The 144,179-nt window shown below is 42.3% G+C and overlaps 1 protein-coding gene across 6 annotated transcripts; it reads right to left on the bottom strand.

Annotated features, from left to right (window-relative positions):
- Nucleotides 1–26,226: 26,226 nt before the first annotated feature.
- Nucleotides 26,227–111,535, bottom strand: PIK3R1 (phosphoinositide-3-kinase regulatory subunit 1). Of its 6 annotated transcripts, none has more exons than XM_036411025.2 (16): nt 111,422–111,535; nt 101,663–102,368; nt 54,346–54,438; nt 53,781–53,915; nt 48,566–48,697; nt 47,552–47,753; nt 47,296–47,375; nt 35,203–35,305; nt 34,368–34,466; nt 34,084–34,264; nt 33,702–33,827; nt 32,855–32,997; nt 32,449–32,625; nt 32,283–32,351; nt 31,495–31,665; nt 26,227–30,408 (listed from the first exon to the last, which is right to left on the bottom strand). In XM_036411025.2, the coding sequence occupies exons 2-16, from the start codon at nt 101,994–101,996 to the stop codon at nt 30,219–30,221; spliced, it is 2,235 nt and encodes a 744-aa protein (XP_036266918.1). In that variant the 5' UTR covers nt 101,997–102,368; nt 111,422–111,535; the 3' UTR covers nt 26,227–30,218. The 6 variants fall into 6 exon arrangements, with proteins under 6 accessions (XP_036266918.1, XP_036266919.1, XP_036266920.1 ...); XM_036411026.2 differs by having other exon boundaries at nt 53,841–53,915; XM_036411027.2 differs by lacking the exon at nt 53,781–53,915.
- Between the last annotated feature and the right edge of the window lie 32,644 nt (nt 111,536–144,179).

The following is a 144,179-nucleotide window of genomic DNA, read 5'->3' as shown; positions in this document are numbered from 1 at the left end:
CTGAAGGTCAAAAGAGATTCCCACAGGCCACAGTAGTTATAGAAGGCCAATCCAATGATTTATTTTATTATGGATCAAGATATTTCTAATTTTAGAGAGGGAAAAAACAATCCTGTTTTGGTTAAAGTGGAGACCAAATTAGAAAAAAATAAAATGAAGTTTGGCAATATTATTTAACTTTTTGCTCTCATGTAAAATTCTAGCTGGGCCGTAGACGTGAGTTACCAAAGATATTTAATAATAATAGCTAACAATTATTGAACACTTACTTTGTGTCAGGTACTATGTAACACCACTTACATATCAGCTCATTTAATCCTCACAAACTTTATTATTATGTTCATTTACAGATGGGAAAAGGGAGGCTTAGAAAATGTTGAATTAGTTCCCCCAAGTATTATGCTTGGCTGTAAGTATAATTATCCCCATGATTAGACTCTGGCCTGTCATTTATTTTGTTTTTTGGATTTTCTTTGTCACCATTCCCACCACTCTTTTGAGACGGATAACCTTATATCTAGGTAGTTTCCCCTGCAGCCACCCATCGTTTCTATCTGAGGCAGATTCATGGCTTTACTGTTGCTGGTGGTTACCCTATAACACCTGCCCCAGATTCAAGTCTACAGACATTATATGAGCATGTGTAACAGCCACTGCTGCTAGCATCTCCCTGCATTGCCTCCAGTCCTGTCCACCTGCTCTGCCTGGTTAGGAAGCCAAGGGGTGGAAGTTGGTGAGGCACTTGGGGTCTGCTTGAGACTTCTGCTTTCCTTGGCCCCTTGACCATTGTTGAATGGGCTGGCAGCTCATTATAATTCAGTCATGTCCAGCTCTTCAGCTTAACTGTGTGATCTGGGTAAATTCAATATCTAACCATCGGTTTCCCTACCTAAGCATCAGGATCTTTATAGTACCTACCTTTTAGGGTTGGTGTTTAAATGAGTAACTGTAAAACACTTATAATAATGCTCTGCATGGTAAGAGCTTAGTCAATGTTTATTATTGTTTCTGGACCCTCTTAGAGTTTGTTGGGGAAATTGGGTGGGTTCAGGTACTAGAATCAAATCACAACTTAGGAACTGTAGATCACTGTATTCGAGATCAAGTTATAACATGATTACAGGACAAGAATGACAAGGAACTATTTTACAAGAAAAGTACATTGGGCTGTAATTTACATTTCTTTATCAATTGGGAAGTAGAGCAAAGGGGGGAGTGGGGGCGTGGCACTGCCAGAAGAGAGCCCAGCACCCTTGTTTTGTGCGTGGAGAGCCGTGGCATGTGCTGATCAGAGAGAAGGCTGAGGGCCTCTTGCCCGGTTAAACTCGTGGATCCTACTGAATCAGAAGCCCTGGAATGTCTGTATTTCCTTCTCTCTTTTTAAAGACAAGTCTCCTAGGTGATTTTTGGGCACTTGAACATTTGGTTACCATTCGCCCAAGGACTAAGCGTCCTGCCAGGATCAAGGTGGACTTGCAGCTGGATAAAAGTCTGAGCCATGAGGTTTGACAAATGATCCCAATTCCTAGGCCTTTTGGACATCAATTGACCAGAGAGATAATTACCAACTGGCCTTGTGGGGCACTTATTGAATAAAGAGCATTGATCACACTCTTATCTGATGCCAGCTCCGTAGGACACCCGGGGATCAAAGGACGTGGGGCTTAGCAACAGCAGAGTGACAACACTCCCCCACCCTCCTGTCAGAACTCATCCCCTTAATTACAAGATTACAGGAATCAGCAACACTGCCCTCCGTGGGACTAGAAGCCAAATAAAGCCCTGAAACAAAAAATATGAAGACAAAGAGCAGATGGAAGATTGGTAAGTGACTTAGCAAAACAGTACAAGGCCAGAACTGAAGGTTTATAGAGAAAAAAAAAGTAAAATTAAGCCACCTTGCCTACAAACCTCTGAAAAGACATCAAAACTGGAACACCAAAAATTGTAAAATATGAGAAGAGATTGGGTGGAGGAGCCTGAAACAGTGAGTGGGGTGATTGATTAATAGCCACCTTACAGTTATCTGGATCCCGGAATTCAAATAACCACCTTACCCACTTTTTAAGGAAACTTTAGAAGGGCATACTGACCAAAACAGAGTACAAACTAAGAAAGGAGACAGGGATTTTAGGAAACAAGAGATCCACACAGGAAGGAAGGGAAGGGGATTCCCAGGAAGATGACAAAGGGAACTCCTGGAACAACAGCTGTGCAGCAGGAATAGAGGAAGCCCAGCCTGAAGGAGAGTGGGGGCAGGGGACACTGGGAGGAATGTCTCCAGAGAGAGAAATGGACATTTTCCGTTATTTGATGGGTTTAAAATGGGAAACATTGTATTGAAAGCCGTGATGCAAGCTCTACAAAGATATGGGAAGATTTTGCCATTGACTTAACACACCCTAAATAAATAAAAATTTAGGAAACAATTGCAAGAAAGACAAAAAGTTATACAACATAGGAATGTAAATAATGTGTACGTCACTTGGCTTAAAAGTGTGTCGTATGTCAACAGTAATGAATATATAAAAAATAAATTTAACCAAAAATTATGATTACAATTATATTAAAGGCATGTAAGTGCAAAAAAATATGCTCATCTACCATAAAAATTAAGTGGATTGTGCAAAAATGACAAACCAAGAGATACAAGTATGTGAATATTATTCAGTAGCACAGTGATCAATAGACGCAGGAGTGAGACAGTGAGGAGAGTGGGAGAGATAATACGTGTGTGTTTAGAAACCTGCTACCTTTTAATTTTAAGACTCTAAATTCAACTGGTACTACAGGCTTTTTGTAGCAGGATAATGTAATATTGAACGTTCTGGTTCTGGAGAAAAACTGTCAGGGTTCAAATTCTAGTGTCTCTATGTTGTCACATTGTGACCGTGGGAAAGTTCCCGGTTATTCGTGTGCCTCGGTGTCCACATCAGTACAACGGGGATGATTCATGAGTTGTGCTGAGAATTGAGTGAGATAGTTTTTACAAAATTCCTACTGTGGGGTCTGGCACATAGGAAGCGTTCAATAAATCCTTTCCATTATCATTTCACTTTTAAACTTATATTCATGTGTGACTTCAGAAGAACAGAATAATATTTTTTTTTAGGAAGCAGGTTAGGACAAACAGACATCCCAATGAAGGGAGCTTTTGAGAGGTTTTCCACCCCCACCCACAAGAAACTGCATCCTGGTTCAGCAGGCCCTGAAAGGGAAACGGAGAAGGAGGGAGAATGAAGCTTCTTGATGAATGTGTCTATTTCAAAACAAGTTTGTGTCACTGACGTTTTGTCATTAGCCGTCCTCTCTAAGTCACATGTACAGACGACGTTCCCTTTGTAGGCCTGGTTTTTGAAAATCGGCAGGACAGTCTGGGTATTTCTCCTGCTGAGTTAGCTCAGGTGCTGGCACAGTCCTGCTATCGCCTGGCGGTTGATAGTGCACAGGCCAGATCAGTGGCTTCATGCATCCCTGTCTCTCCCCTGCCTCGCTGGGGGAAATGACAAGTGAAGTTTGGAGAGGGCTGGGCTGGGGTGCTTTTCCTGACTGCTGCTAAATCAAAGCAGCTAATCCGTACCTTTTCCAGGTGCACCTGGCTGAAAATCAACCATAGCAGCTGATACAGCTGAAGTTAATTTTGTTTCTCCTGGAGAGGTTTGTCTGTGGGGCTCCCGTTAGGAGCAGGTAGCTTCTGCTGACTCACTACTCAGGCTTTCAGGGCAGCATCCCCCACAAGAGCTGCTCTGGGGACCCTCTGCAGGTGTCAGAGCGCGGCTTCTCTTACTACCCGCTGCCAGGAGGTTCACTGATGGCCGGGCCCCCTTCGGAAAGCTTTGCCCGGCACTGCCACTGGAACTGACTTCTCACTCCTTCCTGCCTGGACTTGGAATCTGTGAGTCATTCCTCCCCCACTCCCCACCCCAGTTAGCCAGCCATCTACCCTTTATGCACTTACCCTTGCCCTTAATGGGTCCATTCTTTCTTGTCTATTCACTGTCTGTGTTTAGGTTAGCTTGTCTGCTTCTCTCCCTCTCGCTCTCACTCTCCTCCCTCCCTTTCCTTCCTTCTTTTCTTCCTTCCTTCCTTCCTTCCTTCCTTCCTTCCTTCCTTCCGTCCGTCCATCCATCCATCCATCCGTCAGAGTCCTAGATGAATCAGGATGGCTTGCAGTTAACTGACTCCTGGTGTCCTGAGGAAGTTTCATTTATTTATTTATTTATTTTTATTGTCTAAAGATTTAGAGATACGTCTCCTTTTTCCCCCCACTTGACTCCCCCACTGCCAGCCATTCCCACCCCAGGAAAGTCCCCTCCCCCCAGTGTCTGGGTCCATTGGCTATGCTAATATGCATGCATAAAAGTCCTTTGGTTGTTTCTAACCGCCCCTCCCCTGCCATTCGTCTCTGGATCTATGCTTGTTCATCGAATCATTATATCCCACAAATGAGTGAGATCATGTGATATTTATCTTTCTCCGACCGGCTTATTTTGCTTAGCATAATGCTTTCCAGTCCCATCCATGCTGTTGCAAATGGTAAAAGTTCCTTGTTTTTTATAGAAGCATAGTATTCCATTGTGTAGATGTACCACAGCTTTTTAATCCACTCATCTGCTGATGGGCACTTAGACTGTTTCCAAATCTTAGCTATGGTGAATTGTGCTGCTATGAACATAGGGGTACATATATCCTTTCTGATTGGTATTTCTAGTTTCTTGGGATATATTCCTAGGAGTGGAATTACTGGGTCAAATGGGAGTCCCATTTTCAGTTTTTTTTGGGAAACTCCATGCTGTTCTCCACAGTGGCTGCACCAGTCTGCATTCCCACCAGCAGAGCATGAGGGTTCCTTTTTCTCTGCATCCTCACCAACACTTGTGGTTTGTTGATTTGTTGATTGCCATTCTGACAGGTGTGAGATGGTATCTCATTGTTGTTTTGATTTGCATCTCTCAGGTGACAGTGACTGAGCACGTTTCACTGATCCATACCCCTTCTCTGGAGTAAAGCAGGGATGAGTCTCATTAACTCTATTTTATGGATATGGCATCTACGGCTGAGTTCAAGTGCCCAAAGTTACTTGGCAAGTTGGTGTTAAGACCTGGTCACTACCCACAAATGCCTCTAGGGCTTTTCAACATAAGCCATTCATTCAGGCTTGCTTGCTCCCCTATCCTCCTGGAAGATCATGCTGCTGAGGTGGGTGGAAGTGGACAAGCCTGGAGTGTGACTCACAGCAGTGGGCAGGGAAGAATGGTCTCTGCATTCCTCCGGGCCAGAGCCCACAGTGCACCGGGAGGCCATCCAGCAGTCCTGCGGAGGCGCGTGTGGGGAATGCTGAGACCCAGAGGCAGGGCGTGGGGAAACCCCAGGGACCAAGGGTGGGGGTGGGGTGGGGGTGGCTCAGCCCTGTGCTGCTTTACGGAGAGCCTGGTGTTGGTGGGTAGCCCAAGGATTCCACTGCCATCAGTCTTATGTGTTATTTTCTTCCCTTCCTTGCTCCTCAGAATGCTGACCTAGGGCCACCTTCTCGGGGTGGTTAGGACGATAAAGGCCTCCTTTCAGCTGCATGGGGAGTCAAATGTCACATGTTGGCCAATTCTCCTTTTCCTCTTGTTCATTTTGCCTACATCCCTTATCCCACCTGCTGGCAGCTTCCTTGGAACCCTCCCGTGGCCCCTCGTCTGCGCTTGGCCTGATCTGGTGCTCTTGAAATGTGGCCAGAGGAGCCTGCGATAACCGCTCCACTCTGAGCAACAGACCCTTCTCCATTGCATCTTTACTGCCCTGCAGACACCCTTTTGCTTGTGTTCCCTCGCAATGGGTGGCATATACTGGGCGTTTTTTGTTCTTTAGGCCAGTGGTCGCCAACCAGTTGTCTGCGGACCACCGGTGGTCTGTGAGCTCTGAAAGGTTGGCGATCGCTGCTTTAAACAGTTTTTGCTTCTTGTTTAATCTTCCTCACACCCTATGAAACAGGTAGTATTACTGTACCCATTGTCTAGATAAAGAAACTGAGTCACAGACAGGTTAAGAGAGAGTCTGAAGTAAATGTGCTACATTCCAGAATGCTCTAGCTCCTTAGTCAGTAAACTGCAGCTCACAAGCCACATGTGGCTCTCTCATCGACATTTCTAACTCTCTATCCCTCTCAATTCCTCTCTATGTAAAATCAATAAAATATATCAAAAAAAAAAAAAAAAAAAAAAAAAAAAGGTGGGCCTGATCCAGCGGCTAGCACATGTGTCAAACACAAGGCCCGCGGGCCAAATCCGTCCCGCCAGGCCTTGCAATGTGGCCCACACCGCGCTGTCATCACTGCACTCCGCTGTGTTTCCATCACAATGACAGTTTATGACTGCTCAGTAAACCATTCGGCCCGTGATTTAGGCTGGATTTTAGATTTTGGCCCCTTCTCTGATTGAGTTCGACACCCCTAGCCGCTAGAGGGTACTTCCTCTCTCCTGAAACCAAAGATCTTCTGGAGAAGGAGGTAGTGTTAGAAAGAAGTTACGATGAGAAGAATGTGGAAAGAGAAGCCATGGGAAACATGGGGGTTTCTCCTCTACCCAAAACCGTACTCCAAATAGGCGGGAAGCTCTTGGAACATGTGAGGATGACATGCCACTAGTGTCACTGGGATCTAGAACCACCATCTGGAGACATCATCTTCCCGTTTTTACTTCGAAACCCTCTTTGGAGAGAAACAAAGACAGCCAGAGGGAGACTGAGGCTTAAAGAGCGGGAAGGAAAAGAAATTCAGTTTAGAAAGATCACGTGCTTCTCCCTCACCCAGCTCAGACTGCAGAGCTCCAGACAGAGGTTGCCCATGGCAATACGGTGATTACCTTTGATCCCAGGGAGAGGCCGGATATCTAAGCTGGTGTCCACTTGAACATAACTCAGCTTTGTGGGGCCAGGAAGGAAATGAGGACTCCAGGGTCACTTTCTTTAAGGACCCCGGTAGAGCAGAGAGCCACAGTAAAAAAACAAACAAACAAACAAAAAAAGCCAAACTAGACATCAGATGAGCAGGGTCCTTGGTCAGACATCCCATGTGTGAGCAATGAGATCCTGGCCCTATTGCCTAACCTCTCTGCGCCTGTGTGCTCTCATCTGAAAATTATAGATTGTTATATCTGTTCTTCCTCATACTGAGTGGTTGTGAGGAGCATCTGAGATAACAAATGCTGAGACAATGAATATATCAGCGTATTAAAATTAATGGCTCCCAAAAGCATTAAACATTTGCTGCCTCACACAGTTGTAGTAGGTCAGGCACTTGGGGCCAGTTAGCTGAGTGGCTCAGGTGTGAGGATGCTGCAGTCAAGACAGCTGCCCGGGCTGTGTCATCTGAAGGTTTGACTGGAGCTTGAGGATCTGCCCCTCAGACGAGGCACTCACCTGCTGGTAAGGTGATGCTAGCGTTGGGCAGGAGGTCGGTGGCCTTCAGCACACAGACTTCTCAGTAGGGCTGCCTCCGTGTTCTCACGATATCTAGCAGGCTTCCCCCTGAGGGGACCTTTCCGGCTACGTAGGTCCTCCCTGGTCAATGCGGAAGTTGATCTCATAGGAGTATGACTGACAGGGTCAGGAAGGAACTATCTTAGAGGCCATTTGTAAGCTGACTACTGCTGGTATCATCAGATTTATTGTTTTATCTGAGAGCATTGCTGTAACTTGGAACTACTTCTAGCTTAAGGGGAGTTGGGCTACAATTCAGTCTCTCAGAACAGCAGCTCTTTCTGTTCTCTGAGTTTATGGCTCCAAAAGGCAATTTTTTTTCAAAGGACATTGGGAGAGCAGGGTGGGTAGGGAAGTAGTGCTGATGATAGGAAAGAGGAGGCAAGTGTCATAGATGTTTAAAAAGAGCAGTGAGTGCCCGGCTAGTGTTGCTCAGTGGTTGAGTGTTGACCTATGAACCAGAAGGTCATGGGTTCGATTCCGGTCAGGACTAATGCCCGGGTTGTGGGCCAGATCCCCAACGTGGGGTGTGCAGAAGGCAAATGATCAATGATTCGCTCTCATCCTTGATGTTTTGATCCCTCTCTCCCTTTCTCCTCCTCTCTGAAATCAATAAAAATATACTTTTAGAAAAAAAGAGCAGTGAGTAAGGATCAGCTACGCAGCTCAGAAGAGGGTCAGGAATACTAAGCGATTAGCTTCTCAGTCCTTGTTGTGCTGGTACAAGATGGAAACTGGAACAGTCAAATGTAACCAATAGTTTCACATTTCCACCAAAGGTGAGCTTGACTTCCTGTGCTGTTTCCTGCTCAGTTCTGTAAGGGGTCAGCCAGCACGGAAATGGTCAGGAAGGCGGCCAAACAGAAAGCGGGAAGCTCAGGAACCTCCCTTGTGCTCTGAGCATGGCATTTTTTTTCCACAATAGTGGAATACAATCAAATCTTGGCAAAACTTCCCCAAGGTTTTTCCCCCCGCCTTTTTGGTCTCAGGGAAACGTAAGATTTTATGGGAAAAAATGTCAAAAAGAACACTTTTTATTTCTAGGTAGTTTATACCTAATAAATTCAATTGTACAGGTATTTATACACTACCAACAATGGGCCACATTATCTTTGCAAGACAGTGGCGAGAGTGGGGAGGGGCACAGTGTCAAGAACCATGTGGTCTTGGTGTGTGACTAAGGGCTTTTTTTAAAGAGACACAATGGCAGACCCTATTGCCTAGCAGACCCGGCAGCCCTCTAGTGATTCTCCTTGTCCACCTCCCACAACAGGTGCAGAAGGGAGCACTTGCTTTCCTGGTTTCCCTGGAAATCAGGGTGGCCCTGTAACCTAGGCTTGGCCACAGAGGTATGAAGTCTGCTGCAGGCATTTGGGAATGTTTTCTTTCCTTATAAAAGGGACAGGTGTGAGAAGGGAGTGCATTGGCACTGCCCCTTCCTCTCCTTCTTCCCTTGGATGTGCATGTGATGGCTAAAGCAGGGCAGTTATCTTGTGACCATGAAGCAACAAACATGAGGCCAAACACCCATATGCAGAGCAGAGCATGAAAGGAAGCTTGGGCATAGATGGTATAGTTGCCTTAACAAACCAATTCCAGCAGCTGCCTGCCTGCAGACTTCCAGTAATATATTTTTAAATATATTTTATTGATTTTACACAGAGAGGAATTGAGAGGGACAGAGAGTTAGAAACATCGATGAGAGAGAATCATTGATCAGCTGCCTCTTGCACACCCCCTACTGGGGATGTGCCCGCAACCAAGATACATGCCCTTGACCGGAATCGAACCTGGGACCTTTCAGTCCGCAGGCCGATGCTCTATCCACTGAGCCAAAGCGGTCCCGGCGACTTCCAGTAATATTCATTCTGTCATTTCCAGATGGTTTTCTTTTAATTTGCAGATTAGTCCTGACGTGAAAGATTCAATTTAGCACCAAAAGAGAGTGTTAGAGAGTAGATGGCCTGAAAGATCAGTGAGAGGTAGGTTCAGTGAGAGTGGAGAGGGAAGGGAGGGATGGTTCGACAAGCCAGGGACCATGGCTAGACGGCCATGTAGCAGATGGAATGTAGAATGACATTATAGAGTGGATGCACCAAGAATCTCTGTTCATTGCTGCCACGGAATCTGTATTTCTAAAGATAAGGTTGTGGGTCCTGTTTCCTGAAATGTAGCACCTGCTGTAACTGGAGGCAGTACGGGGTAATGTGTGTGAGCAAGGGCTGTGGTGCCTGTGGGTGAAAGAAAGGGGAAGAGCTGGGAGCTGGAGTTCAGAGCTGGGAGGGTTCTAGAATCTTCGGGAGCAGCTCGCCTGCCAAGGTTGCTGTGACCTGCATGCTTGGGCTTAGTCAAAGCCCCTGGTCAACTCTGCTGCTTGCCTTCCAGGTGCAGCTAGCTCTGAGCCGACTGGAGTGCTCAGAGAAGCAGCTGTCACTGGGGTCAGTTAAATAAGAGAAATCAAAGAGCCAAGAGTAAATATCCGCCCAGGCCCTTCCTATGTTCCCCGAGTGAGGAGGGCTGGGGATGGAAAATGGCTGCTACTTTGCATTTTATAATGAAAAGACTTCTGCTAAGTAGAGAGGAGAGGTGATTCGTTTCCAGCAACACCTGAGTGTTCCCTGTCCCAGGCCGGAAGCCTGAAGGCAGCTAGCAAAGGTGTGTCCGCACAGCTATGTTGGCCTGGCTCCTGGAACTTTGAGAGCAAGTTTGAGCTACATTGATTTAAAAAAAAAAAAAAAGAAAGTAAAGATTGAAAAACACCTCTTTGTACTCAAATGGCACTATACAATGCAGATTACAGCTTCTGATTTTGTGGCAGAACGCAAATAGGTTCATGGAAAAAGCAGAAAAAAGGAAAAAGGGAGAGGATTCTGCCATCCACAGCACTAAATGTTGTTTTTTGTTTTTTGCTTTGTTTTTTGTTCTTCAAGTGAGTCTATGCCATTTAAACCACTTTATGGCGTTAGGTAATGAGATAACGCTTCCTCTATTAAGAGCAAGCAGTAGTGTCTTTCATGTGAGTCACATACATTTAATCCATTCAAATGAAGCATACTGAGTGGAGAGAATGGTATGTGTCACTATATAAAGAAGTTGGCATTATGATGCTATCTGGCTGAAGATCTTATTTATTTTGCAATTTAGAGAACGTAGACAAATCGGGCATTAAAAATTAATGTGCATGCTTAAGTGCAAGATTTTGTTTTCATCTGCAACCACCAAACAACCAGTCACCAGGAGGTGCAATGATGGGTACCGAGGTGCAGTGGGTTTGGGGTCTCTCAGTAAGGCAGGTCTGGGTTAGGCTGCATGGTGCGTACCAGGGCTGGGAGACCCGAGGCTGCATCCCTGACCTGGTGGGATTTGACAGGGTCAGGTCTTGGTGTTGCCCAATGTGGGTAGGGCCGGCCGGACAATTCTATTATAGAGAAAGAGCAAATAGTAATATTAGAATATTTCCTCTAATTCCCTTTTAATATGCACAAATTCTGTGCACTGGGCCACTAGTTTTCCCATATTTATGTTCTTTCTCCAGGCTTACTTTTCATTTGGCTGGAGGATATTTTGAGTACTTTTTTTCAGAAAAGGTAAATAGCCATCATTCTTAGACATTACATGTCTTAAATTTTCTTGCTTTAGAACATCAATTATTTGGAGGTCATATAGCTGTTTTGTCACAGTTGTTTTTCCTCAGACATTGTAGATGTTCTTCTGCTATCTTATTCAATTAAGTGCTGTGAAGGAAAAGCATTATCAACTTTATTTTCAAAAATTTTTTTATTAATAACATGTTTTTGTTTGGTTATTTGTAAAAAAAAAAAAAAAAAAAAGAAAAAGAAAAAAAAATCCTCTCATATCTTAAGAAGAGTTACCTGCAATTTGTCTCTTAATTATTATTTCACTAGTGGCCAACTATCTCTGCCTGCCTGATCACTCCTAACTGCCCTCACCTGCAGGCCTGATCTCACAACCCCCCCCCCCCCCCCCCCCCAACTGCCCTCCCCTGCAGGCTAATTTGATTCTAATTGGTTGGTTTCTATGCCAGTCAGTGTCAAAAGCTCTGCCTCCTAGGCAGCCATTGGCTCAGATTTGGTTCACCCAGATTTGGTTTTGATTGGTCGGTTTCTATGCCAGTCAGCATCTCTGGACTTATCCATGGGGCCTGTTAAAAAAGGCAGGGCTGATCACCATTCCTTGTGAGGCCTGGAGAGAAATGGAGGTGTGGCTGCTGGCCCAGCCTAGAGAGAAAGAGAGAGGCAAGTGCTAAATAAAAGTTGCCACACAGGCTGTGGATCAGACACTGCTTATCTCTTCAGGCCTGTCTCTGGGCCTAATTTGCAGCCCGCTTGGCAGTCAGTGCTGGCTCACCATGGCAACCTATCTGCTGACTGCAGGACTGACTTCTGGTTGGTTGAGCCTCTGATCATGTCAGGCCCAGGGTTTTTATATATCAATATTTGCTTATTAGGTCATCTATTTTCTCTGTAATCTGAGAGGATACTTTGAATTGTTCTAATTCACTGGTTTAAGTTTCTGTAGCACCCAGTGGTTTTTTGTTGTGTTGTTTTTTGTTTTTTGTTTTTTCTGACAAAATTCCACTTTACACTTTGCTAATAGTGTTTTTAATTTGCTAGCCATTAGACCTGAGCTCAAATTGTTTCCTTTTCATTATAATGCAAGGTTCTCTCAAATTTCATTGAGCAAATTGATTTTAGTTTTGTTTTGTTTTTTCTTGTTTTCTGGAATCTGTTGGTTATACATAGGAGACATTTTCCCAACCTTCCAGGCATGTCCCCTTCAGTTTAATTACTAAAGCTTTCCACAGGCCCAGTGGTTGGTAGCTTAGTACTGAGAGGACATAGATTCTATCTGAAATCATTGAGGGGAGTTAGGTAAACATTTTTGATAATTTAAGGTTTTAATTTTAAAATAATTATTAATATTTTAATCTAAAAAGTTCTATTTTTCTAGACTAGGGAATCACTGTTCTGCAACAAAATAAGGCAGCTTCCCTTCTAATCTTAGACTGATCAAAACCTTCTTCCATTCTATCCTATACTCCCAAATTTTTGCAGAAGTTCCTGTCAAGTTCTATGTATTATATTTATAGCAACTCTCCCCTCAGAAAACTTACACTTCCAAAGACTTGCAGATGTTATTTAGCTAAAATGTCTCTTTGAGATATGAACGTTCAAAAAGGCAACCAATAAAAATGAACTGGAACTAGCATGTCCTGTGGAAAAGTGATGGACAAAATGTAGTACCCCATAAAGTTGGGCTCCAGACCTGACCAAGCTCATGTCTGGAAAAGAGCACAGTGTCCAATTCTCCATAGCTTGAGATTTGGCACCTCCGGAGCTGTCCCGGGACTTCTTAAAATGTTGCATTGACATATCTTGCATTAACTTTTATTATCCAAGTGCCAAAACTACCATTCAGTAGCAAAAGCGATTTACCACTGAGCTTCTGGCCTGGAACTGTCTAGCATGTGAACTGTGGTCTGTGGTTGTCTTTCTGAGGAACTTGCAGATCAGCTTTGTCAGGTCTGTTGAAGTGCAGCCCTAAGCATGCTAGGGAATGGGCATGCTGCACCATGACCAGGGTTTTAGAGCCAAGCCACACAATCTTCTTTCTAGAACAATATTGAGCTTCTGACATAGGTTGGGTAAGAAAGCACATTGGGGGGGGGGGGGGGGAGTATTTCTAAAACAATTTTTTAAAATCAAGAACATTGTGTGAGAGGCACCATCATTTACAAAGACCCCTTTGACAGATTCCACTCAAGTATGAGGGCGAGGGAAACGTTTTTCTCACAATGAACTAACAAGTTCCTCCTATTGGAGCACAGGGACTATGGAACTATTGTGTGGTCCTTTTCTTGCCTGGCTGGTAGGAAGCTCTGTTTTCCTTCAATTATTGGAACTTTCCTTAGACATGATTTGGTTTTATTTTCAATAACTTCTCCCTTCCCCTCCTCTACAATTTGTTTTGCACTTATGTTGATCTTAAAAAAAAAAAAAAAAAAAAATCTTACCATACCTATGTTTAGCAAAATATTATACTTTTTTTTTAAAGAATAACTACATAAATAGAACAGTCAAATATTCAGGAATCAGTGATTTTAGTGTGTTGGATTGTGAGAAATCCAATTTTGTGTACCTAAGTTCCAATAAAGGTAAAATAATAAAGTATTTTGTTGGTAAAGCTATAAATAAATATTTTAGAAGTAGGGACATTTTGCGTGGATCTACCATATGTCTAGCTCTATGCTAAGGTTGTAGTTTCTTGAGAAACTAATTGTATCGGATAGGAAAGTCTTACTATCAGCCATAAATAATGGCTTTTATTCATTACTTGCCAGCCATGTTCCAGGGCCAGGCTACACGTTCTCTTATTGATTCCTCACCTCCAAGACTCCAAATGCGATAGGTCAGTTTTGCTATTAAACTGCTACCCAGATGACTCTAATGTACAGCAAGGGTACATTTCCAATCTAGTTCTAAGATAAATCTGTATTAGGGATATAAAGTACAACATGATTTTTGTAGTTAACACTGTAGTATATTCAAAGTTCAGAGAGTAAAGCCTAAGAGTCCTCATCACAAGGAAACAAAAAAATGTTCTTGTATTTATGTACATGAGATGATGAATGTTTACTAAACCTACTGTGGTCATCCTTTCACAATTCATGTGAGTCACATCATTATGCTGTACATCTTAAACTTACACAGTGCTGTATGGCAATTATATCTCAGTGTAACTTTAAAAAATTAAAGAATCCTGTAGTGATATCTTGTGTAAATAGATTAAATGATTATTGGCTACACAAACTTCAGATAATATTTTCAAAAGATAGCACTTGGTTAGCTCCAGCTGGGTATTGATGTCATAAATCAGCTCAACAGAAAACTGCTGAGATGCTTTTGGAGGAGGGGGGGGGGGGGGAAAAAAAAAAAAAAAAAAAAAGATAGATGACTAACCACCAACATGCTTATCTGCTTTTGCTTTCCAGAAGGAAATTTAGAAATCCCCCACTCTCTGTAGCACTCAATCACAAGCGTCTGAAGCATGACCTCGGGCTTAACTTGTTGTTAAATAAAAAATCCTAATGCTTTACCTCTCTTCACACATGTAAAGTTTTGGCCTCTAACACAAGAACAGGACAGTCGACTTCCAGCAATCACCACTCATCACACGAACAGCGGAGTTCCAGGGAAGCGCCATTCATCACCAGGACTGTTCATTAGAATTGTGGGTTTGACTGGAAAGCATGCCACATGTTCTATGCCTAACCTACTGGAACCAATTTATTTATGGGGCTCTCATTTCAGAGCTCAATGATTTATAGTCCAAACCTTCCACACACACACACACACAAAAAAAAAATACAGATAACTTTATCGCAATGGAAAAAACGTGCTGGTCACTTGGTATCTTTTTACTGTCATCTTAACAGAAGTCCTATAGCACATGGTCTATAATAAGACAGGTGGCTACCTTCAAAGATCTCAGCCTGGTGGGGAGGGCAAGCTCTTAAACAACCACCACCCATCAGGAGAGATATCAATACAATAGAGAGGAATGAACAGTAAGCCTCAAAAGGCCAGAGGAAGGAGAAGTTAAAGGAGCCATATCAAAATGTGACTTAGTTTAGAAAAATGGGCCCTATTTTCTGGTGGCTCCTTCTTAGTCAGCTCCAGCTGCCATCACAAAATACCATAGGCCTGGAAGCTTAAACACCAGAAAAACAGACATGTATTTCTCACCATTCTGGAGGCTGGGAAGTTCAAGATCACGGTGCTGGCAAGGTAGGCTTCTCCCTGAAGTTTCTTCTCTGCGATGTAGGCGGTACTTTCTGCTGTGTGCTCCTGTGCCTATATGGGTGCATGGAGGGGACAGCACTGAGGTATTTCTTCTTATAAGAACACTAACCCCACCAGGACTCCTACCTTGTTACTTGATCTAGCCCTAATCACCTCTCAAAGGCTCCTTCCCAAATACCATCACATTGAGGGGTTGGGCTTTAGCTTATGAACTGACATGGGAAGGGAGAACGTGGGAGGCAAATATTTAGCCCATAGCACTCCCCCCACCTCTGCTGACCACAAATCTGATATCTTTTTCTATGACTTTTGGTTTTTTTGTTTTGTTTTTTTAGATTCCTCATATGAGATCATACAGGATTTGTCTTTCTCTGTCTGACTTATTTCACTTAGCATAATACCCTCAAGTTTCATTCATGTTGCAAATTACAGGATTTCCTTCTTTGTATGGCTGAGTAATATTTCATTGCATAGTGTGTGTGTGTGTATCTCTATATTTACTATTTTCTTTACCATTTACCCCTTCAGTGAATACTTAGGTTGTTTCCATGTTTGGCCATTGTAGATAATGCTGCTATGAACATGGAAGTGTAAATATGTCTTTGACATAAGTTTTGTTTCTTTTGGATATATTTCCAGAAGTAGATTTGTAGGATCACATGGTAGTTCTATTTCTACTTTTTTGAGGAGCACTCCACACTGTTTTCCATAGTGGTTGTACTAATTTACATTCCCACAGACAATGCATCAGGGTTCTCTTTTCCTCACATCCTCCCAGCATTTGTTTCCGCTTGTCTTTTTTATAATAGCCATCCTTTCCCTGCACAGTTTTATTGAGATATAATTGACATACATCACTATATAAGTTTAAAGTGTAGAGCATAATAGTTTGACTAGTATACATTGTGAAATGATTGCTACATTTAGCTCATAAGACTCCTCCCACTTCTGGTAACCACAAATAGCCATGAGCCCCCGTGGCTGTGAGGCTTGGAGCTCTGGCAATCATGAGCCCCAGGGCTCACAGCAGTCGTGAGCTCACAGCAGCCATAGACTCATGACAGCCATGGGCTCAAGCAGCTGTGGGCTCAGACAGCAACGAGGCCTAGGGCTCAGGCCTTGCAGCCCTGCGTTGGCAGTGGCAGCAGCAGCAACAGCAGGATGATGGGAGTAGCACCTCCCCTGATCAGCCCGGCTGCCTCCCACAGAGGGGGTCCAAACTGTGGCTTAGGCCCTCTCCACTTGGGGAGCTGGCCTAAGCCATCAGTAAGACATTCCTTGAGAGCTCCAGGACTGTGAGAAGGAGCAGGCCAGGCTGAGAGCCCACTCCTCCAGTGCACAAATTTTCATGTATCGGGCCTCTAGTTTATGTGTGTGTATGTGTATATATATATATATATATATATATATATATATATATATATCCTATTTAATAAAATAGTTATATGCAAATTGACCATCACACCAAGACACAAGATGGCCGCCCCCATGTGAACACAAATGGCCACCACAAGATGGCCTACAGGGGAGTGCTGTTATGAGAAGTTAGGGGTGACCAGGCTGGCAGAGGAGGGCAGTTGGGAGAGATCAGGTCAGCAGGGGAGGATAGTTTTGGGGGACCAGGACTTCAGGAGAGTAAGACTGCAGGGGAGAGCAGTTGGGGGAGACCAGGTCTGCAGTGGAGGACAGTTTCTAAGTGACCCAGGCCTGCAGGAGAGGGCAGTTGGGGGTAACCAGCAGCAAAGGAGGGCAGTTTGGGGGACCATGCCTACATGGGAGGGCAGTTGGGAGTGACCAGGCCTGCAGGGAAGGGCAGTTGGGGGAGACCAGGCCAGCAGGGGAGAGCAGTTATAGGTGACCAGGGTGACCAGGCTGGCAGGGGAGGGAAGTTTGCAGCAACCAGGCCTGCAGGGGTGAGCAGTTTGGGGGGACCAGGCCTGCTGGGAGGGCAGTTGGAAGGGACAAGGCCTGGATGGGAGGGCAGTTGGGGAGGACCAGACCTTCAGGGGAGAGCAGTTGGGGACCCAGGCCTGCAAAGGAGGGCAGTTGGAGTCTACCAGGCCTGCAGGGGTGGGCAAATGGGAGGAACCAGGCCTGCAGGGAGGAAAGTTAGGGGTGACTGGGCCAGCAGATGATGGCAGTTGGGGGTGACTAGGCTGGCAGGGGAGGGAAGTTGGGGGGGGGGGGTCCAGGTTTGTAGGGGAGGGCAGTTGGAGGTGATCTGGATGGCAGGGGAGCAGTTAGGCATTCATCAGGCTGGCAGGGGGGAGTTTAGGGGGTGATTAGGCGAACAGTTGGGTGCTAGCAGTCCAAAAGTATAAGAAAGATGTTTAACTGCTGATTAAGGTTGATTTCAGATTTGAGAGGGTGCAGCCTGAGCTGATGGGGAAACTCCCTCTCCAAGTGTAAGAATTTAGTGCAATGGGCCTCTAATCCTTTATATTCCTGAAGTATCAGTTATTTATCTTTCATTTCTAATTTTATTTATTTGAGTACTCTCTCTATTCTTCATGGTGAGTAGCTAAAGTTTGTCTATTTTGTTTATTATTTTAAAGGACTATATTTTAGTTTCTTTGAATATTTCTATACTCTTTTTAGTTTCTGTTTTGCATATTTCTGCTCTAAGCTTTGTTATTTCCTCCTTTCTATTAATTTTGGGCTTCATTTGTACTTTTGCTAGCTCTTTGAGATATAAAGTTAAGTTGTCTGAGACATTTATTCTTTCTTGAGGTAGTAATTTTTATTATGAACTAGCCTCTTATAACTACTTTTGCTGCATTGCATTAATCTATACTAATAAAAGGGCAATATGCAAATTGGTCAAGACGCCCTCACAGAAACAACTGAAGAGCAGGCTGCATGGGGCGATCAGATCAGCAGGGGAGTTAGTGAGGGGCAACCAGGCCAGCAGGGGGGTTAGTGAGGAATGACCAAACGACTGAACATCAGGCTGCATAGGGTGACCAGGCAGCAGGAGGAGAAATAAGGGGTGACTAGGCTGGCAGAGGGGGGCAGTGAGGGGTAACCATGCCAGCAGGGGTGAAGTTGGGGATAACCAGGCTGGTGGGGGGGAGCAATTAGGGGCGAGCAGGCTGGCAGGCAGAAGTGTTTAGGGATGATCAGGCTGGCAGAGGAGGGAAGTTAGGGGTGATTAGGCAGGCAGGTAAGTGAGCAGTTATAATAGATGCCAGCAGTCCAGGATTGTGAGAGGGATGTCCGGCTGCAGTCAGACATTCCCTGGGGGGTCCCAGATTGGAGAGGGTGCAGACTGGGCCTTTAGTTTTGGTATAATACATTTCTAGTGAATTTCATGCACTGGGCCTCTAGTTTTGGTATAATACATTTCTATTTGTCTCAAGGTATTTTTTTAATTTCTCCTTTAATTCACTGATTTGTTCAGTAGCATGTTGATTAATCTCCACACATCAGTAGAATTTCCAATTTTCATGTAATTAATGTCTACTTTCATATCTTTGTGATTAGAAAAAATGCTTGATATCATTTTAATACTCTTAAATTTATTAAGATGTTTTGGTGGCCTTACATGATCTATCTTAGAAAATGTTCCATGTGCACTTGGGAAGAATGCGTAATTTTGTTATTTAATGGAATGTTCTATGAATATCTTAAGGTTATCTACTATAACTGATGTTTCTTTATTAATTTTTCTTTCTGGATGATCTATCCGTTGATATATGTGGGATATTAAAGTTTCCTACTATTATTGTATTGCTGTCTATTTCTTCTTTTAGGTCTATTAATATTGCTTCATATATTTATGTGCTTCTGTGTTGGGTGCACATTTATAAATGTCATATCTTCCTGTTGGATTGATTTCTTTATCATTATGTAATGCCCTCCTTTGTCTCTTACCACAGTCTTTGTTTTAGAGTCTATATTGTTTTATGTAAGCTTTCTTTTGGTTTCCATTTGTATAAAATGTCTTTTTACATCTCTTCACTTTCAGTCTGTGTGTGTTCTTATGTCTAATTTTATTCATCAGTGCCACACCAATAAATTCAATAAAAAATTAAAGTGAGTATCTTGTAGTTAGCATATCCTATATAATAAAAGCCTAGGTAGAGTAATGCCCTTGTGTGACATCATCACAAGATGGCCACCACAAGATGGCCACCACAAGATGGCCAGTAGCGAAGGGCAGTTGTGGATAACCAGGCCGGCAGGGGAGGGGAGTTAGGGGCTACCAGGTCAGCAGGGGAGGACAATTGAGGATGACCAGGCCAGCAAGGGAGAGCAGTTGGGGGCGATTGGGCCAGCAGGTAAGGGCAGTTGTGGGCAATTAGGCTGGTAAGGGTGCAGTTAGGCATTAATAAGGCCGGCCGGAGAGTGGTTAGGGGCAATTAGGCTGGGAGGCAGGTGAGCAGTTAGGAGGCAGCAGTCCTGGATTGTGAGAGTGATTTCCAACTTTCAGTGGGGCATCCCCCAAGGGGTCCCAGATTGAAGAGAGTGCAGGCCAGGCTGAGAGACAGTTCCCCCTCCCCCACCCCATGCACTGGGCCTCTTGTAGATGCATATTTATTTTTTAAAAAGCCGTTCAGCCACCTTGTGTCTTTTGATTGAAAATTTTAGTCTATTTAAAGTAATTATTGTTAGGTATGTGCTTATTGCCATCTTGTTAGTAATTTTCTGGTTGTTTTCATATGTTCTTTGCTCTTGCTCTGTTTCTTTGAGGTTTGATGACTTTCTTTTATGATATGCTTACTAGTGGCCTGGTGCATGAAATTGGTGCATATTAAAAGGGGATTAACTAGAGGAAATAATTTAATATTGCTATTTGCCCTTTCTCTATAATAGAAGTGTTAGAGATGAAAGAAAATTAGTAAAATGTATAAGAAAATCTTCCTCCTGTCAGAGTCTGGAGCAAACCACGGGACCCAGAAACAAGTCCCCTCCCACCCACATGCGCCTCAAAATTTCCGTCGGGCAGGGGGTGTAGCCTTAGGTCCCCTGACCCGGCACCAGGACAGAAGGCATGGGCTGAGGTCCCCTAGCTCAGACCAGGTTGTGGGGGGCATGCTTTGAGGTCCCCTGTCAAGCCCCACTGGGCAGGGGGTGTAGCCTGAGTTCCCCCAACCCAGCACTGGGGGTCCACCTTGACCCCATCAAGCCCCACTAGAGAGCACAGCCTGAGGTCCCCTGTCAAGCCCCACCAGACAGGGGGGTGCAGACTCGTCTCCTGGTCGGGTGCTGGGGCAGGAGGTGTGGCCTGAGGTCCCCCAGCCTGGTGCCAGGGTAGGGGGTGCAGCCTGAGGTCTCCTGTCAAGCCCCACTTGGTGGGGGAGTGGCCTGAGGTCCCCCAGCCTGGTGCTGGGGTAAGGGGGAGCAGCCTGAGGTCCCCTAGCCCAGCACCAGGACAGGAAGTGCACCTTGAGGTCCCCCATCAAGCCCTGCCAGGCAGGGGGTGTGGCCTCAGGTCCCCTGGCCTGGGACTGGGATGGGAGGCATGGCCTGAGGTCCTCCAGCCTGACGTCAGGGCAGGGGGCATGGCCTGAGGTCTCCTGGCAAGTCCTATGGGGGCAGGGGAGGACGTAGCCTCAGGTCCCTGCTGATCGCTCATTAAGGCTCCTTATGGGAACTTGGCTTCTGCTGTGGGTGCAGCCATCTTTGTGATGGAGTGGTGGTCAATCAGCATATTCCCTCTTTATTAGATAGGATATTTCTTTCTCTTTTGAATACTTACTATAGGATTTTGCTTTGTGGTTATCATGAATCTTGCATATAACAACTTACATCTATCTATAGCAGTCTATTTCACATTGACTACAATTTAAGTGTTCTTTTCTCTTGTTGCTTTTAAAATTCTTTGTTTGCCTTTGACTTTTGACAGTTTACTTATAGTATGATCTGGTATTATCCTATTTGGGTTCAACCTATTTGGTGTTTTTTGGGCTTCTTGGATTTGGATATCTAGTTCTCTCCCCAAGTTTGGGAAGTTTTCAGCCATTATTTCTTTAAACATCCTTTTTTTTTTTTTTTTTTTTTTTTTTTTTTATCCTTTCTCTTCTCCTTCTGGAATTACCATACTGACTGCTGCTGCTTTTTATTGTGTCCTCTTTTTATTTTTTCCCATTCTTTTTAGTTCTCTCACTGGTCATTTTCAAAGGTCTCATCTACCAGCTATCTTATTCTTTCTTTTGAATCATTGAGTCTACTTTTGAAGCTGTCTGTGGACTTCTTCATTTCAGTTATATTTTTCAGCTCTAGGCTTTCTGGGTTATTTTTATAGTTTCTATTTCTTTGTGGAGCTTCTGGATTTGTTCATGCATTGTTTTCCTAATTTAATTTAGTTGTCTATGTGTTTTTGTAGTTCAGTAAATTTCTTTAAGATAATTATTCTGAATTCTCTGACAGTTCTTAGCTCTCCATTTCTTCAGTGTCAGTTATTAAAGCTTTATTGGTTTCCTTTGGCGGTGTCATATTTACCTGATTTTTTTTCATGATCTTTGAGCCAGGTGGGGCCTGCTATAAGGGCCTATTTTGGGTGAAGCAACTGTTTGAACTCTGAGGTTGGTGGTAGCGGGTATGTGCCACTGTCTCAGAATAGCTGGAAAGGACCGTTGCCTTGGTTCCCTGTCCAAATGAGGCTGTAGAATGGACTTCACAGTTACCTGGATTCTCTTGTCAGGACAGCTAGGATTGGTTCCTATACTCAGCTGTAGGTGGGGCTATGAAGTAGCTCCCCTGCCCTGGTTGGAGTCCAGGGACTGCACGGCTCATTGATTGGGGGCCTGAATTAGGCAAGAGTGTGTACTGAATGTCCTGGTCAGGTGAGGCCACCAGTTTTGCTCTGAAGACAGGAAAAGCCATGCTCTCTATCCAAGCTCCACTGTAAGCAGGGCTGTTGGATGCACTACATAGCTTCCCATTGCTCTGGTAAGGTTCCTAGTCAGGCAGGCTGTATTCGGCAATAAGAGGGCCACGAATTAGTTTCCCTGCCAGGCACGGTGGGAGAAGCAACTCCAAGGCCGCTCAGGCTCAGGTTCTTTGTAGTTTTGACTCAAGCTGACCTGTGCCCCAAATTCCCGGGCTGTACAGGGCCACTGGCTCTGCTCTGAGAGCAACCAGCTCTGCCCGCCTGCCTCTTGGCTCGAGCATTGCTTGATTGCAAAGCTTCCAGGTGTTTTCACCCGCCCTTCCTGTCAGGTGGGGTTGAGGGCCACACACCGCACCACAGTGGGTGGAGCTGTGGCTCAGCTCAGCCTAGGTGTGGCAAACCTAGCTTTAGGGCCAGCAAAACTCCTCAATTAGGACTCAGATTAGACAAACCTGTACCCTGCCAAGGACCCTGGTCAGAATGTACCACTGACTTAGTTTTGCAGATTAGCAAAGCTGCTGGTTGGGCTCTGCAGGCAGGAGGGTAGTCTGCCAAGATCTGGGTGCTGGTTGTTGGAAGGCCCTCTCTTCTCTGTCAAAATCAGAGGCCTGATAGTTGAGCCCTGCAGAGTCCCCTGTGGGGCAAGACCAGAGTAGGGGTTCCCAAAAAGTGCTCCACAATCCTGAGGGTGGGGGCTAGAGTTCACCTCTGAGTACTCTTTTTCACTGAGGAGACAAAGCTCAGGGAAGGGTCTGGATGTAGCTGTCCCTCTTATCCTGTAGTGCAGTCTCTCTTGGTCTCTGTGGGGCAGGGAATGCTTCAGCCTCACTCCTGAGCTCTAGGATTCTCTCAGTGGCCTCTTGCCCATGAATAGCCGCTAGTTGTTCCTCTCTGAGGGAGAGCAACATCAGGAATGACCTATGTCACTATCTTGGTGCTGTGTCTTGTCAATGATAGCCTACAGCTATTCTAGCAAGTGTGAGGTGATACCTTGTGGTTTTGATTTGCGTTTCTCTGATGATTAGTGATATTGAGGACCCTTTCGTGTACCTATTGGCCATTTGTATAACTTCTTTGGAAAAATGTCTATTTAAGTCCTCTGCTCATTCCCCCCCCCCCCCCCCCATCCTATCTTCTAATTCACTGATCTGACCCTCTGCTTCCCCTAACCTGCTGTTCAGGACTAGGTTTGGCTCTTCGGGGGTGGGCACAGGTGTTTGGACTAGGTTTGGCTGCTAGGGGCTAGGCTCCTCTTTGCAGACAGGCCTCAGCTCTTTGGGACTAGGTTTGGCTTTTCAGGAATGGGCCCAGCTGTTCGGGTCTAGGTTCAGCTCTTAAGGACTAGGCTCCAGCCTTCGGGATGGGCCTCAGCTGTTCGTCTTCGACTCATTTTTAAGTTAGATTATTTGTGGAGCTTTGTTTTGGCTATTGAGTTGTATGAGTTCTTTATATATTTTGGATATTAATTTCTCATTAGATATATGGTTTGCAAATATATTTTCCTAGTCTCTAAGTTGCCTTTTCATTCTATTGGTTATTTATTTTTTGCTGTGCAGGAGCTTTCTAGTTTGACATAGTCCCACTTATTTCCCACTTATTTATGTTTTATTTTGTGCTTTAAGTGTCATATCCCAAGAAATCTGTTTGAAGACCCATACCAAATAGCTTTTCCCCTATGTTTTCTTCTAGTAGTTTCATGGTTTCAGATCTTACAGTTAAGTCTTTATAGGAGTCTTACTTTTAGGCTTTTTAAAGGACAACTTCAGAAAAAAAGGTTTTTTAATGGGCTGACGCAAGATCAGATCTTAACATAGTATACTTACATGCCTCTCACTGTGTACTAGAGGATTTGCAGGGAACATTCTCTGACCCTGTGCCCTGTGTTTTAGTTAGATGGGCAAGGTGTCATTTCCAAGCACATGCCTCTCCACATTATCAAGAACTTGGTTACCCATTATGATACAGCTGAAGTGTAGTTTTAAGGCATTTGCACAATAAGTGGACCCTCATTTTGCTAATGCTTTCTTGGGCATAATCACTGACAACACAAAGGGCCAATACTCAGCAGCAGTGGTCTGCAGTCACCAGTCACATTGTGGGTTATAACTGGTAAAATTGAAAATTGAGAACTGGAGGGAGGGAGAAGCATTCTCATTCACTGTGCTCCATTACAATATATACTCTCTAGAAGCAGTCATGGAGACTGACTGTCTAGATTTATAACCTTATTTCACAGATATGGAGGCCCAGACAAGTAAACTGAGTTCATCATGTTTCCGCAGCTTTAGTTAAAGACAGAACTAAGACCAGCCTGAGCCACCTAAGCTTTAAATCAGTATATTTCCTTCCTGTAGAGTCTACACTATGAGCATCCTAATATATAAAAAGCCAGGGGCCATCATGACCAAAACGACCAGATGGATGACTGAACAGCAGGCTGTGTGGGGCGACCAGGCAGTTGGGGGTGACCAGGCCAGCAGGGGGGGCAGTAAGGGGTGACCAGGCTGGTGGGGGTGCCTAGGCAGGCAGGGGGGCAGAAGGGGGCAACCAGACTGGCAAGGGAGCTAGTAGGGGGTGACTGGGCTGGAGGGGGGGGGACAGTTAGGGGCAATCAGGCCAGTAGGAGGGCAATTGAGGGCAACCAGCCTGGCAGGCAGGTGAACAGTTAGGAGCCAGCAGTCCTGGATTTTGAGAGGGATATCTGACTGCCGGTGTAGGTAGGATCCAGCATACATCGGCAGTCAGACTTCCCCCGAGGGGTCCCGAATTAGAGAGTGTGCAGGCTGGGATGAGGCCTCCCCAGATCCCTATGCATGAATTTTGTGCACTGAGCCTCTAGTAAATTATATAAAGCATATGTATACCACTCATTGATGTACTATTTCAACAATCAGGTGACCTTAAGTAATCAGTCTCAAAGTTGAGTGTGCATTAAAATCACCTGGAGAGCTTGTTGAAACAGATTTGCTGCGTCCTGATTGGAGAGTTAGTAAGCCAGGGGTGGGGCCCTGGAATTTGCACTTCTACCAGGCACATCATCAATGAATGATATGAATATGCTTTATATAATGTAGCTCATAGTATAAATGAATGATATGAATATGCTTTATATATTGTAGCTCAAAAGCCAGAGGCTTTTAGAGCCCAGAGTGAGGCTGCTCAGACCCCAGAGAAGGGTCTGCCTGAGAGCAGGAGCCATGTGGGAGAGGCACTCCCTGGCAGCCAGAGGGCAAAACCCTGGGAATACGGTTATCTGGGGTACAGAACAGAGCATGAGAAGAGTGAATCTGAGTTACTGCCAAACACAGAGAATCAGGACTAATTACTTAAGTGCCTCTCATCTCCATTGCTGGACCATGTCTTATCTCCAGGGCTCTCACTATGCCCACAGTTGAAGTCAGCACCATATATATATATATATATATATATATATAGAGGATGTTCCCCCAAAATGTATACATACACTTTGAATAATTATTAAGGCAGTGCTTAAGATACATTTCATTATCAAAATCGAGCTATCAGATGTTGAAATGTGTATACTGTACAAGCAAAGCGGCATTTATTGTCATAAATTCACTTAGCAAGGAAAGTGACATCGGCGTTATTTCAGAATCAGAATACTTTATCTGTATTGACTAGATGCCACAATGCGAAACCTGAATCTGTTGTGTTTGGCTCCGCCTACAACTCCATGTCCCTGCATGCTGCTCAATGCCTCATGCTACCCCTGTGAGACAGACACACCAACTCCTCAGCAAACCATAGTTTGTAGAGAGTGATTCCGAAGGTTTGGAGGTGGATGGTGGAGGGATTGAGGGACAAGGGGCATTTCTGTTTTCTTATGGCAAGAACATGCCTTGAAGTGACATCACCTAGAGGTTATGTCATCATTAAGGACATAGTGTACTTATGTAAAGAACACTGAGCCATCGTTCATGTGACCGCCTTTCATGGCCTTCCTTCCCACTTTACAAGTGAGGCGGCAGAATGAAAGGGAGTGGGAGGGAGACTAGAGGAACAGCAACTTTCATGAACTGAAAGAGCAAGAGAGGGGCTTCAAAAATATTTCTTGGGCAGTAATTGAAATTCCAAACCATCACATAAGTTTCAAAACAATCTTTATTCTGTTTGAGGACCTAATACAATGCATTACAGCAACTTAAAACAAGACACAGCTCCGTTAAACCTATAGCTTGAACCAAGTGTCAAGGAGGCACACTCCCCCCGCCCCCCACCCAGGTTGCCTTGTAAAGGCAAAATTACAACAGACCATCACATCCTCCCTCTCGTCAAAAAGACCAACTTTATTTGAACATTGTCATATAAACAGATTTGTAAAAACATCGAACAAGACCGTAGCTTTAAAAAATACACACATATAAATGACTTTTTCTTTTTGTTTTTTTGTGTTTTTTTTCAATAGCAGCATCCTGGGTAGCTAATGCTATCTCATGGTGACAAGTTTAATGTTAAGTTAGATAGTGTTTCCAATTCTGTTCCCTCCCCACTTGCACTAGTATTTTATATAACTAGATGTTTTAAAAAATGAGAATTTGGCATTTTTGGAACTTTGTCTCACGTGAGGCATTGTGCTTTTAAACCGCCCCTTTCTTAAGTGACCCTGAACTCAGATGTCAGGGCCTGCTCTCCAGCAGACTTGGATACCATGCATAGCAAAAGCACAGTTGTTAAAACCAGCAGAATTTTTCTCCCAGTAAGGAACATCAGTAGGACTTCCCAAACACATCACTAGTTCATAACCAGCTACATGACAGAGCAATAGGTTCCCTACAGTAACAGCTCACACACACACATTTTGACTTGACATTGAAAACAAGGATTTCCCAATTGAGTCATCCAGACCAGCTTCCCAAAAGGAGTTAACTTTTAAACACAGAAAAAAGAAAAAAGCCAAAGAATTATGAACTTCTCACTTCACTTGCAAACGATTTCCACCTTTGTAAGACAAAACAAAGCAAAATCACAGGAAAAAAACAAAAAAACCCACCCATACACATATACAAGAACTGTACTAGACATTGGCTTGTTTGCACTTGAACTCGACTGTGGATCTGTTTTGGCTGAAAGGTGTACTGAAAACACAGTCCATGCACATATACATATATACATATATCAAGGGCCATGAAGTTGTCAGATGTTGCAAATACATGCTTTTTGCCTTTTCTTCAATATTTCTCGTGTCTAATGTCAGGTCCCAGTGCTCCCACACCGTTATAGCCCCGTCATAGCCTCTCTGAAGCCTAGTTCCTGGCTTTATTTCTAGGATGCTATCTTGGGTGGGAGAAATCAATGCATGGCTAAGAAAATGTCTCAGCATTTTCTTAGCCATGCATTCATACTTGTGAGCCACTGTTGGGTGACTGTCTGAAGAAACCCAGAAAGCCCTGCTGGTCAAACATCTGGAAGGACATAGGTGGTGGGCATGCTACACATAGTCAAGAAGGCACCTGGCAGAGGGGTGACATCACAGGTGTGCAGCTCACTGTGACATGGAGTGAGAAATCCTGCCTTTGCAGTGCAAAGAAAACCTACTGTTTGTGCTTGTGAGATGCAAAAATAAGGCAGATGCCTGATACCATGTCATCTTGCAAAATGTTGAAGCAAAAACACTAACAAAATTCTTTATGAAATGTACTATTAATGAATCACTCTGTTTCAGATCTTATATTTTAGGAATTAAATGAAAATTATTTATACTTAATAGCATACATGGATGTGCTACCAAAACAAAAACAAAACCATGCTTGTTTACAAGCTACTATTAACTGTTAAACTTCTGTGAGACATGGAAGGATAGTTTTAAACCAGACACTCACAGACTCAAACCAGGAGAATCGTCAGTTGTCTGGAGGTAAGAGGGAGGTGGTCAGATTGGTACAGTCAAGTCTCAGAGGCTGACAGTCTGGCTGTAAGGCTGACTATTGCTCTTGATATGAGTAGCTTCATGAAAAAAGGACAAAAAATAAAATAAAATACATTCTACAGTTGATTAAGTCAGCTGCTAGACAGATCCTTTCAAAAGAACTTTTAAAGGAACAGCATTAAGAAAACCAAACCTCCTCACCCCAATATTTGAAGGAAAGAGAAACAAAGATATGAAATTGTTAGAGTCCACCTTAATCTACCAGCGTAGTTGACTATGGTTATAATTATCCTTTAATACCTCCCAAAACATGCACAATTTCCACTGAACAGAAAGGCTTTTTGCTTATGTGAATCAGGGAGACCTCTCACTCATGCCCTAAATTGCAAAGATGACTCTAACACCCCTTCCTTTTCCCCATAGTGGAGTATAACACATGCAATTATTTGGATGAATGGGAAGGACTGTTATTAGGATTCTTGAAACGGCCGTGACTTTAACGAGCTCCACACAGCCCAGAGCAGTAGCAGTTACCATCATGCCTCTTTGCTTTATGGTCTAAATGTGAATGGGAAGCTAGGAAAATAACAAACAGCCAGATGAAAATCTTCTCTCAAATCATGCTTTCTCAAAAGTGAATGTTTGTTGGTCGTAACGGCAGTCTAATGTTAAAAAAGAGACATGTTCTAAGTTGTAGCGATTTAACCTTGAAATCAGTGTTCCGAACGAGGGTCAGAACAGCTGACCAGCCACACTGTTAAGGGTCGTAGCAGATTTGCAATTGTCATAATTGATAATAACTAGCAGATGAGAGTGGGAGACTGAAGTATAAGCAACTTCCCTCTGCAGTTACCTACTTTTTCCTCTAATCATGAGAAAGAGAAAGTGCATTCCACCACCACCCTCCCACCTGTACAACCTTTTGCTAAGTCCCTCCTCCGCAGATTCAAGAGGTTCACAATTCTTTATGAAACAAACATTGCCAGGTACCGTATTTTAAGAGTTTTGAAACAACATTGTCGAACTCCGCGATACTTTTGTCATATTCATATATCTCTCTTTTTTTTTTTATTGAATAAAGCAGCTTTGAAGCTTATCAGGCACTGCCCAACAAAACATTTAGTCCAAAAAATCTGTTAGGAACTTTTTAACCTTGGGCTAATAGCCAAGTACTCTGTACAAGAAAAACTGTAAAATATTTCATAGTTTTAATTCTGAAGCCTTTTTTTTTTTAAAAAACTGGCATCCTGTACATTTCTTCTTTAAAAAAAAAAAAAAAAAGAATACACAAAATGAATATTAACACAAAAATCAGAAACAACAGTATTTTCAAGCAACAAAAACGGGGGCAGGGGAAGCTTATTTTGAACGTACATTTAAAACTGAGATAACAACTTAAGGAGAATTAGGAATTGCATAGCGCTGTGAATTTAGCCTTCAGCAAAAACGAAACAGAAGCTATTTGGTATTGATACAAATCCATCTATTTGATAGTTAGTCATCCGGTAGTATGTACATATTTTATATACTAAATGTCATTTGAAGTCCTGTTTTCCAAGTTCCATTTTTTTCCATTGATGGGTTTTGTTTTGTCGAAAAGTTTAAACAAAACGCTTTCTGGCACTTGGCTGCCAACAGAATTGCCTCTGAATGCATGTGAGCCGACGTTCTCCCCACGTGTCCCTTGTGAGTGCAAGTGCCTTTCTGCTACATATCGTCCACGTGCTGCTAGGAAATGAGATAATCCACAGTGCGAAGTGTCCACGCCCACCGTGCACAGCAACACTAGGCTGGACCGAGCGCTCCCGGGCCAGGGCCCCACCGCCCCGTGCAGCCTCGGTCTCCAAGGTCCCAACTTTGAGCTGGTAAAGCTTCAGAAAGCATTAACGAGCACCATGGTGAAGGCCTCTTTGTCCCTGCACGCAGAGATGTTTGCATTTATTTTTCTCCGTGTTGTGGTGGCTTTTAAATTAAACCAAAAGGAAAGAAAAAAAAAAAGAAAGGAAGGATAAGCACTCCAGATTTAGCAACGTCTGGTCATCGCACAGTGCTGGCTGCGTGTCTTCCCTTACTGCTTTCTGTGTGTCGAAAGCCCCAGTCCCATCTGAAGACGCCGTCTCCGCAGCTCAATTCACAGGTCAGGCTGGAGGAGCCCTGTGCTTCCCAGAGGCCTCGGGTGGTTGAACATCAGGAGGAGGACCGGCCGGCTTCATCGCCTCTGCTGCGCATATACTGGGTAGGCTAGGGTGACGTTGAGGGAGTCGTTGTGCTGCACGAGGGAGGTGTGTTGGTAATGTAGCACCAGTTCTTTGAGGGAGCTGTACAGGTTATAGGGCTCCGCAAAGCCGTAGCCAGTAGCCGTTTTGTTTATGACACAGTGCTTTACCTCGCCGTCCACCCTGGAGAGGAGAGAGAGAGAACAAATACATTGTGACCTCGGCCAGGACAACCCGGGACACTGCTAGGCGTTTTTTTTTTTTGTTTTTTTTTAAACAAAACCATTGTTGAAAAGTACGCTTGACACAGGCCAGGCCCCCCCCGTGGGCAGCAGTCCCAGGTGAAACTGCCAGACGCGAGGCTCTGCCAGCTACGTGCTGGCTGAGTGGCTTGGGTGCGGAACCCAGCTTCACAGAGCCGCTGTATTTTTGTCTTTAAAATGGTTGCGGAGGAACATGATAGTAATATGTGTCACCGGGCGGCTTTGAGAAATGAGATGATGTGCATGGTGTGCTTGGTAGAATGCCTGGAATGCCGTGAGCACGCAACAAGTGGGAGCCGCCGACCATCAGCACCGCTGTGTGACCAGAGGTGTGACTGGTTATTAATAGGATCCCTTCCCTCAGGCTGGCTTTCAAGTGTCTGCATGTCTCTCCATCGTGGCCCTTCCTCAGAGAGAGGTCTCCTGCCTCCTTCCTATAGGACTTCTCTGCAAATGAGTGAGCTTGCAGAGTAGGATGTGCTTCTAGAGCAAACATGTCAAACTCCAACACGGGCCAGATAAACAGGGCATGCAGCCTGTGGCCCACGCGTTTGACATGCTTGTTTTAGAGCCTCGCACTCTGAAATGACGCCGGCGACCCAAAAAACTCGCTGTCCACTCAAAGTGCTCCCTGGACATTAGGAAATCAACAGAGAGAAAATATGCCAGGGGACAAACAGGTCTTCTGGGTGTCCTTACCTCAAGGACAGTTCCTGATGGGGACTTTTCACCTGTGCGTGGTGCTCTTAGGTGAGTTACCTTAGACTCTATACTGGCCTCGAGGCAAACATTGCCATTTACATTAAAAAAAAAAAAGACAAAGTAGTTCTTGAATTGATACCCAAACAAAGCAGGTAGGTTTCTTACTAGACTCTACTGATAGACAGACTTTAAATAGTATGCCTGTTTCATTCCCTCTTCTATACTGTGCGCAGTGAGATTCTTCCAGGTTAAAACTGTCCACCTCCCTCCAGGAGGCAGGGGATGTGGGCTGGGAGATACATACACCACAGAGCAGGCGTAGCAGCCCTGTTTGCTGCTTTCCCGGACCAGGAAAGTGCCGTCTCGCTTCCCTCGTAGCAGGTTCTCGGCCTTGTTTCGGTTGCTGCTTCCGACATTCCAGGTCTTCTCGTCATGGTGGGGCAGATCCTCGTCATCCTCCACCAGCGAATATTGGCTGAGGAGGGAAGGGAGGAGGACTCTAAGTGAGGTTCATGGAGCCACAAGCCTACCCTCACCTCTTCTACTTCGGTCTGCCCATCCTGCAAGCAGGCCAGACCAGCGATCACGGGTCTGACTCAACCAGCCCTCCCTCTTATCCAGGGAGGGGAGCCTTCTAGGTAACTTCCCTGGACAAAGAGTCAGCATTAAGCTCAGGGACTTGGGCAGAGAGAAAGGTATTAAACAATCCTGTTTGTCCAGTTTAGATCAGGAAATCGATGGTCTAGGAGGAGTGCCAGCTTTCAAGTAATTCAAACAAAACATATGCTGAAGCTTCAAAAATATACTAAGCCTAATTCTGTTCTTTTTAAAAAATTGTACCCAAAATATGTTGGGACATCACTGTGGACACAGTGTTGGGATGATGGGGGGAGGGGAGTGGAATCTGTATCTTCCCTCCCTAAACTTTCCCTTTCAAGAATTCTGGATAATGAGACAGAATTTATACATTTTCTCCTACAAGATGTTCCAAACTCAGTAAAATTCCTCACTTGTTCTCTAAATAAGGCAAGTCATGCGTTTTCCTAAAATGAGAAAAATCCCCCGCTGCCTCCATCTGTGGTAACGACTTACTCTTCAGTGTTTTCATTGCCCAGCCACTCGTTCAACTTCTTCTGCCGAACACCTTTCTGAGTCAGCCACCTGGAATAGAGTTTCAGAGGGAAAACGCATTCAGAACTTAGCCTTCATTTTGGCCACTGGCAGCCATTCCCCTGCAGGTCCCGTGCCCACCACTTACATCAAGTACTGGTCTCTCGTCTTCCTCAGTTGAATGAGGTCAGGCTTAATGCTGTTCATGCGCTTGTCAATCTCCCGGTACTCAGCTGCCTGCTTCTTCAAGTCTTCCTCCAGTCTTCTTCTGCTGTCCACAATCTCGCTGATCCGAGATTTTAACTTCTCATAATTATGCATAATCCTGCAGGCGAGAGAAACGCGTCTGTGATCACCCGAGTTCGTCATGAAGGTTCCCCCCAGCTTATGAGAAGGCTCCCTAGGAACCCCCAGCCATTTTCCTCAGGCAAGGAATGCCTGTCTCCCTGATGCTTTTTAAGTATGCACAGAACAGAAAGCAAGACCATTTTTAAGCAGTTTAAGAATATTCTGGTTATCCCTAGCAGGACAAAAGGAACACTCTTCTGACCAACCTTTGTATTTCTTTCTCATTGCCTTCACGTTTAAACTTTTCTATGTACTCTTTACTGTAGCGCTCCTGTGTTTGGCACTGTTCTTCAAATATTTTTATGGTTTCATTAAATGCTTCAATAGCTGTTCTTTTCATTTGGATTTCCTGCAACACAATATCAGTGAGACCATGTCACACCTTTCGTAGAACAGGTGGTTTCTTAATTGTGAGAGACTCCCATTATTATTATCCAGAATGTAAGTGCTTTGTTAGCAAGGTGGTACTCTAATCCATAGAACCCAGTAAAACACTATCACAAAAAGCACACACTTCCTTTGGGAATTATGCCAGTCTATGGAAGAGGACTACCTGACATTTCTCCTAAGTTATCATCGTGGCTAAGGTCATGCCACTTTATCAACAATTCATGCCATCCATGCTGCCCTCTACTCCCCCTGCCGGTCCCGACATGCCGGCCCAGAGAAGATTGAGGCTCTGGAAAAACATTCCAGCGACAGTGCCTCTGTTCTCCGCTGCAGAGTAGGGAATGGTTAAATCCCTATTTCTGATATTAGCCAAGTCTGTGGAACTTCCAATTTAAAAATAATTCTTTAATCAAGAATTATGTCACATCAACTTAAAACTCCCAGTAACCTCTTCCTTTCTCTGTAGACTTTCTACTCTGCTACTTACAGGCTTCATTTACAAGTAGAGACAGAATGAATTAATTACTAGAATAATCAACAAGGACTCACAAACAAATGAGCTCTCAACCTCACTGTACTGTAAAAACTCAACCTTTTTTTATTCTGCTTTTGAAGCTGACTAATAGGTGTTAGGTTTTAATAACTAACGCTTCAAAAACTCACCTGGGAAGTACGGGTATAGTCCTCATATAATCTATCATATTCCCGACTTTTTTCTTGAAATTGAGTGTTATATTCATGTAATTTTTTTCCTACAGCTTCGATATTATCTTCTTTGACAACTTGATCCTAGGAGGATTAGAGAGCAGAAGAAAAAGCAATTCAATTGATAAGGTATGTAATCTATTTAAGAACTATTTAATCAAATATCTGACGTGGAAAAATCCTTAGAGTGTTTTATTGAACTACTCTGAAATTTTATTTTTGTGATTACAAGTACAAAGATTTTCAACTTTCATTACATGCAATTCATATGCTTCAAAGTGTTTCTAAGCATTGAAAGTACCTTATTTAAATAACATTTACAATGTGGGCATTTGATTACCTGTTGGTATTTGGATACTGGGTAAAGTAACTTCACATCCAGCTTGGGATTGTACTGAGCTAGAGATTCATTCCGGTAGTGGTTTATTAATTCAACCACAGAGTTGAAGGTTAATGGGTCCGAGAAGCCGTATTTCCCATCTCGGTGAAATATTTTGATTAATTTGTTATTTCCTCCTTTCCTGTAAATACAATATAAATATAATGGCATACAATTTCCTTTACAGAAGTGTGTTTTAATGTCAACTGGAACCACCCCGCGTTTACCTCCATTCTTTGACTCACCTTAGTGTAAGAGTATAATCTCCATGCATTTTAGTAGATGCATCTCGTACCAAAAAGGTTCCGTCGGCTGTATCTCGAAGTTTTTCATTCACTTCCTCCCTGATGTGAAAAGAACACAAGACAGTGCTTATCTAAATAGACTTAATTTTTAGAGCAATTTTATGTTCACAGCAAAACTGAGTAGAAAGTACAGAAAAAGCCTCTAACACCCTGCCTCTATAGATTTATTTTTCAAAACTTAAAAATTTATTCTTTGTTTATAGAAAAAATATTACAAACTCCATCTCATTATAAACAGGTGCATGGGAGTTAAAAAAAAAAAACACACACAAAAAACAAAACCTATCTGTATCACTTTGGTAAACGTTTTTATTTTCTAACCAAAGATGCTAACAAATCAGCAAGCAAGTCATGAAAATCAGCAAGCAAGTCATGATCACCAAAAGGTTTCCGCCCCACCACCCCCCTTTAAAAAAAAAGAAGCTAAGAATAAAACTGCCACTTTATTTTGTGTGTGTGAGATAATCGTATGAATTCTTGGAGTCCTGCGTGACAGGCGTGCCTGCACGCTGCCCTGGGCAGTGCCACTCGCCCCGGTGCCTCCCTGACATCTGCCAATAATCGAACTTCTCGGTGTGTAATTTCCGGTGGCACCAGCACCCACAGCCCTCCGGCTCAGTGACTCCTCTGGTAGCCTTTGGAAGGGAATCCAGTAGGCTTCAATGCTTATATTGGATGATATCCTAAAAGTGAAACTTAGCGAGCTGGCGCTTTTCTTTCTCTTACCCTCCACCCCTCTATCTCTCCTGAAAACTAAGCATTTCTGTGGGCTTACCTCGAGATATCTCCCCAGTACCACTCAGCATCTTGTAAGGACATATTGTTATTCATACCGTTGTTGGCCACAGTAGTAGGTTTTGGTGGTTTAGGAGGCAGTGCTGTACATTAAGGAGAAAGGAAAAAAGTTGTTTGCAACCCCAAACTGCAATGAAACATTTTAAAACAGACCTAATTTCTTTAGATGAAAGTAGAGTATGACACACAGCAATAATTCAGAATTCCATGAAACATGCAAGATTGTTTTCTTAAAAAAAAAAAAAAAAATCAGAAATCTCCCAGAGTACAGCTTAAAGAGAAAAGAAACTGAAAAAGAAAACAGCTAGGCGATGAATAAATGTGGATTTCAGAGTAAATCCAGAGTTATGCCATTTTCTGCTTCTAGCTAGGTCCTAGTTATATTAAAGTTTCATGCCTGGTCAGATCCAGCTGAAGTCAGAAGCCATGCACAGTGAGCAGGAGGAATCACATGGGCTGGCTTTAATTTCCTCCTGTTTAATTATGAGAGGCAAATTCGGCTTCTGCCCTCCACACATGCTGGTGTGGTAAAGAGGCTCACCTACAGCCAGAGGAGAATTAGTATTTCCGGCACTGTTCTGCCAAAAGCCACTTTAAGAAACTCATCTGTGACCTAAATCTCTTTAGTGTTAATATTTTATTGGAGAAATTGTGCTCTATATGCCGACTGATTAAAAACTATAATCCTCTTTCTCAATGTCAAATCAGTATTCATATACCAATTGGTGACAAATGGTGCTATTTCTGAAATCTCTTAATTGGGAAATGGGCTAATAGCATAGGGATAACATAATTTAGAAAGCAGAATAAATCTAGGATGTTTTTAGTTAAATTCTAAGTCATAAGTTTTAAAGTACAGTTACTATTTTAATTTATGTAAAATTATTTCAAGAGTCTATCAAGACTATGTGATAAAGACAAGTACTAAGGAATGGAGAGCCAACTTCTTTATAATATAAGACACAGGAGGCAACATCTCAAAATTTGATTTAGAATAGTTTCCGGTCACCTTTAGAACTGAGTTGCAATCATTGCTACATTTTACATGCTTTCTCAAGTACCAAGTGCCATCCCCACAAAGTACCACACTGTCCCCCTCCATTGGCAACAGAGAAAAGCAGCACAAAGGAGACATCAATTCAATTACAAGAATGCTATACAACAATACAACCCAAATAGCAAAAGATCTTAACCAAAGACACCAGTGAAAAACGGGCATTCCATTCATATCCATTCAAGTCAGAAGAAGCATTTACCACATACAATCTGATCTGCCTGCTTCCACAAGCTATGACCAAATAAATTCTTATTAAATTAGAACAAATTAATAAAAATAGAATAGAAATCTAAAGAGACTCTGTTACAGGAGTTAAAAAAAAAAAAAGCCACAAAATTAACTAGCTTTCTACAAGGATACTGCAGTATTACCTGGTGGATCCATTTCTATATAAAACATCAAGTCTGTGCCACAATTTATATCTGTCTTAGCATATTCTAAATCCAGGTCTTCCATATTCCAAACAGTGTTGTACATTTGTGCGAGAGTTCCCTTGGCTGAGCTCAGTTATGAGAAAAGAGTCCGGCTTTCTTTGTAATGGTGCCTTGGAATTCATTTTAAAACCTATAAGGGGCTGCACTGTAACCTATTACATCACAGAGCCCAGCCAATCAAGTCAGAAAAATGTCACCAGACCACTCCTGCTTCATCATCTCTCTTCTCTATCAGCCTCAGCACAGCCCCAGCCTCGCTAAGCTACATTTAATAGAACTGCAACGTATACATGCTCATCGTTTCCAAAAGCTGTTTAATTTGACTGTTCTCCTCCAGCAGTGAGTTTTCTAATTCCCTTTTTATTACTCCTTGCAGCTTGGTACGCTCCGCTCTTGGCAGGTTGACAAAAGCTGATATGCTGCAGCACGTAGCTTTTTTCCCCCTAGTGCATCTGGGTTTTTAGATAGCCTGATCATTCCTTGGCTTGAAAATCTTACAGAGGCATGAAAAAGGTATATTTAAGGTATGTTTTACAGCCCTTAAAATACCTCCCCATCTATGTTAAAAGCAGAAAGGACTCTGAATATTTAATTTCAGTCCTACATAAAAACTTAAGCACTGTCACAAGTGTACCACATTGGAAAGCACAGGTACAGGGAAACACACAGGCAAACTCTCCTCGTCGACCAAACTCTGCAAATTCAAAACTATACTTGATGGACTAACACTGGAAATTCTTAACAAGAACTAAGAGGTCTGTTGGCAGAAACAATCAACAGAACTGTCAACATAACTAATGAGAATTTTAATGCTACTGCCTAACAAGACTGGTCAAGGTGAGCTGTCTTCTGAATAGAAAGGGGCCACATATGTCAGAATGCAGAGGGGGAGGGCTGTCTCGGCAAAGTATTTCTCACTGGTGAACCCCTCCTGGGGTTTACTGTGTTAATACTGCTTGGGTGGGTGTGGGGATGATGTAATCACTTTTTTGTGGGGGGTGGGAAGAGGCTTTTATCTCAGACACTATCTCAAATGCCTCACACCGGAGAGGAATATTACTATTCCTTCTTAGCAGTACTTAATGTAAAGAAATCAATTCCTCCATAAGCCTAATTATTCACCTTTTTTTTTCTTTAAAGCTGTTCTCTATATAATCCTGCTGCTCTTAGTGGAGCCTAAGGTGCATTCCCCTCAAGAAATGGTCCCTCTTTGCAATAGGATGAGAGGGAAGGGAGGGGGGGAACCGCCCCCCCCATGTAAATGTGGCCGATTTTAAAAACTATAGTGGGCTTTGTGGTCTACACAGTATTTGTGTGATGACCGAAGAGCACAGAAAGTCCTAAAAATTTACTCTTGGACATTCTATCAACTTCGGAATCTTGAACTATATGAAAGAGCAGAGCAAAGACAGGCCGTTCTCTGAGCACTGTTCACTGGAGTCCTCTCTCCAGCCTAATTCATCTCACTAACCATGAAGGCAGACTCAGCCCTAACCCTCCTGCTCACTTTTCTATTTGCCCAAGAGCTTAAGTAAACCTAAACTCAAGTCAAAGTGGTGGTCGGGGGTGGGGGGGGCCCTCAAATGAGACTCAGGAAGAAATCTCTCAGTTTAATAAAAGTATTGGCACCCCTGCTCCCCCCAAAGGAAAGGAGACACCAGGGCTGCACAGGGAGCCGGGGAGGCATGGAGAGCGGGGAGACAGGTGATTTTCCACGTCTCTCTCCGGCCTGGCCAGGCACCAGCTCCTAGCCTGGCGCTGTGTAATTACGTCCTTCCCCACTTCCCACCCACACCCCACCTTCCCCTCCCTGTGCCCCTCCAGGAAAGGACTACCTCCCTAATCTGCCATCTGCCCTGCCCTCCCCGGGGAGTGCTTCTCTCTCTCCCTCCCTCCCTCCCTCCCTCCCTCCCTCCCTCCCTCTCTCTCTCTCTCTCTCTCTCTCTCTCTCTCTCTCTCTCTCTCTCTCTCTCTCTCACAGGAACCTTCCACAGAACTACAAAAAAACCCACAATAAAAAAACAAAAACAAAAAAACAGACAAAAAAGAACAAACCCTAATGCAACAGCAAAGTGGCAGAGAAGTGCACAAATGAAAAGCAACTTACTTTGCAGGTTATGCATTTCAACGGTTTCTCTTTGAATGCCTGTAATCCGACAATGAAAAAAAAATCCAAAAAGCTATTCTTCCAGCAGCAGCAGCAGCAGCAGCAGCAGCAGGACCAGCCCCCGCGGGCTCCCCCCGCGGCTCCCAGGCAGGCGGTGCGGCTGCCAGCACGCCGGACCCCCTGGACCGGAGGAGGATCGCGCCTGCTGCACCCTCACCGGCTCCCCGCGGAGAAAGCAGCGGCTGGACGTGGGGACCGGCCCCCGGAGGGAAAAGGCACCGGCGCTCGCACGGCTCTCTCAGATAAAGATCGCGGCTTCATGATTAACTTGGGCAGGTTCAAATATTTGCTGAGCCAGGGATTTCGGGGAGGGGAGGAGAGAGAGCCCAAGTCAAAGTCAAAGTTGTCATCTGCTAACAAGTGGCCGATGCCAGCCCAACTCGCTCATGTTCGCCGAGGAAATGAGAAGGCCATTGTGCGGGGACCTAAAATAGTCTCTCTGACTGGCTGCGGCAGCGCGCTCCCTGGCTCGCCGGGCTCAAGTGGCCACAGTGAAGCGAGGCACTATGCGCAGCCAAACACAGGAAGTGGCTGAGCTAGTTCAGCAAAAAATAGAATCAAAGCCCTGCTTGTAAAGGCCTGAGCCCTCCGAATGGCCCAGAACACCGTGCCCCGCTCAGTCCACCCCCTCCCACACACAGGCAGCCCAGCCTGCAGGTGTTGCAGGAAAGCCCTCTGCAGCGGGAGCTGGGCAGGGAACAGGTCTACAAAGTATTTTTTTAAGTCCTAGGGAAGATGACTGGAACTCTGCATAGACACTCCACTCCACGACCACACGAAGACTGAGAAAGAAACCCCCCCCCCGCTGCAGCTATTTTTAGAGTCCATTTCAACCTGGGCTGACATAGCCAGCCACAGGGTTTTGTAATAATCAGGAGGGGTGTCTGCCTCAGGTTCATGGGATGGCCACGTGGAGCAAAGGATGGGAGGGCAAGCAGAATGGAAGGACATTTGTCCTCTATTTGAGGAAGGTGCAATGTGCCAGACTTAATTAAAATTTGACCGAAGAAAATTTTCACTGGTATCGGCTTTACGATTGATTACTCCAAGAACCAAAACGCAATGTGAAAATCGCAGAATCCTTCCTTTAGAACCGGAAGGTGATTTAGAGATGACTTCAAGCAATTCCCTCATACCACACAGTTCTGACCAGAGGGGCAGAGAGGTTTGCACAGGATGATAGCAGGAGGTCCCGCACTCCTTTTCCTCCGCCCACTGGCCCTGCTCTTCCTGTCCCTCTGCCAGAGAAAGTAAAGACTAATAAATGAAACTGAAGCTAATTTCTTGTAAGCCACACACCAAAAATTTCACACCTGAGACAAAACTGGCTTTGTTTTCTATTTTTAGCTTACGGTATCTAAAAATATTTTTAAAGCTACCTTCAAATTCTGTTTGAGGAAATATGGGTTTGGCCTCTAATGCCCTCAGATTCTGTATGGGAAGGTGACCCATTGGGATAAAGACTGGGGTGCTGATAGAAAGTGGACCCGGGCGGGAACGGGGAGCCAGCTTCAGGATTACTTGCAACATCTGGGAAGTGCTGCTGCACTCATAGTGAAAGTGACTTAACAAACTTCCCGCTGGTGTAATACGAAAGACCTCCACTTCTAATGAAAACAAAAACTGTGCAAGTGCATCTCTTCCAGCTCCTGCCCGCTGATGTCGGGGGCGCGTGGCAGCTCAGGGGCTATCCTTGCGTCTTGAGCAGCAGCATCTTGCTCTGTTTTAAAAAGTTTTTCTAAAGCTACCCTGTTTCCCTGAAAATAAGACAGTGTCTTATATTAATTTTTTCTCCGAAAGTTGCGCTAGGTCTTATTTTCAGGGGATGTCTTATCTTTCCATGCGCTAGGTCTTATTTTCGGAGGATGTCTTATTTTCGGGGAAACACTGTAGAAGACTTGGAAACATCAGACTCTTAAGCATACCTGTCTGGAGGCACATGATGATTCATGTCAAAACCTTCTAAGATTAAAATGCTTTCTAGTCCAACGATATATTTTCTGTTTCAGAAGAAAATTATTCACTGAAAAGTAGGACGCCCCTCTACTTACAGAAAAAGTCTTAAAATAGGTTTGTATACTTTGCTTCGAATTTCTCACAATATGCACCATCATCTACCATAGAAGCTCTATTGTATTACTCAAAGTATGAGCTGGGGCTTTTCCTCTTCAGTTTTAGTGGTGGAAACGTGATCTGCAGGACACATGCTCTTTATTAGCTTAAAAAGGGGGCCCTCTGCTGGTAGAACAGAGTCAGTGACTTCTGCTCGGGAAAAACCAGGCAAGTTTCGGTACTTTTTTCATTCATCTCATACTATGTCCAAAATTTCACACAAAATAAACATAGGTGTCCAAATGTTACTTAATCTATATAATTCACTAACAAATCAAATGCACATATGTCATAACAACGTAGAAAATATTTTTCACGTGGCTGCTAAGCTCTTGGGAGAAGACTTGTATGTTAATTTCAGCATTTATCTGAGACTCAAAGACTGAGCCACCTGGGAGAATTTACACATACACATAATAAAAAATAAACTTTAGCCCTCCAAATTCTTCAAGACAATACATCTTACTAAATTTCCTTTTCCCAAAGTTTGGTAAAACTCATTTCCGAGGCAAAAACAGTTCATATTTCACTTTTCAGCAGGTCCCTTAATCACTAAAAGTATCTTTGAAAGTTGTAGACCATACACTGTATTCATATGTGCAAATCACCATCAAATCGTGATTGTTTCACAACCACAGTACTACCACCTCACAATTCATCCTGCACAATTCCTTACCTGTTTTGGTAGGCTATCATTTCTGAACAAAAGACCACTTAAAAAAAAAAAAAATACATGAACCCAAACTGTCCTTTAAGGGTTAAATGAATGCTTCCCTTTAAAATTTAACTTAAAACACTGTAGGACAAAGGGGCTTTTCAGGATGATGCAAACTCATCGCTCCATATCTGGCTCTCTTAATGACCCCACATGGAGAAGACTCCATTTGAATTTCTAAATAAACTCAGGTTTACATATGCGCAAAAATGACAGTCCACCAAATATCTGAAAAGGTGCATCCACTGCTCAGTGGAGTAAAGAGCTCCTGCCTGTCATTTCCCCCTCAGCCCCTGTCCCTGGAAACAGAAGGCTGCACTGTGAAACCAGCAGTAAAACAGCTGTGTGCCAACATACACACCCTGAAATGTTTCTTTTTCAGAGTACAAGTAAAATTTCCTATTTTTCAATTCGTAACCCTGATGGCCTGCCTCTGTGTGCTCCAACCCATCTAAATGCACGCATGCATTTTTTTTTTTCAAGGTTTCATTTCTCAACTTTAAAACAGCCTCTAATGGCAGGCCATATTTTAAATTCAATAAATAAACAAATCAGAGGAAAGTAAAATTCTTTGAATGTCATTTCACTCTACCGTAATGCTTGCCTTAGTCCTGGCTGAAAAGCAAGCCCAGAGAATTTAAAACAAGATTTATGAATCAGGCTCTTTAGGATGAATGTTTTGCAATCCTCCAGTGGTTAAAAATTAACTCTGACAGGTGTAAAAGGGCAGGGGGAGAAAGTCATTTATTTTCCTCTCTGGACTTGATGTGCTAGATCAGACTTAAATTATGCTACATTAATATTTCTGAATGTATCCATGAAATCTGAAATATGTAAATACACTTAGAATGGGTTTCATTCAAAGGCAGCCCATGTTAACGGGTCCTGTTTTTACTTTAGTTGCCCTATAGTGATCTGCTTTAGCTACCTAAGGATTAGTAGGGTAAACATTACACAATGATTCTAGAAAACCTGCTGTTTGAGCTTTAAATGTGTTTAAAACCTTCGGTCACAAAGGTCACAGCACTTAACACTATGCTTAACCCCTCAAACCTTAGTCTCCCTCCAGGAGCGGAGAAGCCATGCATTACAGGTTTGCTGTGTCCATTAACAGAGAAGGTATGTGAAAGTGCTTTGAAAGTTGGGGTGTTTATCAGAGGTTAAAAGACAGTTCGCTCGGATGATTATCATTCTGTGCCGTTCTTTGCTAGGAACAGCTCAAAAGGAGAAGCGGCCTTTGTCCCTGGGGAATGTGGTAGCGCAGATGAGAACACCCACGTGTAAGAGGACAAGGGGCTTCGGGCAGATGCAGTGGATGGCACTGTCTGGGGCTGCTGTGCACAGCTGTACACTGTGTGCACCGTGTGAAGGCACCTGGGCAGAATGGCAGGAGGAACGGACATTAACATCCAGGTTCTTCCACTCGCCATGCCATGCCATGCAGAGGAAAGGGCATCCTACAAGGGCACCTTCCTCCCCAGCAACAGCTGCCCAGAGTGTCCCTCTCACATGTGCATGAAAGCCCCCGCAGGCTCCCTAGCCTGGGGGCTTATCCCTGCTGGCTAGGAACGGGGGTCCAAGGGGAGAAGGCCTCCCAGGAAGACGGGTGAGACAGTGCTCACCAGGAATGGGGAACAAGGGGGATCAGAGCTGAGTGTCCTGGCAGGGCCTTAAAACCAGAGCTGACACAACAGACAGCAGAGACCTACCGTAAGGTCATGAGCTTCAGTACTAGCACCTCACAGTCCTCACAACAACCCCAGGACAGAAGCATTCTTCCAACCTCAGAGACCGGAAAACAGTTTGGAAAGGCCCAGTTACTTGATAAGGAACTTGGCAAGTAAGTAGCAAGAGTTGAAAATTCAAATCCATTGAATTCTATTTGACTCCCAGGGTTCTTTCCACTGCACAGCACAGCCGACAGAGGGAGTGATTTGGAGTCTTATGACAACTGTTGTAAATACTACCTGTGGCTTTTCACTATCTGTGACCCAGAGGGGCAAATTTCACGTCCTTTTTTAGTTGATTGCTTGCTGGAGACTCAGAAGGCTTCTGACTAGCCACTGAGAGCAGCATGCTCACGGAGGTCCCACAGGCCCGGGGAGCAGAGCACAGCCCTCCACAGATCCGAGAGTCAGCACCCATGAAACCCTGAATCTCTGCTGGCTTCCCCTTTTTTCATCTGCACACGAAGAGCTGGGCAATATGTTCAAACTAGGTGATGCTTGTATGATACTGTCACTGAAATATCTCCTGCTCTTTAAAATCTGATAAAAATATCAAGCCTCTTTTTCTTTTTTAACCCAAACTCAAATCATCATCTCTCACCATATATTAGGCCCCCTTTACCCCACACCCACTTCCCTCTGGTAATCACCATCCTGTTGTCTGTATCTACGAGTTTCAGTTTTCTATTCCACCTATGAGTGAAACCATATGGTTGCTTAGTTTTTTCTGATTAATTTTGTCAAGCCATTTCATTATCTCTGTACTTGGCAATTTATCTTGAATAAATCTTTGAAACTCCTTGAACTGAAATGTTATTTCTCTTTCCCCTATTCAAACTGCTCCTTTTATTCAAAGCCCATTTCAAGTCCTATTCTTCCCAAGAGCTTTTTCTGTCGACTCAATTACCCTAACAAGGTACCAATCACATCCTAAAATTATTTTTGTACTTACAATACAAGCCCTTTGGTCTAGTGCTTAACTAGACACGATGTGCTAATGGGTCCTTCCTCTTCAAATTGACACACTGCCTCAGACATCATCAGCTTTGCCTGTCCGTTCAAGTTCTATTTGGTAAAAACTACCAAAGATGTCTTTGTCCCATAATAACCCCTTCCCACAAATATCACTCACGTGCTCATTTCTATCCACAATAATAAAGTTGTCGCAAATGAATGATTTATATCCCTTTGTGGAAACGCCTGGGTACTGTGCTTCCAAAGCCCTCTGGTAAAGCCACGCGCTTGGGCAGTGAGGGGCCTGGAGATGCCACATTCCTACCAGGCCATTTCTCTGACCCAGTCACCTGCACTGGAGCCGTTCCTGAGCGAAGCTGTTCAGGATGGGGCATTTTCCCTGGGGTGTGTTATCGATTTTCACAGGTGAGAGACACTAAAGCATCCGTTTAATTCCAAACGGCCTATACAATTTCCAGAACAGCTGGGAGATACCACACAAAGGTAAAAATGGCTCACAGCAGGGTTTAAAATGACTGGGGCTTGCCGAGACCGGTTTGGCTCAATGGATAGAGAGTCGGCTTGGGGACTGAAAGGTCCCAGGTTCTATTCCGATCAAGGGCATGTACCTTGGTTGTGGGCATATCCCCGGTGGGGGGTGTGCAAGAGGCAGCTTGATCGATGACTCTCTCTCATCGATGTTTCTAACTCTCTATCTCTCTCCCTTCCTCTCTGTACAAAATTAATAAAAATATATTTTAAATGACTGGGGCTCAATTTTTTTTTTTTTTTTTGAAGAGGCTGTATGAATCCTGGGATCGTCTAGCAAGTGTTCGAGGCTTCATTTATTTTTATTCAACAGAGCTGGTGGAAGTAATCCGCCTTTGAAACTGGCACACCAACTCTCTTATAAACAAAATGTAGGTAGGGTCTACGATATATCAAGCAGTTTTGTTTTTAATCCTTACCAGAAGGTATTTTTAAATTGATTTCTAGGAAAGGGGAGAGGGGCATTCAAACATTATGTGAGAAATATCAACTGGTTGCCTCCCATATGCGTCCCAATCAGGGATCAAGCCTGCAATCTAGGTACACGTCGTGCCCCTGACTGGGAATCAAACCTGCAACCTTTCTGGTGTATGGGATAATGCTCCAACCAACTGAGCCACCCAGCTGGGGCTATCAAACACTTTTAAGCGTGTGTTATGAAAATGGTTGCAGATCAATCTTTTCTTTGGAAGAATTCAGCAGAAACTGATAAAGATGTTGAATCAGTTTACACCAGTCACTCATTAAACTCCCCCACTGATCCTACGACACCTGTATAGTAGACATTCTCAAAAACTCCACGTGATAAATTCATTTGTGGGTGTCTGTCACACCCTGGCTGGTGTTTAGCATCCATACCTCCCCTCTCCAGAGGGGGAGCCACTGAGAAGACCAGGAGGTGGTCCCACCTAGCCCTCCCCTGCAGCAGCCCCGCTTCTCCCTGGGGTCTGAGATGACCGCCACACTAGTCGGGAGGAAGTGAAAGATCAGAGCCCAACCTCTGGCCCAGAGATCTGCTTTCTTCCCCACCCGTGTGATCAGTTTAGGGAAGGCCGTCAACAAATGACTAAAGTGCCATGTTCCAAACCTGTGCCGACCTCTTCCCCCGGGGTCCTTCCAACACATCACCGCGTTCTCCCCTGCGGAGCCCAAAGGCAACCGCTGAGCTCAACACAGAGCTCAGAACTGCAAGACCCATTAACCAATGACCCACGCATCACAGGAGATGGAATCTTGGACCACCTCCTGGCCATCCTTGTCCACAGCCGTCTCTGCAGTTTACCTACAATGCGAGGCCCCCTGTGGAGCATCTTGCTTGCTGTGATCTGGAACACTCACACACCTGCCTTAAGTACCACTTCTGCTGCCTCTCTCACCTCTGGAGACCATATTTTGGGCCTGTCAACAGAAGCCCTGCCCAATACCCACACCTGGTTCTACTCCATCCCTACAGGAGGGTAGTCAGCACAGGCCCTCGCCTCTCTCAGTCTGCTCCATCCAAGTGGAGACAACCAACACTATCATGGAGCACCTAAATGAGCACAGCTTCCATCTCCACTGCCTGGCAGCAACCCTGGGTCCCCATGCCTGCCCACACAGAAATAAATCTGGGCACTCTCATGAGCTACCTCTGGGGTTTTATTTAAATTCTAAGCATAAATTAAGAATATAAGCAACACCTTTTGCTGGTCCTGAAACTTCACTTACAAGACTTTAGTCACTATTTTAAATGGCCAGCTTTTAACCAGTATATACAGCAAAGTGTGGCTGCTTAGACTTTGCACAGTAGAAGAAAGTTTAAATTAAACCCACTGCTAACACGGCCTACATTTCCTGCTTTGTCAAATGGCTAATTGAACGCCAGCCTGCTTTCAAAGAAGGGCCTGGCTTGCTCTAACGTGCTGCAGTGAACTCCCGGTTTCATGCTGCTTGCGTTCCTGAAAATGTTTATTTTGACAGACATTTCTCAGCATACCTGCTTCCAAAAAACACATTCCCAAATACTTTAAATTATATAGTAATTATAAATCCCCTACTTTCTACCTATTAGAAAGACAAACTAAAATGTCAACAACTAAAATGAGCTCCATAATTTACGCAAAACTAGAAGCATAAAAGTTGAGGGGGACAGAGAGCTATCCCCACAAGCTCATTGAAAACCACGATCATTTCAAATCCTCACACACTGAAATACAGATGACACCCACCACACACACGACCATTCAGCTAGTGGGTCTTTAACCACAAGAACACGTTATTATATTATGCTATTTCAGATGAAGTCTAAAGCCACCATTTATCATGCTCTAAAAATCAAACAAACAAGGAGTGAATCTGGAAAGTTCAAAGGGCACTTACCTGGTGCTGGCTGTCGCTCGCTCCATTCTGTTGAGATTAAAATTTCTATAACTTTTCGGAGGGGTTCAGCATTCTCAGAGCTACAGAAAAAAAAGAGTTCATTAGAAATCTTCTCCCTACACAACAGGCTCATCTTCATTGATACACATCCCAATGTAAATGTGCACATGGGTCTGGGAACTAATAATACCTTTAGAGTAAGTGTGAAGGACTACCCTCATCATCCCAAAACGCATGCTTCTCTTCTCTCACTCACCTGGCTGCGGGGAGTCTGAAAAGCAGAGGGCTGAAAAGTTCCGAGAGCACTCCTGCAGTCAAGAGGTTCTTGCTGGAGCTTTGGGAGAGCTTGAAGAAATGTTTGAGCAAATACTGAAGCGTAAGCCAATACTGATGAGGTATGTTAGGTGACCTAATGAGCTTCTTCAACAGCTGGATGTAGTCTTCGGAGCTTTGTACTTCTGCAAGTTAACAACAAAAACAAAAGGAGATGAGGAAAGAATAAAAGGTACTTCTAGGTGCCAGAGAATAAACACCTAAAAAATCCCTGTCCTTCTGGCTGTGGAAGAAGGAGCCATTTAAAACAAAGTCATCAGAAGCAGCAGACAGTCCATTTGTCCTTCTCATTAGAAAAGACATTGTGAGAGAGTAGAAGTCTCAAGTCAAATGGAAATGTAAGAAGTTTTGGGTGTTAAAAAAAAAAAAAAACAAACCACAAAAGGTTCAGGGTGTGCTGGCAGAAATCTGCCCTCTACTGAGCAGCTGCAAGTGTGATTGGCTCATTTGGAGGAGCATCAGATAAGTATCACAGGTTTTAACTTTGAAGGTTACAAACCACAATTTCCTGTCCCCAAAGCACTTTGACTGAGCATTAGCTCCTAAAAACTGAGTCCCCTTCCCTCCACACTTTTGTAATGGCCACTTGAAGACAATGGTAAGAATAGCCCCCAGGTTCCCTGGACCAAGCATGGAGGCCTTCACTGATGCAGTGAACTCTGTGAATACCGATAAAGGTGAACAATTAGCCACTTCAGCATGGGGACAGGTTTCCTAAGCAAAGGAGGAGCTGGGTCTTCTATTGGATGTTAATGGAGGGAAGTTGTACGAATTTGAGTGGGGGTGGATGTGTCAAGAGCGGTGGTGGAGGTGGGGGGGAGGAGGAGGAAAGAGTCCTACTATTATTTTCTAAAAAATCATCTCTTCATATGCAGACTACACAAGCACAGCCACATCTCAATACATGTTCAATGAGGTTCTCCAAGAGAAAACAAACCTGGGGCTAAAGAAATCATTTCATTGTAAACAGCTACAGGAATGACGGGATTTGGTAGGTCCGAGAGATAGCGTTTGAAAGCGTCTGCTAAAACTTGAACATCAACTGCTTCCAAGTCCACGGAGGCGGCATCTATGATAAAAACATAAAAAAAATTTCAGACATTTTATACAGTGGTTGGAGGCCAATTCTCTGAATGTCTGACTTAAAGGTGACATATGAAAGGAAGCAGTAAGGACTTACATGAGTTTCTCACAGGGGTTGCCCTGGCATTTTTAAACTATTTTCCTTTGTGTCAGTCTATCTCCAACACAGTGAGCACTTAGCTTGAAGGCCCTTGGCCATGGTGCTGGGAGCACACTCCCAGACTTTGGGGCAATAAAAAATTGTTGTGTCTCTTCATTCATATGCAGAAGCCCTAACTCCCATATCTCAGAATGTGTCTATATTTGGAGATAAGGCCATCAAAGAGGTTTTAAGTTAAAAGGAGGCCATTAGGGTAGGCCCTAATCCAATCTAACTGGTGTCCTTCTAGAAAGAGGAACTTTAGATACACAGACACTAGGGGTGCACACCTAGAGGAAGTGCCACGTGAGGACACAGTGAGAAGGTGGCCATCTGTAAACCAGAGAGGGGTCTCAGAAGAAACCAAACCTGCCTTCATCTGGGACTTCCAGCTTAAGAACTGTGAAAAAGCAGGCTTCTATTTTTTTAAGTAATCCAGTCTGTAGAATTTTGCTTATGACAGCTCTAACAAACTAATGTAGTCCCCAAAATATTTCTGGAGGGTGCTTTTGCCCTGAAAGTGGGAGGGGTGGGGGAAGGGAGGGTTTGCCTAGGGGTGTCTAATCACATAATAAATGCTTCCTAAAACCTCAACAGGAAAATGTAAAATGCAAATTCTTAGACTTCCTAAAATTTGAGTTGCTAAATACTGCATCTCAGAATTAATATAAGTTTAAACCAACAGAGTGACTGATTGACACAGTAAGGTATTTTAGCAATCTCAAGACTACCCATAAAAATAACCTGAGCATCTTTAACACATGTCCCCCTAATTCTGACAGGGTACTATGATCAGGGAATTACTAACCTAACCCGTGGGCTCTGAACCATCTCAGAAGAATAGTACCACAAGCATATCTGTCTAGCAAATCCTTCAGCTAGAAAAGAGGTCAGGCAATTCAAGGATGGGGTGAAATGAATCACAGCCACTCTGAGTGCTTGAGAGAGAACACGCACGGTGCTCAGGAGAAAGAAGGGGTTCTGGGGCAGGAATGGCCATCCAGAAACAAGGGGCGTTTGGCTGCACTCTGTGACATGAAGGGTAACTTGAAGAAAATGATCTGGAGACTCAATAAAGAAAAGGTGAGCTGATGCATAAAATGCTGCATCTTTAAAGTGATCTATTAATTGTGGTGTTAAAAATAAGTTGGAAAGCAGAGCTGTTGGAAGTGACAATAACACTTTTGGTCATTTGAATTCTAATACAGCTAGAAATGTGTGAGACATTACCCAGAACTAACATAATGTGTGACTGACTGGATGAGGCTGAGCCTGAAGAGGATGAGCAAGATGATGTTTGAGCATGAGTAGAGGGTGGTATTCTGGATTCCATGAACCAAGTGTGATGATATATATCACTCCAGGTTGAGCCTGAAGCTACAACAGTTCCCTGGACACATCCTTATCAAATCCAAACTTGCCCAACTAAGTAGGCAGATTTTGCAAAAGATAATCGCACACCATAAAGTTCATTTCATGGAAAATGTTGGCAGGTTTGAATAAAAGAATTATTGAACTTGAAAGGTAGAGAGTCAAAGGGTTAAATCACTTAAATGTCCTACAAAGAACTGTCGAGAGACATCACATTAGATATGTCCCAAGCGTGGGAAAGGCGATACTAGGTCTTTGGATAAAGGATCCACTCACCTCGAAAGTAATGCAACTACTTACTAGTGGACTGTCAAGCAAAATTGTGTGTGAATCACTATGGGAACATTACATTACCCCTGTCTATTGGGCAAGCTGCTGCCTACCCCCTCACACTTCGCCCCATTTGCTTCGTTTATACTAAGTCTCTTTGCCAGCAAATTACTTAATTTGTTCATCCTAAAAAATGTGATAAACCAATGGGTGATGTGGTATAAACATTAAGACACTAAATATTCCACATGTCCCTCCATCAGGCAGGGTTCCTGCTGTCTTCTCTGCCAGAGCAGTGCTGATGAGCCACATCTCTATCATGATACATCCCACTCAGGATGCTAATGGCTGTCTCCCTGCTGGACTGAGAGTACCTCAAGGGCATGGAGTATGGCTCCTACCTGTTCCTCTTGCCTCTCTCAGAATGTGCCTGTTCAATGTTTTGTGGACTAAACTATATAAAAAGAGTTAGGCTTTGGTAAATTAACATTGCTCTAACACCAGAGATGTATCCCAAAGAGCCTTAACCATCTTTGAATGAAATAGCCTTATTTTAAGTCTTTGGCAAATCCTTGCATCAGCTCACCTTATGTCAAATTCCACTAAAATTCATTGCATAGTATGTTCTATTTATTTTCTTAATGTAACTTCTAAAGTTTCTTGGAGTTTCTGATCTTTGTCCTATGTCTTCTTTTTTGCATTAAAGCACTTCCAAGAGCCTTCCATGACTTTCGAAGCTATCTGGCTGTACAATCTTTAGATCTGGGTTGGGGAAGTTCACATTCTGCCACCTCACTTTCACCGAGTTCTACTTAAGACAGATAACCAGTAAACTGTCCACCACTTCAGCCCTCCTACAACTGGAATGGCACTTCCTCCTCAACTGACCTCTTTATTTGTGGCTCCCAGTTTTTCTGCCCCACTGCACCCCCATCAGAGATCTGGCAACGTCTGGAGACATTTTTTTGTCACAACTGGAGGAGGAGGGCATCTAGTGGGTAGAGGCTGCTAGCCTATTCTATCTTGCATAGGACATCAAAGAACTTTATCCTAAAATGTCAATTACAATATTGAGGTTTAAAAGGCCTAACTTTTTAAAAACTGAGATATTATATTACCTATAGGTGCACAACAAAATGGTTTCTATTTGTATATATTGTGAAATGATGATCACAGTAAGTCTAATTAACAAAAATTATTTTGATGAGAACTTTTAAAGAAAAAACCTGATTCAGGTTAAGAAAAACCAAAATAGGAAAAAATTCACATAAGAACAAAATAATTCATTTTAGGGCAATATAGTGGGAACAAAAGTATAAGGACTTTTGGAATCAGAACAATTTGGGTGCAAGTTACAGCTTTCAATTAGCAATAACTGATGCCTAAATTGCAAAGTTAAAATGTGGGTGAAATAAGAGAATTTACTAGTTGATAATAAAAGTGAGCTGTAGTCTTCCAGTCTGCCTTTTCAGACACTGGCAATTCACAGCGTTGGTTAAAAGATAATGTTTCTGTTTAGTGTAAGTAACTTAACTCTGAGCTTCTTCCAGAATAGTACAATATTTTTTATGTATTGAAAATCCTCAAGCTGGAAACAGCCCCGAAGGATCAACTCCTAAATTTAGATATTTCTTACCTTTTTTTTTTGTGTGCCACAAAATTCACTTTTATAGTACAGAATCGAAATGTCAAATGAAACCAGTGTTCTATGTGTGTGTTTTGATCTCAAAAGGGGAAGGAAATCTGTCAAAATATATTGTTGATGTGCATTTTGGTTATTTATTCCACCTCACAAGTGGTGTGAGGATTTTTTTAAAAAACTAAACTGCATCATTTGTGTTTGGTCACATTTAAAAACATAACCACTATTTCTCAAATAACTCCCATTGCATTGGTCTCTGATGTCTAAACATTTCCTGTGACTTTTAACATGTTCAACTTGACCGATTTTCTGACCAAAACATGTATCACTATTTCAACTGACTCAGAAAAGAAAAAAAAAATTCAGTTTCCTTAACACCCTAGTAAAACTGTTAAAAAATAAATAAAAACAGGTCTCTCACCTAGAGTTTTATGCTTTTCAACTTCTAATGACCTACTCTGTGGGCAAGACAGGAGATACAGCAGTACAGAGGACATGTGCTGCATATGATTTCCGTGACAAAGGGAGGGGGGGAAAGTAAAAACAAAACATTTTTTAAGCTCCAAACATTCAGGTGGTGCATTTCAAGTGAAACTATGTACTGATAAAGATCTAATCTCCTTTATCCCCTGAAACATTGTTTCTAAAAATTTTGAAGCTGCCTCATACTTCAGATTTTCATTTGCTAACTATCATGTGAACATTCTTTGCACATGTCTGAAAAAGCTTCTTCTAAAATGGGTTCACTCTTTTTTGTTCAAATACCCATCAACTAAAATAATGTGAAGAGGAAAATTATGTTTCTAAAAAAGAAAAGTGTTGAAAAGAAATGAAGGATCTGAGAGTTCATGTAAAAATTGATATTAAAGTGATGGCAAGTAAATTTATCCACATGTGTACAGTTTTATTCAGTCTGGCAAAAGAAGGAAGGGACAAATAACAGTACCACTACTTGGCTGAATGTCATTAATTGGTGTGCAGGAGCTGGGTTGTAACCACTCACAAGGGCCACTCCAACTGTGCTCAATTCTGCCCAAGTTGGAGTGCTGTGAAAACATGCAAGTCGGAAATTGAGCATGGTTAGAATATTTACACCACAGAAACGGGCAAATGCAACCAACCAGGGCTTTTTTCCTCTTTCAGAATTGGTTTACTAGTACACTGTGGACTATAACAATATCATGATGTTACTTAATGTAAATATGGCACTAAAAAGCAAGCAATCAAGAAAGGAAGGAAGAAAGCAAGACAGAAAGAAAAGAAAGGGAATGGGAAAGAGAAAAGGAAAGAAAAGAGGGAAAAGGAAAAGGTCAGAAGAGACATTTGTTAAATAACACAAAGAAGTATTCTTTAAACTGATCCAGATGAGTTAGATGTAGCCAGCTTCAGGGTCAGAGAAAGATGGTAGATCTGCAGAGCCAGAGAAACCCCAAGAGGCTGTTTCTCTCCCCTGCAACTCCAGAGGCCAGGGCTGTGATGATGGCCAACATGTCTACCGGCAGGCATGCACACACACCCCAACACAGGAGTCAAACATCAAAGGCCTGCACCGTTACCATAATAGGGCAGAGGGAGCTATGCTTGATGTCTGGGCTCCCTTCAAACTTAGAAGGTAGCATGGTTAAGTTCAAGCGTTGTGTGCTTTACCCGAAACAGAAAGGTAAGCACTGTCGTTGCCATCTGTATCTATAGCTCCATGGCACTCACCACAATCAAGAAGCTGTCGTAATTCTGCTGGGTTGCTGGAGCTCTGTGTTCTGTATAGAGTTGAACATTCCAGACCTAGGACACAAAACAGAGTGAGCATGCGAAACACAGCTCTCTGGAGAACCTGTGAGCCTGCTGCCAGAAAGACATTTCAGTTTCCATCCAATATCTATTCTAGATGTGTACCAAATATTCTTGGAAGTCAACGCCTACTGTTAATCCTATCTGGCATGTCAATAACTTTGGACAAAATTTTCTGTCCACGTTTTTTATATATATATATATATTTTTTTTAATATGGAGAACTTAATAGTTTTCATAGAGTAACTACATGTTAATATGAAGCAAGAAATTGAACCAAGATTATGTCCCTAGGACACAGCAACGCATGGCTTGGGTATCTAGCACAGGATCTGATAAACGCCCAAGAGTCGAACATAAGTTGTAATGCCCATGAAACAAGGATGTAACAAGTCAGCTGATTCCCTCTACCCGGTCAGCATACCTTTCTTTTCAATGGCTTCTACTAGCTTGATAAGAAGAGGTGGAGCGATGTCAGGAGGGGCAAACTGTTCTGCAAGATCCGGAAGGGTCAAAGCTGCAAATAAACAAAATCCCATGATTACCATATTTAATTTGGGGCAATGAGTACATCATGCAACAATGAAGAAAATTTGATTGCAAAATAATTTAGTTCTGTTTGACAGAAGTAAACTTAGTCCAGAGCTCGAGAGAGCCCTGTGCTGGACCCCCTCCAGTAGTGCCTCTTCCCACATTGTTATGAGTTTGGGGGCCAAGACACAGGGCCTTGTCTCCAAGGACACACTCAGAATACACACTTGGAATACTAAAATTCCTTGCCCTGGAGGCTTCTCCTGGCCTCTTCCCCAGATCCACCCTCCCCAGGGTAGGACTCCCTACCCTTGGGCCCAGATGGAAGGGAGTTTGGCTGTGCTAGGCCCCTGAAATGTGGCCTCCTGGTCCTTAATGAATAAATAACTGTACAGGCAGGAGGACAGAACAGACTTTATCCATTTGTTAATGTAATTTATAACTTTAAAAATATCCAGACACAGGAGTACATGGGTTTCCTTTTGTACTCTTGTCCAAATGTCAGAATTGGGCCAATATCAGATTTGGAAGTCAACAGACACAATCACTGGCCACTTGACACTCAGGTTAAGTCCCTCTGTACTTGCATCAGAGCCTTTATTTGCTTACACTGTTTTGGTCAATTAATATCCTAAGAAATGTGATACTTTTTCATTTTTCCATGCTCTGTTTACATGTTTTACTGATTATAATGATTCAAAAGAAAAAAAATTGAACTGCATGACACAAATGTCCTTCAACATTACATTGATAACTGTATTCTCACTCCACAATCATATGAAGCATTTTAAATAAAAAATTTTTATCATAATAAACCAGAAGAGGGAGCTAAATATATCCACCTCAAATTTCTCAAACTGCAAAATATAGGTAAAATAATAACCTTTATGAAAATATCTACATGTGCAACCTGCTTGTTGACCATCGATTAATAACTTTTTAGACATTTAAGGTTCATTACTGTGTACTTCAATCTAGGAATAGTTTATATAAGATAGGCTAAATATTTACAATTTTGTTTCAATGAAATCTTAGGTGTGTAATTATTATAAGCCACATATCACGTTAAGCAAATTTCTAATAAGCGGTCCTCTTTCTTTTCCTTTTTCTTTTTAAATATATTTTATTGATTTTTTTACAGAAAGGAAGAGAGAGGGATAGTTAGAAACATCAATGAGAGAGAAACATCGATCAGCTGCCTCCTGCATACCCCCCTACTGGGGATGTGCCCGCAACCAAGGTACATGCCCTTGACCGGAATCGAACCTGGGACCTTTCAGTCCGCAGGCTGACACTCTATCCACTGAGCCAAACTGGTTTTGGCAGCGGTCCTCTTTCTAATACTATGAGTTTGTATAAGACAACAACAGATTTATGATACAAAAATAAATAAAATTGTTAACAAATTTTGACCTCAGAGAATTAATGGTCTTATATCATTTTGCAAACCTGATACCCTTTTAGACTGCAGCTTATCCTGTGATAGACAACACCTGATTTTGCCACCCATCTCTATTAGCCATTGCAGCCACCTAGGACAAAAAAGCTAAATTATGGGAGAAAATCCTCAGCAGCACTGTCTAGTGCATCGGTCGCCCACCTTTTGAACCTCACGAATCACTGGTTGGCGACCTCTGGTCTAGTGGAACTTTCTGTGGTGATGAAAATGTTCTCATAGCTGTGCTAGTCAATAAAGCAGTGACTAGCCACAGGTAGCTACTGAGTACTTGAAATGCAGCTGCTGGGGCTGAGAAACTGAATTTTTAAGTTGTATTGATTTAAATTAAAATAGCTGTATGTGGCTAGTGACCCCACTATTGGAAAGCACAGTCCTAGCAGAGTTGGCTTTGTGCTCTATAGACTCCCATTATCAAGTCATCCTAAAGCCATCCCTGAACTCTGGGCATGCAAAACTGGGTGACTGTGTGCTACTGTAACATCACTGGAATCCCTTTTTTACTTCCTGAAGGCAGGACAGATATGCCACTGACTTTGCAGACAGTCACTATGCAGATAGTTGAGTGAGAACTTTTACCTCTCCTGCGTTTCCTTTACCTGCCTGGGCCTATGGATCACTTAAGAATTTGCTAGGAATTCAGAGTACCACCACAGGGCTCTGGAATTGGAATATCCAGCATGGAGTCAGTGATCTGTTTTGGATTAATGATGTTTTAGGATGTGCTGTTAAAATGTTGATGTGGGTGACTCCTTGAAAAAATCCAGCAATGCCACCCCAAGTCTCTAAATGTTAAAATATGAGCATACCTGAAAAGCACTTAAAATACAAATGCTTTGAAAGTCTCATATAGACTTAACTTAAAACTTTGTAAAAAGAAAAACTATAAAATAAAAGAGCACACCATTTAATTTCCCAGGATTAACTATATAAGCTACCGTGTTTCCCCAAAAATAAGACTTCCTCCGAAAATAAGACTCAGCACATGGAAAGATAAGACATCCCTGAAAATAAGACCTAGCGCAACTTTGGGAGAAAAAATTAATGTAAGACACTGTCTTATTTTCAGGGAAACAGGGTATTTCCCCTTGCCTTTCAAAGACTATAAGCTCATAAAAATATCCTCCCCCATAAATGCCTTCTCTACTGAACAAAATGAAATGTCATCAGCATATGTAGCAGAAGGAAAACAGAAAGGTAGAGAAATGATGTGCAGAAATTTTATTAATTAGGATTCACTGTCATTCTCTTCTTAGCCCTCTCAAACTTGCAGGTCTTACTTATTAGCACATGCCAAGATGCAGAAAACTAACAATTAAATCATAAATCCATGAGCCCACATATCCATCCAACACTCATCCAATTAATATGCCCAATTCTACTTTCTCTTCACTGGTAAATTACACAAGCATTTAAGCATTATGCTTTTTAAATTAAAAAGCAAATCTTTGAAGTTGGAAACTGAAAATGAAATTACTTAATAAAGGTTTATCTCTATTCAGAATCTTATCAAAATAATCATTTCTGCAGGCAAATATGAAAGTTAAATTAAATATTAAAGATTTCACCTAATTGTGAATTGAAATATATACCCAACAGCTGTTATATTACTAAGTTGGCTATCTTTCTATTTCTTCACTTCAGCTTGAAGGGGAGAAAGAAAACAAATTCCTCTTTTCCCACTTCTTTCAATGTTTCCTTGGGAAAAAAAAAAAAAAAAAAAAAAAAAAAGATAGTAGTTTAGTTTCAGTATCCTGAGTTATAAAATACCATTTGTTTCACTCACACAAGTGTTATATGAAGTTTCTAAAATACATTGTGATAACTATCAGGTATCTGGAACTTTTCTCAGAGTACACACCAGATTACTGCAAAAAGAAAGGAGTTGTATGTATGTGATAGGAAGTAGAGGAAATATACTGAACTTCCTACTGAATGTTTAATATTGAAAAAAAGCTTTATTACCTAAATGTATGAATCATCACAGCTGATCAAGGTTTTACAATAGGGGTTTCAAAAGGTAAACTTACAGGGAGACAATTTTTAAAAGTAACAATGCAAGGATTTCCTATTCTCTAGTACAATATCTGTGATTCAATCCATTTCCCCTTTAAAATATTTAAACAGGGAATTGGAAGTCCTACCCAGAAACATTTGAAGTTCACATCTTTTCCTTCAGGCAACAGGATCCACTAACATCAAAAGTCTAAAAAACATTCTAAAGCAAAAATATTCATTATTTCAACAATTCTAAAATTGATTCTTTTAATTATATTAAATACTCAAAGTCAATATCTACTTTTCCATGAGATCTCATTTAAAAAAAAAATCCAACAGGAAATGGCAATTGCTAGGAATTACCAAATTTGGTAAGTTGTTCTTTCCAAAGTCCTTGATAAACCCCACATCATACAGTTCAATAAACCAAAATGTAATGGGCCTTAAAAAAGATATAGATCATCTATGGTGGCTATCAAACAAAACAGAAATTAGCATGCTCCTCATAAAGTTTGCACATAAATTCTCATTAGATTTCATCTTCCAGACAGATTTTTGTACCTAAATGAGGAATGCTTTTTATCTGTGAATCCTGTGGTAGCCAGTGTATAAGTCTGGGGAGGAAAGTCCACTCTCAAGAATCTGTGAATGCAGATTCTTTACTGACTCATTTTTTTTTTTTTATCAGAAGAAATCAGTATTATGTAAGAAGAAAGAAGTCAAAAAACGAACAGCAGTAGGGTCTGAAAGAGGCAAAGCCAAGATGTATTGTTTCCTAAGACAAGAGGAATCGGTCTTCACCACTGAACTAGGTGGTCCAAACTACAGAAAGAATTTCTGATGACACATCAGGTTCTGCATTTTCCACTGGTTCTATTTTTCCCCCTTTGCCCCGGTGACAGCCAATCATGTAGACAGCAGAGAGCCTTCTCTCCAAACTCAGGCCCGTCCCAAACCACTAACATGGACAGGCCCGAACAGTCCTTGGGCACCAGGGTGTGTGGGAGACAGTGGCATTCCTCGCACTGCACGGTGCCAACACCGCTACAAAGTGCAAGATGAAACCAGCACACAGCCACACCTTTTGGAGGCGGTCTCCATAAAAAAAGATATTTTAGACTTAGTGCCTGGCAGGGACGAATGGAAAGTTTAAGCTGAAATTCTGGGGCTCCAGAGACTGCCCAAGCCAAGTACATTTCATGACTGCTGAAAGCAGCTTGGAAGTACATGAAAAACGGCCCCTTACCTTTTAAAATCTAATACAAATATGTGGAAGAGGGTGTATATGCAAAGTGTGGATCGATATTAAGTCAAGATGTTTATCTAATCTCTGTTGCTGAATCAAACTTAATTTTTGTCTGAAACAATCTTATTATTTCAATTTTTTAAAAAAATGTACATTCTGGTGGGCAAGAAACCAACAAATCCCAATACTTTTCTTAAAAAAACCTTATAAGCACACTCATACTTTATGCCTATAATGGTTCATACCCTGAATGTTTAAACTCCTTAAGCTCTATGGGCAAAGCCATGCTAGCAAGACAATGCAGCTTAAGCGAAGCAAAAAAATAAATAAATAAAATTTATGAGTTCCTTAATGTGGAGCATACCTGTTTCATCAGCAGTAGAGAAATTATTAAAAGCACAGGTTTAAAGCCAAAGAGACCTTGGTTTTGTCACTTATTGAGTATAATCTTGGGCATGTTAATTAATTTGAACCTCACTGTATTAATCTATAAAATGGGAATAATTATTAGTATAAGAGTGACTCAATGGATACTATAAATCAGCATGGTGGGCACAGTGCCCAGTATGTAGAAAGCACAAACTAATGGGTAGCTATGATTAATTTAGAATTATTCATGCAATCTTTTTCATTATTATTGTTAATAGATTTTTAAAATACCCAATTGCAATGCCACATTTTAAAACCAGAAAATATTATTATTAAGACAGAAAGAATTATCAATTCTTTTTAAAGGTAGCAAACAAAAAGCATATGAGAAGGTACACACCTGCATTTTTATTTTATGTATAACATATCCAACATTTTTACAGAAGTCATATTTAAAATATCACATTATTTTTACTGTATTTCTCTTTTTCCCTAGAAGGACCATTATACTAGATCTATGTGAGTTGTTATTCTTCAGTTTTCCAAATATTAAAAAAAAAAAAATGATGTTGGAATGCTACTGAACTTGGTGGGAAGGAGCTTTTTTGGGAGAGGAAGGAATATGGGCAACTAAAAATAGAAGTAAAAAGAGTAGATGTGAAAGTAAATCTTCAGCCATAGCTACATCATGTCCAGAGATAACTAGTTGAAAGGAATTAAAAGAATTTTCAACAGATTTAAACAAAGTTTGCAAATTTTTTCAGATACCCTAAACCAGTGGTCGGTAAACTCATTAGTCAACAGAGCCAAATATCAACAGTACAACGACTGAAATTTCTTTTGAGAGCCAAGTTTTTTAAACTTAAACTTCTTCTATCGCCACTTCTTCAAAATAGACTAGCCCAGGCCGTGATATTTTATGGAAGAGCCACACTCAAGGGGCCAAAGAGCCGCATGTGGCTCAAGAGCCACAGTTTGCCAACTGACGAAGGCCCTAAACTAGTCTTCAATATCTTTGTTTCATCTTCTCCTACTAATCTCCTCTGCTCCACAGCTTAAAAACAAATGAAGGGAATCTGAACTCCTCTATCAATTTAGCTTTATTTCTAGACAGCAAACCAGTATAGGAAACAAATAGCAGGCAAAGTTCTTATTAAACATAAAAAGACATTACAGCTTTGCTTCTGATGGCCTCAGCTAAAGCCTCAGAGTTAAGGTTACTGAAAGGCAAGACTACTCTTTGACAGGCTAGCCTAATTAATTGTGATTCTTATCACCTAAATTGGAGTCTGATTTAAAGATTAGCATTTACAGTGCATAGCAAATTAAAATGCTGAGCAGGATGTAAGTGGGGTAGAAAGGGACTCACCTCTCTCTTCATCAGGAAAATAATTTATAGTTGACTCTGTGGGATTTAGGTAAAGATTTATAAGGAAAGTTGGCCTGTTGGCTTAGAAAGATTCCAGAGAAGTATGACTAAGAGCCCCCCCCCTCCCCCCCCTGGAAAGACGGAAAAACCAGGTGGTGACACAAACAATGGGTCCTGGACCATTTGTAGAATAAGTGACTATTACTGAACATCAATTAGGAGCCACACCCAGTAGTATTCTACAAACATAATTTCATTTATTATGTATAGCAGTTCAAAGGCATCATTATTATCCCCAATTTCAAGCTTAGGAGACTAAGCCTAGAGAAATTAAGTCATTTAGTCAAGGTAGCAAAGCTCAAAAGTAGTGACCCTAAGGTTCAGCTTGGACCTCTTTCTCTCCACCAGAGTCTACAAGCTCTATTCAGAAAAGACATCTATCATGCGTTTCCCCAAACTAGGTATCTGATGCTTGATCCCATGAGCAGCCATCGTACTTTCCAGTGTGTGAAGTAAGGCTACACAGTTTTACTCCCACAAAATAAGCAAGTTGGTACAATTTGTATAATTCTCCCTCACTATGAAACATTCTGAAATGCAAGTAATTAATTAACACCATGAAGAGAAAGCAAAGGGATCGCCATTAACAAGAGGGAGTTGGGGACTCCAGGGGAGCCTGGCTGTCTCCACTGTGGTTCAGGAGAACCACTCCTCTCCCATTTGTACGTACCTGGTCACAGATTTCAAGTCAAAGGTATAAAATGCAATGCTAGAAATGCTTACAAATAATTAAGCAAGGTCTTCCAGTGTAAATTGAGAAGCCCAATCCCGTAAGAATTAAAGATCCTCCAACCATGAGAGGGCAGAGAGGAACTGGATAGAAAGATGTTACTGGTGAAACTGAAGACCAGAAGGAAGTGTTCTGATCTAGGTAGGAACCTCACTAACTGCACGGAAGCAAGACGCTGGCTGACCAAGGAGAGAGAGCAAAAGGGTGGGTGGGGAGTAGGGGGATGGTTTGTGGACCTGCCAAAGTGGAAAATCTGTCCAGCTAGGTGGAACAGGCAGTTTGAAGAAAGCCTGGATAGAAATCAGAGGAAAGAACCACTAGAATCCATTCTAATAACTAGAGAGAGAACAGTTTTCTCTCTGATGTATTACAATACCAAAAAGTACAGAGAACTGTAGTGAATCCCCCATATATCCTCATCCTAGACTCCAAATATACTATCTTACTGTTTTATCACTTATCCATACAGCAATCTCTTACCTTTTTTTTTTTTTAATACATTTCAAATATGTTACAGAAATCAATTACTATGGACTGACTTGTCCTCCCCTTCCCCACCAAATCCATATGTTAAAGCCTCAACTCCCAATAGGACGGTATTTCGAGATGGAACCTTTGGGAAGTAATTAAGTTTGGATGAGCTCCTGAGGGCGGAGCCATCATTATGGGATTAGTGCCCTTGTAAGAAAAGATGCCAGAGACTCTCCCCTTTTCCTCTTTGCTATGTGAGGACACAGAGAAAAGACAACTGCTTGCAAGCTAGGGAAGGAAGAGCCCTCCCTAGAACCCAACCATACAGGCATCCTGACTTCCAGTCACCTGAACCGTTAGAAACAAGTTTCTGTTGTTGAAGCGACCCAGTCTATGGGATTTCATCACAGCAGCCCACAGAGAGGAAATATACTGCAGCCACAGAGAGGAAAGGCACTTTTAGTCTAAGGGGGAAAAAGTCAAATACCAATTTTATAGCTATTTAGCAAACATTCCCAAGGCAGTGCTTCCTGAACTCAATATGCAAGGTAAAAACCTACTTCAGTAGGGTGGGGGTGGGGTTTAGGGTTCTGTATTTCCAACAAGCTGCCAGGTGATATCCAGGCTGCTGGTCCGTGGACCACACTTTGAGTAGCAAGGATTTAGGATGAGTCCATCAGTTCTGGAGAGAAAAATCTAGATCATAGTGGGAGACAGGATCCTAACAACCGTCATACTTGACACTTATTGCCTTTTAGGCCCTAAAAGATCCCAGGAGCCCAACTTCTGAACCTGTATTGGGCAGGTGATGCTGACCGATGCAGAGGGTCTAGCCAAAAAACTCTAATTAGACCTGATATGATACCTAATGAGATACCAAAAGAGAGAGACTAGCTGCTACTTTATGCATCTGTGTATCCCTTGTGGAAAGAGATCACATGGCCACAACTTGCCAAGTTCCCACAGTAAGTTCTCCTGATGCCCACAGCAGAATGTTTTGCACCTTCTGCCACATTCGAGGACACAGCCATTTACGCTGTGACGGGGCTGGGAGAGGGGAGGAGGAGTGACAGGAAATGCTAGAAAGGCTGCTCTAGCCATTACTATCATTGCTGCTAGGACTAGTACTGCTACTGGTTGTTCTCGTGCACTGAACACCTGGTACTGACTTCACTGTGTTCAGTGCTGTGTGTGCTTGGTCTCATTTCATCTTTATAACCCTGGAGGTACTGTGACCATCTCCACTGTGCAGATGAGGAAACTGAGACTAGGAAAAGTTAAGCATATTGCCCAGTAGCTGGCAAAAGCAGGATTTAGAAGAATTGGTCAACTTCAAAGCCAGCCATGGCCGCTCTGAATCTCAGTTCCCTCACTGCACAGACTCACTGCATGACAACATTCTGGTGGTTACAAAGCCAGGGAGAGCTTGAAAAATCTTTGCAGGATGTGGATGGAAAAGCACTTGGCAACGGGAGACACATACAAGTACAACCTTTAGTGACCAGAGGTATGTTTGTTCAACTTGAGCTTGGACTGGTGGGCCATTTTCTCGCCAGCACCTCGGTTTTATCAGGATTGAACCCCTGCCAGCCCACTCAGTTAGGCTAAATATTTTCAGGATAGCATTTATTAAATATTTTCTCATAAGGCTAAACTAAGCACATTCTTCCCCAAGGACGTAATGGGCTTTATTCAGCTGAATATGGCTGGCTAACTTAGCACTTTCGGCAAGGTACAAATGGACTATTCTGGACCATTGCTGGGTGGAGAAGGAGCCCAGCAAATAACCTACAAGTACATATATTTTGTAACTTATATTCCAAAGGATTCCAAAATGAAATCTTACTAAGATATGCTTACTAAGTATATGAAGGGAGTTAAAGTGCTTATGAAGGGAGAGGGAGAAGAGAGGGGGGGGGAAAAAAAAAAAGGACCTATGTGTGGAATTGGGAAGAAAAAAAAGGCAAAAAAAAAAAAAAAAAAAAAAAAAAAAAAAGCAAGAGGCCAGAAAATATTGAATAGAAAATTTCCTACCAGCTAATACATAAAATTTTCATTAGAAAATAACATACAGTGTTTAGTCATTTTTTTTTAATAACAGCTCTTTTTAAATCACTGATACAAAACTAAGCTATCCATGTATAACAAAGGTTATAATTTTGAGGTAAAAGTACTAGTAAACACAATCCTAAACAATGGTGTGTGGTGGGTTTTTTTTTTTAAATGAGCAATATACTTTGATTACCTCAGACCCGTGGTCGGCAAACTGCGGATCTCGAGCCACATATGGCTCTTTGGACCCTTGAGTGTGGCTCTTCTACAAACAGCCTAGGCGAGTCTATTTTGAAAAAGTGGCGTTAGAAGAAATTTAAAAAATTTGGCTCTCAAAAGAAATTTCAGTCGTTGTACTGTTGATATTTGGCTCTGTTGACTAATGAGTTTGCCGACCACTGCCTCAGACAAATGTGTTTAGTTCTGGTGGGCCAATAAAATCTCATATATCTCATGTACTGTAATCTTCTCAGCTAAAAAAAAAATTCATGGTTTGTTCTGTTTATGATTTTCTTTTTAAGTATAATGATTTTAGATCGCCGATCTGGGCAGCAGTTGGATCATATCATTAAATTCTCAAGCTTAGGATGATAAGAAAGCATACAATGCTAGACACTTATTTGTGCCAGACCAATCTACCCTTTTTTAAAAAAACACACCAATACAACAATACTGGTATTCAGGAAACACTACAGATAGAACAGAAGCAACACATAAAACATATGATGATTACAGAAAGAAGACTGCCTGTGTACCTCAAGAGTCTCAGAAACAAGCAAAAAACTATACAGATAGGTGATCGATGAGAACTGGGTATTTTTATAAATGCTTCAAAGTAAGCAGGAAAAAAAGTAGCTATGTCAAATAAACGAGAGCTAAGTGTTGAAAGGGAAGGAGTGAGGAAAAAAAAAAAAAAGTAACTGGATACAGATAAGAAACTACTCAATCAGTAATTTTTACCAACTCAAGTTTCTTGCTAGAAAACATATTGGTAACAATTTGTAGATAGTACATGACTAAAACTTCCCAGTGAGAAATGGGAATGGTAAGGAAAACGTTGATTTGCTATAATGAAAATACCTGTAATGTTGTTAATTGAAAGTACCCGGTGAGGCAGGCTGGGGGTGGAGGGGCGGCCCAGGGGCGGCAGCAATCACTGATCACTGCAGGGTGTTCCTCTCCACATTCTCATCTCAGAGTCCCCTTGTTCTTAGCCACCTATGCCCCACTTCTCCATTGCACCACTTGCTCTTCAGTTGAAAGGGAAGTGATAAGGCCTGCGCATGGGAGGGAGGGAATTTTGTACATTTTGTTCTATCAGATTAGGCCTCAGTAATTATGAATTATGAGCTGTCAACTTCTTTTTCATCTGCTATAGAATATGCTTCTTAGAAATTGTGCCTATAAATAAAACAACAGATGTTTTTTGCTGGCTTCCATGGGAGCTTGGGTAATTTTTTAAAAGGGCCTAGAAGTTAAGCAAATTAATTTAAAAGGCTACATTAGGTTTCCCCCTGTTGGTCACTTTTTGCATTATCTATTTCAAGGCACATACTCATTTTAGGCCAGAAAATACTTTTTGGGGGCCACTTAATGTAACCTCTTGGAGAAAATAGAAAGAGATTTAATTTATAAAATACGTTGCAACCTTTCTATGACTTTTATGTAAAAAAAAATACTCCTTACCTATGCATGGTTACTATAGCATATGAAAACAGTTGAAAAGCCATTGCGAAGTAATAGAAAAAAAATATATCAGACAATAGGTGAGGAGATGAGTTCCAGATGTGTCAATCACGGGGACACACACACACACACACACACACACAGCTCTAGGCCTTCATTTCCACATCAAGGAAGTGGGAAGGTTTAGCTAAGAAGTTGTAACATAATTTCTAGTCCTTCAATTCCATGATTGGAAGACAAAAAACAAAGAGATCACAAGACCAACATAAAACTACTAAGTTACATTTAATTATGAATTACTCTCAAAACAACTCTATTTTCTCTTTAGGCACTGCATTGTTGTAAACCTGGCAAAAATCACGGGGGATGAAGTTGGTACCAAGTAAAAAATTAGTTCAAATATGGGGGGTAGGGGAGGTAATGACGCGATTTAATTATATTTTTTTGGGCTACTTTAACTTATAATTTCTACTGTGGGAGGGAAAGCTTTTTTGAAGTAGGATTTTCAAGTGAGATATAAATTTCAATCTGTCAGAATGAACAAATTAAAAAGGACTAAAACATTTCTCCAATGTCTATATGTAGATCTAAGAGAGGAAACTAAGTAACTACATGTTCTTAAAGTCAAGACTACCACAAATCAGAGACTGTCACTTTTACCTCGGTTTCTATACTTCATGAATTAGGGGATGGAGATCATGGAAGTCAGGCTGAGGGAGGTGAGGAGGCAAGAAAACAGTCACTGGCCTAGATGCTGCTCTAGTCACTTAGGTCATTTTCTTGAGTCATGACAACAGTCTTGCGAAGCACATCAGTCTCACTCTGTACATGGGAAATACAGAGGTTAGGTGACTATGGCAAGGTCACCTGACTAGTGTCTGGCAGAGCAGACACCACAGCCCAAGTCTGTCTGAAATTATCTCATCATGAGAAGGTTCTATCATCATCCCCATTTTACAGAGGGGAACACTGAGATTCAGAGAGGTTTTGTGATTTGTCTGGGCTCACACATCTGGTTTAGAAGGCATAAAGCCATCTTCCTTCCAAAGGGTCCTTGTGTACTAATTCCGTGTCATCCCATGAGTTCCTTCAGGGAATATGGTTCCTGCAGAGACTGCACCTTTTCTTGGTACAGCCCAGTGCACTACTCTGGAAACTGGACTGCCAAGAGCCAGTCCACAAAGTAAGAAAGATAAGAGTTCTCTAGTTTAAGAGCAGACCTGGAAAGTAGGGAGCTCAAGAACAGCCACTCCCTGATCGGCCCATTTCCTACATACTGTATTTTTAAAATGCTATGATATTCTACCGGATGTTGAGCATATCTGATCTACACCCACTATATGAGAGGACTTCCCATTCATGATGACAACCAACCCTCTTCATCCTTGAAAATCACAGTATGAGGCAAGCCATTTCCATGGTCCTCTCTCTACCAACTGATCATTTTGGAAGACAAGACATGGGTATACATGAAAATCAGTCCAGAATGCCAGTATTATAAAACCCCACACTCAAACCCCATATAATTAACCAATGTCACCCTAATAAATTTCAAAAGTTAGAAACTGAATTAGTTTCATTAAAAAGAAAAGAAATCCAACAGAATATAAAAATCAGCACCATGCAGAATTTACACCAGAAATTCAGAGGGGAAAAAAAAAAAAAAGGCTTTTAGTAATCTTTAATGATGGGGTCCAATTATGAATCCTTTATGTGACTTAGAATTTTCTAGTAGCCACATTACCAGTGAAAATAAACAGGTTACATCTTTTATTTAACCCTATATATCCAAAATATTATCATTTCAGCATGCAAGGGTGGGCAAAAGTAGGTTGACAGTTGAATTACAAAGAAATAATACAAGAATAAACTGTTTCACCTACTCACAACTGTCAACCTGCTTTTGCCCACACCTGCACAATCTATAATATATAAAAGCTGTTACTGCGATATATTATGTTCTTCTACACTCTTAGCTCATCTCAGCTTGACCCGGCCACACTCAATGGCTCAGTGCAACTGTGACGCATGGTGGTGGCCCAGCACTGGGCAGCATGGCTCTAGAAGAGTCTTCAGTTTTCTCAGTGTGAATCTGGTTCTCTGGAGAATGTGTGAGCTTTGAAATAAAACTAAAAAGCTACACAAAGAACCTATAATACTTCCTTATATCCCGAGAGGGCCAGAGTTCTGCCTTCTTCAATTGCAGCGCATAAGGCTAATGTAAAGCCACTGTAGAGGCATTCAGTCCGGGTGGATGGGAGAGGGCTGAGACACTACAGTGTTCATTACCATAAATGCTAAGAACACCAGGAAGCAGGTATCCTGGTGTCTGTGACAATGCCCAGGGTGGGGTGGGGGCATTAGGCAGACCTGTAAGTTGATTCTTCAGATATGCCACGATCAGTAAAGCTGTTTCATCTGAGGGCTCTCTGTCTGCTACTGGCTACCCTTAGAATGAGTATGAAGTGTGTCTGGAACCTCCTGTTAGACACAGTAAGCTGACTGCAGCTGACATCGGTCCCGTTTTCAGGGCAAGGCTGCCACAGTCTAGCTATTAAGTAAAAAGGCCTAAGTCTGCTGAGGTTCACATCTTAACAACTTGAGCTGCAATCATTTCATTTATGAAATTAGTGATCATTAACATGTCTGATATTGGCTACAAGACAAATGAACTTCTGTTAATACTAAAGGGGGAGGAGGTAGAAATGTGTACCTAGTATTGGAGGCAGAGAGCTGTCTTTCCTCCTGATAAGATATCCACTGGCCTGTATTTTGATAGCCCAGTACCTTCGCATTCAAAGTCTCTACTTAACACACCCTCTATACTAGGGGTGTCGAACTCAATCAGAGAAGGGGCCAAAATCTAAAATCCAGCCTAAATCGCGGGCCGAATGGTTTACTGAACAGTCATAAATTGTCATTGTGATGGAAACGCAGCGGAGTGCAGTGATGACAGCGCGGTGCGGGCCACATTGCAAGGCCTGGCGGGACGGATTTGGCCCGCGGGCCTTGTGTTTGACACATGTGCTCTATACAGAAGCAGTAGCTTAATAAATCAATTCTTACACAATCTCAGCTGTGTTAATCGCAATACTAAGTGCATCCTGGGCTTCAAACTCCTGCTAAAAAGGCAGCATGACATGGGACCGTGGACAAGGATGGGGGAACTTAAGTGATAGCTTGTGCTGCCAAAGGCTGTCTCCCTTGTAGCAGGTGCCCACGTGGTTTGCTCTCAGGCCTAAAGTCTTACTTTTACCAAGTACCTGGAACACGAAGCTTAAGTCCAGCTCCTAACTGACACTCCTAAGGGGAAAAAAAATGAGCTGCACAGCTCAAATACCTGCTCCCAGTTTGGACCCAGAAGAGAAACTCTTCCTTTAAAAAGTCAAGCAGCTATTGTTTTTATCCAAATGCAAAGTATTTTCTGGGTGTCAGAAACTGGAAGTGGCAAGCAACTCCGAACTCAGATTATATGACAACATTATAAATGACTAAAAGGTCTTAAATCAAACATTACTATTCAGGAAAGGCAACAAGAACAGAACAGGCTCAGGACTCTGAGTGGGATGCCTGTGTCTGAATTTCTAAGGGAGCATTTGAGGAGCCCACCCTAAAAGACAGTTGACATAAAGATTTATCAAGTCAGCAGGGCTTTCCAGGTGTGAATTTATGGTTTTAGGGCTTGGCTATGCAGGTCAAACCCTGGTAGCATTTATGATGCTACCCAGGAAACTGACTCTCAGGAGGAAGTGTGCGGTCTGTAAAGTTGTGTCCATACCACCTGCACTGAACTGCTTGAAAAGACTGATTTCAGATGTAAATCAACATTTAAAGAAGGTGGTTCAATCATACCACTTAACAAACGAAAGATAAATAATCCAATAAAAAAAATTGGCAATGGACCTAAATAGAAACTTTTCAAAAGAAGACAGAAGGCCAAGAAACATATGAAAACATGCTTAAAGTCACTAATTATCCGAGAGACGCAAATCAAAACGACAATGAGATACCATCTCACACCTGTCAGAATGGCTATCATCAAGTCAACAAAAAACAAGTGCTGGCGAGGATGCAGAGAAAAAGGAACCCTCGTGCACTGCTGGTGGGAATGCAGACTGGTACAGCCACTGTGGAGAACAATATGGATTTTCCTAAAAAACTAAAAATGGAACTCCTATTTGACCCAGTGAGCCCACTCCTAGGAATATATCCCAAGAAGCTAGAAACACCAATCAGAAATGATATATGCACCCCTATGTTTGTTGCAGCATAATTTACCATAGCTAAGATTTGGAAACAGCCTAAGTGCCCATCAGCAGATGAGTGGATTAAAAAACTGTGGTACATCTTCACACAATGTAATACTATGCTGTGGTAAAAAAAAGAAAAAAAAGAAAGAAAGAAAGAATTCCTACCATTTATAACCGCATGGATGGAACTGGAGAGCATTATACTAAGTGAAATAAGTCAGTCAGAGAAAGATAAATATCATACGATCTCACTCATCAATGGGAAATAATGAATAACATAAACTGTTGAACAAAAACAGATTCAGAGACAGGGAAGCATCGATCAGACTGTCAAACCTCAGAGGGAAGGCAGGGGAGGGTGGGGTAAGGGGAAGAGCTCAACCAAAGGACCTGCATACATGCATATAAGCATAACCAATGGACACAAACAACAGGGGGGTGAGGGCATGAGTTGGGGGGGGCCGGAGTGGAAGGCAATGGGGGATGAAGACACATATGTAATACCTTTATCAATAAATTTTTAAAAAAATAATAAAGAAGGTGGTTCAAGATCACTAAGAGACTGTAAGCTTTGGGAAGTCACTCTCGGAATCTGTCCCAAAATCACCAGACCAGGACACAGAGGATGTGATCAACGAGTGTTCATACCCATCTATAAGGAGGTCCATTTTCCTAAAAATGTTCAAGAACTCTTGTTCAAAGAAGACAATTTGAAGATGAAACTTACTAGTATAATTGACTAGGATCCATCTGAGATTCTCAACTAAGAAACCTTAGGTAATTTACTTTTTGTAAATGAGAGAACAATTCCTTTAGAATTTGTTTGACCGGGGTGTAAATGACCCCTCTGCTTCTTTTGCTCTTGGCAATAGTGTCTCCAGAGTAGGGACCCCGAGCAAACACGTTAATCTTGCACCCTGCGCTGTGTCTGGGGCCTGACATGTGGAAGCTTTTAGTGAACACTCGTACGACTCCTCTAAGTAGAATCTTTCTGGACCTCAGTTTCCTTAGATATAAGTTATATGGATCGGGTTATCATTTTTAAGATCTTTTCAAGTGCTCTATGAATAGTATTATGAATTGAGCTTGATGCTGGAAAAGAACTGAACAATTATGTTATGTATTTCTGCTACCAATACTAAACAATAAACCCTGAAGTTATGTAACATCGAGATTTTAACACCCATAAGTATTAGTCCTTTCCTCACCCAGTACTTGAAGACAGTATATGAATAATTCAGAAATTATTGATGAACAATAAAAAAAAATGGTATGGTGTTAGGAAAAACAAAAACAACCAACCAACCAAACAAAAAAAAACAGATATTTGCCATATAAAGTGACTATTTGAAAACGGTAATCAATCTGTTCTGGAAAAATTGTCTGAACAAAGGAAGGAGAAGACCATTTTGCAGAACACAAGGAAAAGTATGAGCAGAACATTTTAACTTCACAGTGTAGCATGTCCATTTTTCCAACCTTGACTTACTGTCATGCCTATATTACTCCCCTGTGGGGGTTTTTTTACAGACAGCAAGCCAAAGGCATAAATGGGATCAACATTATATTACTAAAGGTTGGTTCCATGCTAACAGAGGTTTCTCCTCCAAGGTTATGCTTGCATTTCTACAGGATCTGTGGTAAGCAGGAGGGGGTGAAATTTGTGGGTCGAGGAAACTTCATAGCTATTCCTAACAAAGAGGCAACTTCGACTGTCCATCTGTCCACATTTGAGTTATGAATCCCTTTACTTGCTGAGTTGAGGAAACCACCGGATGTGAAGGTAAGCTGGGCCTGGCTGAGCCACACAGCACCCACCTGTCTGTTGCTCCCACCACAGACAGTGGGCCACGCAGCGTCCTACATCCCTGCTGGTACACATCACAGTGGTAGCCTGCCTGCCTTTCCCTGGTGGCCACACCCTGAGGAGGACACTCTCTTCCACAGACAAGTACTAGTGCCTCACTGCCTCCTCCTTTCCCCTCCTTCCTGCCTCCCACCACCCCTCCCCCCCCCTCCCACCCCCGCCACACACACACACACACACACACACACACAGCTGATGGGTTACGGAGCCATAATAGAGGCTGGGTGAATACATTAACCTTCAATAGGAAAAAGCCTATAAAACTGAAAACCAGTAGTCCATCCTGAGCATTTCTGTATTTTCCCAATAATTGGCAATATTTTCCTGCCTCCATTATTTCATTCTCTTGCTAATCCTCCTTTTCAATCCATGAACTGCTCAGCGCCTTGTGGGCTCTCTGTCTCCTCTGTCAGGGTCTGATCAACAGCCACCCTGCAATGGAAATGACCAAGCTTCTCGTGTCACCACCTCAGACGGACCTGGTAGATGTTAATAAGGTCTCCAGCCAAATTTTCCTACGTAATTGCAGAATTTCAGGCATAATCTTCTCTGAAAACACACATGCACATGTATGCCTCTTTAGTACTTTGCTAAGAATGAATCAGTGAAATGTGTCTAAGTAAGATCATTAAAACACTCCGGTCAATGGGTTCAGCAGAGCTGAGACCAGACAAGCATGTAGGAAACCCACCCCCGCTCACTGTCAACAATCATCAGCTTCAGACCACAATGGCAAAATTAAGTACTGTAACAATAACACCTTACATTTCTGTAGCATTTAAAATATTTAAAAAATGCTTTTATACCTTTTTTTAACGAGAGAGAGAGAGAGAGAGAGAGAGAGAGAGCGAGCGAGCGCGCGCGCGCGTGAGTAAGGGGGAGGAATGAAGAAAAGAGAGAGAGGGAGGGAGGGAGGGGAAAAAAGGGGAAGGAAGGGAAGAAGGGAAGGAGGAGAGGAAGGGAAGGAGGGAAAAAAGAATAAAGACAAGTTAAAGAGAAAAGCAGGGATTGGAGGTCCAGGCAGAGAAAAGCAATAATTAATAAGTAAGTAGTAAGTTCGGGCTACTTTCATTCAACAACAGAAAAACACCTCATTGGGGTAATCCAAGTTGCTCTGAATGAGGTGCTGTTTTAAATAAACAGATACCTGGTTTTAAAGATTTCTGTGACTAGGTTCCTGTGAATTCAGCATCCATACTTGCAACCGGGTGCTTGAGAGAAAAGAATAAAATCACAAAGGCACTCCTTCCCCAAGCCTGCAGAGCCCACGTCTCCGAGGTTTTCTGAAGATGTTATCAGCTTTTTCATGTGAAACGTCTTGCAGACCGAAGTCCTCAACAATCATCACTTCTTGGGAATTTTGCAAAAGTATAAACAATGTCCCAAACAACGTAAGAACATTTATGAATGTGCATATTATAATCTCTCCATTTCAGGGCTGGGCAATGACAACAGTTACTAATACTAGAGGAAGTAGCTGCTTCACCCTGACAATGTGCTTCATTCACTTTTGCCCCGAGTCCCTCCCACACTATAAGAAGAGCAGTGGGAACAGCGTGGGGTCCTGAAAGAGTACTGCACCATGAAAGTACTCAGAATGAAGACTCAGCTCATTACAAATTCACGGACCCACTTCCCCCAAGGGCTATTTCATGGAGCCTCACTTCGAATTAATGCTTGGTCCGTGAGGGTCGGGAATAAGGAGCTGACAAGTGACATTTGTCTAACCCGCTGCTGAAGGAGACGATAAGGCTGAGCCAGGGGCTGACCCAGATAAAGATGCCATTCGCAGGCAGCCCGGTGGGAAATGAATACCTCCAAAGACGGGGGAGAAGCCCTGAATTCACCATTTGTTCCAGCGCAACACTAACCTCCCTTCACCGGGGCCAGTGGGCTGTCCCTTTCACATCCGTGGCATGGAAAAACCTGTGTCTAACAAGAACTCGAGAGGACTACCAAGTGAAAACCTCGAACATGAGGGGCCGAAACAATTCTCCTTTGGAAATTTTTAGAAAATTAGATGCTGCTAAATTTCATCATCCGTTTAGAAACCTTGCAAGTTAAGTTCTGAAAAGCTCCTGGAGCCACGCAGTGACAAATGTTCCAGGCCACTCCAGATTTATTTCCCTCGAAGGATGGCTTTCCCGGCGAGGACAGCTCAGGGCAGCGTTGCATCCACTCATGGTACAAAATGTGGCCTGACTTGTGTCACCCGGGGACAAATGCGAGAGTAGGATTTGGAGGTTACCCAGTGGAAAATTTAGGAATAAGATTACGGAACCTCAGGAAACCCTGACTTAGTTTAAGATACTGCTTCATTTGCCTCATTTAAAAAAATGTGGGAAAGTGAGGGACTGTACTTATGCAATCTACTCTCCTATATTATATAAAGTGTTAAGACCTAAAAGAAACATGATTATGGTTATGAGCCAGAGCTAAGCACTTCCCAGGGTGATTTTTTAAACCAAAGTTGTAATAAGTAAGTTACAAATGGTAACTAACTCAAGGCTTGGTCCATTCGGGCCAGCTCCATTGTAAAGTTGACCTAAATATTATATTAAACCAGTGCGCCAGGACCATAGCATAACCCTAGCCTTAGAATTCCTGACACAGAGTCATTTTTTAAAGTTAAAAATAATTTTTCCCCCTCAACTGAGGATATGTTAATTGATCTGAGAGAGAGAAACACTGGTCCCATGGGTCCCAACCCACAAACATTTGGTGGTTTGGTGTATGGCACAACGCTCTAACCAGCTGAGCCACCAGGCCAGAGCCAGGGTCATTTTTTTAGTTGAAGACTTCACTAACACAACACTTTTTTAAAGATACCCTTTTCAATAGAAGTTTTAGATGAAAATACCGTACAATGACTTCTGCTTTAATAAAGAGATTCCAGTGTCCCAAGACTACATCATTTATCCTCTTTCTTTCATTCTTCCTTTCCTTCTTTCTTTCTTTCTTTCACAAGTTGGACTGAATAATCCCTCTGCTCCTTTTCAAATCTAAAATCTCACTCAAAATTATTTTCAGCAAACTTTCAATTTTCCATCCTAATTGAAGAGGGGGAGGATAAGGGAAGGGACCTGACCGCACAAAACAACAAAACCTCTGAACAGCTATGTTTAGATGTAGAATGCAGAATCCCTCTGTCAGGAACCGCTCTCTCCTGGCCTGGCCTCATATTTGCTGACAGTCCCAGAAGGATAGGAAGTTCACAGAGCGATCACCAGAAGTTTGCTCAAACAAAAAGTTTGGTCAGCTGACTTATGTAACATTTACGTGCAGCATTTGTGAGCAAATGGCAAACATTTAAAAAATCATTCAAGATTTTGGAAAGATTATAAAAATACAAAATAAAAAAATGGGGGCTTATGGGAAAATAAAAGGAAGACCTTTCATAGCTCTTTCTTGGAATTGATACAGATCGGTTTATAGTTCATTGTTTGCAGTCATTCCTTCAGCTAAATAAACTTGCCACCTGCTTAGTCAAGTGCTGAGAGAAATGACTACACCAAAATGAAGCAAGCATTTTATTTACCGTAAAGAACTCTAATAAGGCAAACGTATGCAGCTGGAACTAACTTGTACCACATTTTGCCAATCCCCCAGCTCACGGTAGGTATTTGCAAACACCTCTGTAAGTTCCAGCTGTTTTTAGTTGATAGCTGATGCTGGGAGCATCGCATCTGCCTAACTTACTGGGCTATTCGGTTTACTTAAAATAGGACTCTGAACCCTTTCTTTTATGAGGACTAGATCCATTTATTTTCAAGTCAAATAAATGACCCCAAAATAAATTTAAGTTGAGCTCTTTTGAAAACAGTGATATTTCACATTGAATGCGCTCCTGAGGCTAGAGGAAATGTTCTTTCCTTTCCTAAAACTTCTAGCCAAGTGCAAACAAACCCAGTTTCTTCCCAAGAATATTTGTTTTCTACTTCTCCAGGTCTCGTTTAGAAGGGCTGGAACCTTTCACAAGAAGGAGTTATTCCATTTGCTAGTCGCTCTCTCTCCAAGTGCAGTTCCAGTCCTATGGGACACATGAGTCCTTGTCTGAAATGTAGGGTAAGTGTCATGAAACAGCCTTGGACACTGGGAAGCCACAGCTCAATGCATAAAAGCAAAGATGTGAGTGAAGAGACCCACTTTACATCGAAAAGGTGGCAATCAGAAATACCGCCAACCATTAATTCATTTCATGGAAACAAAGAAGCCAAGGAAGCAAAAGCATTCAAGGAAAAAAGTATGCATATCAGTACTAATTTGGGGAGAAAAACAGCAATGCAGATATAATTAGTATTGCTAGAAAAAAGAGACAAGGTAAAAATTCACATTCATCCTGAATTACTTAATTACAATTTTTCGCCCCCACCAACTACTGTGTTGGGTATTATGTGAGAAACAAAAACAGACAAAACAACCAAGCTAGGAAGGCTCAGGGAGAGAAGCAGAACAAGGTGGATTTTATAACCATTACTCTGCATAGGCAGCTGCCGCTGAGAGGCAGCGGCCATCACAGAGGTGAATTGCTGAGACAGTTAGGATGGGTCATTCAACACTGCCCACACACTCTGCCCAAGGAAATAAAAAAGCCTTTGGAAATAAAAAGTCCGCAAAAAGGCCTGGAACGCTGGCTTAGGAATTATAAACCTCTGCTCTGATCGCCAGTAAGTCTCTTAAAAAATACTAATTTACTACTAGAATATGACTTGGGGATAAAACTAATTAAAACTTCTAAATAACTTCTAGGATTTTGAAGTTCAGAAAACACACACACCCTAAAGTTTACATTGAAACATTATCACAAACCAGTACAACAAGTGAAAACCACATTTAATTCTACTTTTTCTTGTTAAGTGACTGCTTCCTCATACTTTTAAATCCTACATACTTCCTCCCTTATCTCCCTTGGCATGTGATTCTTTTTTCTTTCTTTTCTTTTTTTTTGGTGAAATTAGTAATCTCACCAGTGACAAGCTTTGCTTTCAATAAATCTATCTGCCAACTTAAACAGCATCTCCTAACCTAAGGCAACCGAATAATGAAAGACACATGTAGGTACTTGCCCGTCATCAGTCACAAACTCCTCAAGTCCGCCTGCAATTGAGCCTGTAATTCTGCTGATCCTTGGTTTGGGACAGTGTGCCAAGAGGGGTTTAGGGTGGTTTAGGTCTCCGTCTGAACAGCAGAAGAGAGCTGCAAGGGGCTGGCCTTTTTTTCTATCTCTGCTGGACTCACTGTGAAACCAGTCATAAGCTCTTCAGTTCAATGGGATGTGAGGGATTGCTCAAACATTTGGCAAACATTAAAGTCTTAAGACACCAAATCGTGAATTCTGCCTCATTCCTGCTGGTGAACTGGAGGCAGTGCTTTCCAAGCTCGAACTCATGATCCAACCAGAACATCTCCAAGATCACCCATTCCTGTGCACAGAGCCAAGGTTCCACCAACCCCCACCGGGGCGGGACCCTGCACAACTCCTGATCCAGGCCCTCCCTGGACGATAAGCAGCTTGCTCTTTTCCCCTCTCCCAGTGCTGTCAACTGCGTGCTTTCCTCTGTGAGCACAGAAAGACGTAAAACATTTGCAAAGTCTGAAAACTGGAGTCATGAAAAGGCTGGAAGATTAGAAAGAAAGAAAAGGATCTGTAATCCTGGCCCATTGGAAAAGTTTCCTACAGTTTGCAGCTGAGCTGACCGTCGGAGATCAGTGGCTGATTAATCCAGGTCTACAGGAACCAAGCTCTCCCCACGCCGCTGCCCCAACCTGGAGGCCGACTTCACCCTCCCTTGTATCATTTCCTGTGTTAGTCCGCGGCTCACCAAGGTCCAGCCCCCTCACTTCCGCCAAACAAGTGAGGCCCTGGAGGACCGTGAGGGGCTCGAACAAACTCATTTTAAAAACTACCTTTTTTCTTCTTCTTTTTAAATAACAAATTACACTGAAAAACCAGCTCAGCAAACACCTTTATACCTTCCATCTTCTGAACCAAGGCCCTGAGTGACCTCATGCACAGACTGCCAGAGATGCGCTGCAAAGGTTTTACTCAGAGTACACACTTCCAGCCCGCTTCTTAAATCTAGAATGTTACAATATTTTATTTTTTTTAATATGTTTTATTGATTTTATTTTTACAGAGAGGAAAGGAGAGAGATAGAGAGTTAGAAACATCGGTCACACACCGGGGATGTGCCCACAACCAAGGTACATGCCCTTGACTGAAATCGAACCCGGTAGGTACCCTTCAGTCTGCAGGCCGATGCTCTATCCACTGAGCCAAACCGGCTTCGGCTAGAATTTTACAATTATTTAAAAAAAAAAAAATCAAGGATTCAGGAATTTTTACTCCCACAATGACAAAGGCAACCTTAGCCAACAGATCCACTGCATCACCTATATCTTAAGGAATCAAGTCAAGGTAGGTGGCCAAAAGAACAAAATGGGATCCTTATCTGAAAGGAAGAGCAGTAACCCATTGTATGCTGATGGTTTTGAAGGACAATCGTTAGCATCTAAAAGTTGGTTGTGTCAGAAAATGAATCCTCTCTCTCACTTCCCCTTCTCCCTTGGGGAGTCTCAGGGCAACAAGCTGTATCAGGTTAATGGCAGCACATGCAGAACGGGTCCGCACACACAGCCCTGACTTAAAAGGACCTTTTAGGACACGCATTAGGCTTCCCTTAGCTCGGTAGCACTGATAAGTATGCTTTGAAATCACCCAACTTACCTTAAAAGCTTGAAGAGCTGATTCAAAATCCGCAGCAGCACTCACTGCCTTTAGAACTGCAGATAGGGTGGGGACACGCAGAGCTGGGCTCCCCTAGAATGGCCCCCGGTCTACACAGGAAGTCTCAAACGTGCGCATGGATTGTGTTTCCAACGCTTATCTTGTAAACTGGTTGTACAAATCCAGGAACGGTTTTCTCTCAGAAGTGTTACAGAGTTTGGTGGTCCCCCACATTAGACCACCAAAGTCTATTTCACTCAAGTTCTTTAAAATAACTTCAATGGTGACGACTGTAAATGGGCATATTTGAGTGACACTGTGGCTAATATAAATATGGAAACCTATCTCACTTAGGATAATCTCTACATCTAAGTATGTCAAGACCAATGGGGACAATCCAATCCTCCCCCCTCTGCAAATGATGTCAGAGGCAGGGGTGGTGACAGATCAGGGCGGCTGGGAGATACAAGGGCCAGAGGAGGTCTGGCAACACCAGAGAGCAACACACGGGTTCCCACTGCCTTGCCTTCCCTTGCCTGCTGGGCCTGTCGCTGAGACCCCAGGACCTATGGAATCTAGCCCTCGGAGAGGAGCAAGGGCAGTGACATGAGGGCAGCACAGTGGGAAGGATGAAGGTGGGTGCTGGCACGCATGCTCTCTGCTTCCCTCCACCAGGTGAGAAGCTTCAGCGAGGCAGTGAAGATGCCTTGTTCGTTATGGGGACCCCAGCATCACAGTGAGCACGTTAATAAATGACTGTGTGTGTGTGTGTGGGTGGGGGGGGGGGGGAGAGACAGGGAAGCACCTCCACTTCTCCAGAGGAGGAAGGACTGAAGGTCACTGGCATGAGACAGCTATTCAGTAATCCATTTATTTACTCACCAAACGTCTATCAACTGCCTTCTCTGTGGAATGTGCAAATGGTGGCCAGATTGAGAAAGTGTGCTAGCTTTTCCCCCAGTAGTTTCATTCAAAGAACACTTGAAATGCTTGGTAAGTGATGCCCATAAACACCTACTAAAATGCAGCTTTACGGGAGGTTCAATCATTAGTGTAGTAACAGGAGTTCCTGGGATAACAGAATTCCTAGAATGGCCTGTTGAACTTAACCGACGGCACTGGGAGAAAGAAACTAGTTACAAAGTCCAAATGCCCAAAACAATGTTCTTTGAGAATGAATTTGAATTTGCAGGGTTCAGTCACATGTGCTTACATACTAGATTCTGTGACAGGACCAGCGAGGGCCAAGGCAGCGGTGAAAAAGCCTTGTACTAGTGTGTCTGCTTTTATGGAAATACACTTCAAAAAGGCCAAGGGGAGGATACCTCTATTTAGACTTGACAGTTGAAAAGAGTAAAATTTTAAAAGGGATAAATAAAAGTTGGGTAGTTGGAAAAAAACAAAATTGAAAAGGGATACAAGTTTTGTGTGTACCTAAATCTATTCTTTTAATGGTAGGAACATAACCAACTGGAACAGGAAAATGACTCTGAATTTTAAATAATGAGTAAGCATGCATTCCTTTTCCTAAAGGAAGGGACAAAAATAGAAGCAAAAGAAGGTATCATTACTGGTAAATGGGCAGGTCTTTACAGAAGGAAGTTACACAAACCGATTGTAACAATGCATGTTAACTTTCCTACATATAAAATGCTCAGCTCTTAAATTCCTTGACAATGTTCAGTCACCTCCTCTCTCTCTCTCTCAGCATTTTAAATGATACAGTAGCATCAGGGATAAGCCTGCTGCTGAAGTCCAGGGGATCTGCTACAATATAGAAATGTTTTACACATGCCCCTGGAAACATTCCTTGATTTATTATGACCTCAACTCCAACAACTCTTCTATTTGTTTTTTTGTTTTTGTTTTGTTTTTATTGTGCCTGCTCATTTAAATTTGTTATTATGTTGTTTTATAACAGTTTACATACATTTTCACACATATATAGGTGCACTATGTGAAAATTAAAGCAAATAACATATGGTTCTCCCAATTTCCCTTGTGCCACTTTCTTTAGCTGATAAAGAGTACTTAGTTCCCAAGTTGGGTGTGTGTGTGTGTGTGTGTGTGTGTGTGTATGGGGGTGGGGTGGGGAGGGAGTAATAGACTTTGCCAAATTAACTAAATATGTAATGACAACAAAAGTTATCAAATGGTTATTTGGGAAGTGCCTTACAATTAAAAAAAGCTTAAAATAGGAACAATGGTTGTTTTATTCCTATTTGTTAGGAATAAAAAATTAACACAAATGCTTTCAAATATAGTCTAGTTGTCTATCTTCCGGATACTGGAGGTGATCTAATTTTATAAATATATATATATATATATATATATATATATATATATATAATCATAGATAAAACTCTAATCTATGTAAATTTTCCTTTTCTCAAGATTTGAAGGATGTTTAGATATAGGGGACACAGAGGGGACATGGATTTATCAAGATGATACAGTGTTACCAATGAAAATTTGCTACACTGGTGTTTTATATTTAAGTATCTATATAATAAAGGCCTAAGTGACCCTTACAGCAGAAGGACCAGAATGACTGGTCACTATGATGTGCACTGACCACCCAGGGATGGACACGCAACGCAGGAATTGCCCGCTGGTGGTCAGGGGAGTGCTACTCAGCCAGAAGCTGGGCTCACAACTGGAGAGTGCAGCATCGGTGGTGGGAGCCCCTCCCACCTCCTCAGAAGTGGTAAAAAGCAGCGAGCAGGCGGGTGGTAAGAAGCAAGGGGTCCCAGGGCTGCGAGTGGGATGTCCCACTGCTGGCTTAGGACCAACTCTCTGTCCTGAACTGCGAGAGGGCGTACGCCAGGCTGAGGAAGACACCCCCAACCACCCAGTGCATGAATTTCATGCACCAGGTCTCTAGTTCTTAATAATTGAATTTATGTATCTATTCAATCATTGGAAGAATTATTAAAAAGAAAAATTTCCCAGTTTGTCACCATTTCTGACAATTAAAAAAAAAAAGCTTTTTTTTTTTTTTTTTTTTTTTTTTTAAATCAAATGCTTCTCTAGGATGGGTGTCCCCATGACTCTGGGGAGATTCAGTCACTCAGGGCAGTGTTCTCTATACAGTGCTCATGACCAGGAAAAACAAATCCTGTTATCAATTGGCACAAAAAGCTAATGTCGCCAAGCCCATCCCACTTTGGTTAGACAGGAAATTCTGGGTTTTGAAGCTTATATTGAAGGAAAGCCCAAACTAACAAGAGTTTAAAACTTGTTTTCAAAATAAAGCCTCCAACATTTGTCTGCTTAAAAATGCATTTATCCACCTACCATCTCATTCAAATAAAATCCTTTTAAAATATGTCCTCTCTCTAAATATCTGCTATTATTTAATGAGATTGGATGAGAAATTCAAAGCACAAAGACTCCTCATTAAGTCGTGCATTTTCAAATACCTCAACCAAGAGCACCTTCAAAATAATTGTCACAGGCAACTGTGTCTGAGTTTTAATTCTTCTTTTAACCAGTAGGTGGCAATCTTTATTGCTAAGACAATTTAGGCAAAAGATTAGGTTTAGCTAGTTTTCCTTCCTCCTGTTATAAAAGTGAAATAGTTGTAATGTTGGCTTGTGAGAGAAAAAGAAGACCTGAGAATATTAAATCTAAAATCTCTAAATGCATACCAAGTAAAGAGAAGAAAAGGGGACCTCCCTCTCCCTGCCACCCCAGCATGGTTTTGACAGTATTATTACCAAGTAAGGCATAGATTAAGTATGAATATATCCACATGGCATATTAAAGACTCTGCAGTGGCTCCCAATCAACAGTACACGCAACGAAGACCTACAATGTGAAAAGAATACAGGACTTGACTAGACAACATGTTCCAGGGGACAATATTTATAACCGCTCTGTCTGATTTATGCAGTTGTGCTGTAATATAACCCCGCTTATTCTGTGGATAGCCTCCAACAAGCTGAAAAAGAGTTCATTACTACTCTCCATACAACACCGCTTCATGTAATTTTTACCTGTTTAAAATCAGCCCTACTTCTTTATTTCCCGTGGGTAACCAATTTCAATTCCCTCCCATTTCCTTCAGATCTAAACATATCTAAACAATTTGTGTGTGCGTGGCATGTATAATACGCTAAACATTTTTAAAACTTTCAATGGTATTAACAAATATTTGGTTTGCACCAAATAATCTGGTTTTTAATACCCTAGTTTTTTTTTAAGGACTTAGCTGTGATCATGATTTCTCCTGGAAATCCTTGGCTTGGAGGAGTGTCGTCAATTCTGTTTTTTACACATGAGAACCCCAATGCGAAGTACGTGAATGACTTTAGGCCACACAACAAATTAGTCCCAGCAATTAGGACCAACGGCTGGCCCAGAGCATTGTTCAGATCCCTGAAAAGCTCAGCCTGTGCACAGCCCTCCGCGTTAGCAAGAACAATGAGAAAAGACCCGGTGCTGAACAGAACAGCTCTGGTGTTCCTCCAACACCAGTCACAAACACACTCACCTATGTATCTTCCCCACAAGGCCAAGGACCCAAATGTAACATACTGAAAAGCTCAACTCACTGAGAATGATAAAGGGAAGAACGCACAGGAATTAGAATTCCAAATTTTCCAAGAGGCACAGCCACACTGTTGTTCAATATAATCATTCACAATGTAATGAGGAATTATGAAGTGTGATAAGGATTTGTTGATGTACTAAAGTAGTGCAAAATTTCCCTCCAACCGGGGCTCCTCCTTTCTGACTGTTAATAAGATCCCTTGCATATGGCATGCTGTGTTCTTTTCGGATCTGAGATGATTTCTTCCTTTTGAGGACAGCAGCTGAGTCTCAGAGACCTGAGGCAGAGGGACTTGGATGCCTGATTTAACCCGGCAATTAACTATGAGTCACTTCACCTCTGTTTTGTCCCCTCGATAACAAAAACAATTCCTTGTGCCACAGGGATGCAGAGAGGTCAATAAAACTTCACACTACTTTGGATATCTTAAAAATTGTCTATAAAACCATGGGATAGGTTGTCCAATATAATTATTTTAGAGTTTCCAATCATGTTCAGGAAGTCATTATTTCTTACCTCTAGTCCCAATCATCTCCACATTAGATCTAAGAAGTTCAAGCAAGTGCATTTTTCCAAAGCATACATTGGTTTAAAAGTATTATTAGAAAACAAAGGAGGAAAACTTAAAGTCAACAATGGATCTGACCAGTCAATTATTGAATGAACAGTAACATAAATATATGCAGCATGAGCTAGAGTCACAAACTCTTCACTGTACCACAGAAATTTATTATTACTAGATATAAAATATGCAGTTAGAGGAAAAGTTTTCACAAGGACTATCGAATGAGTTTAATGTTCTAATTAAAAAAAATAAACTTTATTTATTTCTTTTAATTATAACCCATGTAGGTAAGAAACTTTTAACACATGCTTTCTGCTAAGTCCCACTGAATGAAAGAACAGAATCCCAAATACACTCCTCACAGCTGTGCTTCATGTTGATTCTTTTATCTTCTATCTCACTAGAAGAAAAAAACCAAGTCAAATAAATTCAATTACAAAAAGCTTCTCATGCATAAACAAAAGATCAACAAGGATCAGTGGTTAACAGAAGTTTAGTTTGCCCTGGATAAGCCATACCGTTGCTTATTATATCTGTCAAATCCACAGGAATGTAATCTTAGTGAAGATATAATTAATGCAGCCACAGAACACTCTAAATTAATGCTACAATTTAAACTACAGCTGTTTAATCTTCTCATTGTATGAGGCCAGAATACCTAATGCTCGATTCTAGAGGAGCAGGAAGTAAACAAGAGAGGAAACTGAAGTTACTCAATTGTCCATGAAACTTAAGGAACCATTTTATGTAGTTTCAATTAAGTACCCTGTCACTCTGGTCCATGTGACTGTTCAAGGACAAACTAGTCAGAATCTGGATCCCCAGGCACCAAAGTTAATTGAGCACGTGTTTTATGCTAGAGACCTGGAGCTAATCTTGACAGTGCTTCTTTTTCGTTAGCAAACTAAACTGCCTCTAAAGCAAAAGAAAGGCTGCAACATGGGACCCGTGTGTTTATCACAACTGGTTTACATGTATGTTCTCCAAGAGGAAGAAAAGGTACAACTCAGTACAAATTCCTCATGGGGCTGCTGGTTTCCTCTCTCTCCTCCACTATGAACTAATATTGGTGACTTGTGTAAACATATTTGCTACAAATTATGAAACTATTCAGGTGAAATGGTTTATTCAGCTACGGCTACAGAAAAGAATTTTCAGATTCCTAACTCCGCCCTCTTTTAATTTGCTGAAATTTCTCTTAAAAAATGTTCTAGGTTATGACCTCCACGGATGGCTCTTCCCAGAGCTAACTTTCTCTGAGGAATATCCTTTCATCTAGTCAAAGTTCATAAGAAAGAACACATTAAACACACACACACACACACACACACACACCAGGAAACGGAACATCAAAGCCTTTCAAAGTTTTGTGTGTCTAACAGAACAAGTCTTTTCTTAATCAAAAGTATTACTTTGACATAATAGGTTCTACAGGCCAACCAGAGAGTTCCAGAAATAATTCCTCTGATATCAAGAACAGAAATACAAGTAACGACACACGTAACACAGAGGCAAAGACCTCAGAATGGGCCTTCCTCTTTCGTGTGGCCTTTTGTAAAAATTGCGACAGTCGACCAGTGGGAATTCTGGCAGGAAAAAGTCCCACCAGAGACTGGCTTTGTGTGTGTGTGTGTGTGTGTGTGTGTGTGTGTGTTTCTTTTTTTTTTTTTTTTTAAGAAAGAAAAAGCCTTGCTTATGCAGAAAATTCTTGCTTTTTCCATTATGTGGTGCCTAGGGGGAGGGTGGGAAGAGGAAGGCTTCTTTCTATATCGGTAGAGCACTGTAATTTAAAATGACTCATGTAAAACATAAATGAAAATGTAACCTCTGAGACCGGGGTCAGCGATTTTTATTCCTGCTTAGATCCAGTTTTCTCTGGCAACTTGACTAAACCCAAACCGGGGGCTTTCCCTACAAATATACTCCAACTTACCCAGAAACTGGGGTTTAAATTTGAAAGAAAGGAAGCTCAAGAAAGAGGCTTCCCAAATTGAGAAATCACTGGCTCTGGCTCAGCCTTGGGCTATCGTTGGGCCATCAACCCAGCACACCTCACGTTTCACGGGAATGATTCTCCCCCGCCCCCATCCTAGCTGCAGAGGGGCCCCTAACTCCTAAGAAGGAAGGATGATCTGTCTTAGGGTGAAGCCAGACGGCAGCAGTTGATATCAGAAAAGCACAAGAGGGGCAATCTACCAAGGCAAGACGTTGCTCTCTGGGCTCCGCTACCTTGGCTCACCAAAATCATTAAACCTGTCTTAATGATTTAAGACAACCTTCTAGCACCTAAGGCTTTTCTTTTTGGCTTCATACCTCATAACTGTGACAAGAACCAAAGTTGGACTGCTGTGTTCTCCGAGCAAGACTCAACCTGAGGCCACAGGGACAAGTGCAGACCCTGTGTTCTAATCTCAGCTGCTCTCTTATCTAAGTACAGACTGAATTTTACTTAATCAAATCATTTTTCTCCCTGCTATGAAGGAGTCCAACCCAGGTTCAAACACTGATAACATCCTAAGAGCACGGCACTTTGCCTGATAGAATGAGGCCTTTGCTTTAACTTATATTCTTCTCTATCAAAATGCTTAAAGAAGTTGATAATGTCATACAAATATCTATTGTCTCACAGAAGTCTCTAGTTGGATGTATGTTCGAGTTCACAATCCTTAGCAGAAACAAAATATTGGTCAATCAAATATTTTTAATATCTCTATCTTCAAGACTTTTAAACTAGTTTGAGGGTAACTGAAATAAGGGCAAAGAGTACCAATATGGGAGACTGTATTTAAACGTCGGTGGCCACCGCTCCCTATTATTTATGGAATACCGGCTTTCAGAACCCGTGATGGCATTGGCACATGGCCTCTGGAGAGGCTCATCCTGCCCGTTTCCTCGCACCTTCCACTGCGCTCTGAGGTGATGCAGTGTGGTCTGCCTGCAGGTCCCCGCAGTCCACCGGCCACTAGCGTCTGTCTCAAGGAAGGCTGCTCTTCTCTCTCTGCCTCAACCTGGAAACAGGACCGAGTGAGGAAATGCAGGTAGAGCATGCAGCACGGTGCCCGGCACAAAGCAGATGCTCAAAGCATGCCAGCAAACATGTCAGAAAAGAATCCTGTGGAAGAAATATCAAGCTTTTCTTCTCAGAGGTAAATCATTTCATCTCATATGTATTTAAGAAAAGGAAAGGATAGCATCCGGAAGCCATGAACTAAAAACATAAAGATGCTGTAAATACAACCTTTTAGCAAATCAAAAATTCATGTAGTCACCCAGCCACAAGCCCATAACTGAGAGGTCCAGAGTAAGATAACAAAACTCATCAGAACCTGCCCTGCCTTTGCCTAAAGCATTAAATAGCAACTCTGTGAGGTGGATTTCTGGGAAATGGCTAAAACCAATCAGTAGTGGTTTTTTCTTTTCAACTCCTATACACAAAAGACCTACATTTTAAGAAGCTTTAATGACTGCAACTATTAACTCCACCCTCTCCATTTCCTTCTTTTGGAAATTATACATGAATGTGAGACAACATAATCTGAAGATTACTGACTACATTTGCTGGAATATACGATTTAAAACGTTTCAAAATGTGCACTAAACGGAGCCTATCGACACTGGCAAAGCATGGTCCCAAGGGATCCTCTGAATCAAGAGCCTCTCAGCCGAACTCCTCAGCAGCATTGCAAATGTGCTGTAGAAAATGGACTGAGTGGGAGCTGCCTGAGAGGTGGGAGGACGTGATTTCTTATATTTTGGGAAAATATCATTGTGAAACTGACCTCATGCTTCCCTTCTCGGGTATAGGAAAGGCAGCTAGTCTCACAACCTGACTAAAACTAACCCTCCCCCCACCAATAAAACCAAAACAAATATTTCACCCTTAGAGTTAAAGAATATAAATTACTCAAAATATTAAAAGGATGTGACAGCTAGGCTGCAATTTACCAGGAGCAGTCAGGGGAATAGAGCTGGTTCACGGGGACAATTCACCTATTTGGTCGCACTGCGACCAGACGGGCTCCGGAACCTGGCAGAGGAGACAGAGCAAGCACGCTGCACGCCCTGAGAAACCTTTCCTGCACGTGGGCCAAAGTGCGGCGATTCCAGTCCCGGAAGAGCCGGAGCGAGATGGTCTGACAAGAAACTGTGGAGTTTTAATCTAAACAACTGTGACTATTTTTCTCCGTGTGTTTAAACTTCCTCTAAATGTTCAAGCTGACCAGGTTTCTCAAGTTTCCCTTAAAGGGAAGATTAGACCACAAATGACAGTTACAATATAACTGTACATGTAACTACAAACAATGACGGCTAGTGGAGTCGCGAGTTAGAACTAGCTCTCAGTCCTTTAAAGCCGATCCTAGTGCAATAATAGCACATTCAATTACAAAGGTTCAGAGGGATAATTAACTCAACAATGACTTCTATATTGCCTTATATACGGGACTATCAGATATAATCACCTCTTCCCAGCCTGTTTACATATAACATCATATATAATATTAGAGAGAGAGTGAGCGAGCGAGCGAGAGCGCGCGAGGGCACAAACTTGAACCATTTATTTAAGTTCCCTAGGTTCCCTTTTAAGTAATCATCTCTTCCCAGCCTGCTGCTCCGATAAGGTTCTTTTGTTGGAAGGAAGAGTAACTTGCTTCTTTCTCCTCAGTTATTTCTGTGGTCCATTTCCTGAGCATGGACAAATCTTACTGTGTAACTCATTTTCAAATACCAGGCTGTACCATAAGACCCTGGCAAGCCAGGGATCACCTGCCTTTGGCTCAGGAATGCCCTCCAGGCGGACGGGCTGTCCAGGAACAAAGCCGAGCCACACCGCACGGACACCACCGCCCAGGGCCCTTTAGCACACAGCACGGTACTGTTGCTTAAGCACGCTGTGGCAAGAGTCAGGTGGCTTGGGGACAAATCCCAACTCCTCCACCAGCTGGGTGAGCTTAGGCCACTATTTAATTAAGCTTTAACTCTTTATTTTTACAACAGGTATAATAATGAGGCCAATGTCACAGGATTCTTATGAAAAGTAACAAGTTAGTGCAGTAAAATATTACTACGGAACCTGACACAGAACTAATATTTGTTGAACACACGGTGTTAGGTGGGTAAAAATCCAGTTCCATATTTATGTATGCATACACATATGTAATATATATATTTGTATACTTATATTTCTTTAAAGTTTTCATACGCAGTATGCACATTCCCATGTCAATGCTATTTTTACAATTCCTCTTGCTTTTTTTCTTTGGAAAATGCAATGTATTTCTAAGTATTTGCAAAAAATATATGCCTTTCATAGTTTTATTCTTTTGCTAATTATTCTTTAAGTTATTAAAAAATTATTTTAACCTATGCTTTTCTGATCTAATTAGTAAGTTTAGGAATGAAAAGACAATTTCTGCCCTACCCTGTGTGATAGACTGAAGGTTCCCAGGTTCGGTTCCAGTCAAGAGCATATACCTTGGTTGCGGGCACATCCCCAGTAGGAGGTGTGCAGGAGGCAGCTGATGGATGATTCTCTCTCATCGATGTTTCTAACTCTCTCTCTCTCTCTCTCTCTCTCTCTCTCTCTCTCTCTCTCTCTCTCTCTCTCTCTCCCCTTCCCCTCTGTAAAAAAAAAAAAAAAAAAAAAAAAAAAATCAATAAAATATATTTTTTTAAAAAAAGGAGAAGACAACTTCTGAATCTTCCCAGGTGACACAAAAAGATGAACATGCCCTTCTAGGGGCTTATCAGGGAATATCTCTCAACAGCCTTTCCATAGGAAACAAAGAAGCAGGACAGTGAGCTCCTGAGTCACCATCTTTTTCCATAAAACTCTACTAAAGCAATCTACTACTTTTGCATTTACTACAAAGGAAAAGGAAGCCTGAATTTTGTTCCTTGGTAGTTAATCAGATATTTTGACTGAATGTTTTAATAGTATTCTTATAGTTTTTTTTTTTTTAATAAATTGCCAACACATATCCAGAGGTGACCTCTCAGTGACTTCAATCAAACAACGTGGAGAACACTTTCAAATCCGTACACATGCGTGCAAGCTAATTTTTATGTTGTTCTTTTCCACTTGATATGACTTCCTATTTATCAACACTTTAAAATCATGTTAAAACTTCTATATCGCTACCATTTTTTCCCCTTGTTTTTATCTCCTTTTCTTTGGATTCTGGAAGAGCTTTATCTGCATTTCTCCTTTACAACATTAATTTTATTTTCAGCTGTGTTAATTCTACCCTTGGCTGCCTCTCATATGGATTTTAATGTGCTGTTATCGTTACATTTTCAATCTTTATAATCATTCTTCTTATGGTTTCATCCCATCCTACTGTCTTCTCAGCTCACAATCATTTATCTGCTTTCTGTCCCTCTTTAGTTAGGGCCACATCTTTTTTAGTAATGGATCATTGTTGAAGATCTGCTCTTCCTTCAAATCTTCATTATTCTAGAACAACAATTTACAGTAGGCTGGGCTTTAGTTGTCCTGTTTATTGATCACTAAACTACCGTAGGAGAGATCTACCCAGACCTGGTGCTTGCTCTGAACTACTCTCGATCTACCTGGGTCACCTACAATACTACTTTTGTAGAGTAAGGACCTCAGGATATATTATAACAGTAACAACCCCTATCCCACCCTCCCAGCTCTGCCTGGCTATTCTGAGTTACATCCTTTAACTAAATAAAAAGATACTATTGAAAGGGATAAAAAAGAGGAAGGAAAGAGCTTTCTGAGGACAGCTGCCCAGGTTTTCGGAGTTATAGGCAGAGAGCTGAGGAGCAGATGGCTTTGGTTTTGCCTAACTGTGTTCAGGTGATCAAAATTTGTTTTGTGTTTTTAAACTGGGCTCCTGGAGTTCACGGTAACTGTATAGAGCAGCGGTTGCCAACCTTTCAGACCGCATGGATCACTAGTGGTCCGAGGACCCACTGGTTGGCGACCACTGATTTAGAGTAAGTGCTTTCCTCTCCCTTCTAGTGACAAGTCTCAAGAGATCGAGTCAGGACTACCAGGCAGAGACCTTTTACAATCAAGATTGAAATAAGTTTCTTTTTTCAACTGAAAAATAAAAATAAATAAAAGCAAAAATAAAAGCATCCAAAAAGTTTTGCATTTGAAAGACCATCTCTGTGCAATGTCATGTCACGCTGTTCCTTTAAACACCTAGAAATAAAATTCACCTGTGCCTTCCACTTGTCATCATCTACCCTCTTGTCCTTGGAATTCAGGTAACAGAAACACAATGTTTATGTTAAAACTTGGCAGTGACTGACTGTTCTGAAAAACGAAGTTTGACATTCAAAGGAATTTAGCCATTTCGCTCGTCTTTTTAAAATGGCGTTTACTGCTAACTTTGACAGAACTCAGGTATAAGCCTTCCCATTCATTTGAGCCAACTTGAGATTTCTTGTACTTACGGATTTCAAGAAACCGCTATCCACATGCCAAAACACATAATTCTTATGCTGGAGACCTTCAGCTTTTCGGCTTTTAAGCCGGAAATAACCATCCTGTGTTTGGTTTTAATCAAAATGATATGATTATGAGTCAGACATAAGAAAATCTGAAACTCAGAGAAAGATTTGAAGCAGATATTTAACTTTTTCAAAAATAACAGAAATGGAGGAAAAATCATTAATCAATGGTATGTAATTTTGGAATATCTAAACAAGATATATTTCTTCCCAAGAAGAGCTGCATGTACACACAAACTCTCTCTTAAGTTGCAGGGTCTTTAACAGTCTCTTTATAACTCAACCCTTTAATATATATTTAGCAATAAGAAAATGTAAGTCATACATAAAGAGGTAATGTGTTGTGTGTTCGTATGAATACAACAGCCAAAGAAACTCAGGAACAACAGACAGAATTAAAGACTACCCAAACAGCAGAAACTATCTGGTTTTTGAAATTTCAGAAAGGACTGCTTAACAAAGCCTACACAACAGACTGCTGGAGGGTTCTTGACCCCCCTGAAGGCACCCCCTTCTTTTTAAATATTTACAGAATCACTTGAGCTTACCTGTTTTAATCTGGAAAATTGTTATTAATATGACACCTTTACAGGGTGGCTGAAGATCAAAAGAAAAGTATCTAAAATGTCTAGCAGAATGCTTGGCAAGCAGTAAGCCTGTAGATTTTTTAGGTATTTTGAAAAAAGCCTTTTCAATATTCCGTGGGGAACTGTAGGACCATGACTATAATATATACTTTGATATGTCCCAACCAAATTCATTAAATCTCATTCCTTGGTACTTAGTAGGTAGCCAGTATTATTTAGCAATAAAGTCATTCTACCCTCTTTGTATCTCTCTCCCTCAAAATGGAATATGTCCCCTTTACTGCCTAGAAAAAAAACATGGTAAAACTTAAGTTAACAGTGCTGTGAAATATTACAAAATTATAGATATTAAACTATGTTTCTATAGTTAGGACACAGAGATAGAAAGATATATTTCAGGTAACATGTTTATTGACAAAGAAACAACATTTTTAAACATTAAAAATTATTTTTAAAAATAGGATAAAGTTGTTTAATGCAGGGTCACAGTAGATTATTTCATTAATAACCTTAAGCAATTTTTTTTTATTGTATTGATTTTTTACAGAGAGGAAGAGAGAGATAGTTAGAAACATTGATGAGAGAGAAACATCGACCAGCTGCCTCTTGCATACCCGCTTCCTGGGGATGTGCCCACAACCAAGGTACATGCCCTTGACCAGAATCGAACCTGGGACCTTTCAGTCCACAGGCCGATTGCTCTATCCACTGAGGGCAAACTGGTTTCAGCCCTTAAAGCAATTCTGAAAACTGCATTTTCCACAACCCAGTGATAGGCTGGAACCAATGCTGTCTTTTCTTACTATCACATGGTACTATGTGCTGAGTCTGAGGGCACTACAGTAGATTGCCTCCTTAGGGTAAAGCTTTCAAGATGACATTGACCACCTCACAGTCCTACTGGCTTTACAATGTAACCTTGCCTAATGCCTATACTAATGTGTTACTTTAATACTTCTATCACAGGTACTTGAAAAGGTGTGAAAAACAAAACTACAACCTGATTAGACACATGTTACAACCATCACCCTCTACTTGCCTTGAAAAACTTAACAGAAAAACAACAACAACAACCCTACTAGATAAATACTTAGGAACTCTGAGAGCATATTATGCCAACAAATTTAGTTATCTCACACAGGTGCAGTACAAAGAAGACATTCCATGAATATCTTTAATTCGCTCATGGACTACAATGCAATGTGTGAACCTCAAAGAGTCTCAAACCAATTTAGATGTCAGAAACTGCTGAGAGCCCACCAACAGAGGTAGAGCATAAATTCTCACAGTGGTGAAATATATCATAAAGTCATACAGTGTGCATGTCTGCAAAAACTTGGTATCCACTTGGCACTTTCATCAGCAATAATCTCAGTGATAAATCGCCAATCAGATCTTGCAATGAAGTCACGTGAGAGCATCTGCCCAACCATCCCAGTTTGTTTCTCTCTATAAAACCTCTCTCTCTGGCTTCATTACTAGGAAAGCATTACTAGTGTGAACTTAATTTTTCTGGGGTTTGTTTCTCTAATAATTCTATGATCATGTGTAAAAGGCTAAAGCAAAAATATAGCCAAAATTCAAAAGAGGCAGTAGCTACTTATTTTACAGTTAGAGGACATTGGGATTAGAAGGGTTAAGAAATTTACTGGAGGGAAAGCAGAGTGAAATTTCTGACTCAAATTAATATATTCCAGAGATTTATATTTCACAAATGCCTACATCTTTACTATCTTGGATATCAGATTTGATCATTAAATTACAAAGAGTCTCCTACAATACAGTATAATAAATTCACACTTGGAACTTCAATATGCCTCAGACTATAACGGGACAGAAGAACCTACAGGCATTGCATAATACATGCTGCTGAGAACCGATTAATAGATGACACAAACCTCCAAGCAAGAAAGAGTCCAGAGAAGGTATTCCTGAAAATGATAGCCACGCTTTAGGTGGCATAAAAACACTGGGAGAAAGTTCTGCATGCAGTGAAACAGAAAGATCTGCTGCTTGTCTGTTGTAAACACAAAGTGTATTTTATCACAACACTTTAACAATGAATACTGTATGAAATTATCACGGTAGAAACAAAATACCATGGTCCTTCACATAAATTAGTAACTAGGAATAACACATTTATAAAGTACTCTGAAAATATTTTGTTAAACTTGACACTTTAGGGAAATTGTATCTAAGTAATTCAAATAAAGCCAATGTCTAGTTCCCTTTGATTTCCTCCATTTAGATTAGTATAATTGAAAGTCTAAGAACTGTTTTGATATTGAATGCTATAAACTCAAGACCTCAAAACATCCTATATAATAAAAGACTAATAATGCAAATCAACCGAAAGGTGGAAGGACTGGTAGCTATGATGCACAATGACCACCAGGGGGCAGATGCCCAATGCAGGAGCTGCCTCCTGTGGTCAGTGTGCTCACACAGGGGGAGCCCTACTCAGCCAGAAGCCAGGCTCTTAGCTGGCGAGTGCAGTGGCAGTTTCAAGAGCCTCTCCCACCTCTGCAACAGCGCTAAGGATGCCTGACTGCCGGCTTAGGCCCTCTCCCTACAGGGAGCAAGCCTAAGCCATCAGTTGGACATCCCCTGAGGGCTCTCTGATTGAGAGAGGATGCAGGCTGGTCTGAAGGACCACACCCCCCACAGCCCCGCAAGAATTTAGTGCATCGGGCCTCTATTTTAGATATCATCCATTATGCAATTATGCTGCTCATTTCTAGCTATCACACCAAGTTATTTTCTCCTATTTCAGCCTTCAAACCAACTCTATGTCTTTCCTCACGGAAATTTGTTAGCAACAAAGACACACATAAGGGACAGCCAGCTGTACTGCTGACATCTGTTTTCTTTTACTAAGAAAAACATGGATATGGAAATGGCATCCTATACTTATTCTTACTTGACAGAGGTACAAAATTCTCCCCTTTTAGATGTTACTTAGCAGATGTAAGCACCATTTGTTGTTGAATTTCAGAATTTCAAATGTTTATTTTCTTAAACTCAGACTTACTGGGAAAGTGCTTATTAATCAGAATTTCTCCTGTTTTAGACAAAGATACATTCACTTAAAAATCAGAAAAGACTGACATCAAAGTTATCAAAGAATTTATTAAAACTAAGCTAAAAAGAAAACATTTTAGCATATAGAGTTCTGCTTTTACAACAAAGACAATGTTATTAGAGTATCAACACTAGCTTGGCTGTAGACTCAGGCCACTTACACAGTTCCTGTTGGAATTGGAGGTGTGAGGGCTCTACTTAGGTTACAGAGATGTGGGTATTGGACCCTGTACTCATTTTGAAAAGAGAACAGAGAATGAAATCCGAAAGCCAGAAGCCTTAATGAAAGTGTCTGAAGATATGTCTCACTTAAATAAGAAAATACTTAATTTTCATACCACAAGCTATGATTCTAAATGATACAGGTCATGGTGGGCTGGCAGAGAGTTTTTCATCAAATAAGGCCTCATCTATAACCTGCACTTAATTGTTACCACGAATGCAGGACAGAGAAAGCCAGGTCCTTCCCTGGAGACAGAGGGGAGCTCCCTGCCCATTGGGGACTGCTTGCAAGTGCTCAGGGCAGAGCAGTCCTGCTCCTCAATTTGTTTCAAATAACTCACCTGGACATGCAAATTTTTCATTAAGTTACACTCCTGTCTCTTTCACATTTCTGTGAAAACAAAATACCTAAACCTAAAATTAACAGGAAAATAATGTCTTAAAAGTCAATAATTTAGTTTAAAAAAAAAAGAAAAAGAAAAAAGAAATGAAAAGAAATGCTGGTTCTCGTGAGAAGAACTGTGTCGTAACATGTAACCTAATATACGAGGACTACATTCTGTGGTCATCAGAGGAGAGGCTAGACTTCTCTGATTTTATCAAAGCTAGTCATTACCTCTGCTTTCTCCAGATGGATTTCCTCTTTAATCAATTATATTGTTACATCTTTTGGAAAGGTATTTCATTTTGTGCTAAAGCAGAGGGAAAACACTTGTTTATACCTGGGTGAAGGAACCTTGCATTCTGATTCCCTTTTCTGGAGGCAGTGCTCAAAGGCCCCCTATAGCGCCCCCTCCCCCCCCATCTTCAAGTACCTGCCAACAGCCTCGCCTTCTCACAGAAGCATGGCGGGTCAGTGCAGAAGGGGCAGCCTGCACCAGCCAGCTGTCTTACCCCATCGCTGGGGCTTTAACAACGCAATCCTCCAACTTCTCAGCAGTCTCACGGAAGTGGGAGAAAAGGTGAGGAAAGCTACAACAAGGCATATTCTGAACTAAACAGAACACATAAAGGCAGGAGTTTGTGAAGCAAAGCAAATTACTTTCACAGAGACTGTTTCTGTGCAGGACAGTGACACGTTATGACTGCGGGGCCCCACAAAGGTGTGTAATTTGGGATCGGGTCCCTGTCTCCTGTGACCTCTGTGCAGTGTCTTCAATTTATGTCATTTATTTCAGCCTTGCTTTCTGGATGGGGAATGACAACCATGGAGGGTCACTCAGATGCTGAGTGTGAAAATGTAAAAATAGCATGGCTGGGGAAGCCATGAAAGGCAAACACACATTAGAGGCTCTTTTCTTTTACTGTTTAAAAAGAATTTTGATCAATATTTAAGCTTTATATTTTTTATGTGTAAAACCTGGGACCCACCGTCAGAGTCAGAGTGGGAGCTTGGGAGGTGTGTGGATGGGGAATAGAAATGGATTATGATTCAGATTTATAAGTGACCTCTTAAGACAATTTCCATGTTCTATACTAACTAACCTGGCCACAGAATCTCACCAGTCTAAATAGTCTGCCTTCGCATGGCTTTAGTTAAAGGATCTCAAAATGCCGTCTTTAGGAGTATCCCACTGGACAGCTTACTTATGAAAGGAAGAAATACATTTTCTTTCTCCGATCTCTGAATCCCCACCTCCTTTAACTCACTTCCTTGTGTGTGAGAGGAAATATGGAGCCAGGGTTGAATGGGGTTGTGTGCATGGGAATAAAATGCCACTGTTTGAGCAGCCTAATGCAGAAAGGGCCGGAGTATTTATTTGAATAGGCTGTCTCTCCTAAGGAGCAGGAAACAGCCATCAACATCCTTCACCTGCACAAAACATGAAGAGGTTCTCTCCAAAGGCAGCAAAATGGGGCTTTTAGTGGGTTGTGGGAAAATGAAATGTGACCCTCTCGCAAAGGGAAGGAGATAAAGGAGGGGAGAGAGGGCAAAAAACCTGTGCCTGGGGACACTCGCTGACCTTGACACATGTTCTACTCACTTTAAGTGGCAGACGGAAAACACCACCGGTTAAACATACTTTCCCATCAGCAGAACTACCTGTCCTAACCAATGGATAGGAAAATTACAGTTCTGGCCCTAGCTGGTTCAGCCCAGCGAAGAGAGCATCAGCCTGCAGACCAAAGGGTCCCAGGGTGGATTCCCCCAGTCAAGGGCATGTGTCTTAGTTGCCGGCTCCTCCCCTGCCCAGGCCCTGGTCAAGGCTTGTGCAGGAGGCAACCAATTGATGTGTTTCTCTCTGTCTTTCCCTCTCTCCCACTCTCCCTAAAAAAAAAAAAAAAAAAAAAAAAAAAAAAAAATGAAAAAGTATCCTCTGGTGAGGAGACAAGAAAAGGAAAAAGAAAAAGGACAAGTTCTGGAGACACAGCAGGCAATGGTCAAAGCCAAGGCTGCAAGATTATCTCAGATGTGAATGAGGCAAAGACACACATAAACTGTGATTTCAAAAACAGGAGTGGCTATCATAGGTCCATGTGCGTGCACATGACATACAACACGTGTGGCTAATTTCAAGTCACATGGTCATAAATAGTTAAATGTTGAGCTTAATAACCAGCATTTTATCCACTTGTAGAGAACCTACTGTATCGTTCTAGATACTTGGGGTGATGGACAGACAACAGAGGTCCCTGCCCTCACGGAGCTTATAATCTACCACAGGGAACAGACAAGACACAGTCAACATGTAAGTAAATTAAGAGCTTGGATAATAAATGCTTTGCAAAAGCAGAGGACCCTTTGGCCCACAGGCTGCCTCAGAAGGGCAGGCTGCTACGTGAATACGGTGAGCAGACCCAGCCTCCACAGGGAGGATTTGAGCAAGGCGGGACAGCGGGTTGGGTAAAGGGATGTCTGAGGAGGAGTGTCCAAGCAGAGAGGACAAAACACAGCCCTGAGGTGGGAGAGGGCAGGGGAAGGCATCAGAGGGCAAACTGCCTCTCTTGAGTCTTGATTTCATCTTTCATCCATGCTTCATAGTATAAAATAGGGATGCAGCTCATGTTTACTGAATTATTTAAATTCCAATAAATATAAGATTACCCAATACACACAAATTTAATACAAACTACAGACTAGCGCTTTGTAAGAAAACTGTTCACAACATGTATTGGCGGAACATATATTTTCCTGAGAGGAGCTGAACATCAGATTTTCAAAAGGGCTTATTTTTTTTTATTTTTTTTTTTTTTACTCTTTTCCCCTCTAAAAGTTACATATCACAGCTTTGTTTCCAGGAACATACAAGGAAAGTGGAAAAGCTGGTTCTATTATGTAAGGAGGAATCCTTTACAAAGAGTCTGCTTTGGGCCAGAGTCTGATGACAGCTGTCTTTTAAACACAGTAGGTGGCAAGCGCAGGGCACAAGGAACATGTGGTCAGCAGGCAGGCAGGCCGGAGCACCCTATTTCCCCCTTGCCCATCATGAGAGTGTGCAAAGCTGCCCACGGGACACTCTCTCAACAAGAAGGAGCTGCACAGAGACCTGAGACCTCAGAGGTCAGTTCTAATAACATAAAGGCGGTCAAACACGAAAAACAGGCTAAGTCACGTGGGAGGAGCAAAAGGTTTTGAAAAAAGGACTCAAGAATTCAGTTACAATTAAGAACTATCCTTTCCACCTCCACTGAACATTGTCACTGCAAAAGGTTTTCAAATAAATACACGCTCAGGCAAAAGAAATCAGAGTCCCATAGCTTTCAACGTCTAACTTTGTCCTTACAACTACTTTCCATGTCAAGTGCACATGCAACATGAGTTACTGAATTCTCATTTTATAAAAATCACATTTGTTTATTTAAATTTTTATGTACTCATTTTTAGAGAGAAAGAGGAGAGAGGGAGAGAGACAGTGAGAAACCAATTAGTTGTCCCACTTATTTGTGCATTCATTGGTTGATTCTTGTATGTGCCCTGATGGGGCATCTATCTAACCCTCCACCTTGGCATATCCAGACTAAGCTCGGACCAATGGAGTATTCAGCCAGGGCAGGAATCATAGGTAAGTGAGAATACAAGATTAACAGTCTAGAAAATTGAATGTTTAGTACTATATTCCCTGCCCAACCCCCCAAACACTGCCTTTTCAATCTCTCCCTTATTCCCAACTTCTCATTTATATTCAGGCCTGTTCTAATACTTTAATGCATATTATCATGTGCCTCTTTTTAAAATTCCGCTAAAAATTTCCACTTTACTCTACATTTCTGACTTAAAAAAATAAAAAAGCTGTTAAAATTTTCAATTGTCACCATATTACATGAGAAAGCATTATAAAAGAGCTTAGGACCTGAAAAGAGAAAAACATTTTTCTTAAAAGACTTGCTTTTCGTTATACTATATCCAAATAAAGTTACACCTGATAGTAATTATCAAGGGTGATTTTGTTTAGGAATTACTTTTACAAAATTTTTTTGTCTTTAATATTGACAAATTATCCCTTTCCACCTTTTAAATATTCTTTTCTAATCCAGGCCAGATATTTTTATGGTTCTGTAATTTTTTTTTTTAATATATATTTTTATTGATTTCAGAAAAGAAGGGAGAGGGAGGGAGAGAGGGAAGGGGGGAGGGAGGAAGGGAGGGACACATCAGTGATGAGAGAATCACTGATCAGCTGCCTTCTGCACACACCCCTCACAGGGGATCAGGCTGCAACCTGGACATGTGCCCTGACCCGAATCAAATGGTGACCTCCCGGTTCACAGGTCGACGTGCAACCACTGAGCCTGGTACAGCAGCTGGGCAATCCTGTAATCTTTTGTATTCTAGGATAAATTAAACTGTTTTCCCTCTTATACTAGCCAACTTATAAGGACCTGTTTCTAACTAATAAAAAAAAATTCAAATTAAAAATAAGTAATTTTGTGGAAAAGAAAAACAATTATGTATGGTTTTTGCCATACATAGTCTCGAAGAGAGAAAAAAGATTATACAAAGGAAGAAAAATGTTTGAAATTGATAACAGCAAAGCTGAGTAAAATGCTTGCCTCTATTTGAAACTGAACAGAAACAATCAATCAATCAAACAAGCAAAAAAAAAAAAAAAAAAAAAAAAAACCTTAAATGAGCAGGTGTGCACAAAGCTCAAAGGTGGACCATCTCCAATAATCAATGAGAAGTTTCTGAATCAAGGTGGTTCACACCTTTTGTCAACACCACGGCTGACAAAATATGTCTAGATTTTGATTCACCTGAAAAATTAAGTCTTCGCTTTTGAAATGTATAGTAAAACATATTTTACAATAAATACGGCGTAATGTTCACGAAACAAGTACCTCTTTTGGGTCAAGTGGGAGGGGGAAAAGGTATCCTTAGTAAGTTCTTTGACTTTTACAAAATATTCCCAATCCTATTATTACTCTATGATAAAAGGCAGCTATTTACCCTTACATTCTGCTTCTTTATTCTCATTGCCTCATTCATGTTTTGCTAGAACAAGCCAGCACCAAAGAAAGAATAACAGTATCAAAATCTCTTCCAGAAATACTTTGCCGTGCTGCAGCCAGTTCTATTGTAACCACTGCCACCGAGGCCACCCATTCTAGGCATACCTTCCCATCCCTATCCCAGTCTTGGGCAGGGAAAGAAGGATTGCACAAGCAGGAAAAAAAAAAATGCTCGAAATTTATATTACTGAGGAAATGAATTGACTAAGCTGATAACTGCAAAGCTGAGTCAAAGGCTTGTCTCTGTGTGAAACTGAACAGAAACAAACAAACAAAGCTCAAACAAGGACCACCTCAGATAAACAATGACTGGCTTCTGAATCAAGATGGTTTCCATTAGGAAAAGCACCCAGCGATCTTTTTTCCCTCCTGGAGGCCAAGCGCGCTGTAGGCTCTCATGCTACACACACACTACCCGCAGAGGAAGAGCCCTCCCTCCACATCGAGGCTGCCCACGGGACTGGGTTTCAGCTGCAGGCACAGTGTTCCTGGAGAGGAAACCAGGAGGTAGACACCGGGTTACGGAAACAATGGTTTCTTCTCCCCCGAGTTCTGTGGTCATTTTATTACTCTCTACATTTTTTCCACACAAGTCACACTAATGTTAAATATACATACGTTAGACTTACCCTCTACTTTCTTAAAATGATTTAGATATCGAATGCCAATTATAAGAATAAGGAAGTAAAAAAGTATTTGATTCAATAGCAACTACAAAAGTAGTTCTTAAAAGCACTCACTAAACAGGTTCTCAGATACCATCTCCCTATTTTATAACTAAACCCTCCACCCCACAAACACAAATGTCTAGCCGTATGGTGACTGACCACGCTTTTACGCAGCAGATATAAATTCAGGTAAAGCTGCCGGAACGACCTCTGCCCAGGGCATTTCAACTCAACCCAAATGTAAAACTTTCTTTAAAAGAAAAAAAAGAAAAAAGAAAAAAAAAAGTCATTTAAAAATCACTCACGAATACTGACCTTGCTGCTCAGTTTCTGCTTCAGTTTTCGAGGAACCTGGTGCCACCGGGAGGGGTCGAGGTGGCCGGGGCTTCGGGGTGGGAGGTGAGATTTTTTTCCTCCCAATATATTCTACATAAGTTCCTGGGAAGTCCCCTCTCTCCCCTGTGGTTTCATTGTAGCCATTTAACCAGCCAATTTCTTCAGGCCTGGCTTCCTGTCCATCGCTAAATCCAAGAGCTACTAAGGACCCTTTATTCACGGTCAATATGTCATCCAAGTGCAAGTCAATGTCTTCTTCTCGCTCCTTTTTGTAATCGTAGAGTGCTCTGTACTGGTACCCCTCAGCACTCATGTTTGCAAATCCGTGACCATGCAACAGACGAGTCCGGTGACGCTGCAGTGTAATTTTATGTTTCTGTGGAACGTGAACTCAGGGAGGGTGTTAAGTTCCCGGGTATGTGTCCGGCGGAGGACAAAGGACAACCCTCCAAAGGCTTAAGAGGAGAGGCGATTGTCCATCTGTCCTCCATCAACGGTGTGACTGAAGACAGGGCTCCACTTCCTCTGCAGGCCACAGTCCTCCCACTGGCTTCCTTTTCAGCAACTTGTCAACACTTGGACCGCGGGCCGACTCTCACAGCGAGGCCCGATCCTTTCTGACACTCTTGTCACACTGTCCATCTGTCGTCTGATTTCACTGTTGCGCTCCACACGCAAGCTTCACCTAGCAAGAGAAAAACAAGACTTAAGAATGAACATCACACTTGGCCATCTGTGTGAATTTGAGTGTCTACTTCCATTCAACAAGTACTTAATCAATTTGGCAGATGGACACGGGCAGCGTCCTATTGCTGGACATGATATCCACAACAGAGATTAGAGAGACACTCCCTGCCTTCTAAGAGCACCAGGCATGGCTGGAAGGGGTGTTGGCATGTGGCAATGTCTCAGAGATAAGACTGGTACACAAGGAACTGGTACACAGTAACATTAGGTAAATGCCAAAAAGACAGCGGCGACTAAACACTACAGAGTTCAAATGAGGGAAAGATAACATCTAACTGTAGGCATCCGAAGGCAGAATGAAACATGTGGCACGGCCTAAGGTACAAATGTGACTAAGCAAGTATCATATTCTGGAAAGAGCCAGAACAGGGAGCATCGCTGATTTTTGAGAAAGCAGGCTCCAGTCTGGTAGCATTGAGGATAACAAGGAGAATTTAAGGAGTTAAGGAGCTGAAGAGGAAGTAGAGACAATTCCTGCCAATTATTCTATTAAGAGAGCCTAGTGGAGGGAGAAATGGGAAATGAAAGCTGTGTTTTTGTTTTTGTTTTCCTTTTTCTTTTTAACATAGTGGAGGCAGAGAAATTGAGAACCAAAGATTCTCTAAGTTAGTTAGCATGTACACTTAGCACTCTGATCACTTCTCATCCTTATCTTTATTATAAAGTCAAAGCAACCTAAAGGTTTCTGTTAAGCTGGCTGAACAATAAAGCAATAAAAACAATAGCCACACAATTTCTGCGTGCTATTTCAAAGAGAGCTTGTGCAAATTTTACAGCGTAGAACACTTTAGAAGTTTAATATTATAGGCACTCTTCAGTGTAAGCAACTTAAGAAGACAAATCTGATTGCTGAGTAATTGTTATGTTGGCATTCAGAAGTGTAAAGTATTCAACTTTACATGGCTAGAGCCTCTTAGCTGTAATATAATAACACTCTTAGGAGAGTTACATATTAAAAGAAGCAAAAGCAAACACTGGAAATCTTTGTGTAGCAAGAATATGAATTTTGGTTAGTATTATTCTACTTTGTATCTCAGTTGTCATAGAGAGAGAAAAAAAATGAAAGCAACCAGCAGAGAGGATGAAAAAATAAACTATATTATGTTTGAAGACAGCCTCTCCTTTTGCTAGATCCAGAATCAAATTAAATACTCACTGCATAAATTCACACAAAAATGTAGAACTAGCAAATCTCATTTTTAGTACTAATGCACTCTGTACAAATGAGACATGGAACTCTAAGGAACATGAAAAAATTTACATGTCCCTCAATGCCTGGAAACCAGGAAATATGCCTAAGAATAATGTAATCCCCCCAAATCTGCCTTGCGATTTTTGTTAGCTTTTCTAGGCAATGTATGTCTTTTTTGGGGGGGTAGAGGGGGAAATTCCTCCACCAGTAGGCTGGTAGATCTTTCCTTCAGCCGCTGCTTATGGCTTCCTCTATTTAAACAACAACATGGGCCAGTTTGGTGAGATTTTTAATAGAATGCAAAGTATAGACCCCAGGCCCCTGCTCACCACATACATACGTAGCTATCTATGCAAGCGCCTCGCCGGGCACACTGTAGTCAGAAAGGCCCATTGTCTACTCCAGGTATAGCAAACCTGAAGAACTTGCTGGCTTGACTGAGGCCAGACTCTAGAGTAGCAATCTCTGTCATGTGTGCCAGAAACCTGTGTTTCTATTAATTCCTAGCCTCTCACCATTTGGGGAAAAAAAAAAAAAAAAAAAAAAAGCTTACTGGCTGTGTAAGATAAATCTTCGTCTGAGAAAAAAGAACCCCAGATCTTCTATGACTCTGGGATTGAAAGTACGCACCATTGTATTAGAATACACCATTCCTATCTTCTGGGACCCCATCATCAAAGGCCAGGAAGATCCATCGAACAATTCGAGATCAGCCATGATTTGGTGCCAATTAAGTGGCTGGGGTGCAATGTTGTTAAGAGAAGAGGGAGACCTGACTAGTCCTTTGGGTGACGACTGGCTGTGTCCTAGTGGGAGGTACACAGCATCCTTGGCTCAGAAGATGCAGGCTATTTTCCCTCCGTGGCTTAATCCATTAGAAGTTATTAATGAAACAACCTTGGCCATTATTCAGGTGTGCAGTAGCCAGGCCCATTTTAATGGCTGTCACTGTCGGTGTGGTCAGCACGGTCATCACCTGACACTTCCTGGAAGCGACTGTGTGTTCTAACCAGTTCAACCGTCTTCCTCCTCCTCCTCACCTAACGCTTACGGGAGCTGTTCGGTCAACACCTAATATTTGTTGGGAGTTTTATGTGTACTGACACATTTAATACATACAATTAGCACATTCAAAGCAAGATAATCTTAAGGCAGGCACGATCAATAATTCTCACTTTACACGGGAGAAACTGTGGCGCAAAAAATTTAGTATCTTGGCCATGATAACACCGAGCCATTGAAAGGTGGAAGCAGGAGTCAGCTTCAGGCAGTCTGCCAGAGCCACACTTTTTACACCACTATAACCTACTGCCCAAACTCAACTTGCTTCCTTCGATGCCTGAGATGTGATCGAGGCAGATTCCTGCCCACCCGCTCTGACCTCCACTTTTCACTCTGTAACAGCAGCCTTACTGAGTGCTTGTGGTTCTTTCAAAAACACAGCTGCACAAAAAGAAGCCATTCTAACTCGGAGCAGTTCTGTCAAGTCCAAGACCAGGCATCTAAGACCATGCAAATTTCCTTCCAACGAGGCTTCTCTAAAACGCATCCTTGCCAAACAAGACCATAAACTAGTGAATAAAAGAATCCTGGACACATCACTTCTGGAAGGCTGCCCACTTCTGCTCTATGAGCTGAAGCTTCTGCCACCTGTATCCCTCTTGGCATCTATGCCCCCTTCCCCCTCAACCCCTGCCGTGGCTATGCCAGGCTCCTCACTACACAATGTGTAAAAACTCAGCTCCTCCTTAGGGAGATGTGAAGTATTATCCACAGTCACAGGGGCCATCACATCTAGAGGACTGACAAGTTCTCGTTTCTCTCACCCTCCAGTTCTCAGCAGGAATGCAGAAGCCTGAGGCACTGGCAGTGTCTGTCCAACCTCCTGAGATCAATGGAGCCCAAACTATTCAGATCCACAGGCTCTATGCTGCCCAGATTCACAAGATTTTGCTTCCAGTGTCTGGCTACACACACCTGTCCATTGAGCTATTTCTACCCAGCACGGAGTAAAGATTTTTAAATGTGGATAATATCCACCATCCATTAAGTTAATGTTTTCAAATAACCAAGGGTGTTAGGATATCTAGTCTCCAAGTTAGTTACTATTGTTGCTGTAACATAAAGGAATCCTATGAACAAGTAACAAACTAACTCACTTATATAACATCATATGAACAGTTTATAATTTCCTTAAAGGGAATGATTTTGCTCCATTCGTTCAACCATTTTAAAGATGACCCAAGATACTGTTAATTGAAAGTATATTTCCTCTGCTAAGATACTGAGCAATTTTCATTCTCTTCCTCAAAATGTTGTTTCTGATTCCTGACAAGCACCCATGACTTCTTAATGTACAACTGCTTGAAAGAAAAATTTCAATTTAACCCTCTAACCTGCAGGCGTTTTGGCAAAAAACTTTTCTTTGAAAAGTCCTGACTTTGTTGACTTACTCCCCTTTTACAAAGGACAAGGACTTAGCAGACTTGGTGAGAGGTAAAGGATATTTTTAAGTCACTTTAAATAAATCAAGACTATATCCTGATCATATTATTCTATCCTGAGATAAAATCAGCAATCTGGCTTTGGGTCCCAGCACAGAATGGGTCTGCGATCCAGATGCAAGGGCTATGGAGGGGCTTCTGGGCCCTCCCTACATTCCATCTCTCCATCCTCTGTGCCCTCACTCCGAGTCTAGGGCAAGCTCCCCACCTAAATTCACAGTTAAAAAAAAATCAACATTTAAAAATCTTTTCACTTTTTAAATATGTTCTGGAAATCATGAAAATCGAACTGAACAAAAGTTAAAATTTCGTAGTAAACACAATGAAGTTCAACTTAAAAGAATGCACTCAGGATAAATGTTATCTCAACTAAAACAAAATAAAAATGATGGGATCAAATTAATCTCGGAGTTGCAGTCATCAAATATCTCCATTCATTTCCAAACCAACCAGGATGTACTGCCTGCTGCCACGCTCTGGGCTGAGTTTGTACTGTGGGAAAGAGGAGTGTCTAGGGCAGGACTCTCCTGCCTGCAAGCCCTTTGGGGGGAAGGGGAGGGGAGGTTGTACAGGACAAACCCAGGTGAAACTACAAGGGAAGACAAGGAGGCAGGATTCTCCAGAAAGCACTGCAGGAGGGGCAGAGGACAGAGACAGAGACAGAGACAGAGACAGAGACAGAGAGAGAGAGAGAGAGAGAGAGAGAGAGAGGGAGAGGGAGAGGGAGAGGGAGAGGGAGAGGGAGAGGGAGAGGGAGGGAGGGCGGGCGAGCAGGCCCAGCTGGAGACAATTCCCAGGGTCAGAGGTCGCCACCTGGGGTCAAGGAGAAAGGATGATGCAGGCACTCACACCAAGGCTTTCTTGGGCCTGAGACACCCTGTTACCCAGAAATGGGCATAGGGCTGAGCATTCTGCTTCTCTGCATCAGCACTGAAAAGAAGCCCTGGGATGAGAGGGCCTGAAGCAGACAATCCAAAGCCCCTCCTCTGGTTAAAATACAATGCTGTTTTGTAAAACTCTTAACAAGGTTAGTATAAGCACTAAGCTTCAGACTCAGCAGCTGTCCCCATCAGTGCCTAAGTTTTAAACTTGGGCAAGTTACTTAAACCTCTGTGTCACAAGTTTAGCATCTGTGAGAAAAATACAAAAAAAGCAAACCTGCAGCTCACAGGGTTATTATGAGGATTAAATTAAATGGCATGTATAAATCACTGAGCTCCATGATTGATAATTAGAGCTTATTAACACCAACACAGTGCTTATGATGGGCCAGGCTCAGTTCTTACGAGTTTTGCATATATCAACCCATTTAATCCTTACAGCCACCCTAGATACAATTATTATCCCCATTTCATAGGTGAGAAAAGCGAAGAGATTAATGTGCCAGAAGCTACATGGTTAGTAAATTGCAACTATGGTTTTGTTAAATTGTTACCACTATTATTAGCAGTATTGAAAGACACTGTCATTTATGCAAACTCATATTTAAAATAGGAAAATTTGCCAGGAATTTTCTTTTGTATTGCCTCTAAATACTGCAAACTGTTCTAAATGAATTGTGAATCCAGCCAAAATGAAACTCTGCTGTCCCCTTAACTCCCTTCCAGAGTAAAGAGATAAAGGCTGCACGCAGACTTTGCCCATCTAATTCTCTCTTCCTGAGGTAGAGGGTGGCTTTGCAGAGGTCAGGGCAAAGGCTGCCTCCTGAGTCTCAAGGGCGTGTGAGAGAGTATATCAGGGAGGACAATTCCAGGCTCCCTCGGTGCTCTCAAAGAGAGGAGAGGAAGGCACTAATGCAGTCCTACAGAACTGACAGTTTGCATGTGACAGCCCCAGCTCTTTGGGCTGAGTCCCGAGTACGGACCACTGGGGATCCAGTGAGGGGGGGAAGGATCTTGGCACAATGGCTTAGGCACCTCACTTTATTATTTCCTTACATTTTGGCCAGATTCCTGTGATTTACATAATCTATAGGGGGTCGGGGAGGGGTGTCCATTAACTTGAAAACTATTTTGATTACAGGTGCCTGTGGATATGCATTTGATTTACTTTAAGAAAAACAATGCTGGGAAGATAAACTATTCAGAGATGTTTTCATAATAGATTTTTTTTTTTTTAGCAAAATCTATACTATACCCATTCTACCCTTTACAAAAAAATAAAGTAAAAAATAACATAAGGCAAACAGACAAGTTGATGACAGTCAACTTTTCAGCTCTTTTGGCATAATATACATAAAATAACTTTTAATCACCACTCTTTTGGCAAGTAATTTCAATAAAAGTGTTAGCAAAATCATGGCAAGTAATCGCATTAGGAGTGAAGGAGATGAGGAAAAAAAAATAGAATAAGAATATTTAAATATTAATTACAACATAAGTTTTTATTTTAAAAATGTCATAAAATTGCATTATGCCTTCTAAGGTAAAAACTAATTGACAATCCCTTCCTTCAATTGATGAGTAACTTGCTCACCTTCTCAAGCTTCTGAGATGCTCCATTCTCCTGCCTTTACTGGCAGAATCCCTGTGCCTTCCAAAGGAGGGGGACCCGTGGGGAGCCTGTCCAGAATGTGTAATACAATGAAAAAGCACTTCCCACTTTCTCTGCATTGTGCATGCCTCAGATGTGCGAATTAAAAGTAAAACCCCACATGCAGACATTATCTTAGCTTTCTATAATCTACCTGGCCATAACATTTTTTTTACAATGTGTTCATGTACCATATCTTTAGTTAATAAGACACATTTGGAAAATTACAAATTGCAAGCATAATAAAAGCTGAACTAGAATTGTTCCTGTTTTAATGAACAATCTTTCAGAACAGTCCTCTAAACTAAGAAAAAAAAAATTTCAGCCAACATACTAATCTAAAAGTTACATGGCATCCATGGGAAAATGTCATGAAAGGTTTGGCCAACACTTTTAACAACACAAACTTAGGTTAAGTGCCGTAGGTTTGCATCTGAGATACAAAGCTCTTCTGCATGGTCCCAGGAGTAAATGCATTCGCCGCCACCACTGTGAATAACCAAAGCACGCATTACCTGTAACTCACTGCACCACTTGTTTCCCCAAACCGACCTTACACTGCGGGGATTTTCTGATCTTCAGACATTTCCATTTCAAGAAGTCACTAAAGACAATATAACTAATCAGTGGGAAGTGAAATGCGTTTTCACATTGGCTATCAGCATCACAGATGTAAAAAAACAAACAAAAAAAAAAGCCAGTGATATCATTTTACAAAAGCAGATATAACAGCAGATAACAGTGTGTACATTGCAGTGTTCTGTGAGGCAACTGGCTAGAACAGGCCCCATATCAAGATGAAAGTTAAAGAAAGTAAATGCACGTGACACTTTGGAAGCCAACATCAGATACATAAAACTTCCTTCCAATCATAGAAATCTACACATTTCTACAGGAAAAAGTATGGCTCTACTGCTATCTGCAACTGGCATGGAACAGCTGAGGGCCAGCAGAGGCAGAGCCCAACACTTCTGAAGGAAGGCAGCTGCCCCCATGGCACTTTCCCCTTTAAACTGATTCCCAACCAAACACACCTTCCCAAACTTTAGGGGGACACTTCCATCCTCCCCCTCCCCCCCCTCAAAAAAAGAAAATCAATGGAAGGGGTTTTCTATGTAGTGATCAAAACATTTGCTTCCAAAAGTTTAAGCAACTTTTGTTCCTAAAAAAAAACCAAAAAACCACACAACCATAATCTATTGCTTTTAAACAGTTTATTTTAAGAACAGTATAATCAGTCAAAAAAAAGTATTCGTGTGTGTGTGTGTGTGTGTGTGTGTGTGTGTGGAGGGGGGTGGGTGTCAGGGGATTGTGCTTTTTTCTTATTTTCTTTTTCAACCATAAAAGATGGTTGTGGCCTTCTGTGCAGAAGTCACCACACTCCTAATGATTTTTACTCCTTGCGGATGCATTCCTCTGATAGCCTGCTAGAGAAATGAACCTGCTTACCCACCCAACCTTTCCTAGCCAGTAATACCTCAAGCTTGGTGCATGTCCCGCCTAACTACTAAAGCTTGAACCTCATCCCACTGAAATGACAATCTCATGCGGCATTCAAAACCCGGAACTACTTTATCCATTCCTACTTTGCACCGACAAAGAGGAAAAGGAAAAAAAAGAAAGAAATCCTATCGCTTCCAAAGTCCTAAGTCCCCTCACCCCACCCCCACCCCAAAGGAGAGCAAACTCAAACGTGAGCTCCCAGCAGCGCCTCAGCAGCCACCAGGATTCCCGGTATTAACAGCGCCCAGAGAAGCAGAAGAATTTCCCCCGAACAGTCCACACACATGCCGCGTTTAGCATGTAAGGGCCATTCCGCTCACACCCTCGCATTCTGGTTCCCCGAGTGCATTTCTGGGCCGGAGCGGCGGTCGGGGCTTTTCCGTTCCCTTTGTCTGGGGATCTGCGGGGCAGTCTCTGCCCTTGGGAAGTGAGGGTGAGCACCGCGGCTTCCAGACAATCCCCGGAGCCGCTTCAGCTAGGGCTTGCACGCTCTCCGGCCCTCCCTACCCGGCTCCATGTTGCTGGGCAAGTCCCTCCAGTCTCTCCACCCGCGTTACAAAAAGCTGGATTTCAGGGCTCTTCCAAAGACCCCGGGAAGCGCGTCTCCAACAACCTGCCCAGGCCCGGCCGGCACCGGGCACCAGGCACCGGGCACCGGGCACCAGGCATGGGCCCCGGCGACCCACGGCCCCAGGCGCGCTTCCTCCACCCCGGAAGAGGAGGGAGACAAACTTCGCAGGGGGGGCTGGGCTGGCACTGGGCTCCGGGACCACCGGCGCCCCGCCCGCCTGCCCGCCGGCCGGGCTGGCCCAGGCAACGACCCCGGTTGCAGCTGGAGGGCACGGGAGAGGCACCGCTCCTTCCCTGCCCGCTAACGCAGAGGCAGCGGCCAGGGCGCTCTCCTCCGGGGAGGAGACTCCAGAAAGCTGCAGCCAGGCAACCCCGGGCACCCTCCGAAGTGGCCGGAGGGATGAGGACAGCCAGGGGGTCGCCTGCGGCTCGGGGACGGCTGCGCCCGGCGGCGGCGTGCAGCCCCAGCTCGCAGGAGGCCGGGAGACCGCGGCCAGGACGCTGCCTGCGAGGGGGGCCCCGGCCCGGCGCCAGATGCCGGCGACGAGGGAGGACCGGCGGCCGCGCTCCCCCGGCTGGGCTCCCCCGGAGGAGCCGCCGCCGGTGACAGGAAGAGAGCGGCGACAGCCGCGCGCACGCACCGCCTTCCCCCCGCGAGCACACACACCCCGACCCGCCGCCGCCGCCTACCTCCCCCGCGGGCCGGCTTCCTTCCTCTCCCCGGGGCCCGGGCTGCAGCGGCGACGGCCTCCAGCGCGCGCGGCTCCGACCCGCCGGCGTTCCCGGCCCGAGCTCGCCGCCTCCGCGCCGCTCGCCCTCCAGCCTCGCCGCAGCGGCAGCCGCTTCCTCCAACTCCGCTCCAGCTGCTCGCGACTCCTGTCCGCGCGCCCGCAGCCCCAGCGCCCGGCGCCGGCCCCGCCCCGGCCCGCCCCCGGCCCCGCCCCGCGCGCCCCGCCCCGCGCCCGCGCCAACCAGCGCCCGCGTGCCCGCCCCCCGCCGCCGGCGCCGGGCCCGCCTCCCACTCGGGGCGGCTGGCGGGGCGGAACTCTGACCCGAGGGCCCTTCCCGTCGCCGGTCCGCTGGTCGCCCCGCTCGCCTTCCGCCGCCGCCGCGGGGATGCCCGGGACGCCCGGGGCGCGCGGTGCCACGGCTGCGGAGCGCTCCGGGGCTGCGTCCTCCAAGGCGGCCCGGCCGCTGCTGCGCCGGCTGCCGGGCGGCTCCGGACGGGAGGCAGCTGGGCCAGGGGAGGTCTCGGACAAGTTCAGACTTACTCAGCGGCTGCGTCTCTAATCCGGGCGGCTGGAAACGAACCCCAGCCTTTATTGGAGCCCTGGGCCCCGGTAGAGTGGCTGGGCGGGAAGGACTCGGGATTCGGGCGGGGGGGGTGGGGGGGGCTCGCCAAAGAAAGCCGGGAGGCCCTGCTGTTCCCGGCCCCGCCGGCCCAGCCTCTTCTTGGGTTTCTGGGCAGCGCGGGCCCCGGGGTGAAGGCACGGTGAGAGGGTGAGCCCGGGGGACGAGCGCCCGCAGGCTGCCCAGAAACCCAAGAAGAGCCTGGCACCGCCGCCCCGGGATCCGGGCGGGCCGGCGAGCAGGGGAGAGTTTTATGAGGGCGCACCCTGGCTGATCCCTTTGCAGTCCTGAGATGACCGAGCCAATGTAGGTCGCTCAGGCGGAGGACGGCCCTCTCTCTCTTGGTTTGTTCACGGTGTCACTGGGGAAGCTCACCCGATTTATATTGTTTCCATAAGTATGTTCGCCTTCAGAGGCAGATTCTTCAAATAATCACTACTTAAGTTGCCACCCCCTAATCCTGAGGTTGGGTAAGATAGCAGGCTAGCACCTGGTGCTCCGCTGTTTTCCGTGAAAACACCTAAGAATCGCCGCTTTTTATAAAGCTCTTCCCAGATTCCTCCTCTTCATCGGCCCAGCCTGCTTGCCCCAAAAAGCCTTTTTACTGCTTTTTCCCAATTTCCTTGCAAGAATATTATTATTTTTTTCACCAAGCACTTATTAGTCAAACTTTGATTTTGCTGGTTTATTCCAGTGGGTGTTGGAAGTAGAGGAAAGGATATTCTGAAATTTATTGACTGTCCTTAGAAAATACCATTTTTTAAAAAATATATATTTTTATTGATTTCAGAGAGGAAGGGAGGGGCGATAGAAACGTCAATGATGAGAGAGAATCATTGATTGCCTCCTGCACGCCCCCAACTGGGGATGAGGCACAACTCCAGCTTGTGCCCTTGACCAGAATCAAACCAGGACCCTTCAGTCTGTTGGCCGACACTCTATCCCCTGAGCAAAACCAGCTATGACAAAAATAACATTTTTTAAGGTGACTCACATTCTAACGGAAAAGTTCTACTTTGGGTTAACCAGGAACTAGCATTTCTATTCCAAGATGTCTCTTGAAGTGGAAATGCAGAAGCAGACAGCTACCTGTTTAAGAATCCACTCTATTTAAAATAGGAAGTTTATCAAGCTACATCCTTCCCACCTACTATGTAAAATGAAGGCCAGCTAAAACCGGTTTGGCTCAGTGGATAGAGTGTAGGCCTGCGGATTGAAGAGTCCCAGGTTCAGATTCTGGTCAAGGGCATGTACCTTGATTGCAGGCACATCCCCAGTAGGGGGTGTGCAGGAGGCAGCTGATAGTTCTATCTCTCTCCCTTCCTCTCTGTAAAAAAATCAATTAAAAATATATATATATATTTAAATGAAGGCCCTCCTATGTTGTCTGAGCTTTGTAAATAAAGTGAGGTGCCTCATCCTGTGGTAGAATTACTTTGATCCAATGCAATAAGCTGAGATGTAACTGCTGAGATGTTTACAGTACTTCCTTTAGGCTTGGTTGGGTCTGAGGAAAGCTTACTAGCAGTCTCCTCCTTTTGTACATGATGAGTTCCTGGAAAGAGACTGCTTGAGAACTGGGGTTATCCTCCCCTCAAAAATAGCACAAAAGCCTTGATTGAGCTTCCTTTTTAAGATAGTCTTCAGTAATTTATCTCCAGTATGCATTATACTTAAAAACATTTGTTCCCATCACATTGGAACACAGCATAAATCCAAAGACTGTCCATGGAAGGACAATAGACCTCTTTTTTCATAAACTGAATAATTTCAGTCTTTGTGTCATCTGTATTAAATTGATACCTTTGCCATATTACTAATATTAACATTTTTATTTACACTCATTTCCATTGGTTTCTATGAAAAAATAAAGGCAACAAAACAGCTGTATTCAAACTTAAAAAAGCACAATTGTTTTCTTTAATAAAATCTTATCGGGACTCTCCAAATGGAACTGTTATAAAAAGCCATGTGGTGAGGCCAAAAGAGCTGATAGGTCTTTGGAGCAGCCACATGTTTATCTCCTGGGAATTTGTTAGAAATGAAAATTCTCTGTCCTCCCTGAATCAGAAATATGGGGGGTGGGAGGATGGAACCTAGCAATCTGTTTTATATAAGCCTTCCAAATGGTCTCATGCCTGCTGGGGTTTGAGAACCGTTGCTCTAGGCCTAGGGTATCGGGGAGCACAGACTAAAAACGACTGTAATAAAACGCTCAAATGAGCGCACCAACACCACAGTTCAATTGGTAAAGACCAAACTGCTGGCTGACAAGTGTTTCCACCATCAAGGAGCTCAAAATGCCAGAGGACTTGCAGTTTACCAAAAGGAGACTTCACGTACAGCTGGTGACAGTGAAGGCGTTTTGGGAGTCGGACCTAAGGGAGTCAAGGCCTCCCCCACCCCCACCCCTTAAAAGGTTTCAGTGGCCACAGCAAGGTGGGAAGTGGACCAGGAGGATGCTGCCATTGGCCATCATCACTCCAGCTGCCTCCACGTCAATGCTAGACGTGAAACCTAAGTATGTAGTTTAGGGTTCAAAAAACAAAGTTAGACAAATGCAAATGCCTTAGAGCCTTACTTCTCAAGGAGAGGACCATAGAGAAGCAGCACTGGCACCATCTAGGTCCTCTAGGAGCTTATTATATATGCAAAAATCCCAGGCCCTGTCCCAGACCTACTGCATCATGATCTGCATTTTGACAAGATCCCCAGGTGACTGATATGCAAGTTAAACTTTGAGGTGCTCCGTCTTAGGCATCTTCAATTGTGGTCCCATATTTGGAATTGCCTGGTCTGCACCACAGGTGGATTATATCAAAACCTCTACGGGTGGGATACAGGCTCAGTAGCTTTTAAGGTTCATCGAGTGATTCTAACGGGAAGCTAGGTTTAAAAGGACCACTGCCTCGGAGGAACCAGGTAGGAAAGGTGCATCAGGAAAGTCAGCTGGGGAGAGACTGCAGCCCAAATGGCTGGTCTTTCAGGAAGCAGCTGGTACTAGAGTTTAGCTTTGTGGTCGGCAAACTGCGGCTCGCGAGCCACATGCGGCTCTTTGGCCCCTTGAGTGTGGCTCTTCCACAAAATACCACAACCTGGGCGAGTCTATTTCGAAGAAGTGGCGTTAGAAGTTTAAGTTTAAAAAATGTGCATATAAGTACAACCAATGGACACAAAACTCTGAGGAGGGAGGGTATGTATGGGAGGGGAGGCATTGGTATATGTACAAATATAATAATTTAATAAAAAAATATATTTAAAAAAATGTGTCTCTCAAAAGAAATTTCAATCGCTGTACTGTTGATCCTTGGCTCAGTTGGCTAATGAGTTTGCCGACCACTGGTTTAGCTGATTGTTGCCACACAGGGATGTAAGCCCAGGTTTGCCAGACCTTCCAATTTTTCAAAGAAAAGTTTTAAAATCTAGATTTTTATGGGGAATTTCTCAATGAACAAAGGCTGGCAATTAATTCAACATCCTTTGAAACCTGGGTTAGGATACATACCCGTATTTTTCGGCGTATAAGACGACCCCCTAATTTTACAGTTAAAACATAGGTTTAGGCCTATATTTGCTGTATAAGACTACTCCCCACTTCCGAGGCAACACCAGTCCTTTTTTAATAGACCACCTCTCTAACTCAGCCAATCCAAGCAGGCTTTTTATGCATGCAAATTATACATGTTCTGTACCCGAAGCTACACTGTGTTCTAGTAAAAAGCCTGCTCAGATTGGCCAGAGTCAGAGAGGCGGTCTATTAAAAAAGGCGGTCTATGGTGTTGCCTCGGAAGTGGGGAGTAGTCTTATACAGCAAATATAGGCCTAAACCTATGTTTTAACTGTAAAATTAGGGGGTCGTCTTATACGCCGGAAAATACAGTAAGTGTGATGACCATCAATTTATGGTTTTATGGTGCTGTACATCATACAATTAAGTGAGTCTAAAATATATATACAGGGTGTTCCAAAAAATGTATATACACTTTAACAGCTGATAACTCAATTTTATTTTTTTTCATTTTTTAAAAAATATATTTTATTGTTTTTTTACAGAGAGAAAGAGAGAGGGATAGAGAGTTAGAAACATCGATGAGAGAGAGTTATCGATCAGCTGCCTCTTGCACACCCCCTACTGGGGATGTGCCCGCAACCATGGTACATGCCCTTGCTCGGAATCAAACCCGGGACCTTTCAGTCCGCAGGCCGACGCTCTATCCACTGAGCCAAACCGGTCCCAGCATGATAACTCAATTTTAAAAAGGAAATGTATTTTAATAAACACTGTCTTTATAATAATTTCAAATGTGTGTATACAGTTTTGAGGACACCCTATATTTCTTAAATATTACACACCAAAAGTAATAACTATAAAAAAATTAATGAGTTGGACTTAATCAATATTGAAAAGTTTTATTCCTCAAAAAAACAAAAAACAAAACACTGTTATGGGAGTAAAAAGCCATAGAAAATATTTGCTAAATACACATTAGGAATTCTCACAACACAATAATAAAAAAAGCAAAGAACAAAAATTTTTAAAATATACAAAAGATTTGAACATTTTACCAAATAAGATAACTACATGGCAAATAAGCTCATGTACATAAGTTCAATATCTTTAGTTACTAGGGAAATGCAAATTAAAATCACAATGAGAAGGAACTTAGACACTTATGTGCCACTGCTCACAGAAACATTACTCATCATAACCAAAAGCTGGAAACAACCCAAATGTTCATCATCACTGATGAATAAACCAAATATGTTGTATACACACAATGGAATATTACTGGGCCTTGAAAGGGAATAGAGTTATGATACATACTACAACATGGATGAGCCGTGAAAACCTTCAGGGTAAGTGATGGTGAAGAGGCTGGAGGGATATTTCATTCTGGTTTTGGAAAGCCTTAATGACATGTTCGAGGCACCAAAGGAGTACCTCTTCCTAGTGAGCAGAAGGTATATATTCCACATCTCCGAAACTGTCTCCCTGGTTATGTCTGATCAACATGGAATCACTCTTACCCTATGACATCTCTTTTTGTAGACTCCAGGAATCTACCTCACCTTGATTAAAAATGTTTTACAAAGATTACAGCACACTGAGCTAGCTTCCAGCTTCCTGAGCTAACATCACATCCCCATCCTGTCCCAGAGACTAAAACGTAATCAGCTTTTTAGACGGAGTAATGCAAGGTGTTCTCCATCACTATTCACAGATTCTCTCTTAGATTATTCGTCACGTGTTAATTCTATCAATTGCTTTCTCGGAGGTCACCTTTTCCCAAAAGTTCTGAAGCCACTTTACTCCAACAAAAGCAACCATAGATCTTTAGGTCCATGAAGGAAGATGTGTCATTTGCATTAAAGAAGCATTTCTGAGCCATTCTATCTTTTTTCTTTTAAAGAAGATTGCCTTTGAAACATGACAAGAACTATAAATACAATGGAAAAGCAAGCCAACAAACTACATTCGTTAGTGATTCAACTAATTGGAAATTTAGTCCGTAATTGATTATAAACCTCACCCAAGCACAATTGTTCGGGTGTTGTTACAGCTGTCTGGGTAAAAGGATTTGGTTAAATATGCCCATGTTGGCACTGCCAGCATAAAAATTAAGGGCAAAGTCACACCGATAGATAATGAGCCCTTTATCAAGGAAACTCTGTTGGACAATCTCACTGCTCAGAAAGAATTTTTCAAAAGAAACACCAGCCTTTGTTCCCGCCACTGGAGGGGATCCAGAAGTGTCAGTGCTCTGATAGAGCCTAGCCCTGGGTGAGTATCCAGCCAGCTTCGCAGAATAAAGGAAGGCATTACCATCAGCCCCCACAATCGAGCGCCTATCACATAGCCTTTTCTCTGGCTCTTGCCAAGCTGAGTGCGCAAAGAAAATTGCTCCAGGAAAGGTCAGGCTGTATTGTGATAGTACCGGTTTTTCTAAAAGTGGTTAGGATCTTTCATTTTAACACTCTAAATACTTGTTGGGTGGCTGTATCACGGTGTTAACAAGGATTTCCTTTCTCCAGTTCTGAATAAAATGCACTCTGAAGGAATGACTGCTGATAATTTAGGATGTTTTGGTAGGTTTATTCGTTTCTTTTACCACTGAAATGTTTGAAAAGCTTTTATTTTGTGTTGTCTGGTTTAAGAAGGGAGCCATGCTTATGATGGCTCTTGTACTGAGTTTTAATGTTTAAAGAGGGCTTTTACAGGAATCGTCTTACTTAATGGACCAGCCCTGGGTTGTAGGCAGAACATGTGTCATGATTTCCATTTTATAAATGGAGTCACAGACTCGGCAGGTTGTGTGATTTGGCCCAGGCCCCCTAACAGAACCAAATCTCTGCTTGGGTCTCTGACTCCAGGACTGCAACACATGCTGCCTTCAGGTTAGTGTGCTCTGCATTTTACACCTGAAATATGCCACTTCGGGGCAACTTTCATCCTAACCACTGTGATTACAAACCAACCTATCACCACCACAAATTAGGGAGCAACTATGAAAAGGCCCAGAAGGATGCAGGCTGATCAATACAGAATTTCAGACCCCTGCAATCACCTCCTCTCTCTCTCTCTTTGAGTAATCTTGAATTACAGTTAGCAAGTGCCTCAAGCATCTAGTTTAATTGTCTAGTTTTTCAGATAGGGAAATTTAGCCCCAAAGATCTTAGATGACTATCTCCATGCTACAAAGTTAGTTGAGGCTCCAAGTCATACAGCTAATTAGTGTCAGAATCATAACAAGAACCTAAATTCCATGAATCCAGGCACAGGACTCCCTGTTCTAGCCTGTGGCCTCACTGCTATCATTCCGGCTTAACTAGTACCTGGTAAATACTTGCCAAATATAACAGGCACCGTTGACTTATTGAAGAAAAGATTTATGACTCTTCTACACGATTACAGGCCTGTCAACAATTCCCTTGTAAAAGATTAATAATCTTGTACATACTTTCGGCGCTGTGCCACATGAGAAACAGGAGGAGCTATGCAGGCTGATGATGCAATCTAAGGCCAAATGTCTTTACACCTCAAATGCTACAAAATACTTCTCCATATCCTTCCATGGCAAAGGAGTTGGCAATTCCTGCTATTTCTTTGGTCACTGATTTCGAAGAGGAAAAAAATATATATATATATATATCTGTCCCCAAGCCATTTACCTGACCATGAATGTTGGCTCACACCCCCAGATCCATGAACACCATCTCCTTTCCACAGTCCAGGTTGGACCCCACTAAAACTGTATCCTAACATTCCCATCAGTCAGGGAACCTTCCCTCACCGATCTCCGTGTAATACGAAAAGCCTATTAAGAATTAGCATTCTTCCTAATGTGAGGTGGCTCTGCTAAGCTTTTCCTTATTCCTTCTTTCTGGGAAAGCGGTTCAGAAACTTCTCGGCTCACCAACTGGCCACCTTGCAGAAGGCTGCATGGCCATTTGTCTTTAGATTCACAGTGATGCCATACAAATGAACACTAGAGCCATTCGTTTGAGGCAGTCCCAGGCAAAGTGCTTTTGCTCTAGAATAGGGGTGTCGAACTCAATCAGAGAAGGGGCCAAAATCTAAAATCCAGCCTAAATCGTGGACCGAATGGTTTACTGAACAGTCATAAACTGTCATTGTGATGGAAACGCAGCAGAGTGCAGTGATGACAGCGCGGTGCGGGCCACATTGCAAGGCCTGGCGGGACGGATTTGGCCCGCGGGCCTTGTGTTTGACACATGTGCTCTAGAATGCCGCTTTGAATGTACTGAAGACTGCTCCCAAGTAGGAAGTTGACCTTACAGGGGAAGGTGTTTTCCCACCTGGCCGGCTCTTACCCTTTTATTCCCCCAGGAAAAACACAAAGGGAAGATGGAAAAAGGGAAAATAATAACAGTAGTTATTAGCACATAGTAACTACTGGTCCAAGGGCTTTATACACATACATTCATTTAGTCCCCCACAGCCACCTTACGAGGTGGGCAAAGTGCAATTGCTAACATTTTACAGATAAGAAAACTGTGGCCCACAGAGGTTAGGTAGCTGGTACAGCTCAACTTTGAACCCAAACAACTTGGCTCCACACAGCATGTTCCAAACCAGGGGTCTGCAAACTATACCCTACAGGCCCACTCTGGGCCACCACCTATGTTTATAAATAACTTGTTGTCTGTGGCTGTTTTCATGCTTCCACAGCAGAGTTAGTAGTTGCAACAGGGACCAAAATACTATCTGGCTTTTTTTTTTTTTTTTTTTTTTTTTTTTTTTTAAGTTGCTGAGCCTTGCTGTAAATTATGATGGGGAAGAACAGGGACTGTCTGTCTCACAACTTTAAAAAATACAAACAATGAAGGCTGTTGTTATATAGACTAATGATTTAAAATGGGCAAGACAGTTTAACATTTACCTAATTCCTTCCCAATAATTTTAAACATGAGGAAACTAAAGTCTGAGGACAAGAAAAATTGCCCCTGTGTGATACTGAGTAATAACAGCAGAGCGAGGCCGATAATCCAAATCTCTAAACCCACAGTTCTGCTGTGTTTGAAATAACACTTCAGTTTTCAATTAGCACCTTAGCAAGGATTAGTTGAAATGGGTTGAGAGCAAGGTTGGAACAACTGTAGGTACCATGTAGCAGATGAAAAAAGAGAGGTAAAGGTAAGTATGGAGAGGCCAAAAGGGAGAAGACACAGTCTGTGCTGGACAAGGGTTCAAAGCCCTCAAGACAAACTGACTACTTCACAGCTTTGTCAAGGGCCAGTCCTGGCCCTGCCATTCAAGCCTGCTTGGACTTCCAGTCTCTCACTTCTCTTTAAGTTACTGTAGGCTGTCTACTGGACATTCAATAATAGATTATTTTATAAACATCATTAATCATGAGTTTGTTTAATCCTAACTGGATTGTTCATTCCTTGAGGGAAATTCCAAAGGTCATGAGCACGTGAGGTATAGAGTCTGCAAAGAGGGCCACTCCCTGGGAAGTCAGAACAGAAGTATTGACTTGGTTCTTCCTTAGTATTTCCATGAGAAAGTTCATAAGAGATCCTTACTTCTGATCTTTTTCATCACCAGTAATTTGCAAAGCCCTCATTTCATCTTAGAGTTTCAAAAGAATACACTGTCAAAACCAACTTCTTCATGACCTGTCATCTAGAAGTATATTTCTATGGGAACAAAGTATATTTTTTCTCAAATGCAACTGAAATCGCAACTCTTATTACTTCGTTTAGGGCTTTGGGGAGTCTTAGTGTTAATCAAATGCTAATGAGACTCAAAAGAGTAGACTTTATCATATGATTTTCCATCTACACAAATGCAAATGATATTTAGAATTAGAATCTTTTCAGAACTAATGCAGTGCTTTGTTGAATCAATTAAAAGCTTCATCGTCCAAATCTATCTGCGTCCATCACTATCTAAATTTTTTTAAAATTTTGAAAACTTCAGATACCATTATAATACCAGTCCAGAGAAATACAATATTTTGAAAAATTCTCAACCTGTTTGGGATTGTTTTCAGTTAGATTTTATGGTAATTTACTCAATTGGCATGTAAGGGCAAACTTTCACAATTCACCCAGTCCTTGTTTTTCCAGGAATTGCAACCTCAGTCCCAACACAATCCCGGTAGACTATCACAGAGGCATCCATTTCAGTCACAGTTCAGTGTATCAACACAAAATACCATAACCTTTTCCTCAGGTCTTACTCCCTGGCCACAGTTGATTGGTCCAGAGGAGGACACCTGGTTCAAGTGAGCCTGTGAGTTCCTTCCTCAGGGTTTGGATTTTGTGCTGAGGCAGGCAGCCTCCCTGATGTCTGAACTCTAAGACTTAAACCTCAGAAGTATGAGGTTTTCTTTTATCTTGACAGGTACTGGAAGCTGGGTTGTGAGGACAGAAAAGAGCAAAGCAGATATGTAGAGAAGAAGTACTGAGGAGAGATGCCATGAAGTCATGAGTTCATGATTTTAGTTTTTCCTGAAACCTAGCTGCAGATTCATCTTTGTATTCCATGAGATACCTTTATATCTTTACAAGGAAATGAGCTTTGTTTATGTTTATTGGAGAGGGCTTCTGCCCATGGCCCTAAATATCTTAAGAAATACACAACATAAAAAAGTTATAGAAGACGGAACAGAAATAATTTTCCTAAGAAAACATGTGTGTGTACTAGGAAAGTTTATTTACTTATCAGTAAGCTTCTACAAAGATTAATAGGCCAATGTCTTGAATTTAGCAAGTGCTCAATAGTTTATGGTCATTTGTTTGTTTCTTTTAGAGAATAATAAAATAGCAAGGCTTGGTGAGGGACATACAGATGTTCTAGAGAAAATAGAAGCAAAAAGCAAAATCCTATCTAATAAAAGAGCAATAGGCAAATTAACCATTACTCTGCTACACCCACAAGTCACCCAGCCAATCAGGACTGAGTATGCAAATTAACCCAACCAAGATGGCTTAGGTTTCCCTGGTAATGAAGGAAGCTAAGCTTTCAGCACACCCTGGCTGGCCTGGGCTTCCACTCAAGGCTACAAAATTTCAATTATAGAAGACAAATAAACCCCAACAAAAATGGCTACAGCCAAGGAGCAAATAGGAGGTTTGGCTCCACTCAAGACTACAAAGTTTCAATTATAGAAGATAAATAAACCCCAGATAACAGAGTCTTTGCTTGGGTTGCCAGGGGGCATGGCCAGCCTGAAAACCACCACAGGCCCCTCGCCCAGGCCACTCCATGCCCCAAGGGAGCCCCCACCCTGATCCAGGACACCTTTCAGGGCAAACCAGCTGGCCCCCACCTGTGCACCAGACCTCTATCCTATCTAGTAAAATAGTAATGCAGATTGACTGTCACTCCAACACACAAGATAGCTGCCCCCATGTGGTCAAAGGTGGCTGCCCCATGTGGATACAAATGGCCAGCAGGGGAGGGCAGTTACGAGGGACCAGGCCTGCAAGGGAGGGCACTTGGGGGTGATCAAGCCTGCAGGGAAGGGCAGTTGGAGGGGATCAGGCCTGCAAGAGAGAGTAGTTGAGTGGGACCAGTCCTGCAGGGGAGGACAGTTAGGGGTGACCAGGCCTGCAGGGGAGGGCAGTTAGACATCAATCAGGCTGGCAGGTAGAAGTGGTTAGGGGCAATCAGGAAGGCAGGCAGGTGAGCAGTTGGGAGCCAGCAGTCCTGGATTCTGAGAGGGATGTCCGACTGCCTGTTTAGGCCAATCCTACTGGGCTGAGGGACACACCTCCCCGTGCACAAATTTTGTGCACCGGCCTCTAATGATGGAATAAAAGTATATTCCACATGTCAAAATTAAAGCCTCAACCCTACTCTAACCCTGTCTGGGTCTAATTTTTGTCCTCATCTCAACAAAGAGCACAATTATCCAGCCTGTTGTATAAACAGAACCCTGTTAATCATCCTCTCTCTTCTCCCCTACACTGAGTCCATCATTTCATCATCCCACCAGTCCCAGTGGTTTACCCAACAAGAAATTTTTCATATTTATACTTTTTTTAAAAAAAATCTCCACGGCTGCTATACCATCCATCCTTTCATCATTCAATAGTCAATTAATTTGGTCTTCTTTCTAAAACATCTTAATTCCTAAACTCCAAATGATGCTTTTTGAAATGTAAATCTGAATATGGCACCCATTTCTTCCTAAACACATGCAGTGACCTACTCTCTTTTAAACATTTATGGTTTTCCATTGATGCATGGCAATGATTCTCACCCTAGGTTTCACAGTAAAATCACCTGGAAGAATAAAAAACAAACAAACAGAACCGAACAAAACTATGCCTGGGGAATAGAAATGTGGACTTAATTGTTCTGGAGTAAGATCTTCTTACAAGTATTTTTCAAATGTTCCCCAGGTGATTCTGATTGGCAGCCAGAATTGAAAGAACTGCTGTGGACAGACAGACCAAAATCTTTCACACTGGCTATACAGTCTTGCCCCTGCTTCCGTCTCTTCCCTCATCATAGACCCCATCCCCGTCTTCTGTTCTCCAGCCACTGGCCTCCTTTCAGTTCCTCAAAATCACCACACTCCTTCCTGCCTGGGTGCAGGGCTCTAAGCAGGTTCTTCCTGTAACACACTCTCCTTTGTCTCCAGATCTGTTCTTTGTACCACCTCCTTAGGGAAGACTTCCTTGACCTCCCTGCATAGGTCTAATGTCCATTCTGGCTCACCCAACTCTGCATCCTTCCGTTATAGTACTTGTCACAGGATAGCTTTACATTTACGTGTAAGTCTTCGAACATGTTTATCTTCCCCACTAGACTACAAACTGTGTGTGAGCAGGGAGGGATTCTGCTTGCTTTGCTCACCAGCCCATCTCCAGTCCCCAGCCTGTGTCTGGAGGAGGGGGCTCTCCTTATATATGATGAGGACCAATGAGAAGAAAGGTGATATTTACTGAGAGCAGCACTACTGGCTGTGCAAACTAAGATTTTGTTAGGAAAGAAACAAAAACTTTAAAGGGAACCTAAGTCTTGTCTAGAATGGACAGTGTAGTCCCTAAGAGGTATATGATTGGTGGTGAGATGGAGGATGGAGGGAGTCAGGTATAAAAAAGCTTAGGGCAGGGAAAGGTCTGGAGGAGAGAGCTCTGACCTCAGCAGGTCTGGTCTTTCATTTCATCCCCATAAACCTCCACCTGTGGTTTAGCAGCACAGCTTGAAAGTAGAAAAAGAGGACCTTTGCCCAGTAATCCCCATGGGACTTGGCAGTGCAAGGCAGCAACCCTGTGAGTCACTGGGACAGACTGTGGCTTTGTTTGGGTCGCAGGGAGAGGGCTCACCCAACTAAGAGGTGTCTAGTTTGGTGGTTAGACTTGGGGCCAGGCTCTCTAGTTTTGGATCGCCACGGGGAGCTTGCTGCTTACCTGCTCTGTGACCTTAGGACAAGTTACTGATGTTCTCCATGCTCCTGTTTCCTGACTGCAGCATGGGGACAAGAGTACCGACCTCACAGCATGAGTATAGAATGATACAGATATAATCTCTTCAGCATGGTTATTACAAATATAATGGTTTCTAGTTACCTTGGCCTTCTTCAGCCGTTCTTTTAATACTTGATACTTACGCTAGGAACTCTACAAGGTTCCCATTGTTGCTTCTGTGTTGGTAGACCTGCAGCTGGAGCCCTAGTAGTTGCATGTTCTTACCTACTGCAGCCCATGGCCTCCGCTGTGCAAGCCAAACGCCTACCAAGGAATGAAACTAGGCTCCTGGCCCCTGAATGACACCACGGGGCAGCCCAGTTATGATTTCTGAATTTAAATGGGTCATAATTGTACAGGTGATGTGCTTTCCAACTGTGTGCACTAATAGGTCATCACTGTCTGAGAATGTCTGTGAAGCAGTGCTGTAATCTCCGTGCCCTGTGATACCTCTAAAAGCAAGTCTCTCTGTCACTTTCCGGAGTGAAGATGGAGAGCTGGCACTAGCATCCCTTCCTGGGATGGTCACAGAGGTGAACACAGGACAGAGAACATCCTCCTCCCTCTGCCCCACGTTAACACTGCAATGCATTCCCAGGGATGGGGATAAGGGGCATTCCATTAATTCACATGCCCTGAAATGAAGTGTTCTGAGCGCACAGTAGCAGAGAATTGGGCACATGATACACCCTTGGTAAAAGAGCCCCTTTAACTAGAAAGTCCTTTCTGTGACAACCATGCAAATGTCACCTGACATTTCAATTTGACTAGCAATCCTTGGAAGAGGAGTGTGGCGGTTCCTTTCGTGTGTTAACAGGACTGGGACATGGTGTGTCAAGACTAGCCTGGGTGTGTCTGTGAGGGTTCTTCTGGACATAAACATTTGCATTTGGTAGACAGAGTAAAGAGATTATCTTTCCCAACGTGGGTGGGTCCCCTCCAATCAGTTGGGGACCCGAACAGAACAAAAAGGCTGGCCCACCCACGTGATCCTCCTGACTGCCTGGAGCTGGGACACTGTGTGATTTCTCCTGCCCTTTGGACTCACATTGAACATTGTTGGTTCTTTCTGCATCTCATGCCTATGGGCATTCAGAAGAATACACCACCGATTCCACTGGTTCTTGGGCTTTTGGAGCTAAACCACCGTTCTTCCTAGTCTCCAGCTTGTTGCTTGCACATCTTGGGATTTGGCAGGATTATGTGCTCAATACCTTATAATCTCCTCCCATATGTATGTAACCTAGTGGGTCTCTGGAGAGCCCTGACTAATACAGGGGACTTAGGAGAATGATCTGCCTTAGTAAATTCAGAAGACAAAATGTTATGGACTTTTTCCTTATAACAAAGACACAGAGGATTTTAGAGAAATACTGAACATGAACGAACATGACTCACTCACTCTACAGTGCGGTGGGCAACAAAAGGAGAAGGAACATATACTGAGTGCTCTCTTTAAGCCAGTCACTTTCACAAACATCAGCTTAATGAGTTTAAGGAATACTGACTAACCTACGGAATTAGTTTAAGAGCAAGTCCCAGACACTAGTTCTATCATTTTCCTTACCCAATAAATGCATAACTTACTAAATTGAAAAGGCCTCCAATTTAGCCCTGACATAGGCCAAGGCAAGAGCCTCCTCATGCTAAGGGAAGCTATAGAAACTTCAAAGGAGGAGGTGTGCCTCCTTTCCTTATGTTAATTAACTGGGTGGTCACTTGAAACTTACTAATCTTCCTGACAAAACTGCATCATTGTGATGTAAAATAGGTGGCTCGACATTCTGCCTTTCTGACCCACAACAGGGAAGACCAGGTCTTATGCCAGATGTGCCTGTGTGGTCACCACCTGGAAGTACCATAGGTACAGGTTTAGGCAGGCTCAGGGCCATCTCCCTTTCCTCACAGGCTTTTAGCAAATCACAGGAAGCCTTCCAGACGTAGGACTGCCCCAGATGTAGGAACGTAAGGTTTAACTGCAAGAGGTGAGGAAGTTTATATTTCTGACCAATATCTTAACAGGGCAACTTAGAGTCCTGCGGCCTCCTGGTGAGATCTTTCTGGGGCTTTTCTTTATCTGCCAGATGCGAGGCTAGAGAGTCCTGGAGGAAGAGGACTCCAGCTGAGATCAACAGGTTGACAGGAGTCTCACTCTAAATACTCAATGACCCTGCGGTTTTTAATAGAGTATGAACCCCAAACAGTGACTGACACAACAATGAAATGGAAGAGAATTTATGGTTAGAGACTACCTCCATTACTTAGTTATGTCACTCAACTTCTCTGGCAAAGCTGGGGTGGGGTGAGGAGAGCTGGGAGGAGGAGGATGTGTCCACAGGATTTCGGAGACACATTCACCTTTTAAAACCCAAGCTTTCTTGTTATCTCTCTACAGAGTGGTTTTATTAGCATGATAAGCCTCTCAACTTATCAAGGGTAGAAAGTTGGCAGCTACAAAGTTTCTTCTCGTTCTTTTGGATGGTAAGGCTCTTAGCTTCTCAGTCCTCCGTTTAGTTTAACAAACATTTTGAAGCATTTCCTATAACCTGTGCTATAACCCTGTACTATAACCCTGTGCTAGGATCTCTAAGTACAAAGTACACTTACAGTCTTGTGGGGTCTTAAGGAGGATCTTGGTTGCTACTTAAGATAACACACACACACACACACACACACACACACACACACACAGGATAATATACACTAAGCTGTGCTTTTTAAAGAAAAACACAAAAACACTTGTATGGCAGTTTTAAAACATGTCTTTGCTATGCCTCCCAACAAAAGGGGGCCGATCTTAGTGACTCGGTTATAACCAGCTGAGCCTGTTGACAGTGATGCCCTGTGATGTCTGCCTGGTTCTCTTGGGGCACTCACCAGCCACCACACAGGAAGTCTGACTACCCTGAGACTTCCAAGCTGTTGTAGGCTTGTTAACGGCCCCTGCTGAGCTCCCAGGGGACCCCCTCAACTGTGGACCTGTGGGAGAGCACAGGGGACCTGTGGTGAGGGGAGCCCCAGCCAGCATCTGACTGAAGGGTTAGGGTTCGGAACCCAAGTGTGATGTGCCCAGGCTGAGCTCTTCCTGAATTCCCAACTCACAAAACTGAACAAAAGAAAACGGTGGTTTTGAAGCTACTAGTTTGGGCGTGGTTTGTTATACAGCAGTAGTAACCAGAACAGTATCTTCACCAACATTATTCTTAAACTAATCCAGAATCAAAATCATGAAACCATTTAATATCACTACAATTTTTTTTTTCAATGGGTATATACTCCATGTTCAAGGAGAGAAAGATGTGGACTAAGCGGCCTAAAAGCTTCATGCAATTTCCTTAGATGTCTTATATTTTTAAAGTATAGCCTTGAAGAGTAATTTGTTTCCTCAAACTAGAAACATATCCATGGAACACTATATTCTGAGAGGCAAAAAATGCAATATAAGGGAAATGAAACCAACATGACCCTTTAAATAACAGCTACCGTTGTCCTAGTTCACATTATCAGTGTTCTTCAGGACAACTGAATTTTTTGTTTTTGGTTTGGGGGGTTGTGAGGGAGAGGTCGTCCTGAGCCTTTATTTACTCTAACCACAGTGAAACCCATTCTGGCTTAGGGATCAGAGGAAAAATACAGGAAGGCAAGCCTAAGCTCCTGCCTGTACCCTTCAGCTGACCTGTGTGGCACGTGATCCTTCCCACCATAAATTCATAGATATTTTCAACATCACCAAGTGCTCTATTTCAATCGGAGAGTGGACCATGACCCGTCCCTTAAGAATGATGGCTTTCAGACTGGACGGACCAAGAGCTTGTGTGAGCATGCAGCCTCCGGTCATTGCAGACAATATTTCCATTTTACTAACAGGTGACAAATTCAAGGCCTACCTGGGAGAGCAGCTAACCTTGCCTCTTCTTTTAGATTTCTCTTTTTGCAAAGTTGAAATTATAGTCCTGAACTACCTAGCCACTGTGTCCATTGGGGGAGGCTGCAAACTGGTTTGAAAGAAAAGATAACCTGAGAAAATACTAAATCAGCTTTGTGAATATGATAGTTTGCAAAATCAATAGAATTAAAAAAAAAAAAAGGTTTATCTTTAAAATTTACATTTACCCTGGCCACATCTACCTATGCTATTGCTTGCCTTTTGTCATCTGAATGTTAATACTCACTAAATAAGCAGAGTAGTGTGTGTGTGTGTGTGTGTGTGTGTGTGTGTGTCTGGGGGGGAGGGGAGGACAGGAGGGATGGGGCAAGGTATCAGTAAATAAACATGAAACTCACTAAAGGTCCTTTTGTGTTTGGAACTAATGAATGGAACAAGTAGTAAGACATCTGTTTTCATGATTGCACTAACTACAGGTGGTATGTGCAAAGCCCCATATGAAAAAAAGAGAAACAGACGAATAAGGGGTTATTTAGATAAATTCATGATAGGGTTTCTTTAAATGGCAAGTTCCCTTATTTATTTGGAACATGCCTAAAAAATATCAAAGTTCTTCCTGTGCCAAACTCTCCAGGAATACTTCTATTACAGAAAAAAAAGGGGCAAGTGTCTATCAAATAACATTAGGTTCCAATGCATTTTAAAATATAGTTTTTCTTTGCTAACCCAAGTGTGAAATGTTCTCTGATTATTTCTTTTTTCCCCTACATTTGCAAAATCTCATTCTTCTAACCATGACTCTAAGGGTGCTTCTGCTCAGAGATCTTCTGATCTATTGTGAATCCTCGTCTCTCTTGTGCTGGGCTCTATTCATTTCTCTGTACGTGCAATTCCAATGAGGAACTGAGATAACCTGCTTATTATCATGTCTCCTCCATTAGACTGTGAGGGCCACAGGGCCGAGGACTGTGGTTTGTTCATTCACCTTCTCCATCCCAGGAACAGCTGTGTGCAGAGGTGCTCAGTCAGCGCTGGATGCCCGCTTGGGATCTGCTGGCATCGCTTTGTTTCCTTTGCGCTTTAATAGGTAATATCTTTTTCCTCTTAATCTTTGTGATTTCCATTGCATCCTTTTGAGATTTGATTCCAAAGTTCTTAATGAAGAGACAGGCCATGTCAGCTAATGCCAGGCCTGCAGAAGTAGGTGTGTGTGCCTGCTGATCACTGTGGCCCACTTCCTAGGCTCCCTTTTCATTACTCCTCATGGTCCCTTTGGAGCCCATCGGAAGGTGGGGAAACTTCACCTTTCTATTATATCTGTATTTGCCAAATACTATGCTGAATCCAATCACAATTCATAAATTATTATGACATGGTACATATCTAGTGCAAAACAAATTTCCTTTTTTTCCCTCTATAAATATCTCTCTCTCTCTCTCTCTCTCTCTCTCTCTCTCTCTCTCTCTCTCTCTCTCTCTCTCTCTCTCTCTCTCTCTCTCTCTCTCTCTCTCTCTCTCAGCATCTAATGGTGTAAGTAAAACTCTGTTCTGAACTTTTTCTGGCACTGAGACACACAGGGTGAAAATATTCTAAGTCCTTATCAGTCATTGTTTTAAGAATATCTAATGGCAGGGGACATGGTCACCAGCAGTGAAATAAAAAGCATTCTAAGCATGGTGTAACAGCTAGATAGAACTGGGTTCCATTTAGGTATGTTACTCCCCCCCGCCCCCTTTTTCTTCCTCTCTGTGTGTATCTAAACATTCAAAGGGAAGATACAAAATGCTAACAAGTGCAAATTCAAAGACATGAAACTTATATTTTCTCCATTATACTTCTTTCCTGCATCTCTCAATTTACCAAGATGATAATGTACTTTTTTTTATAATTAGAAAAACAAAAAACAGAATCCTGTCATGTTAAAGGAAAAAACAAACAAACAAAAACAACCTGAAAAAGCTAAAAAGACAGAATAGCAGTAATTTTTTTTTTTTTTAACAGATCGGAGTTATCCTTTAATTTGTCTGGATATATTTTATTTTACACAGCTCGGGCTTTCTCTTGTTGGATCGCTTACAAAGCCTCCAAGCTTCTGAACACCCACTCATGTGAGGCAGCATCTTGATTCTGCAAGTATGTGCCCTTCAACCCCACCCCCGGACGAATCCTACTGAAGTCTCTGAGAGCAAACTTCTATCAAAAGCAAAGCGATATGGTATTTACTCAACTCTACTCGGGTCCTCTGGGTTAGAGAACAGACTCCAGCGTCCGGGATACAGCCAGGCCTGGCTGGGCCTTGGCAGCTCAAGCCGCCCCATTGTGATTCAGGATTCAGGGTGTAAACACATGCAGTGTTTAACCCTCGCCAATTTGCTTTGAATGTTTGATAGCCGTGACTGGGCTCAGGAAGAACACAGTAGTGACTTCTTCACTGGAGCTGAAGTTGAGGCTTTATTTAGTATCTGGGCAAGCGGCATGGGCAGCTGCAAGCCCTCAATGGGTGCTTTCTAGTCCCGGAGTGGGCTGCGCTGGTTGCTGGGAGCTGAAGGTCTGGAGCTGCCCAGGAGCCGGTGGGGGGAAGAGGAAGAAGCAGGACTGCCCAGCAGGGGCCTTCCCGGATCAGTGACAGGTGCTGAGGAAACTGAGGAACACGGAGGAGGACCTCCTCCCCATCTGCCCCCAAGCCCAGCTCAGGGTTAGACACTGGCGGCTCTTTTTATTGGCTTTTTGTTTCAGGAATAGGGGATGCTGGCAGGCAGAGATGTACTCTTGGGCCAGTGGTGATGAGAACCATAACAAAGACATTGATTTGGCTGAATGACCAAGACTCCCTTAGATAACAGCCCGCAGGGTAGTTGGCAGAGAGGCCTCTCGATGGTGGATGCAGTGTGACCTGTTAGAGTGGAAGGGGATTGGAGAGCTCAAAGTGACACTACCAAAGGGCATTATCTGCTCTTGATTTGGATGGATGGCCCTGTTTATTATTAACTATCGTTTACTAGGAACTTGACTGTGTTAGGTACTGAATTAGGTACTTTATGCTTATTTTCTCGTTCGTCTCAAACCTGCAAGGTTTTGTTTCTCTTCCCCGCCCCTCTCTAACAAAGTATATACAATTAGATTTCAGAAAGGTTAAGTAATTTGTTCAATGTTTATTATGCAGCTTATAAATGGTTCATGACTATAAAATAACTTTTACTCTTTCTTAGGGAAACATATAGCTTATATGTACCTAGTAAATTTTTATATCCAAGGTGCCAGGTGGCTGTAGCAGGAGAGCTGGTCATCAAAATACAGAGTAAGTCAATAACTTATGTACACAAAACATCTACTCTTCATCGCAGAGAATTCCAGGAAAATTCAGGAGAGGCAGAGTCATTAGGCAGAATTGCAGAAGGATTCCCTCTAAATACTTTAAGACACTTTCCCTTGCCCCCCAGTCTGGGCTTGGTGAACCTGTCAAAAAAATTTAAAGCGATTGGCCATTTTTTTTTTTTAATATATTTTATTGATTTTGTACAGAGAAGAAGGGAGAGAGATATAAGGCTAGAAACATCGATGAGAGAGAGTCATCGATCAGCTGCCTCTTGCACACCCCCTACTGGGGATATGTCCGCAACCAAGGTACATGCCCTTCCCCGGAATCGAACCCAGGTCCCTTCGGTCCCCAAGCCGACGCTCTATCCATTGAGCCAAACCAGTCTCGGCGGCCATTGTTCTTATATAAATAATTGCTCATTATTTTTTAAAAAATGGACTTCATTGATTAGAACAGTTTAAGATTTACTGAAAAAACTGAGAACATAGTACAGAGTTCCCATATACCCTATTACCCTGCTTCTCCTATTATCATCATACTAGTGGCATGTGCACATTGAAAGAAAATTAATTAGAAGATTTGTGCAGTAAATATGTTACTGCAAAAAATTATAGTATATATAATATAGCATTATAAAATTAAAACACGCGTGTGATTGGTGCTAGCGAGAGCTTTATTATGTATCATGCATGTGTGATTCAACATTTCATTTTAAGTTGCCAGTGTGTGTCATATATATCAGTCAACTGGTTGGTTGGTCAGATGGATGTATCGTTGGTCACTTAGCTTTATATATCTCACATTTGTTATAATTAATGAATTAATAAGTCCATAGTTTATTCATGCAATTCTTGGCTGTGATAGTTTAATTTTGATGACCTTGACAGTTTTGAGATGTACCAGTAGTTTTGGAGGATGCCCCCTTTTTGAAATCTGTCTGAAATTTTACTCATCATTAGACCAATGGGTTTTGAGTCGAGGACCTCAGAGGTAAAGTGCCATTTTCACCACATGATTTATGACTGTTGATGTTGATCTTGATCACCTGCCGAAGTAGTGTTTGTCAGGTTTCTCCACTGGAAAGTTACTCCGCCCCCCAACTTTCCATACTGTGCACTTGGGAAGTCACTGTGCACAGGGGGTGCTCATCACCTTTTGTAATAGATTTATTCATTTCTACTATTCTTTCAAAGTGACTTCTTATTTAGCCTGATTTGATACCATTTATATTTATTAATCCCTTCACCTCTACTTCTCTATAAATTGTAACTACCAAATCATTGGATTTCAGAGCTTGAAGAGCACCTGGACCTTTTAGGATAGGATTATATTAGGTCTAGTAATAATTAATGTCGTTTTCTAATACTTTTTTAAATTGAATTTATTTAAACAATACAACAAAATTTAATCAACAATATAGTTGCTGTTGTTTTCTACTACTTGTGCCCAACGCTCAGGAAGCATTTTAATCCCTCTGTTGTAAAATTCTTGTGATTTTGATGCAAAAAATTCGGTCAATGCATTTTTGAGGCATTCTTCATTATTAAATTTTTTTCCAAGAAGAAAGTTTTGCAAAGAACGAAACAAATGGTAATCGGAAGGGGCAATATCAGGAGAATATGCAGGTTGAGGGAGAACTTCCCATTCCAACTGGCGCAGTTTTTCAGCAGTGATTCTTGCAGTATGGGTCGTGCGTTATCGTGGTGAAGAATTACGCCCTTCCGATTAATCAGCGCGGGTTCTTTTTCTCTTAAAGCTTGGGCTAACCTTTCCAATTGGGCACTATACACTGCACTTGTAATGGTTTGGTTAGATGGTAAAAGTTCATAATGGAGAATTCCTTTAAAATTCCACCAAACACACAACATCACTTTTTTCGCATGCAAATGAGGTTTTGGCGTGGGCTGCGGAGCCTCATTTTTGTTCAACCATTGAGGCCGCCTTTTCAAATGAACATACAGCACTCATTGTTCATCTCCGGTAACAATTTGCTCTAAAAACGGCAAACGGTTTTGACGAGAGAGGAGTGAACTGCAAATTGTGACTCTTTGATTACGGTTGTTGTCGGTCAACTCATGAGGAACCCATTTTCCAAACTTTTGGACTTTGCCAAGTGCACGCAATTGATTGGAAATTGTTTTTTGTGAACAATTTAAAGTTGTTGCAAGCTCTTGTTGGGTAATTTGAGGATTTTGCACCAAAAGAGCTTGAAGAGCTTCTTGATCAAAATTGGACACAGGGCCTCGACCACTCTTGTCATCTAACGAAAAATTTCCCTCACGAAATTTCTCAAACCAACGCTGGCATTTTCTGGCGCTAACTGCATCTTGACCAAGAGCACTACAGATGTTTTTTGCAGCCTCACTTGCTTTTCTTCCTAATTGGAACTCGTAAAGCATGCAGTGCCGAATATGCTCTTCATCCGCCATCTTCTTAGCCCTAGTTTTGCAACAAAAACCAAACCAAACACAAACTTTTTCAAGCAAAACTTGTTAATTGCACTTCACACATTCTGTAGATACCACGTGTTTGAAGGTTATGTCAATACAAGTCAACGCCAAGCAAGATTTTAAACGAATGTTAAAAACGACATTAATTATTACTAGACCCGATATGATAGCCTGATGAATCAAAACTACATACACATATTGAAAGGATTTAATATTTCCCAGAAACAAGGAAGTAGTCATCATGGGATAGTCAGAAATTTGTTGGGAATCCTGATATTTACTTTAGGGACTAGTATTATTATTTTTTTGTATGATATTAAAAGTGTTTTTAGTATCAAACTGTAAACATCCCTTAGCCTTTACAGAAGAGTTGAAGAGGTGAAGTGAGTTGTTCCAGTTTATAAATGTAGTGTCTCAACTCAGTGAAAGAAAGTCTGCATGCTACAGATAGGAACAGACATCTGCTGTGAACACAGATTTCCCAACAAAACACAAAAGTAGCGGATCTTTTGATGATGAGGAAAACAAAGATGATGGAGGAAGCTAGAAGTTTGAGATGCAGGCAGTACCATTTTTTCAGTGTTATATACATGAGCATTTTTGGACGTCTACAGTATTTATGCGAGAAAAGAAATAACAACACTAAAATAATGTCATATGTAAACACAATTATTTCAATTTTAATCACCTTATCTATGCACTAACAAGGGTACTTTTTTAAAAAATATACTTCTATTCTTTTTAAATGTTTTACAATATGTTTTTGTAAATTTTAAGATTTTGAAAAAATTAAAAGTTATGTGAGGAATCTGAAATTATCTGATAGTCAACTGACTTCAGTGGAAAGGAAAGTGAACAAAGTTAGCAGTGAACCTTTGACCTTGAACTGTTACTTGACTAGCAATCTGAGTAGCACACTTTTTAACATATTATCAAGGCCCCAGATTACTTAGGTATATCTTGCCTATAAGTCACATTTGTCTAAATGTTTTTGTGGGTGGGAAGATTTATAAAGCAGAGTTAATTTTCCCCAGAAGAATCTGCCCCATGTCTAAATAAGGAACTATTTGTCCCAAGGGAAAAGCTCAATGGAAATACACTGAGGGGTATTTTAAAGGTAGTTTTTAACAGACGTATTTATTTGATCCAATGTTCAGAAGAGGACACATATAGTTACTCTCTGGTGGTGAAGGTTATGGTGGGCACAGGGATCATATTCCTAAGACTATGACTGAAGCACACGGCAGTAGTGATGAAAAGGCAACTATGTAGCCCAATGTTTGCAACCTTTTCAAGAAAGGGAATCTCTTTGTAAAGTCAAAATAATTTCATGGGTCCCCACATGATAGTAGTTGTATTTTACTATCTATTCACTGAGAGAATAAAGAATTATAAATTGGGGATGATATTAATAACATAGCCACACTGTAGCTTCCATATACATTTGAAAAACTCAAGGCACACGTGTGTGAAAACATGCATTTGTTAACCTGCAACCATTTGGTATATGGGACCATGCTCCAATAAACTGGGAAGGCCTTGCTTCTCAATGGATCTGCTTTCCACCCTCAACTCTTGGCTCCCTGATGCAGTTCTGATTTTCTACCCTAGCTGGCTGCCTGGGGACATCTAGGGTAAATGCAACATTTTTTTCCCTCCTGTTTAGCTCACTCCCAGTCTGGATAAGAGGGGTTTCCTGCCTTTCCTTCTCCACCACTAGCAAAACAAAGCCCAAATGCAAATCCAAATGCAAATCTTAACTGATACCAAAACCCTAACATTCGAGATTTTTTGGTTTAGGTTTTAGCCTTTGGTAAAACTGCTAAATGCACCCCCAAAACAGAAGTCACTAGTTAAGCCTTATCAGTAAGTTATCACTAAATGAGCTTATCAAAAAGTAGAAAGTGAAGAACTCTGAATCTTTCTACTTTTATTTCCACCAATAGTCAGGAAAAGCAAAAATGGAGAACTAGAGATTAGACAGCCATGGTTGGTTTGAATCAATAGACAGAGCATCAGCCTAGGACTAAAGGGTCCCAGGTTCAATTCCAGTCATGGGCAAGTACCTGGTTGGGGCGTGTGTGTTCAGAAGGCAACCAATCAACATGTCTCTCTCACATCCATGATTCTGTCTTCCACTCTCTCTAAAAAGCAACAGAAAAATATCCTTGAATAAGGATTAAACATATAATAAAAAAATAAATATTAGACAGATTAAAACTAAAATTAGGGTTCTTAACCTATTTTCTTTCTTGCTTCATAGTGTAGTAACCAATTATTATTATTATTATTTTCCTAGAGCAGATGTAGGCAGATGACTGACAGATTGTTATTTAGCCAGTTAACTGCCACATGTCCAAAATGGGTCCGGCGTACAAAGGGTTAATTCATACTGGAGGTAACCAAAGTTTAACAAGACTCCTGAGAGGTGCTTATAATGGGGCCAGGATGGGGAAAAAGTCAGTGCAATTGAGGCAGTGAGTTGTGGTCTGGCCGATATAGGAGACATACAGAGCCCACTGTGCTCCTGATGCTGTTTAATATAATTTATAGCCAAGAGATAGGTGCTATTATTATGCCCTGTTTAACAGGCGAGTAAATCAAGGCCAAGAAAGATTAAATAAGTTGCCCAACCCACTCAGTAAGCGGCAGAGCCAAACGCTGAACCCAGGCAGAGTGGTTCCAAAGCCAAATCTCTAAAATGACAGGGTGCTCTGGACCAGAGCGGAGAGCCAAGGCACACTCTGGTTCCAGTTCAAGCACTGCCTCTTGTGTGACTTTAGGGCAGGCCATTTCAGCTCTCCGGCTTCATTTCCAGCAAATGTAAAAGGAACAATCAGAGCAAATGACACCAGGTTCTCTCACTGCTCCAGCACTCAGTGATTGTACATTGAACATATATGGGAATTGACAGCCTGTGGCCTAACAGAGGTGGAGAGTAAATCTTGTCCCCTCCATTGCTCCTTCCCCAGAGATTTGTGTGTCCAGAGTGTTGTTTGTGTGTGTGTGTGTGTTTTGTTTTTTGTTTTTTACCTTCCTTATCCTCACTGTTAATTATGCCTGATGGTGATGATAACAGAACTGATATAAGAGGTGCTTTAAAATGTGTTGAAGGAGTATTGAAGTCAAATGGAAAACTTGCTTGACCTTTAGCAATGACATTGGCCATGTTAGTTATCTTCTCTGTGCCTCAGATTCTACATCTGCATGTCAATAGTAACCAATCAAAGGTTTTTCTGTGGAGATTCAGTAAGATGTTAAATAAAAGGGGCCAGCACTTGACAGGAAGTTAGTTCCAGTTACTTCTTCTATAAATCCTGGGGACCTGCAAATCCAGAGCTGTAATGTCACTACGGTGCCAGGTGACATCATATCACCTTCTACCATCCCAGACTTCCAAGATATCTCTTAAACCTAGGTGGAAGGGAGGTTCTTCTCCTTTTGTAGACAACTCTTGAGGTAATTACCTGGCTCCTAACAATTCTCCCTTCTGTGGGACTGGCCCTGATACACAGTTGATTTCAGATGTAACTAACAGAGAACACAACTTATAAAGATTTTTAAGTAATAAAGGAAATTTATTGTCTATATCTGTTAATTCCATCTGGTCCAACAGACTGTAAGCTTTAGGCGAGGCTTACTCCAGTAGCTGAGGGATAGTACTGAATACAGTGTGTCTCAGGGCTCCCTAATGAAAACGTGTCCTTAAAGTTTGGGACCCAAATTGTTACAATATCATTTCTGCTGCATTCTGTTAATTTAAAAAAAGTCACAGAAAAAAGAAAATAATCAAATTACACAAGAAAAGAACTAAAGAAAAAGGAACAAAACCATTATAAAACAGCTAGAAGACAATTACCAGAATACCAATAAGTCCAACCTATCAGTAATTACTTTAAATGTAAAATAAATTCTTCAATCAAAAGACATAGAGTGGCTGAATGGATTAAAAAAAAAAAAAGACAAAAAGACCCATATATGTTACATACAAGAGACCAACTTTAGATGTAAGAACATAGAGACTGAAAGAGAAGTGATGAAAAGAGATTTTTCCATGCAAATGGGAACCAGAAAAAAGCTGGAGTAGCTACACTTATATCAGAAAAAAATAGATTTTTTAAGACAAAGACTGGAACAAGTGGCAAAGAAGGTCATTATACAATGATAAAGTGGTTAATCCAACAAGAGAATATAATACTTCTAAATATTTATGCACCCAACATAGGAGTACCAACATATACAAATTGAATATTAATACACCAAAAGTGAGAAACAGACAGCAATACAATAATAGGAGGCTTTAATACTTTACTTTTGTCAAATAAATAGATGATCCAGATGGAAAATCAATAAGGAAACACTGGCCTCAAATGATTTGTTAAACTAGATGAACTTAACAGACCTTTATAGAATGTTCCAAAAACAACAGAATATACATTCTTTTCAAGTGTACATGAAACATATTCCAGGACAGATCATATATTAGGCCACAAAATAAGTCTTAATAAATATAAAAGGATTGAAATCATATCAGGTATGTTTTTTGACCACAGTAGTGTAAAACTAGAATTCAAGAGCAAGAGAAAAAACTGCAAAAACCCACAAGTATGTGGGGATTAAACAACCAATGGGTCAAAGAAGAAACTAAAAAATAAAAAATATCTTACGATAGATGAAAATAAAATTAAAGCATACTAAGGTTTCTGAGAAGTAGCCAAAGCAGAAGGCGTTCATAATGATAAACACCTACATTAAGAAGTAAGAAAGTTCTCAAATAGACAGCCTAACATTATACCCCACGGAACTAGAAAAATGAGAACTAAGCTCAAAGTTACTGGAAGAAAGGAAATAACAGATCAGAGTGGAAATAAATAAAATAGACAATACCAAAAATATCAATAAAAAAAGTTGGTTTTTTTGTTTGTTTGTTTTTGAAAAACAGATAAACCTTTAGATACATTCACCAAGAAAAACAGAGAGAGGACTCAAAATCAGAAATGAAAGAAGAGGCATTACACTGATAGCACAGAAATATGGAGGATCATATAAGGGACTGTAATTGTACACAAGAAAAATTAATGAATTAGAAGAAATGGATAAATTCCTAGAAACATACAACACACCAAGATTGAATCATGAATAAATAGAAAAACTAAACAGTCCAGTTGGCAGTAAGGAGATTGAATCAGTAATAAAAAACCCCTTAACAAACAAAAGTTCAGGACCATATAACTTCACTGGTGAATTCTAGCAAACACTTAAAGGAGAACTAACACCAATACTTTTCAAACTCTTCAAAAAAGTAGAAAAGGAGGGGACACTTCCAAACTTATTTTACAAGTTCAGCATTACCCTTATACTAAAATCAGAAAAGGATACTAGGAGAAAATAAATTACAGTCAATATTCCTGATAAACACTGATATAAAAACCCTCAACAAAATATTACCAAACTGAACTCAACAAGATAATACAAGGTTCATACATGATCAAGTGGGATTTATTCTAGGGATGCAAGGATGGTTTAATATCTGCAACTAAATCAATATGGTATACCACATTAATAACTGAAAGAGAAAAATCATATGATTATCTCAATAGATAAAGAAAAAGAATTTGACAAAATTCAACATCCATATATGATTAAGACCTTCAACAGATTGGGTATAGAAGAAACATACCTCAACATAATAAAGACCATTCATGACAAGTCAATAGTTAACATCATAGTCAACTGTGAAAAGCAGAGAGCTTTTCCCCTAAGATTAGAAAAGGGTGCTCAACCTCACCACCTTTCCAACATAATCCTGGAAGTCCTAGCCAGAGCAATTAGGCATTAAAAAAAAAAAATCAAAACAAGCATCCAAATTGAAAAGGAAGATGTAAAACTGTCATTATTTACAGGTGACATAAAATTATTCATAAACAAACTAAAAATGCCACCCCAAACTATTAGCACTAATAAACAAATTCAACGAAGTTGCAAATACAAAATAAACATACAAAATCAATTGTATTTCTATACATTACGAATAAACTATGAGAAAGAGAAACTAAGAAAATAATTCCATATACAATTGAATAAAAAAGAATAAAATATCTTGGAATAAATTTAACCAAGGGGGTGAAAGGCCTGTATATTGAAAACTATAAAACATTAATAAAAGAAATTGAAGAAGACACAAATAAATGGAAAGCTATTCTGTGGTCATGGATTGGAAGTGTTACTATTGTTAAAATGTCTATATTACCCAAAACAATTTACATATTCACTGCAATCCATATCAAAATTCCAAAGGCACTTTTCACAAAATTCAAATAATCCTAAATTTGTATGAAACCACAAAAGTCCCTGAATAGCCAAGACTATTTTAAGAAAAAAATAAAAAATAAAATGAAGCATCATGCTTTCTGAGTTCAAATTATATTATAAAAACTATAGTAATAAAAACAGTATGGTATTAAGATAAAAACAGACACATAGATAAATGGAAAAGAATAGAGAACCCAGAAAAAAAAATCCGTGGATATATGATCAATTAATTTATGACAAGGAGCCAAGAATAAATACTGGAAAAAGGACAGTCTCCTTAATAAATGGTGTTGGCCCTTGGCCAGCGTGCCTCGGTGGTTAGAGCATTGGCCTGCACACTGGAAGGTCATGGGTTTGATTCCCAGTCAAGGGCACATGCCTCAGTTGCAGGCTAGATCCCCAGCCCTGGGTGGGGAGCATGCAGGCAGGCAACCAATCCATATGTCTCTCTCACAGTGATGTTTCTCTCTCTGTCCCTCTCCTCCCTTCCATTCTAAAAAAATTCAATGGGAAAAAAAATTATCATCAGATGAAGATTAACAAAAAATAGATAAATAAAATAAATGGTGTTGGGGAAACTGAACAGCCAAATGCAAAAGAATGAAACTGGACCAGTATCTTATACTATCAATATATACAAACATAAACTCAAAATGAATTAAAGCCTTGATCCTAAGACCTAATAGCATTAAACTCCTAGAAGAAAAGATAGGTATAAGCTCTTTGACATAGGTTTTGATTTTTTTTTCATTTGAAACCAAAAGCAAAAACAAACAAGTGAACACATCAAACTACTAAAAATCTTCTGTACACCAGGGGAAACCATCAACAAAATGAAAATGGAATAGGAGAAAATATTTGCAAAACACATTTATCCTAATATATAAAAACCCAGGGTCTGTAACGTCCAAAACAATCAAAGGCTCAACCCACCAGAAGTGAGTCCTGCAGTCAGTGCTGGGTAGCCATAGCAACCCAGCACTGACTGCCAAGGGGGCTGTGGATCAGGCCCACAGAGAGGCCCAAAGAGAGAGGCAGGGTCTGATCTGCAGCCTCTGTGGCAGCTGTTGATCAGCTGTTGCCTTCTTGCTTCATCAGCAGTGTGCCTCTCTTTCTCTCCAGGCCTCCCGGGAGGCTGCTGATCAGCCCTGCCTCACTGATCAGGCCTGGAAATAGGCCTGGAGATGCTGACTGGCATGGAAACTGACCAATCAGAACCAAATCTGGGTGAAGTGTGAGGAGCAAACGGCTGCCAAGGAGGTGGAGCTTTTGATGCTGACTGGCATAGAAACTGACCAATTAGAACCTAATCTGGGTGAACTGTGAAGGTAGAACCTAAGGTGGGAGCTTAGGAGGGGTTTAAGGGCACCAGCTGATTGGTGTAAGGTGTAAGAAAGTGGTTCAATTTTTTAATGACCAATTTGGCAGTATAGAGCATATGGCTGGCTTTAAGTCCAGATATAGGGATTATATGTTTTTGTCTGCCAAGAGCATCTCCTGCTGAAAAAGGCTCCCCACTCCATTTAAGCAATCCTATCATATATAATCTATACTACTAAAAGGGTAATATGCTAATTAGACAGGGTTGACCAGCCATCTTCCCAATGTCTGACTTCCTTCCAGACAAAGCCATGGTGGTGGGGGCCAAGGCAAAGGCCGTTAGGGGTGATCAGGCTCGCAGGGAAGGGCAGCTGGGGGCAACCAGGTCAGCAGGGGAGGGCAGTTGGAGGTGAGATCAGGCCAGCAGGGAGGGCAGTTAAGGATGACCACGCAGGCAAAAACACTTAGGGGCAATCAGGCTGGCCAAGGCTGGCCGAGGGAGGCAGTGAGAGTCAACCAGGCTGGGGAGGGGGGAGGGGGGGGGAGTTTTGGGCGACTAGGCTGGCAAGCAGAGGTGGTTAGTGGTGATCAGGCTGGCAGGGGGGGGGGCAGTTAAGGGAGATCAGGCAGGCAAGCATGTGAGCAGTTAGGAGCCAGTGCTCCTGGATTGTGAGAGGGATGTCTGACTGTCAGTTTAGGCCCATCTCCTGAGGGGTTCAGGACTGGAGAGGGTGTAAGCTGATCTGACTCCCCCCTGCCCCTGTGCACAAATTTTTTGTACAGGGCCTCTAGTCCTATATAATAAAAGGGTAATATGCAAATCAACCAAATTTGCTGAACGACCTATCACTATGACATGTACTGACCACCAGGGGGCAGACGCTCAATGCAGGAGCTGTCCACTGGTCCTCAGTGTGCTCCCACATGGCTAGCAAGTAAAGCAGCAGAAGGCCTAGGCGGGCTGAGGGAAGACCCCTCCTCCCAAACCAGTGCAAGAATGTTATACACTGGACCTTTAGTAGCAATAATAATTGTTGATTAAAACTAATGATGATAATGCTATTTTTCTGGATACCTTTTAAGACTTGTAATTTGGGAGTTTCTTTTTTTCAGTTGAAATAGGTATACACTCTTGCACCTAATTTCATAGTCTCTTTCATAAGGAGAGTTCCATATCTGATAAGTCAGGCCTTGTAAAAATCTGGATCTTCCCTGATAGAGTACTCTTTCCCGGAGGTGAGGGCAGAAGAATGAACACAGCAAATCATTAAAAGCATGAGAAACCAATTCCCAGCTTTTCTTTACTCCATTAAATCCCCGCTTTCTCATACTTGACCTTGAGGTCTATTTAAAAAGATGAGAATATTCAAATGCCAATAAGGAGTGTTTAAAATATCTAAATACAGCCTGGCGGGTGTGGCTCAGTGGTTGAGTGTCAATCTATGAAGCAGGAGATTGAGGTTCGATTCCTAATCAGTGCACATGCCTGAGTTGCAGGCTCAATCCCCAGTGTGGGGAGTGTGGGAGGCAGTCGATCAGTGATTCTCTCTCATCATTGATGTTTCTCTCTCTCTCTCTCCTTATCCCTTCCTCTCTGAAATCAATAAAAATATATTAAAAAAATCAAAAAAAAAAATCTAAATACAAAAGAGCTGCCTGAGCTGATCTCACTGAAAAAGTAAGGACCCAACTCTTTCTTCCTAATCTGGAAGAAAACAAATTTGCCTGGACTGGTTTTTGGAAAGGAATTACTTTGGAAGTATAGAGTTCCAGAAATTAAAGAGCATATCATTTCATTAGTACATTTAAAAAAAAATTAGTTATTACTACAGAGACGGCCACTATCAGATGTCTTCAACATAT

The sequence above is a fragment of the Pipistrellus kuhlii genome, unplaced genomic scaffold (genome assembly GCF_014108245.1).
Source record: "Pipistrellus kuhlii isolate mPipKuh1 unplaced genomic scaffold, mPipKuh1.p scaffold_m20_p_4, whole genome shotgun sequence".
Classification (NCBI taxonomy): domain Eukaryota; kingdom Metazoa; phylum Chordata; class Mammalia; order Chiroptera; family Vespertilionidae; genus Pipistrellus; species Pipistrellus kuhlii.
The sequence above is the reverse complement of the archived record's forward strand: the minus strand, read 5'-3'. Positions and strand labels throughout refer to the sequence as shown.

Coding starts and splice junctions, on each gene's coding strand:
- PIK3R1 (XM_036411025.2), bottom strand. CDS start 101,996: ATGAGTGCTGAGGGGTACCAGTACAGAGCACTCTACGATTACAAAAAG. Junction 53,916..54,345: donor AGAAGCCATTGAAAAGAAAG/GTATGCTGACCG, acceptor TTTGTGTCCTAG/GTCTGGAATGTTCAACTCTA. Junction 33,828..34,083: donor CAGTATCCAAATACCAACAG/GTAATCAAATGC, acceptor TAATCCTCCTAG/GATCAAGTTGTCAAAGAAGA.